This window comes from Neovison vison, chromosome 2 (genome assembly GCF_020171115.1).
Source record: "Neovison vison isolate M4711 chromosome 2, ASM_NN_V1, whole genome shotgun sequence".
Lineage (NCBI taxonomy): Eukaryota > Metazoa > Chordata > Mammalia > Carnivora > Mustelidae > Neogale > Neogale vison.
The window spans coordinates 192,775,799-192,917,055 of NC_058092.1; the positions used below are offsets into that span (position 1 = coordinate 192,775,799).

Below are 141,257 nucleotides of genomic sequence, written 5' to 3' on the forward strand. Positions count from 1 at the left end.
GGCCAACATGGGGTTGCTCATCAGAGATGAGCGCATCTCTCGGATGCCCCCGGTTGCCCCCCACCCATCACATGGCAACCCCCAGACACACTCCTAGGCGGGGTCTGTTTTTCACTCTCAGAAAGTGCGCCAGCCGCCACACTCCTCTCCCAGACCGAAGTCAATCCAATCCCCACTGGCCGCAGCACACGACGTGGGGTGAAGTAGAAAGGGCATGTTCCAGCTCTAGGGTCCCAGCAAACAAGGTTTAATCCCAACCCTACATTTGGTGGGCCTGTGACCTTGTGCCCCTTACTTAACCTCCCAGACCTCCAGGGTCCTCACCTATAAGTACAGACCACAGGACCTTCTCTTAGCATGCACTATGAAGTCAGGGGTGCTCTGGACCCAAGTGCCTCACTTTTATCCTATCTGGTGCCCTGATACCCCATAGGGGAGGCCTGGGGTTGGGGGGGGAGCTCCAGTCGGAGCACAAAGTTCTTGGATCCCCTGAGTTTGGGCCAGGTCTTGCCATAACCCCAACCTGGCTCTTCTCTTCTCTTAGTAGACCTCTTTCCCAATGGCCAAGCTGTCGGGGAGAAGATCTTCAAGACAGGAGGTTTTGAAAAGAATTTTGAGGACGCGCAGCTGGTGTGTATGCAGGCGGGGGGACAGATGGCCTCCCCACGCTCTGCAGCCGAGAACGAGGCCGTGCAGCAGCTGGCCACTGCTCACAACAAGGCTGCTTTCCTGAGCGTGACCGACATCAAGACAGAGGGCAAGTTCATCTATCCCAGCGGGGAGCCCCTGGCCTATTCCAACTGGGCCCCTGGGGAGCCCAACAACAATGGCGGCTCAGAGAACTGTGTGGAGATCTTCACCAACGGCAAGTGGAATGACAAGTCCTGCGGGGAGCAGCGCCTGGTGGTCTGCGAGTTCTGAGCCGCCGGGGTGCAGGCTGCACAGGGGAGCCTGGCCAGCGAGTGGGGGCCCAGGCCTGTGTGCTGCCAATGCCACGGTCAGATGGGGCCGCCCCTGCTGGCCAGGGCTTCTCCACAGAGCTGTGGGCAGAGGCACGAAGGCAGGTCCCCGCACAATGCCTCTCTCAGAGTCAAACAGCTTCGCACGCGGAAGACCTGTCAGAGGGAGAAGGGGCCGGCTGCTTTCCCGGTTGCAAGGAATAAAATTGGGTCCCCAAGACCTCCCTATCGCAAAGTCCAGTGGCTTCTCCTCGGCTGTTCTCCTCCTCCTCGAGCTGTCGGCCACGTTCGACCAGCTGACCGGCCCTGCCCTTCCCTCTTGCCTCTTGGGGCTTCCAGAGCCGCACTCTTGCTGACTTTCGTCCCAGCCTCTTCAGCCATGTTTTCTCCTCCCTCCCGCTTCTTGAGGGCTTCATGACGCTGTGCTGGCCTCTGCTTTCCCTCCATTCTCTTCTGGCCTGACTCTCACTCCGGGTGGGACTCATTCTGTCCAAGGCTTCCAATTCCTTCTCCTGACGGCTCCCGTATGCATATCCCTGTTGGGGACCTCTCCCTGAACCCCAGGCTCCTCCAGTCAATTCAAGCTAGAGCGCCAGGGCTGGTGGGTCTCTTGGTTCAAGGCTGGAGCCCAGGAAGTGGCAGAGGACAGGGGATGACCTGGCAGTGAGTGTCTGCTTCCCCGACTGTATGGCCCCATGCCCAGTAGACTGGGCCTCATCCTTACACAGCCCTGGATCTCTCGCTCTCTCTCTCTCTCTCTCCAGGTCATACGACTGACTTCCTCTTGGTCCACAGGAGGGAGTTCCAGCCACACAACCCTAGATCCATCCACAATCTCGGGCATGGACAGTGTCCAGCCGTGCTCACGTTTATCCCCCCAGCCCGCCTCTGGCCTGGCAATGCCAGGAAGGTTCTTTCCCCACTCCGCCTCAGAGGGGATCTTGTCAAAAGCTCCTCATTTTACAGCTGTGGAAACCAGGACGCGGAGCGGGCAGGACGGCGCACCAGGCCACAGGCAGGATCAGCACTACAGCTCAGTCCCATGACAAAGGTCATCGGACCTCAGAGCTTAGACTTTGGGCCAGTAAATGTTTAGGTCAAAGGCCTCTGTATAAATTTAGTTGATTTTATTGACATGGTAGTCCAAAAACATTTTTTCTTGGTATTTTCTTTTTTTTTCAAATTTAGTTTTTAATTACAATTAGTTAGCATACGGTGTTACATAAGTTTCACGTGTAGAATATAGTGATTCAGCAGTTCGGTACATCACCCTGTGTTCATCAGGAGGAGTACCACAAAGAATGTAAACAAGAGATGCCTGAGTGGCTCAGTGGGTTAAGCGTCTGCCTTCAGCTCAGGTCATGATCTCAAGGTCCTGGGATGGAGTCCCGCATGGGGCTCCCTGCTCAGCGGGATCCTGCTTCTTTCTCTGCCTGCTGCTCCTCCTACTTGTGCTCGCTCTCTCTCTCTTTGGCATTAAAAAAAAAAGAAGAAGAGGTAAATGACACCCATGCTTAAGAAATTGGAATGACATCTGAGGGAAGCACAGGCTTATAGGAGACGATCCCCTTTCCCTAGACAGAAAGCCAACTGCTCTGTCCCTTATTCCCAGACATCACGAGCTCTGCCCTTTCAGACCCTTCCTCAGTGGGTTCCCCAGTTGGGGCCCAACATTCCTGCAGCCACGTCTCGTACATAGGACAGTATGCCTGAAAACAAAACCTCACCTCCCACCAGCACACGGCTCAGGCTCTGTGCCATGATCTTTCTCCTGTTACTAAAAAAAAAAAAAAAACAATAAAAAAAAAAAAAACAAACCCCAATTCCTGGCAGCTTCAGAAATATAAGTCAGTTCCACAGTAAGAGCAAACAACTTGGCAGCACAGAGGCCACACCAGGACACACTCGCTGAGGAAGCTTAGAAAGGCCTTAGAACCTTAGAAAGGCCTATCTGGGTTTTTTTTAATTGCAAATAAGAGCAACTAAAATTGAATTTTAAGCAACATAGGAGCATTTCTTCTAAGAACAGAGAGTTCTGAGTTGGCCAAGGAGGACAGGGAGATGGGAGACAACGTTGTGCTGTCTCTCTGGCTTCTGCATCCTCTCCTTGTCCTCCTTTCCACCCCAGCTTCCTCTTCCCGCTCTCACCACTGCCCATGTAGGGGGAAACGTGTGTCCCAGAGACTGCCACACAGAGATGAGAAGCTCTCGCTTGATAGCAATTCAAAATGAGTCCGTCTCAGATGCCCACCTCTGGTCCAATCACCTAAACCTGGAGGGTAGGTCTGCATGGAACAATATGGCCACTGGGATCCATGTAAGGAAATGGTGGTTTGGGCAGACCCTCTAAAAGGGATCACTACCCATCCCAACACTCAAGCTGAGGCTATTTCTTGACAAGAGAGAAGGAAAGAGTGCAGCACTATGTGACTCAGTCTGAAGGAAAGAAATCTCCTGTGGTGTTGAAGGCTAGGAATGCCAAGACCCCAGACACTAGAAACAGGCCTCAGATCTACCAGCACCACGAGACCACAGGGTGCTGGTTTGCTCTCCAGCTCCGAGAACAAGCAAGGAGGGTCATTCGGGCTCTGCAGACACAGCCTGACTCATGCAGAGGACTGAGGCAAGTATTTCAGAGAATTCAGGCCCGAGCCCATTTCTGAGTGTAGAGGCCTCCCTTGCAAGTACTTCTATCATGGGCAAAAGTCAACGCAGATCTTAAACCTTACCAGCCCCATTCCAACCATAGCAGCCCTGGTCCCTGGTTTAGTAGCCTAGGTGCCAAGTAAAGCCCAGGGCTGTGTGATTCTTGGGTTCTCAGGAGATGTTGTGACCCTCACAGTACTAGGTGATACCATGGGAGCAGGCTGGGATCCTTCCCCGTTGGGATGGGGGACAACCACAGCAGTTTCACAGGGAAGGCTCTGCTCAGTTTAGCAGAAGATTCTCAAGTCACTTCCTGGTTCTCAACCCTCCTGGCGCCAAACTAGCCTACGACCCGCAATGAAGAGCCAGCGGGGAGACCTCTGATGTTTGCTCTTGCAGGATCCTAGCTTCCTTCCGAATTCCCTTGATATAAAAGGGAATCGCGGGACGCCTGGGTGGCGCAGTTGGTTGGACGACTGCCTTCGGCTCAGGGCGTGATCCTGGAGTCCCGGGATCGAGTCCCACATCGGGCTCCCAGCTTCATGGGGAGTCTGCTTCGCTCTCTGACCTTCTCCTCGCTCATGCTCTCTCTCACTGTCTCTCTCTCTCAAATAAATAAATAAAATCTTTAAAGAAGCCTTCCCTGACATCTTTTCAATTAAAATGTGGTTCAGGGTGGCCTAGCTGGCTAAATTGGTAGAGCCTATGACTCTTGATCTTGGTTGCAGTCATGTGTTTGAGTTCCACATTGGGCATAGAGATTATCTTAAAAAAAAAAAAAAAACAAAATAAAATAAAAGGGAATCGCTTATGTTGAGGGCATTATCCATCACTCTTATGTTTTGCAAATCCCAAATCTACCCAAGGGTAGAGTGTGCTTGGCTTTTCAAGTCACCCATGTATTCTATGCAAGAGCAGAGAAAGCAGGTTTCTATCAGGAGGAGTAAAATAGGAATTTATATACCAAATATTTGTCCAGGCACTGGATACAAGGTGGCAATGGTGGGTCCCACCCTCATAGATGCCGCGGCTCTGCACATCTCTAACGTTAGAGGTAAGCCGCAGACTGTGTTCCAGCAATGGGCAATCGAGATGCTCAACAATTAGAATTACATTAGAATCTCACTGAATCAGAATGAGTGGGCGAGTCTAAAACTCTTTAAGGGGGGAGAATAGGGAGCTGTTTCCTTGCGCAATCTCCAGGCTCCTCAGACTCTCACTGTTGTTCAGGGGAATTGTCTGTGACTGAGAAGTTGTGTTTTGTAGAGTCTACCGTTTTCCACCAATATTTCAATGAGGGAGGCCTTAGGAAGGCAGGCTTGTGACATGTGTCACCTCCGGGAAGACGCAGATGAGGACCAGGGCACACCCGTCAGGTCTCCTCTTTTCTGCTGCCACTGTGGTCACAGAAGGCATCGGAGGCTAGCCAGTCACTGTACAATCCAGCATTCTGGAAACCTGAGCAGATTCACGGAGCACAGCTGTCCTTGTGCATCCAAGGTGATCACTGCATCCGCTTGGGGTCCAGAGAGATGTGCAGGTTGTTTCGGCAGCATCCATAGCCCATCCTTAACCACGGCACACCAGATAGTAGCCTCCGTGCCCTCCCTTTACGTGAGCAGTGTCATCTTTCAGACCACCTGCCTCAAACCACTTTGAGCCCAGAGGGACTCATGCGGGCCCTGCCTGAGCAAAATGGTACTTTTATTTTTTTAGTACGTCAGCAGAATGAATGGAGTAAATACATGAGAGAGTTGAGTGAATGAAATCCTCAATTCCTACTTGCAAGTCTCTTTGTAGGGCTCAATAAAGTGCTTTCAAGATGTCTCCAGGCACTTTGATCTGAGGAAATAGCGCTGCGTCTTCACCACCAGGCGCCCTGCCCTTTTATGAGTTCCCTGAACACTGCATTTCGGGTGTGCGTGGCTGGGCCCAGGCCAGGGCTGAGAGGTCAGGCGGCAGCCTGGGGCCAAGCACGGGCAGCCTGTGACCAGAGGGCTGGGTCAGGGCAAGAAGAGGAGGGGACAACCAGGGTTGGGTTTTGAGCCAGCCCCATGCCTGGCCTTCTGGATGCCTGAGTTTGCCGGAGACGCCATCCCAAGTCCCTTAAGGACCTCATCAAGTGATTCCTAAGCTTTTAGGAAAGAATAAACATCCTAGAACAGTGAGAAAAATTTTAAAAAATAATGAGAATGGGGATGCATGGGTGACTCAGTCAGTTGGGCATCTGACTCCTGATGTCAGCTCAGGTCATGGTCTCCAGGTCCTGGAATCGAGCCCCAAGTCAGGCTCTACGCTCAACATGGAGTCTGCTTCTCTCTCTCTCTCCCTCTCCCTCCCTCCACTACACATGTTTTCCCTCTTTCAAATAAACACAATCTTTAAAATAAATAAATAAACAAAAAATAATGAGGATGGACTTGGCCATCTTATGTTAAAAGGTTTTATAAAGCTAACCTAATTAGTATATTAGTGACGCTGGGATAGAGACAACGATGTGAAAACCCACAGGTCCAACACGGGTCCAAGGATGGGTATGTACACATTTGTATCATCTATGCATGATAAAAATAGAATACCAAAGTAGTAGGAAAATAATGATAGCTCAGCTAATAATGCTGAAGTAAATGGTTAAGCATTTAGAGGAAAAATTAAGTCAGATGCTTTTAGTTACATATAAAAATCCAAATCAGAAGAAAATAGAAGTGATGATTCTATAGTCTTGGAGGGTAAAAAGCTATCTAAGGGTGATAACAGAGAAGAAAATCCAAAATGATACTATTGATACGTCAGACCACACAAAAGATATATAAAACTGCTCTGTCAAAAAGTAAAACCCGAGGCGCCTGGGTGGCTCAGCAGGTTAAAGCCTCTGCCTTTGGCTCAGGTCATGATCCCAGGGTCCTGGGATCGAGCCCTGTGTTGGGCTCTCTGCTCCACGGGGAGCCTGCTTGTGCCTCTCTCTCTCTGCCTGCCTCTCAACCTATTTGTGATCTCTGTCTGCCAAATAAATAAATAAAATCTTAAAAAAAAGTAAAACCCAACATAAATGAAAACTAAGATATTGATTTATCTGTAAAGCACGTAAGAGAAAAAACAGTAAGAAACTGATGAATAAGGAAAAATGGGATTAGAATGAGAAGAAAAAATTCATAAAAGATGGAATACTTATGTCTAGTAGTATTGAAACATGAAAAAATGCAATCTTAGCAGTAATTTAAAAAAAAAAACTAAATTTAGCAACACTACATGTCCCAAAATCTACGGACTAGAGTTAAAGCTATATTCAAGGGACATATGCTTTATTTTCATTATTACAAAAAAAAAATTTAAGATTTTATTTATTTATTTGAGAGAGGGAGAGAGCATGAGAGAGAGATCAGGAGCAGGGTAGATGAAGGGTAGAGGGAGAAGTGAGCAGGGAGCCTGATGCAGGACTTGATTCCAGGACCCTGGAATCAAGATGTGAGCTGAAAGCAGATGCTTAACTGACTGAGCCACACAGGCACCCCACAAAAAGTTTTTTTAAAGCAAGAACTGAAAATAATTGAACTAAAGTATTCATCTTTTTAAAACAAATTTCTCAAACAACAAAAAGCAAAGGAAGAACAAAACAAAGTGAAACTGACAAAATATAAAATACATAAAAATGATAGAGATGATAAATTAACCCAGAAATCAGATTTTTAATAAGCCAAATGGGAAACACACATCTTGATAAATCTATATAAGAAAAAAATGAAACAAAACACCAATATGCGCCACTTAGTTGACCTTTGAACCACACAGGTTTAGACTGTGTGGGTCCACTTATAAGCAGATTCACTTTTTATAAATACAGGATAGTATTTATATCTTGATAAATCTATATAAGAAAAAAATGAAACAAAACACCAATATGTGCCACTTAGTTGACCTTTGAACCACACAGGTTTAGACTGTGTGGGTCCACTTATAAGCAGATTCACTTTTTATAAATACAGGATAGTACTATAAATGTTCCCTCTCTACCTGATGGCTTAATTAGATTTTCCTTTCTGTAGTTTACTCTGTTACAAGAATACAGTGTATAATATGTGTAACAATACAAAACAGTACAAAACGTGTGTTCCTTGTTCATTCATTCATGTTATGAGTATGGCTTTCCGTCTGCAATAGGCTATTAGTCAAGTTTTGGGAAGACAAAAGTTACACATGGGGATTCAACTTCTTGGGAGGTCAGTGTCCCTAAGGTCTGCTAGTCAAGGGTCAGCTGTCCAGCAGTAAGAAAGGCACTATAACCACAGAGAAAGACTAAAAGAACTTTGAAGGCAATCTATTCACTCTTTTCGGTGTTGACCCGGCTTAAAGGCAGCTAGGACAAATGGACGTGGCCATCCCTCCACTGCGCTCCCTCACTTGACTCTGTGGCTTGGGGTCCAGATCCACAGGGGTGGCCCCGAGGCTGCGGCAGTTAACAGCATCCCGGCTGGGGTGGGGGGAGACGAGACTGCTCTTTCTCTGATCGGGAACTTAGCACATCACTTTGGCGCATTAGCTGACAATGACCAGCAGCAGCGAGTGCGACGTTAAGGCATCTGTGACGAAACCAGCTGCCCTCCACCTCCGGACTCCCCACGCCTCCTTTCCGCAGTGAGGCCAAAATGCACACCACCTTTTCTGATGCCAGCCCTTGGAGTGCTTGGCGACCAGACCTCATGGGTGGAAGGCAGGGGGAGGCGATGATGGCCCAGGAATGGCTTCCAGACAGAGCTCGGGAAGGGCTCAGCCCAGCCAGGCAAGGTCAGTCCCCAGAGGCCATTCTCGCTGGGGGTGAGGGTCACACGTGCAACCCCACACAAGGCACTGGATAGTCCTTCTGTGATTACTGAGGCTGTGGGGTTTTAGGCGAACAGGAAGCTGGACTTGGCAGGTACATCAGACCAGAGTGGACAGGAAGTCACTTTGCACACACCATCCAGATCCCTTGGTGAGAATGGCAGGGTTAAATGGCTTTCTGGGTCTCATTCAGGCTGAGTAGCAGATACTTCATGCATTTTGTCTGCCCCAGACGTAGGGGAGGAGAGGCTAGTGTGCTGTTTGCCATTCCCACCTTAGTGGGGGGCACTGCTCTGCAGGTCCTGAGGGAGCCCAGCAAGGCAGGTGCCCCTGAGTTTCATCAGGGAGCCAAGCAAAGGCCCTTTCTGAACCTCTGCCGGACTCCTGGTGCTCCCACCAGCTGGGCGGCCAGCTTTAGGAGGACAGCTATCACCCCGTAGATTGTCTGACGGGTGGACAGCATGGTCTTCTGTCTTTGAGACCCGCAGGGGATCCCCCCATCCCTCTGTGTGCTGGGCCCTCTGCCAGTGCCCAAGGTGGGGGGGCAGGCACTCTCCCAAGTCTCCTTACTTGCAGGTCCTCAGCCTGCACTCCTCAGTACTTTTGAGAGGATGAGAGGTCACTACCAAGATCCCAGGTAAACCTCCTTGCTGGGGGGTGGTGGTGGTGGCAGGGAATGGGGTCTAAAAAGCCCAGGGCCTGATTCTGATTGACCTTGAAAGAGAGGTACCCAGAATGTGCACGGGGAGCCCAGTGGGAAGCCCACAAACCCAGCCTCCAAAGGGTGAGCCCTGAGGTCCTGTCCCTGAGGGGATTCTGAAATTGCCCTGGACGCAGAGGAGGAGGAGGGGGTGACCCGTAGGTCCTGCCCGGAAGAACCCAGGTTTGGAAATGAGACAGACACGCAGACAAGGAGCAGAGAATCCCACTAGTGCTGAGGGCTTGTTGGACACTTGTCACGCAGAGGGAGTGTGCATCTTGGTCTGGCCTGAGGGGTAAAGGAGTTTAGGAAAGACATTCCAAGTGGGTGTAGCCCCAGGGCAAAAGAGGAGAGGAAGAAGGCAGGAGCTTCGGAAGTAGCAAAGGGCTACTGAGAAGCTCCCCCTCTTTCTTCCCTCTGGGACCCCCCCCCCTTTTGCTCCCCCATCAATCTCTCGGAGTTTGCTAGCCTGATCCTAGAGACAGCCAGCAGAGGGCAGCAGGAGGCCACCGCTCGGCGCTCAAGGCCACAGGCTGTGCCCATTGCCATATTTCAAAGAAAATTTGGCTGTTTCTCTCTGGAATCCAGCTTGAAGCTGAGTCAAGTTCCCGAGAAGCCTGTCGGGTCCCACGTTTTGAGGCAGGACTGAAATCCAGTCACTCATTTGCTCACTCAACCGCCGCTGACTGCAGGTGCGATTTCCAGTGATTTCCAGCCCTTTCCTGGGGCTCTGGGAAGGCGGGAGTGAGGGACCCGGTATTGTGATCATCACCACAGCAGTGGGAACAAACAACCCCATGAAGGGCCACAGCTGTTATCCCAGCGTTACAAAGAAGGGACCTCCAGCATGGGATGTATGTGACTTGCCCAGGGTGACACAGCCGCGAAGGGGTAAGGCCAGGTTTTGAATCCAGGCCGTCTGGCTCAGAGTCTTCTTAATGGCTTTGCTTCACAGTTATAACTTGAATGAGTAAATGGTCGAGATGATTCCAGGTGACTAGAATTGCTAACAAAAAAATAAAATGGAGCATTGTAATGGGGACTGGGGTTGAGGCGGCGGGGAGGGGGAGGAGTGTGGTGGGGTGGTGGGTTGGGGGCTGGGCAGGGGAGTGGGGTAGAGAAGGGGGCGGAGCACATTAGCACCTGGACAATCTCTCTGGGGCCCAGCTCAGGGCCCCTTGTGGACCCTTTTGTCTGTGACCCAGCACCTACACACCTCACCCAGAGCCCCTGGAACTCCCCGAACCATGCCTCCTCAGCAAGCGGTGTGCAGAGAGAGGCCTGGACCCAGGCTGGGGGAAAGCCAAGGCTGAGCTCCCTCATGGTGGGATGCTGGGACTTTTGAGCACTGGGTCTGTTGGTTTCCATACAGACACTCACACACTCACACGTGCACAAACATACGTATAAATAGCCCCCAAATCCAGGTACACAATCCCATGGACACAGTCTCACCTGCCCAGTGCCTTACCTCTGAGGCTCCCCAGAGCTGTTCTAGGCCCAGACCCACTCCCCAAAGTCACACCCTGGAAGGTCGGGCCCTGGAAATGCATAGGGAAGGAGTCCGGTCAGCTGTCGCTTCCAGACTGCTGGAAGTCACTAGTGGGATATGGACCGCTGAGGGAGATTATTTGGTCTCTGACAGTATGGAGTTAAGCGGGACTCACGTCACCTCATGAAGGGCCTACAGGAAGAGAGGAGCCCAGGCCTCCCTGCGGAGGTGAGATACAGGCAGAAAGCCCCATAGTATTTCTCGGGTCAGTGGTTTCATGGGGATTGCCCAGGGATCTCGAGAAAATGACAGATTTCTGAGGTTTTGATTCATTGCATCCAGGGTGGGGGTGAGAGTCCATGATTTTGTCCAGCATGTCAGGCAGTTCTCCTGGTCCCTACTCTGAAGAGCTGCATGACGGGGACAAAAACACTGTCGTCCAGGACAGAGCATGCCATACCTGGGGTTAGCAGGGACCTAGCCTAGCCCAAGGCATTGGGTTAGCCAGTAAATGGCTACTTGTATCCCACTTCTTTAGAGCATGACACATGTGCTTGCCTGGACAATGCACTAGTCCGCAGCTGGAGACGCTGTCTTCTCCCCACACAGGTTGTTGCCGGGATGGGGAGCACTCCTTCCCAGAATCCGAGCCCGGAGCTCCTCCCATCTTCCCAGCACTGCATCGGCCGCTCAGGGTCACAGGGCAGCAACACTTTGCAAAACCCACTTCCCAGCATCTCCAAAGCCAAACCCCACAGTGACATTCAATCCTTCCTGGTGAGTGAGAAGAAAGTCCCTGATTCCCGGCAGGCTCCAAAGCACAGAGCGGTTAACAGTCATGAGCAAACAACATTCCAGGTCAGAGGGTCTCTCCACGACACGTGATCTGACTGGCCCCTGGTGCTGGTCGATCTCTGACAGCCACAGAGAAGGGAGGCGGGATGGTCCCAGGCAGGAAGGGGATTTGAGGAATGAAATCTGGGCCTCTAGCTGGTACCCCAAGTCGCCCTCCACTGGCTTGGGGCATGGCTAAAATTGAGATCAGCAGAACTATAGGACTCCAAATAAAGATGACCCAGCAGGAGCAAGGTCTTACAATACCAGGATCTAAACTCGGGCTGAAGCCTGGGCCTTCAATGTTGTGAGCCTTGGTAGTTGTTTTCCTTCCGGCCCAGGAAGCAAATTACAGTTACACTGGCTGTGTCTGTACTTCCGTAAGAGACCGTTGATTTTTAGATGTAATTTAAATTCAGCGTTCCCATTTTGAGAACAGGGCATAGTTGCCATTCTAACTTACTCATACTGGCTTTCTAGGGACTCGAGAAGTAGGTGGTAAGTGTTTGGGCCACAGTTTGGACAAAATTCATTGACAGGTAATAAAACCCGAAAACAGTTCTCAGATCCTTTGCCCGTGAAATAGGCCCCGCGTCTCTGAAATTCGTGTAACTCTTGATTCATACAACTTTCAAAGGAAGAAGTCCATTATAGACCAATTTCCAGATAGGGAGACTGAAGCCCCGAGAGCCAACCCGCCACTCAGTGCATTAGTCAGGGAGCTAACCTCAAACCGCAGCCTCCGTCTTCCAAATCCTGATCTTCCCACCCGCCCAGCTGCTTCTCCTTCAGCCCTAACAGAGCGCACAGAGAGCCAGGCCTGGTTCTCCTGGGTATGACCCCAGAGTCACGGCCCTAGTACCACAGAGGTCTGAACAGCAGCTTCCTTTTGCTGAATGTTCTAAGACATGACCTTCAGGTTCTTCCTCTTTGCAAGAGGCAGCAAAGGAAGACTGCAGCAGGGATGCATCTCCCAGTTCCCTGGTCCAAAACAAAAACAAAAACAAAATGAAACAAAAAAAACCACCTGGGGATGCAATGGCAGAAATTCCCATTGCATTAGAGCAAACAACAGGCCTCGAGAGGATTGTGCTCACTGGAGCCCCTAAGGTGTGTCCTTGGAGCACCTCCCTTCATCACATGCCTTGTGCAAGAGATGTTAACCATGGCGTGCTCCATGGGAAAGGAAACTGCCTGCCTCTAGCCCTTGGGAGAGGGAGAGAGACCATGAATCTGTAATTTCCCTCTTCTTCCAGATCCTGGGATGCCTGGAGGAATTGCAATTTCTGTCTTTGGACTCTGATGAGGGTCCTGCATCAGGAGATCGGCTCCGCCTTCCCGGGAGCTAATTTGCACAGCGCCCCACTTCTTGATGAGACAGCACAGGGAGGCGGGGACCTCAGTTCCAGGTTGAGTGAAGAACGGCAGCAAGGGGGTTCATTTACAGAGAGGACCCCTGAAAACATGATCAGATTCTAGATCAAGGAAGAACAAGGGAGAAAGAATCCTGCAGGGGGAATGGAAGGATCCGAGCTTGTCCTGTAGCTTTCTCCCGCATTTCCCTGATTTAGGAGGCAATCTGGACATCCTGGGAAACCATCCACTTGAAATATATGCTTTAACTTCTGCCACTTTACAGCTAAAGATACTGTCCTTTATGCATGGTATAAAGGAGGGTGGACGTGACCCCCCCCCTTACATACATAAGAAGGAATTACATAACGGTTATCTGTCTGGGTTTTTTTTTTTTTTTTTAGGATTTTTATTTATTTATTTCACACACACACACACACACACACACACAGAGTGAGCACAAGCAGGGGAAGTGGCCAGCGAGAGAGAGGGAAAAGCAGATTCCCTGCTGAGCAGAGAGCCCGATGTGGGACTCAGTCCCAGGACCCTGGGATCATGACCTGAGCTGAAGGCAGAGGTTTAACCGACGGAGCCACCCAGGCGCCCCATCTGTCCGTTTCCTCATTTTTGTCTTGGCTATGACAAAATTCAGAGTGTAACTTCAGTGCTCACTGATGGAACTTCTCTTGTTTGGGGTTGCTGTATGTATCTTCTTTCCTTCTAAAAAGTTTCTGGTCTTCCCTTTTCCATCTGTGCCTCCACACTGTGAGCAGCTCCCCATCCCTTTGGTAAGCCACATGGGTTTGCACTGAAAACAGAACCATTCTGCTCGATGTCACAAAAATTCTCTTCCCTTTGTCCCTAGGGATGGTGCCTGGAGAAGAGCCTCACAGAAGATTCAGTGACGGGACAGTCTGCATGTGTTAGAGGCCAAGGACATAGGTCCTGTCACCGTCCCCCTGCCAGTGTCAAGGCCACCAGCATGTCTTTGCCTGGTGCTCCCCCTAAATATTGGGTGTTCTCTCTGATAATTTAGATGCAAAGGAAAGTACTTCTACAAGAATAGTTCATTAAGTGGAAGTGGCCCTTGGTCCATTCATAAATATTTTCAAACCTCATCTTGTGAATGGCGCACACTTGAAGCTGGAATTCACATTCCTCCCTTGGTTTGCTGCGGGGACTCATATCATCTCAGCTCTACTTACTCTGAAGTTCCTGGAAACCATCCCTGGTCACAAGCAGGGCTGCTGGCCAAGACAGCAACCGAACCCTGCTCAGAGGGAGGGTTTTTTTTTCTTTTTTTTAAAAGATTTTATTTGTTTATTTCTCAGAGAGAGAGAGAGGGAGAGCACAAGAAGGGGAAGCAGCAGGCACAGGGGGAGCTGAGCAGGGAGCCTGATATGGGGCTCAATCCCAGGATCCTGGGATCATGACCTGAGCTGAAGGCAGAGGCTTAACCGACTGAGCCTCCCAGGCATCCCCAGGGGGCATTTTGTCTGGTGACCCGATGCTGCTGCATGATCTGACAGGGTGACGTCCATAATTTGAATGATGCTAGGTAATTTGACAGGGTGTGAAACTTCCCTTTGGGGAGTGTTTTTTCTTGTCTCTATAATAATGGACCTGGGGACTTAGGCTGGATGGGGATGTCACAGAGGGAGGGGGAGGCTGAATGTGCAGGGATTGAGACCTGCGCTGTGGAGAGGGACGCAACCCGCTCAGGCGTTGCCTCCTCCGTGATGCTGGTGTACATCACAGTATCAAATGGGTGTCCTCAAGGTATGCAGGAGGGAAAGGCTGCCACTTGGGCAGGGTGAGGGGACTCCTGAAACTAATCCTTGTTACCCATGGGGGATACTGCTGGATGTTCTGGTCTGGGGGTGCAGCTCACGGACAACCAAGCCCAGCACCCACGTCCCGCAGGGCCGGGCTGGCCATGGGCAGGCACGGAGGGCAGGAGACTTTAGCATCCCATAGTGGCAACACATGGGAGAGAAAGAACGGCATCTCCTGAGGCTGAAGTGTACTGTTCTGACACAGACTGTCCCTCCACAGGTCTGTCTGGTGGGCCGAGGGGTCCTCACTGAGGAAGGAGGGGATTGAATTGACCATTTCTATGGCTGACTCTGACCTGTTGCTGTGCTCTTAGACAGGACCAGAGACCCTCAGACTCTGCTGTCAACCTCTTCTTGCTTCCTCATTCCCAGACCCTTCCCCTTTATTTCCCTCCCATCATCCCCCTGAAGGAATGAGTCAACATTAGGAGAGCCATGAATTCTCTTTCATCAGGAGAGAACAGAGCAGGGAGGTCAGGAGGGGGCTGAGGTAGCTGCCTCCTCAGGCTGGGAATTCACAGACGGCCAGGTGGGGGATGCCACAGGAGATGTCATTCCAGAGCCCGTCCTCCAGGATGGTCACACAGTCCTCCCCGCTGGCATCGTTAGGCTCACCAGTATTCCAGTTGCTGTAGGTCAGTCTCTCCCCTGTCACATACATAAACTGACCCTCCGTCACCTCATCCGTGATGCCCAGGAAGGCCGTGCTCTTGGCCACATCCTGGATGGCTTTGTTCTCATTGGCATTCCTAGGGGAGGCCACAGTGCCCTGGAGCTCGGCGCACAGAGCTTTCACTTTGGAAAAAGTCATCTCTTCACCATTGGTCACGTAGAACTTCTTCCCAGTCTTTTTGCCCAAGGAGAAGGTTTGCACTGAAATCACAATGGGTGGGAGAGGTTGACCGGGCTTGGGGTTCAGCCCAGGACACTAGGGGGGAAAAGCCTTGCTCTGGGAACTCAGGGCTCGGAAAAATAGCCCCATGCTGAACCACCCGGTCAGATCCTAGTAAGGAAGCCCTCCTCAGCTGTAGAGCAAGCAAGTCCATAACAGAAAGCTCACAGTCTCCTGGGAGATCCCACCCCACAGATGAACACCTGTTACAAACTGGCCTGGTGCAGGGGGTGCTTGGGTCTTCCTGCCGGGCTTGGGATCCAGGTGTGCATGGATAGCCATCTGAGCCAAGGGGGTGCGGAAGAAAGAGGCAGGATTCTAGAGGAGGCAGACTTTCTCATCCAGTCCTTCCTTCACTACTTCCTAGCTCCAGGACAGTGAGGGAATTATCTACATTTCCTGGACCGATCTTTCCTCCCCTGTAAATGAAATGGGTCTAAGCCCCACAAATAGGACCGGTGAGAGGATTGAATGAAACCACACCGCGAGGGAATGCCAACCTAGCACGGGCCACGGGATATGGTAAGTGTTCATAAATGTTAAACCATGTCCACCCTCCCTTGAAACCGAGAGCACGCCAGAAAAAGGTGAGAGCCGAAAACGCCCTGGGGTGCAGAAAGCAAGCTTACACTTTTTGACATGGTCCAGTTCTGATTTCAGGCTCGTTATCTCCCTCTCCAGGTTAGCCAGCATCGTCTCAGCAACTGTGAAGCAGTAGGAAGAAGTGCATTTAATGAGAAGACCGTCAGTTGGAGAGGAGAGTGTGGGGTGAGCTTACTGAAAAGTATGCTTAGTCTAGAAAAACAAGAAACCAAAATGAGGCAAAAGGAAGAAAACCTCTGGATTCCTACCTTCGGAGATACTCTTAGTAGCTTTTGTAAACTGTTAATTCTGAACTAATAATAATAATAATAAATAACTTATAAATTATAACTCTGGATCTTTTTGTTCACATAGTGCTTAAATGTTGCAATATTGTAACTATTTATAAGAAAGAGCCCAACTCGTTATTCTCCCTTTTGAAAATTTTCCTTAATTATTCTCTTTCATTTCTTATTCCAGGCAAACTTTTAAATACTCTTATAATTTTGATGGGCCAGCTGGTGGGTATTAACAAGAGGTCATCATTTCACTTTTGTTGGGACTGAATTTATGTCCTTTGACCTTGAATCAAGTTGCCATGACGTTCCCCATGATTCAGAGGTCCTAGGAAACTGACCATTTTCACGGCACTCTTTTGACCCTACACACAAAGCCGGCCGCCGAGAGGACACTGCCATTCCCTCCCAGCCTGGAGACACACACAGACTGTCTGCTGGGGAAGAGCCCGGGTCCGTCTCCCACAGAGCCCTGGGGAGGCAACAGCAGGGTTTGGAAGTCTGCCCTCGGGAGTAAGGGTCAGTGGAATGAGTGTACCCAGTCGGAAGCAGTTTGGCATCTTTCAATGGAGCAGGAGGAATAGGAACCACCTCCTACCTGACCCTTAAGGCCCCAGAGCCTTGGGTCCCCTAGGCCCACAATGGGCTGGGGTGAGTTCCTTACCTGAACTATCTCCTTGGTCTCCTTTGGTGCCCTTTGGTCCTGGAGCCCCAGGAACCCCAGGAGCCCCGACATTTCCTGGAGGCCCCAGTTTTCCTGGAGGGCCCTGCAAACCTCGGAGCCCTTGTCCTGTTATAAGAGGAAGGAAAAGTGACTCAGGGGCTGTGGCTCCTTCTCTTTTTCCAGAAGTTCAATGTGATTTACCTTGACCCCAGAGAAGCTCCAGTGAGCTAGGGGTGGCCCAAAGAAAAAAGGTTCTCCTGCTCTCCAGCAGACAGCCTGTGCTAAGGGCCAGTTCCCCGAACGGGCAGGACGTCTGCTCTCTACAGGTGATCCCACATCAAGGATTCCTATGTGGAAATCTGGGCTCCAGCAGAACCAGAGAAAGCATCTTTGTTTTGGAGGGAATGACCTTTCACAAGAATGATCCTAAGAGAATGGTCACGTGGCTGTAAGTGAAAGATGAGTGTTGTCCTGTCTCTGCTAGACATCTTTTAGGGAATGGTCTCCCGTGGGGGGTAAAGATTTAGGAAGTCAGAGCAGCCTGCTCTGTACCTGGCTCGCCCTTTTCTCCCTTGGGTCCGTCTCGCCCATCTCTGCCCGGGATGGCACAGGTAACCACTGAGCACGACTTCTGGACATCGCCCGAGACTTCAGCTTCTGAGTTGGCTGCTGTCAGCACACACAGAAGGACAGGAAGCGACGAAAACAGGAGCATGATCCTGAACCTTAGGGTGGAGAAAGTCAAGGGAAATAATTCCGTCTACTCTTGCTTTGTCAGCCTTTGCTGACCCCATCCGCTCTGCCAGACCCTGTGCTCCGGGCAGGAGACCCAGAAGGGTCTGTCTCGGCTCTTGGCTCTGCATTACTCCCAAGCTACTGGAGAGACAGACAAGTGAAAAGTAGTAGAGGTAGTTCAGTGCTGAAACAAGGGTAATATAACGGTCGCACACGCAAGAGTGATACACCAGGGCCCTGTGGATTCAAGCCTTGGGAAGTTAGGCTGCCCCCCATACATGAGAGCCCACATGGTCTGGTGATCACAAACTAACGGCTTCTGTGGTCTGGCAGAAAGATGGAGAGCTCAGCACCTGCACGAGCTTTGGCTCCTCTTTCTTGATTCCCTTCTTGAGGTCCCAGGGAGCCTCAGTTTCCCTTTTCTTCCCCTTCCTATGGGCTCTAAAGTTAGACTCAAACTCCAGCAGGTAACCTGAGGTCCCACAAGACCCATTTCTCAGCAGGACCTGGTTTCTGACATCCTTTTTCTCATTCCATGTAAGAACTCTGTCCTTCACTGTGGGCCACGGCAGCCCTGGGGATCAGTCCTAGTTGTTTCCCTGTCAACCTGCCAATCATCTTGCGGCAAGTCTCTACCCTGCGACAGGCACTTGGGGGTGGGGGGTGGGCTCAGGACCCAGGGTGCCCTGAGGCAGGCTCCTGACTCTCAGAATAGAACCTCCTTTGGTCCTTGATCCCGGCTAGATGATACAGATTTCTCCTTCCTTGGCTTGAGATTTTCCACTGAGAGGTCGTTTTTGCTGGCCAGAAGCCAGGCTCCTGAAATTTCAGTTCACGCTGGATCCGGCAGCCTGTCAGCTCTTGTGCCTTCTCCTGGCGGGCTCGTCTGCAGGCTGCCCAGAGGCCTCTCCAGCTCTGTGCCCCGAGCCAGCCGTCAGATTACCATTCAGCTTCATGCCCAAGCCAGCCCCCTTTCCAGAAGCTTGGCAGCCCAGCCCCCATGGGCCTGTCTGGCCTCTCATCTCAGAGTCCCTGTCCCTTTCTCCCTCACTGCTTCCTTGCCCTTGCCTTCCCTGGCCTGTCTGCTGCCTTAACCTTTCCTTTCCTGCAGGACACAGTGAGAAGTATTGAGCCCCTTTTTAAAAAGGTTTTTATTTTTCTGACAGAGACATAGAGAAGGAGCACAAGAAGGCAGAGTGACAGACAGAGGGAAAGGGAGAAGCAGGCTCCTCCCTGAGCAGGGAGCCCAACACAGGGCTTGATCCCATGACCTGGGATCATGACCTGAGCCGAAGGCAGCCGCTTAACCCACTGAGCCACCCAGGCGCTCCAGAAGAGAACTTTTTTGATCACTTTCATCTCCACCTTTCTTTTTTCTATCTTCTTTTCTTTTTTTTAAAGATTTTATTTATTTATTTGACAGACAGAGATCACAAGTAGGCAGAGAGGCAGGCAGAGAGAGAGGGGAAGCAGGCTCCTCACTGAGCAGAGATCCTGATGTGGGGCTCGATCCCAAGACCCTGGGACCATGACCTGAGCTGAAGGCAGAGGCTTTAACCCACTGAGCCACCCAGGAGCCACTTTTCTTTTCTTTTTTTCCACTTCCCTGATCATCCTGGAGGTCAGGGTCAGAGCTTAAACATGTTGTTGGCAGACATAGCCCACTTCCATTTTTCCCTTTGCCTGGCAAGACCACCCTGTCATTTGCAGAAAGGTCGAATGGACCCTGAAAGGATATAAATGTCCCAGGTCAGATGGACACAGAGGCCCTGGGTGGGCCTGACCACCCCACCCAAGCCCCTGCTGGACCCTTGGCCCAGGCCTTTCCCTCCATCCTCCAGAAATGACTTACTGAATGTCTCCTCAAAGCACTGGGGCTATGGCCGGGAAGCAGGTCCTCTAAGCCCACAGACGTCAGGCGCAATTAACCTTATGGCCAGGGACAGTGCTGGACCAGCCTTCAACCCCAGATTAATAAACAACTATCCTCAGAACCAGTGTCTACTGGGGCGGCTGTCCAGTGCCAGTACTGGGGTGTGCGGCCCAGCACTTGAATAGCCCAAACGCCTCCTCCTGCTCATCCCTCCTGAGCATCCAGCTCTGTCTATCTGATTCCCCAGAATCATAGTCTGGACAATAGTTGACCCCCCCCCAGATATTTATTTCTAGAGGAGACACGATTAGACATTCTACCAAACACACACTCAAGCGTGAGCACACACATGTCCACACACACCTACACGTACAGGCTCCCCCCTCTGTGTCCGCTGCTCTGACTCGTTCAGCTCCCCCTCTGCAGACTTGAGTTTGGTTTATGGTAGGGACAGGGGCTGGGAGGGGTTAAACACTGAGTCACCTCATTCCTCCTTTCTCCTTCAGAACATTTACCGAAGGTCCTCTTTTTGGATGAGGTGCAGACGTCCCAGGGTGAGGCCCAGGGAAGGAAGTACCTGTAGGTACTTCAAGTTCAAAGCTGGATGTGAGTACTTGCACTGAAGCTACTGGACACTTGTTTCTGTCTTTGCATGATTATTATCATTCACTTTGTGGTTCAACTATTTTCTCTAGAGAAAGGGCTTCCCTCTCATACTTAATTTTAAGTAGCCACTCACTCGTATCTGTCTGTCTGTCTTTTTTTTTTTAAGATTTTATTTATTTATTTGACAGAGATCACAAGTAGGCAGAGAGGAAGGCATGGGGGGGTGGTGGGGGGGGGAAGCAGTCTCCCCGCTGAGCAGAGAAACTGACACAGGGCTCGATCCCAGGACCCTGAGATTATGATCCGAGCCGAAGGCAGAGGCTCAACCCACTGAGCCACCCAGGTGCCTCCCATCATGTCTTTCTGTTTTAATTCTTTGCCCACTAGAGATACACCTATACGACTGACGGTCTTGTTTATTTAGTGGCACATTTGTGGACCACCGCCCTCCTTTAGAACAAGAACTCCTTCAGAACAGGGATCTTGTCCTCGGCTGTTACGGCCCCACTCAGAGCGGTGCCTGGAAGCAGTCACGGTAGCTGGATAAATAGAGAACGCAGGAGTCCCTCTGCCTCCTCCTCTGAGCAGCTCCCCTGACTGCTCGCCAGCCAGAGCTAATGTCATTGCCCACGTTCCCAGCTACTTTTCTAGGGCAGGAGCTGTGTTTGCTTCACTGACTTGTCTCCACGGTGCACCCCAGGGAGGGGGAAAAACGGGATGGGTCCCCTGAGAGAGTGGGGGCAGAGCAGGGAGCAGAGCCCATGAGCCAGAGCCAGGGGTAGACCCGTCTACACAGTACCTCCACACCTGGTTTCCAGCAGCATCCACTTATCTCCAGAGCCTGATCAAGTGGCCTTTTTCAAGTCCCTGACCTGACCTTTGGTTCCTGCCCTCCCCCAAATTTACACTTGCTCTTTGAAACACTCAGTCTTATCAAACAGCTCGAGAGGTTTGCTTTTTCCCTGGTGGGGAGTCAGTGTGGGGCCACTTCCCTTGGACTCTGCCTTGTGATTGGGGTTCTGGCTTCTCGAGGGTCATCAGCTCTGTGTACTCAAAGTCACTATGCCCCGCTCGGCAGCCCTCCTAGATTCCTGGGGCCCCCTGGACAGAAGACCCCTGGCAGGACTGTGTTTCCTGCTGCCATTGACATGACTTTGAAGGGCCCCAGGCCCAGAGGACAAAGAACATCCAGCCCACGCAGCAAATGGGCAGACCTCCCAGAAAGGCAGGAATGTGAAGCAGAGAATTACATAAACCAGGACCCTCTATGCTACAGACCAGAGGAAAAGTGGCTCGGGGAAGCAGGGGAGATAATATGGCAGGAGGTGGGAGGGATGAGCTAAGAAAGGGACAAGAAAGCCTAGACTTTGCTGGGGAAAGAGCCGCCTTTGAAGATGCATATTCTTTAGTCTGTCCTCACGTAGGCCTGGGTTTTTTGTTTTGTCTTTAAGATTTTATTTATTGGGGCACCTGGGTGGCTCAGTGGGTTAAACCTCTGTCTTCAGCTCAGGTCAGGGTCTCAGGGTCCTGGGATCGAGCCCCGCAACTGGCTCTCTGCTCTCTGCTCCCCACCCCCCCCAACCTGCTGCTCTGCCTACTTGTGATCTCTCGCTCTCTGTCAAATAAATAAAATCTTTAAAAGAAAAGATTTTTATTTATTTATTTGAGAGAGAGAGAGCAGAAGAGGGGGTAAGGACAGAGGGAGAAGCAGACTCCCCGCTGAGCAGAGAGCCTAAGGCAGGACTCGATCCTGGGGCTCCAGGATCACCACCTGAGCCAAAGGCAGTCACTTGACCGACTGAGCCACCCAGGTGCCCGAGGCCCGGGTTTTAATGCATGCTACACGCTAATATTATTCTGCCAAGGTGATTATTATTGAATTTGGCTATTTATGCCAAGATGAAAAATAGTTTTTCAAGTATCTCAGCTTGTCACTCCCTAGTGCACCATAGGGACTTTCATGCTAAGTGCCTCAGGATTTTCTCAGATGGACATCTGCTAAGTTCAAGGTCCCCTTGTAAAATTTACCAAACACAGTAGAAATTAAGCAGAATGAAAGCTGACTGACACTATAAGCTTCTGAAGGAATCCTCCCAGGATAGCTGCCTCTATTTAATAGATACATTGATATTTTTATGTTTATTTATTTTTAAAGATTTGATTTATTTATTGTCGGAGAATGTGAGAGAGGAGAGAGAGCATAAGCCGGGGGAGCAGAAGGCAGAGGGAGAAGCAGGATCCCCACTGAGCAGGGACCCTGACATGGAACTCGAGCCCAGGACCCTGAGATCATGACCTGAGCTGACTGAGCCACCCAGGTGTCCCAAATTGATATTTTTTAAAGGACAGTATAAGAAAGAAAGAAGCATGGGTGCCTGGGTGGTTCAGTGGGTTAAGCCTCTGCCTTCAGCTCAGGTCATGATCCTGCGGTCCTTGGATCGAGCCCTGCATCGGGCTCTCTGCTCAGCCGGGAAACTGCTTCCCCCTTCTCTCTGCCTGCCTCTCTGTCTACTTGTGATCTCTGTCAAATAAATAAATAAAATATTTAAAAAAAAAGAAAGAAAGAAGCAAAGAAAGAATGAACATTTAAACAATCAAATTAATGAATTAGAATAAGGAAATAACTATAAAGTTAATAATATAATTTTTTTTAAAAAACCTGTTCTTTACAAGAACAAAATAAATAAACTTGGCAAATCTGATCAGAGAGGTTTGGATTACTGTTGCTGATATTTTATGTCTCCACATCATAGAATTATACGTTCATGCCCTTGGCCATGGTACATCGTGGAGTCTGTCCCTGGAGTACGTGGGGTGCTCTATGTCCCACCCCCTGTGACATTCGGCTTGGCCATGTGACCGTGAACAGACACAAGAGGAACAGCAGCTTTCCATGTGCTTGGGCATTTAACCCAGCCTCTTCTTGGTTTTTCCAATCATGGGAGAATATGTCTTCGCTACTACTAATATTGGATTAATTAAATAATGTGGAGCAGACACAAACCCACCTGAAAGTCAGAAGTCAAAGTAGCTACTGACATCCAGGCATGCATCCATGGTCAGTAGCACGGTCCCTGGAACCTGACTCGTGTATTCACAGCCCAGACTGCACACAAACTGGCCACATGGCCTATGGCACATCACTGTGACCTTTATGAGCCTCAGTATTCTTATTCGTAAAATGGGGACTACAACAGCATCCACAAAATAGGTTAAGGAGGATCACATGAGTTAGTCCAAGTGTAGTTCCGGGCACAGAGTAAGTGTGATGAGAGTATCAGCCCCTAGACCAAGGAGGGTATATCTTAGGAAGGAAAGGATTTTTTTTTTAAAGCTTTTAGTTATTTATTTGACAGAGAGAGATTACAAGTAGACGGAGAGGCAGGCATATATATATAGAGAGAGAGAGGGAAGCAGGCTCCCTGCTGAGCAGAGAGCCTGATGTGGGACTCGATCCCAGGACCCTGAGATCATGACCTGAGCCGAAGGCAGCGGCTTAACCTACTGAACCATCCAGGCGCCCAAAAGGATGGTTTAATATCAAAAAGTAAATCTGAAAAACAATCTGAGGGGTTTGAAGTGGCGGGGGGGTGGGAGGTTGGGGTACCAGGTGGTGGGTATTATAGAGGGCACAGCTTGCATGGAGCACTGGGTGTGGTGAAAAAATAATGAATACTGTTTTTCTGAAAATAAATAAATTGAAAAAAAAAAAGATGGAGGGACAAAAAAAAAAAAAAGTAAATCCATGTAACTCACTACTAAAATATATAACAAGTTTGAATGAGAGTCATAGAGCAGAAATGTACAATCTGGAAGCTTGAAGTTCACCCTATTCTCAAAATAAAGGGGCACCTGGGTGGCTCAGTGGGTTAAAGCCTCTGCCTTCAGCTCAGGTGATGATCCCAGGGTCCTGAGATTGAGCCCTGCATTGGGCTCTCCGCTCGGCAGGGAGCCTGCTTTCTCCTCTCTCTCTGCCTGCCTCTCTGCCTACTCGTGATCTCTGTCTGTCAAAGAAATAAATAAAATATTTTTAAAAAATGAATACATGGCCTCACAATGTTTCATACAATCTTCTCCCCAGAACCCTGCATTGCAAACTTTGTAGAACTGATTGATTGATTTGACAGAAAGCAATAGCGAGAGAGAGGGAACACAAGCATGGGGGAGCTGGAGAGGGAGAAGCAGGCTCCCCTGCACACCACCACCTTCGGGCTATGGGAAACATTGAGGTGGCGGAGTGGAAAATGGAAGGCATGGTATCACCACCCACAAAGGACCCATGTGGGTTTAGCTCAGGAGATATCTTACTGCCGGCCATCAGCATGAATGCCCCTACGTTCTTCCAGATGTTTTCCGTAGCTTGCCATATGTTTGTACGACTTAAGGGTGCAAAGCAGTTTGCCCCTCCAACCCAACAAAGAAGGCATTACCTGAGATGGAATTCTCCATGTTTTTGAGGTAAGTGGGGGCTCAGAGCCAGAGTTAATTTGATTTCTAGAAATACACAAACTTTTTGTTTCTTGAAACCCAAGCAATGAAAACTCATGTTAAGGCAGTCATGGTTTATTACACTTCAGTCGCCTCTGTCCGGTAAGAGGCGAGGTGGTTACGAGCATAAGCTTCTGGTCTGGGTAGACAGGTTTGAATACAGCCTCTGTCACTTGCTCCAAGTCATACAATTCAGAACATTTAACTTCTCTGAGTTTGAGTCCTCAATAAAAATGGGGGGAAATCAGGCTGCGCCCGTGGCATTGTGTAGAGATTAAATCCTATTCCATACGATGTATTAGGTGTATTAGAAGTGCTTGGCAAGGTTCTGGGTACATAGACTTGGCACGTATGCTATTTGTGTGCTCACTAAACAGCCAGTGGGGTTGTGAGAGGTGTGAACACCTCACTGAGAACCAAAATAGGTGTGGACATGTCCATCAGCAGGCAGTTACTTGGATTATGTCTGGGTCGGGGGTGAGATCTTTCCTAGGGGTGTAGACTGGCTGCTTTTTAGTCAGGGAGTTGGGAGGCAACCCAAGACTCAAGGCAATTATTAGGGTTAGGTTGGCCTCCTGCACATGCCGGCCCCCCCCAGCCCTCCAACCTCACGGAGACACTGACCAGATGTGCCCTCATAGGCTCCGGGCTGCCAGAGAATCCCAAATGCATCCTTAGCCCCACACATATGGAATTCCCCAGAAGCACCTCCTACACACCATTGTGCTTGATCAGAACTGCCAAATCTTGATGAGGTTGGGCAGTGGGTAGTCTGCAGAGGGAGAGGAGAGGGGCCTGGGAAGCAGGCACCTGCTGTGTGATTCTGGAGGGAACTTCCAACCCAGGACCTCACTGTTGCATCTGGCTATGAAGAGACCGGACAAGAGGAGGAAGAAGGAAGTCTCCAACTCTTGACCAAGGGCAAGGTTAGGAGGGGCACCTGGAGTGCAGAGCTGAGAGGGGCTGGGGGGAGGGAGGAGGGACATGTCAAACTGATTCCTGATGCATGAAGTGGGCGAGGATTCCGGACCTGACCAGCGAGGGGAGTGGCTAAGAATGCCTCCTGCTCGAGGGACCACAAATACATTTTGCTGGGAAGGAGCTGTAGCATCTCAGAGATCAGGCACATGCTCCGGCTGGAGGCTGGACGGCAAGGCAGGGCCCTATCTACCCGGCCACCCAGGGGCCTTCTCAAAACTCACAGACGGCCAGCCGGTACTGCAGGCAGTTTTTGTTATTCCACTGCCCATCTGTGTACATCTCCACACACTTCTCCTTGCCCCACCCCCTGGGCTCCCCTGGGTACCAATTGGTGTAATTCACAGGGGCCCCATCCAGGTAGAGGAACTCTTTGGAGTCGGGGCTCTCCATCAGGCCCAGGTACGCGTAAGTGTTGTACTTCTTCACGATGCTTGCAATGGCTTCGTTCTCTTCCGGGCTCGTCGGGGCAGCGATGCGGCCTCCTGCTCTGGCACATAAACTTTGAATGTCCTCAAAATTTACCGACTGCCCGTTGCTGGAGAAGACCTTCTCTCCCACTACCAGCATGGACTCCTGCAAGCTGAGGACTGGAGCAGAGAAACCGAGTCAGGCCATCAACTGCTCTGGCTCATGGTCCCCGCCCCTCGCTCGGGCTCCCTGTCTTTACGCCCGCTCTCCTCTCCTGCCCTGCCAGCCTGAGTCTTCCTCAATCCCCTTCCCTGCTCTTATCATTCTCTTCGTTCACCCATTTCACAATTACTGATCGACCATCTATTATGTGTCAGAAATTCCAATTTACAAGATTCAATAGAAAGCAAGAGAGGGGGTGCCTGGGTGGCCCAGTTGGTTAGGCAACTGCCTTCCACTCAGGTCATGATCCTGGAGTTCCGGGATCAAGTCCAGCATCGGGCTCCCTACTCAGCAGGAAGTCTGCTTCTCCCTCTGACCCTGCCCCTTCTCATGCTCTCTCTCACCAATAAGTAAATAAAATCTTAAAAATAAAGAAACAAATAAAATCAAGCTAGGCAGAGAACTTCTACTCCCCTGACATCGGGAGCTGAACTTTGTTTACCTCTGTCTCCTTGGGGCCATTCAAAGAATCAGGAAAGGGAAGTATCATTTTTTCCCCCCAAGACCTGCATATCCGCCCCCGCTTGTCGAGTCTTGGGGTTCTGGAGCCCGATGCTGGGAATGGAGGAAACTCTGTGCTGTAAGCCCCTGTGGAACCCCCTTACCTCCCATGGCCTGCAGGATTTGATGTCTGAACTTGCGGAGTGTGGTTTGGAGCTCCTCATCTAAAGAAGCTGGAAGCCCTGTCAAGAGATCCCCACCCACGATCAGGGTCCAGCCAAGCAAGACTCCCACTTGCGGCCAAGCAGGCCTGACGCCAGCTGCGAGCCTTGACTTGTCCATGCCCACTGCTCAGGCCCTGGAGCGTGTCTCCACACTTGTCCTTTGCTGCAGCCCTGCACCTGCTAAGCTCCCACCTGCCCGTCTTTCCTGCCTTTAACGGCTTCTGTCTTCTGTCCTTTAACGGCTCTGTCTGCCCACTCCTGTGGGTTTTTCTGGTTTGGGGGCAAGGTCCCCTCCCTCACCCTCCACCAAAGGCAAATGAGCTATACCCATCCTTCTCTGTCTGGCCCGGCTGAGCCATGGAATCATCTACCTGCCTGCCGGAATAGGCTTTCACCGTGGTCTCTACCCCTGATCCTGACCCTTCACCCTCCCTTAGCCTCACCCCTCCCCACCTGCCACCCAGCAGCTCGGTCAACAGTGGGCAGTTGTCCAGGAAGCAGGATTTCAAACGCTGACGTAGGAAGCCGCTCTGATGGAGAGGCAGCGCTCGTTCTCTGTGCTCTCCTGACTGACCTTGCTCACCGCCCTAAGCTCTGGAGTGCCCCTCTGTATGTGGGCTCCCATTCGCATCATCTGCCTAGCACCCACATAACCCTGTACACCTTTCAGAATGCGCCCCTACCTTAGCCCTAGGAAGTGCCTTTCCTGCCTCCCGGCGCTGTCTCGTCCTGCACCTGATGCCCTGCCTGTGCCCATCAGCCGCTGTGGCATGTGGAGCGCATCTAACCCCCGCCAGTCCTCGCTGTGGCCGACTGCCTGGGCGCCTCTGACTCCTCTCCTTGGCCTCGTCTTCTCTCACTTAGGCTGAGCAGGATGTCCTTTGTGGGCTTCCAGGGTTCTGTCTGACCCCCACCATCCCTCACGTAACTGGCCACCTGGGCGCAGTGCCTGTGTGGTTGCGGCCTGCTTGCCCTGCCCTGCTCACCTGGAGGGCCCCTCTCACCAGGCTCCCCCTTTTCTCCACGCTCTCCAGCAACGCCGGGGGCTCCAGTCACCCCCTCAGGCCCAGGGTAGCCTGGCATTCCTCCAGGGGGGCCCATGGGGCCTGCAGAGAGAAGGGGACATGGATGTGTGTTATTTACCCCCCACAGCAGAGCTGGGGCTGGTGTACAGGGACCCCCCCTTATCAGCTGAGCTGATTCACCTGTCATCCCATGGGCACTATGCGAGGGTAACCAGTGTAAGTCCCCCAGGCAACTCCCAACCCCCACTGTGCGCCGCCATCCCACTGACCGGGGGACTCAGCCCAGAGCCCAGGACAAGTGGGTCTCCTGGAAACAGGTCCCTGTCCCTCAGCTGAGGGCAGGGACTCACCCAGTACCTGGAGGCCCGGGGTCTCCTTTGACACCATCTCTCCCATCTCTGCCCGGCAAGCCGTGGGATCCGGGAGTGCCAGGGATGCCAGGGTGGCCACTACAGATATCCTTCCCGCTGTACTCGAAGCCGGACACCATCAGCACGGTGAGCGTGAGGGCCAAAGGGCGCAGCAACATGGCTTCTGTCCCAGAGATCCTCCTGCAGGGAGAAAGCACCACTGGCTCGTCTGATGCATCTGCAAAGGTTTCCCCGTGGCTGTGCTTTGTGAAGATTCAGGCACGTGGCCGGGCCTGGGGGCCGGTGCAGGTACAGACACGACTGTGGGAAAGACCCAGCGTGTCCCTGGAAACTGCCGGCATCCCCTGCCATCTCACACCCCACCTCTGGGGCTGGAGGCGGGATGGTACCTGGGCTGGTGAGGGGAGCCTGGAGAGTCAGAGGGCCTGGCTTCTGATGCGCTCTCGGTTTACACCTCGCGGTGTGACCACGGGGACTCACATCACCTGTCTTGACGCCTGTGCCCTGGAGACAATCCCGACCTTTCCCTCCCGGGTGGTGGGGAGGAGGGATGGCGTCACCCCCTCCCTCCGTCCTTATACTCTCAGCTTCCCTCCTTGCAGGGCCAGAGAATGAGGATATGGGCAAGCCCACATTTCTGCATCCATCCTTATGATTCTGGGAATGACTCCCACGGGGAGGCCCCCTCCTTCCCAGTCTGGCCCTTAGTTACGCCTGTGACCGCTGGGTTGGTTCTCTTTGCCTGCAACCTGTGCCCTGGGGAGGACCACAGGGATGGGGTTAAACTCACCCTCGCAAACAGAGCCCCCGTGGACCTCTGCCTTCAGGTCGGCGGCGTGGAGAGGCAGGCAGCCCCACTTATATGCACGCAGACTTCCAGGCTTCCTCTCCAGCCCAGGGAGGCTCCCGTCACAAGGGCCTCAGGAAGCAGCCATCTTGTTTACACAGCAACATTCCCTCCCAGAGCACTCAGGCTGGAGGGGCACTCAGGACACTTGCTAACATCTCAGGGGGTGGGACACTCTCCCCGCTGCCCGCTTTCCCAGCAGTGAAGGACGAGAGCCCTTACCCAGGCACAGGTGGAGGCGTGCCACGAAGGGGTCCTTCTCTCCCCATCCGACTGTCACTATCCCCCCAGATACCCACCTCCACAGGACACCATAGCCGGCAGCGCTCTTTCCCCGGGGGAGCAAGCAGACCAGTCAGCCACACACAGGCTATCTCTCCACTGGCCCCTTCCTGGGGCCATTCCAGCTCCAGAGTCTCTTTGGCCCGGGTACGGGAGCCCTTTGGTTCCAGGCCACACAGAGGCCATGGCTTAGGTGGAGGGTGGTCAGGTGGTACTAGGACAAGCTGTGTGTCTGGGGACGGGTCTCACCACTGAGCTGCCCAGCACCACCCCCTCCCCGGCCTCCTGGGGCCCTGCTTCTGGAGCCCCTGGCGAAGCAGGTGGGCACATGGTTCAGAGTCACAGGCCAACCCTTTGCGTGTTCCAGTTCCCCTGCTCAGGTAGGCTCAGCGGCGGGGAAGCAGGGCTGTGCCTGGAAGGTCACAGGAGGGCAACAGCTCCCAGTTTGGGACAGGGGTGATGTCTGTAACCTGCAGTGGTCATTGTTGTAAAGGACGGGATAACATACGAAACCCTGACTGAAGAAATCCCCTATTCAGGCCACCTGATGTGGGGTTGGGGGAGGATCTCTGTCTGGAGGGATGGTAACAGTGGGGAGCTAAGGCCAGAAAAAGTCACCGTGTTTACCTGTAAGTGGCTTGAAAAATCTTGAGGTCCTCAGGCAGCGTGAGGCAACTCTGGGAAAGTGGGGGTTCAGCTAAAAGGACCCCACTCCTAGGAGCAAGGAGCCAGCCCGAACCCTGCCGCCACCTGCTGCTGCCCCACGTGGGTGCTGGGCCGGGCAGGATGGGGGCCCGGACCGGCACAGGGCTGGGGTGGGTGGAGCAGCATGGAACCATGAAAGGGACTTCAGCGTGACTTGGGTGAGGGAGGACTGTGCTGCAGGTGAAGGGACAGGAACGCGGGTGGATTCTGAAGGGCCTTGGCAAGGCCGCAGGGATGGCCAGGGCTGTGTGGCCAAAGGTGGGAATCTGGGACTCAGTCACACCTTAGCTGGGATTGGGACCCGCCTTCTGTTATCCGTGTGGCCTTGGTCAGGTCCTTCCTTCCTTCCTTCCTTTCTTTCGTAGAGTCTGACCAGTATGTCCCCATTTCCTCTGTCCCCCAGCCCCTGGTGACGACCACTCTACTCTGTGTCTATGAGTTCAGGGTTTTTTAGATTCCACATGGAGGTGATACACACATTATACCCGTGTTGTCACAAGTTGTGGGGTTTCTTTTCTTTTTTTTTTCTTTTAAGATTTTATTTATTTATTTGACAGAGATCACAAGTAGGCGGAGAGGCAGGCAGAGAGAGAGAAGGAATCAGGCTCCCCGCTGAGCAGAGAGCCCGATGCGGGGCTCGATCCCAGGACCCTGGGATCATGACCCGAGCTGAAGGCAGAGGCTTTAACCCACTGAGCCACCCAGGCACCCTGTTGTGGGGTTTCTTTTTCCTCTGGCCGAATACTGTTCCACTCTATGTCTACACCACACCTTCTTTGCCCATGTATATACATAAGTTGTTTCCACGCCTTGGCTATTGTAAATAAAGCTGCAACACACAGGGGAGTGCAGACACATCTCTCATAACCTGTTTTCACTTCCTTTGGAAATGAAACCCAGAACTCGGAGGGCTGGATCCTATGGTAGTTCTGTTTCTAAATTATCAAGGAAACTTCATACTGTTTTCCATTGTGACTAGACCAGTCTACAATCCCAGCATATATAGGGAACAAATAACTTTTTAATATAAGAGTGCCACATGCAATATTGGGGACATACTTACATACTGAGAAATTACTCAGGTTTATCTGAAGTTCCCATTTAACAGGGCATCCTGTATCTCATCGGGAAGCTCTGCCTGTAGGGGCTTGGACAAGCAGAGGTTTCTAGTATATGTGCTGCCGAAGCGAGCACAAGCAGAGGTTTCTAGTAAGGAAGGAGAGAATTCCTTTGGCTTACTGTCATGGTATGATGTATAGTTTGGGACCATAACAAGCTTGATGATCCTTGGCTCAGATCTGGGATGAAACATCCTTCCTGGGCTCTGCATGGCCGGTGAGCAGGGGTCTGAAACATGGGGTGTAGATATGGCATAGACAAGGCTGCTATTCAAATAAACCCCAGCTCTCCGGCAAGCTGTCAGGGGACATCCAGGAGCCAGGAGGAGGAATGCTCAAGATTTGTTTACTTTGACCCCTCAGTCATCCACCTGCACCTGGACTAGAGGGTCATCTCCTGGGGCTTTGGTGGAGTTGCCCTGGGTACACGGAGAGGGAGCAAGGTAAGGCAAAGTAGACAGGACAGTGAGCGAAAGGACCAAGTATGGCCATGGTCTCACAGGTGCCTCTGAGCAGCCTTCCTAGGGACAAGTGTCCGTCAGAGCAGGGAGTCAACTACAAGCAGGAGCTTCTCAGTGTCTAACTGTCTCTTTCTCTGGAACAGCAGGCTCCAGACAATTGGACGCCCGGAACCAAGGCACCCAGCCTGGCTCTGGCTCCCATGCTTGTTTACACCAGGTTATCTGGTGGAGGCAGGGCTGAGCTCGGTCTGCAGTGTGGACTGACAGCCAAGAGGGACCGGGACGGGTCAGCAGCAACTCGGTTAGGGCTCTGCTGATACTCATCTTCCCAGAAAGGAAGTAGGGTGGGTTACACCAGAGCCCAGTCTGAAGGGTTAGAAATACCAGCAGCCAGTTTCTGGCTGCTTCAGCCTCGTGTCTAGACTGGAATTGAAGGGACCTTGCCCATCATGGATCTCTCCATCCCACACCCACTTATATTCCTCAGAGAAGGTCTGAGCCCACAGCCTCACACATATCTTGGTCTCCTCCCTGCTCAGTCCCCCCACTGCCACCCAATTAGCTGTGAGTCTACACAAAACGGCCCGGAGAGGAGCTGTTGGCCCTCTGGAGCTGTGGCTCAGATGTTTCCATCGCCTCCGTGTGTGATGCCCTCCTGGGAGCCTTCCTGCATCCCCCGGCCTCAGATTACAGCCAACACACCCCAGCATGTTCCACCCAGACTTTGAAAAACACTTCAGAAGGGACTGGAGCAACTCTTTGTCAACATCTGGCATGCTTGACCCTGGGGTTCTGGGCTGTTGGAGAATGCTCCCTCAGGTCGAGATTTGGGACAAATATCAGTGATGGTCTGGGTTTCACTTTCTGGAAGACCTGAATGTCCACAATGAGAGGAAGTTCTCTGGAGTTTTCAGCTTCAGGTGGCTCCAGAACGGGGCAGGGGCATCCCTCACGGCATCCTGGAGGACAGGCAAACCACAGGCGTGGGGTTCCTGATCTCACCAGGGAAGCTGCTCCCATTCTTATCACCCACCCTCCATAGGTGGACGTGAGTCCATGGTGCTGCCCGGGGTTGCCCAGATTTTAGAGAATCACTACTAGAAATGAAATACAAACCACATATAGAATTCAAAATTTTCTGCTATCCACATGAAAACACATTTGAAAAAACACATGAAGTTTAATGCCACTTAACCCAACACATTCAAAAGAGTACCATTTTAGCATATAATCAGGATAAAATGATTATAAATTACCTATTTTCATTCATTTTTCTTCTTATTAGATCTTCAAAGTCATGTGTATTGTTTTGTTTTTAAAGATTTTATTTATTTATTTTTATTTATTTTTATATTTTATTTGACAGACAGAGATCACAAGTAGGCAGAAAGGCAGGCAGAGAGAGAGGAGGAAGCAGGATCCCCGCTGAGCAGGGAGCCCAATGTGGGGCTCAATCCCAGAACCCTGGGATCATGACCTGAGCTGAAGGCAGAAGCTTTAATCCACTGAGCCACCCAGACGCCCCAGGCTCGTATGTTTTACAACTGTCGCTCATCTCATTTAGCTGGAGCAGCTCACATGCCCAGAGAGAATGTGGATTATGTGCTTTCCACAGAGATTTGTTTCTTCCTTAACACCAGGTAAGGGCTTGTCTCTGTGCTTTTGTGCCTTCATCGGTTCCTTACTGGAAATTTCCGTGTCTTTCACACCAGAATGGGTAAGAGATGGCGAAGTTTCATTGAACCAAATATTCCAGGTGAAGCTGATCTCAGAGGAGGAAGGTGTGCATTGTGGGAGGTGGGGGAGGTGTCTGGGTTGTAAAAGAGGTTCTTTTAAATGGCCAGTTTGGAGCTGGGGGTGGGCCATCCCCCCAGATTGTGCTTGTTTCTTTTAGAAAGGGACTAGCTGTCAGGGGAAAGAACGACTATCCCCTCTCATCCCCTTCACTAGCTACTCCATAGCTAAACAGCCCCTTCCTTTGTCAGTGTGTATGTGGTGACTTCAAGATCTCCCAAGCCAAGGGGCTATGAAGTTCAGTCTCGGTTAACACAGTGGGTGCCCTTCCCCAGGCTGGGCCAAGGCTGGCTCATTGGACCTGTGCTGCCCTGCAGTGTAGTCACCAGCCACATGAACCCTTGAAATACGGCTCACTTCACTTCCGGGCACAGACTCCCTGCACCTCCTGCGCACTGGCCACTCCCTTGTGCTCTCCTGGTCTCCTGAACGGGCTCTCCCCCATCCCCCAGACTCTTCATACTGGGAGCACCAACACGCAGTTGGAGGCCTACCTCTGTGGCCTCAAGCGGGCTATCTCCAGGCACAGGCTCCCTCTGGCCACCAGCAGGGTCAGCCTCTGGAGTCCATCTCAGCAAAGCTCCCTTTCCCTCATGAGGGGAAGAGAGAAAGAAAGCATCGAGGACAGAGACTAATAGCCCCATGTGGCTCCCACCCAGGATGTTCACGGTGGTGGGTTGGACGCACAGTTGGAGGAAGGCGACACGGACAAGGACATGGGTGGCTGGGCATGGGGGCGGGAGCAGGCTCTGGAGAAGAAAGCAGCCCTTGAGCGTGACGCTGAGCCTTGCAGAGACTCAGACCCTCATCTCTAAAGTGGCAGTAGGGAGACTATCTCCCCACTGGGCTGGATAGGTAATTAACGGTGTTGATTCAGGTCAACGCCCTGGCAGAGTGACTGGTGTGGGGAAATTGGCCCCACAGTGCCAGAATGACAGGGACCATGTCCTCACACACCAGCCCGGGGTTCGCCCTCTGCTCAGGGGGAGCAGCGCTTCCCTGACACCTGTATTATTCTGAACTAGATCTCCTGGGACCACCCGCCGCTGTGTGTTCCTGCTGCTTTTCCCTTCTACTCATGCCAGAGGGCCCGTGGGGTGGGTGTTGGAGCTGGGAGTCTCTGACCCAGGGTGATGGTGGGGGGGACCACAGCCAAGTAAAGACTCCAGCTTCAAATCAACACTTACCAGAAACAACTTTGACTCCAAACACCGTGGTTTTCTGGGGGAATGGTGTTAATATAAAACATACGAATATGAATATAAATATAAATATAAAAAGCTGAGTGTAGACTTCATATATATGACCCGAGCCAGAGGAGCGCAGCCCCTGTAGACCTAGGGCAAGCCCCAGTCTCCACGAGAGCCAGGACTCTGTCCCCCAGCCGTGCCCTGACCTGAGACCTGAGGGGACACACCGGGCCATGAACTCCACACTGTGCAGGGCCAGGAGCCAGGCTTGGAGGGACTTTCAGAGTGGACCTTTAGGAGGGTAACCACGGGAGGTGACTGCTGCAGGGACCCTGGTCATTAGCCACATGTGCTGCCACCAAAAAGCCTTGTCCAGGCAACTCCCCAAAACATGTCCCGTGAACATGCTTGCATGACTTTTATGTCTAGGGAGGTTAGGGGTTGCATGGAGATCACGTATGTATCATATCAACTGTGTGTTTGTCCACATGTGTCTCTGCCCATGTCAGTACAGGAGTGTCTGCCTGGGTGTCATGTCCCAGTGTGCGTGCGCACGTGTGTGTGTATGTGTGTGTGTGTAACAAAGGGTGCCAGCTGGCTGCCTCTGAGCTTCCCCCAGCTCAGGAACAATAGAGAGTGCATTGATCACCTCAGTGTATGTGTCACGGGACCCACATGCTGCCTGTGGTCAAGGTGGACAGGTCAATCCCGAGCAAGGGATTATAGAACCCCAGGAGTGAGACGCTATGCCATGGTGGGGACATGGGTGGGCGTCCTCAAGCAGAAGGGTCCTGGAGCCTTTGTGCAGGGATTGGTTTCTAAGCCTACAACCCTCCCCCAATAAGAGGAGTAAGTATTTTAAAGATGTTATTTATTTATTTGACAGACAGAGATCACGAGTAGGTGGGGTGTGGGGGGGAGCAGACTCCCTGCTGAGAAAGGAGCCAGATGCAGGGCTCCATCCCAGGACCCTGGGATCATGATCTGAGCCAAAGGCAGAGGCTTTAACCCACTGAGCCACCCAGGCGCCCCCGAGGAGTATGTATTTTAGATGCAAACATAACTTTTCCCAGTTCATCAGAGCCTGATGCCAGCCACTTCTTCTCCCTGTCCCCCAAAGGCCCAGCCATCCCCCCTTCCCTGCCTCCCATCAAGGGCACCTGCGGTGATCACACAATGTGGGGTGGGAAGGGGGCTCCATGCAGAATGCGCACACATGATGAATTCCACCCATGCTCAACCGGGGTTCTGCCTCTTATTGCTAATCATGACCCTGCAGTGGGACTCCATTTTTATACCTTTATTTTTTGGTAAAGATTTATTTATTTGGGGATGCCTGGGTGGCTCAGTCAGTTAAGCAACTGCCTTCCGCTCAGGTCAGGATCCCAGAGTCCTGGAATCGAGTCCTGCATCAGGCTCCTTGCTCAGCAGGGAGCCAGATTCTCCCTCTGCCTGCCTCTCTCTCCCTCTGACAAATAAATAAATAAAATCTTAAAAAAAAAACTATTTATTTATTTTAGAGGGGAAGGGCAGAGGGAGCAAGAGAATCTCAAGAAGGTTCCCTGCTGAGTGTGGATCCCAAGGCGGGCTCGATCCCAGGACCCTGAGATCGTGACCTGAGCTGAAACCAAGAGTCAGATGCTCATTCGACTGAGCCACCCAGGCAGTTCCTGGCTGACAGACATTAGTTACAAGCCCTGCATGGGATAGCATTCGCGTGCATGATCCTTCTCCCTGAGAACAATAATCCCCTAATGAAGAACAGGTGGGGAGCACTCCCTGGGAAAAGAGGGAGCAGAGGCACACCAAAGTCCTGAGGAATCCGGTCGGACCGATAGAGGAACATCTGTCTCAACTGTACTGTCCTGTTCTGGAGAGATGGAATGTGGGAAAGGGCGTCTTGACCTCTCAGGGGCTCTGAATGGTCTGTCGTTCCGTGGTGAAGGATGGGGGTCCCTGAGCCCTGGGGCTCATCACTTCCCCATCACCCCACCCCTCCCCACACCCAGAACTCCCCAGAGGAAACCCCTGCATGGTCCCCAGAGAGAGTGTGAGTCAGCTCTGTCCTCTGGTGGCGGCACGAAAAACTGCAGCTAACGGAAGGGCTGGGCAGACAAGCACCTCTGTTCATTGTCCCCCTTCACAGAGGGCTACTTTGTTCAGGTGCCCTGAGGGAACAGGAGTCACAGTTTAATGCTCCAACTCCCCCAGGGTCTATCCATGAGAATCCTCTCCTGCTTCCCCCGCTTTTCCCGTGTGCTAGTCTGACAGATTCAGAGAGTTGACCCTGCGTGCCTCCCTTTGCCAGGGTTCTTCTGGCTCAGTGCTCCGTCTCCATTTGTCCACAGAGGCTGGCTTAGTATTATGTCCCCGGAGAAGCCTAGTGTCAACCATTGCCCTTTCCTGAGCCACTGCCAGGTACCAGGGACTAGTTAGACTGTTTACATCTATTGTATCTCTCCCAGACTCCCTGAAAGGAAGGTCCGTCTCCACTCTCTATAACAGAGGAGGAAGAGGCTTAGATGTTCTGTAGCTCATCAGAGGCGGCACAGCCTGGAGGTTCTAGAACCTGGTTCAAACATTTTTCCAGCTGGTATCTTAAGCATGGTTTTCCTGAAGTACCCAGCACATTCTCTGCCTGCAATGTCCACAGCTGTGGATTAGGCGCTGGACAAGCTCTGTTGGGACTATTACTCAGGGCAGGGTAAACTTTGTCCAAGGTCCCAGGACTATTTACCGTATTGCCCAGAGGCTCCAGCTTTGCTCTTTGGCCATAATCCACATCCATCCCTGGACATGTTTGATCCTGGTGCAGCTGGGCTGCTGGGCACAGCAACTCACACACAACCCCCAGTCCCAAGGCCACAGAGTTTGGCACAGGCTCCCCCCAAGGGCCTTGTGCCCCAGAGCTTGGCACAGGCTTTCCTCAAAGTCTTGGCACACACATTGGGCAGATAGTGGCAACATTGGGGCAGGCTCTTCACTCTAGATGAAAAGGCTGAGGGCTCCAGTTGCCCAGATCCCTCACCACCTGGAGAGGTAGAGCAGAGCTGAGAATCCCAGCCTGTACTTACCTTTGGTGCCATGAGTAGCTGAGATGGTTTAACCCCGGCCAGGGCCCTGATCATAAGGAGGCAGTAGCCCTGCCTGGCCCAGACCACCAGGAGTGCCGCTGGGTCCCTCACTGCACACACATGCCCTCAGTGCAATCAGCAGGGCCCAGGCATTCTTTCATCAACTATCTCACGGAGACCATGAAGTAACCCCTGCCGTTCTCTTGTCCCAGAGCAACACAGAAGCATCAGCAGAGACAAAGTTCTCTGATATCTCTCATGTCTCCAGGGGCTGAATTGCTGGCACATGATAGCATTGTTGCTGAAGAAATAGCAAATTCTGTCATCCCATTAAATTTAACTCCCTGTATTTTCTAGAAACTATAATATGATGAGAATAATTTAAATAATCACTAAAATGCTGTCCAGGGTTTCTTTATAATACTGAGAAAAAGTGAGAGCTGAGAAAACCTGAGGAAAAAAATACTTATGTAAAAAGAAGTTTAAAAAAAAAAATAAAAACAAATGTAGAATATCCAAAAGCACATTTGAGGGCACCTGGGTGACTTTTTCGGTCAAGCCTCACTGTTGGTTTTGGCTCAGGTTGTGATCTCATGGTTGGCGGGATCGAGCCCTGCTTTGGACTTTGCACTCCGCCAGGAGTCTGCTTGGGATTCTCTCCCTCGGCCCCTCACGCTCCTCGCACTCTCTCTCTGAAATAAATAAAATCTTAAACAAAAAACCCACATTTGAACAAAATAAGAGATTACACGCTGGTTCAGGGTTTGCCCCCATCCGGTCACACTGTGGGCCCCGTGAAGTCAGCTTATTTCCCTTCTGGACAAGGAGCGCTGGGAGGATGGCGACCCCTCGTGGAGATGAGGAGAACAAAGGCAAGAGAAAAGCAGCTAAAATTAAATGGTACAACTTGCAGCCCATTGATGCACAGCGTGACATCCCAGAATTCACTGCCCTTTTAGTGTTGATGTTTCATTAGACTCAAGGCAACCTTGACAATAGCCGGACCTGCCAGGTGATGTAGGTCTGACTTGCAGCATGCAGGAATTCCTCCGAGACTTACGTTATCCCTAAACCCACTAACAAAATAGTAGGTAGTCAGTCACTCCTCACAATCTCAGCACAGCTCTTTCTGCCCGCAGGTCCTGAGCCTGTGCCATAATAAAAGGCGCCTTCCTGCGCTGTGAAATGTCTCAAGAATTCTTTTTGGACTGCTGTGCTTGACAACCCACATGAGTGGGAAGCCAGCTCCGGGATTCCCGCAGGTTTCCTGGAGGAAAAGGATGGAAGAAAACCTCCTCCTGCCATAACCTCCACGTGTGAACTCACTGGAAACTTGGGAATGAAGAACAGGGACCAGGGGACGGCCTGGTTGCCAGAGCGGGGCTCAGGGGCAGGGAGCACACGCTCCTTGACAAAGACTCTGCCTGCATCACGGACGCACCAGCATCCAAGTCTAGAAACTCTAGTTCAGTCACCACTTTCATTGTTCTTGGGCCCAAGTCTGCACCTCCCGACTGGAGGCGATGGGGTTTTTCTCAGCCTCCTATACTCTGGACCAACCCTGACGAGCTTCCAGTTCAAGGGGTGAAATCTGATTCTGAGAAGAAACCGTTCTTTCCACATTTCTTCAAGATCTTTGAACCACTTTTGGTGGCTCCAGACCATTTCAGACATACATGTCCGGGACTTCAGGTACCTCTGGGCTTTTGTTTCCTTCTACCCCCCGGGGCAAAACATTTTTCTGGAACTCATGCGGAACTGCTGCCGGCATGTTCCGGGTCCCTCTGGACACAGTGTCTCTCTTTCGCTAGTGGAACAAGTCTGTCAAAAACAAGAGAGCTATGACCAGGGCACCTACCCCAGCACTGTCCACCATCTCCCACTGAATTTCAGAGAGAGAGCAAGACTTGGTCTCAGATGCTGATGTTCCAAAGCTGCGCCTGGTAATCAGGCAGGGCCATCATTCCACTGGCGCCAGCTCTGGATTTTAAGAACTTCTTAAATTTTCAGTTATTTGCCAAAATACAATATTACATTTTTAAAGTTTTATTTCTTGAAGAGTGGAGTTGATCAGCTTTCATTTCTTGTGGTTTTTCCTATTTCTTTTTTTTTTTTTTAAAGATTTTACTTACTTATTTGACAGACAGAGATCACAAGTAGGCAGAGAAGAAGGCAGAGAAAGAGGAGGAAGCAAGCTCCCTGCTGAGCAGAGAGCCTGATGTGGGGCTCGATCCCAGAACCCTGGGATCACAACCTGAGCCGAAGGCAGAGACTTAACCCACTGAGCCACCCAGGTGCCCCTCCTATTTCTTTTCATGACATCTCTTTGCTCCCGTCCTTACACTTTGTTCACTTACTACTGGGGTTTTCTTGCTTCTTATTGATCTGATTCCATTCCATTGAAATTGCAAATATTTTTTGTCACATCTCTTGGACCTTTTGAGGTTTTCTCCCCCCGTGCATGTCTCTTTTTTATGAGACCAGATTTGACGATTTAGTTCCCTTGCAACTTCTGAGTTTCCCACTGTCCTGTGAGAGCCACATCAAGTGGCTCTTGTGCAACTGCCTTATTTTAAGGGACACCCAGGAACCTCTTTGTTACAGATGCTGGGGTTGCAAATACCCCCATTTCCAGGGGTTGTTTCCTGCTTCCCACTGAATTTTATTGAACCCACATTTTTTGACTTCCAGAGCTGCCATGAGCTACACCCAGACCACAGCCCCTTTTCTTTACTTCCTCAAAACCTCCCTCATGAAGGTGTCATGATAAGAAAGCAGGAGACCTCACAGCCCAGGGACCAGGTGTCTGTCATCCTGCCTTTTTTTTTTTTTCAGCTTTTTTCAGATAAAATGGACATGTAACATTGTGTAAGTTTAAGGCAATAACATGCTGGTTTGATACATCTATACGTTGTGAAGTGATCACCCCTGTTGCGCTAGCTTATGCTTCCAACACATCCCATAATTACCCATTTCTGGGCTGTGACGAGAACATTTAAGATTTAGTCTCTTGGCAACTTCCAAGGACACTTGCTATAAGCACCCTGCTGTGCAATAGATCCCTAGAATCTACTCATCTTGGACTGGAAGTTTGTTCCATTTGTACAGCGTCTCCCCCATTTCTCCCACTTCACAGTCTCTGGTAACCACTCTTCTGTTTCTACGAGTTTGGTGTTTTAAGATTCCACATACAATGATATCATAGAGCATTTGTCTTTCTGTGCCTGAATTTTTAAAAATATTTATTTATTGAGAGAGCACATGAGCAGGGGGAGGGGCAGAGGAGAGGGAGAGACACAAAATCTCAAGTAGATCCCCTGTTAAGCAGGGAGTCTCATGTGGGACCCGATCTCATGACCCCGAGATCATGACATGAGCCGAAAGCAAGAGTTGGTTGCTCAGCCAACTGAGCCATCCAGGTGCCCCTGCATGGCTTATTTTAGCATAAGGCCCTCAAGGTTCATCCAAGTTGTTGCAAATAGTAGGATGGCCTTCTTTTTCATGACTGAGTAATATTCCATCCTGTATCTGTACCACATCATCTTTAACCATTTGTCTGTCGATGGACACTTAGGCTCTTTGCATATCTTATTGCATCACTGCTTCTCACATTATGTCTGCATCACATATACTCCAGGGAATTTGTCACAGGCAAAAATTTCTTCTAAATTCCCCACCCCAAGCCTTTCACCACAACCACCACTGCTGAGATGCTGATTCTAATTCTCATTTCCCTACTCCTCTGACTTCTGCCACCTCTAAAACCCCTTTCAGACCAAGTTCTCCCCTGCCCGTCCTGACTGCCTCCCTGCCCAGTGTCACCTTCCTCGGGCCTCTCTGCAGAAAATGGGGCTTGTCATCTTGTCATCCCACATCTACATCTTGTATTGAAAGATTAAAATGACAAGTGACAGGGCGCCTGGGTGGCTCAGTGGGTTAAGCCTCTGCCTTCAACTCAAGTCATGATCTCAGGGTCCTGGGATCGAGTCCCGCATCGGGCTCTCTGCTCAGCAGAGAGCCTGCTTCCTCCTCTCTCTCTCAGCCTGCCTCTCTGCCTACTTGTAATCTCTCTCTGTCAAATAAAATAATAAAATCTTTTAAAAAAATAAAATAAAATGCCAAGTGACTGTTGTAGGAGTCCTCACTGGGGGCCCCCGGGAGGCCTAGGTTAAGTGTCTGCCTTCGGCTCAGGTCATGATCCCAGGGTCCTGGGATCGAGTTCCTCATCTAGCTCCCTGCTCAGTGAGGAGTCTGCTTCTCCCTCTGTCTCTGCCTGCTGCTCCCCCTGTGTGTGCATGTGCTCTCTGTCACACACAAACACACAAAGAAAACAAACAAACAAACAAATAAATAAAAAGTCCTTATAGTCATAACACTACATGTTAAGGGGTGCCTTAAAAAAATTCTTTTGAAAATTATAATTTGTATCTCTGGGCACCTGAGCCTGGCACAGAAACTGCCAGAGGGCAAGCAGGATCCTCATTTCTTCCAAGATCTCTTTGCTAAGGAGAGCTCAAGGGCAGGAGAGACAGACACACCTACAATCCATTCTCTGCTCTGACTACAACAAGCTACCCCGCTGTGCCAAGCCCTGCACTGGATCCAGGTATGAAAAGGCAAAACGGAGCCAACAAGGTAAGACCTTGAGAATTCCAAGTCCTGTGGGGGCAACAGGCATGAAAAAGCAAGCACTGACATCCATAAAGCATGGCAGCCTTTGAAGCCCAGGAGCAGATAGAGATGGCGGTGGGCATAATTTATGGAGCATGTTTGAGAGTGTCCTTCTGGAGGGTGACTGGTAAACTGAGGTTAGAAGGATGCAGAGGTACCACTACATGAAGAGAAGGGAGGGTGGGTGTGGAAGAGTCATGAAGGGGGTGGGCCCCAGGGAGGTTTAAACAAGGAAATACGTATTTACACATTGTGTTAGATATTAAACAAGAAACTAAAAATGAGTGCAAATGGGAGGTTATAAGGAAGGGGTTTTTCAGAAAGACAGATATTTCTTCTGAAACCTCCAGGATGAGATGGAGCATCCATTTGAAAAGACAGAAGAGTATCACAGATAGAATGGCATGTGCAAAAGTCCTGAGGTGAGAATGAGCTGGGCCTGTTCAAGGAAGCCATAGAAGCTGGGGAGTCTGGACTATGGTGACAGGGAGTGGAGTCCAGAATGAGGCTGGACAGATGGACACTGGGCGGGCACATGGGGCAGTGATGGCTTAGTCATGCATCCTGAAATTTATTCAGTGTCTAGTAGAAGTCTAGTAGAAGTACCAACAGATTAAAAGTTGGGGTGGAAAGAAGAGGCTGTAATGCCTCTTCTTCCTTTTCCCAGCCACCACCCATCTCCGCACACTGAAGTCACTGGACCCCTGAGGCCTTCCATCATTTAACCCATCAGTATCATTGCTCATGGGTGAGCCCTCCCTGGCCCCAGACACACCATCTCCACTTGACTTCCCAGGACACCTCACTGTCCTTGGTAGGCTTTCATCCTACCTACTAACCTCCCCCCCACCCATGTCCCTCACCACTTCCACAACACTGTGACACTGGAGGGCTTCATGAAAGACTTTGTGGCTCAGAAGTGGCTTCTCCTTCTGCTCTCTCTGATCATTTACCCTTTGATGTCCATAAAACCCATGCCTTCACTGCCTTCTCTCTCAGACAAGGTTGCTGCATGGCCCCTGTAGTATCTGCCCAAGTCACAGATACTGTCTCATGCAAGCCTGTGGCCTTTGGCTTTCTCCACGCTGCTGCCACATTCCCAGGTGTTGGCCACACTTCTGCCCTTCCTGGCACCCAGCCCGTCTCAAAGCCTCCTCATGCGGCTTTCCCCTCAGCCTGGACCCAGACATTTCTCCAGAGCAGGGTCCTCTCCCCAGAGCCTGCTTATAGGACACAGTGCAGAAAGCCCCCCACCCCCCAAACCCAGCTGCATGCACCCTTAGGACTGCCTTTCCAGGGGCTTCTGCTCCCACAGTCTGCTAATCCAAATGTCCCCTGTGAATTCTCCTCACACAGTGTGTGAACAGGGGATTACAGAGCTCATCTCTCTGCACACCAAAACCCTCCTGCACTTCCTTCATTTGACTTCATTGATTCGGCCACGGGACAGCATGGCCTGAGGGGCCCCCTCATGACAGTCGTGCTGCAGGTAGTCCACAGGGAGGGCACCAGGCCCCGGGGCAGTAGCACGTGGTGATGGAGCATGCGCACTCAGGAGTCGGGGGGCTGCTTGCCAGCCGGGTGCCTGGGTCACCTTCCTCACCCCCTGGGCCTCAGGTTCTCCCCATGAAACTCAGCGGGTGTGGTGAGGGATAAATAGACACGGTGACAGCGCAGTCACTGGGGATGAGAAGCCTTCATCTCTGGTGGAGAAGCCCACGCAGACAGGAACAGGGGGCCCTGGGCAGGGATACACAGAGCAGGGGGTACCCCCTTTGCTCAGGGCTGGGGAATGCTCCTCAGAGCTGGGGCGTCTGGAGGTTGGCCGACAAAAACTAAGCGTAGAGTAGTTGTTCCTCCAGTCTGGTTCACGGAAGGACTGTTTATTCTGTTTTATTTATCCTGTCCTAGCAGGAACTATTAACAATGAAGATTCCAGTTTCTTATAAACAATGTTGACCCCCAAAAAGATCTTGTTTCTCTAGGGGTTGGGGAAAGTACACCATCGTGAATTTTGACTTCTAATGCGGCCCGAGTGAGAGGCACTCGTGGCCCACAAAGCTGCGGCCCCTCTCCTGGAAGGAGCTGGAGACTTGCTGGGTGACCTACGCCCACAGACACATCGGAGCCTCCAGAGTGGACCACAAGCTCTGGACTTAGATGCAAATTCGGGCTTCTTTTTCCTTCCCAGAAGAGCTGCCTTTTCTCTGACAGAAAGAGAAGAGCCTCGGGTCTTTGTGCTTTGGGCCCCAAGCTCCAATGCAGACTGTCTGCTCCCCAGATGGGGCTTCATGGGCTGCCCGTTCAGCCAGAATCAGCACCACATGCCCTGGGAAGAAGCCCAGTCTCCAGTGTTCTCTTGGGACCCACAGGGGGCCCTACCTGAGCCTGTGGTCCAGGCAGCTAGGGAAAAGGCAGAAATGCTGTCAGAGGCCCAGGCTGAGACAGGTAGGGTGGGAAGTGCTGGCCAGGGATGGAAAGGCAGGGGATTGTGCAGCTTCCAAGATCCCAGCACCCTGAGGACCACTCAGGCCCCATGGGTACCATGGCCCAGCAGCCACCTGGCAAAGGCAGGATCTCCTCAGGACATCCCAGCCAACTTGTCTACCACTGGGAGTTCAGCTATGCTGCCTGGGTCACTATTTAACATCACATGTTCAGGCCTCACTGCTGGCCTCCCTGGAAGGGGCATCTGAGGGGCTCACCCACTTATTCCAATGGCACTTAGATAACGAGGCCAAAGAGAGAGAAGGACTTGAAGGACACAGGGTTCTGGTGCTCCGTCTGAAAGGCTGGCCCCCTGAGCTAGGACAAGCTGCGTCTCTGTCCTGTCTTTGCATACCACTGCCCAGGGCTCACCCAGAGCCAGGGGGTAATCCCCTAATCACAGAAACACCAGCTCTTCAGGGAAGAAGTCACAAAGCTTCATCTCAAATCTGCTTTGTTGTTGCTTGGACCTGCATCTGGCACGAGGTGGGAACAGGGCTTGTCGGGGGGCAGGGGGTGCGTATGGGTTCCTGAGTCAGAGCTCCTAGTCTCATGTCTAGGTCCTGACACGTAGCTGTGGGACCTTGGGAAAGTTACCTAGGTAGCCTGTGCCTCAGTTTCCCCCTATAGAAGTGGGGGTGTGGTGTCGCCCCGTCATGTTGCAGTGAAGAAGAAATGAGATCAGTAATCAGCTCCGTCCCTCACGCAAGTGTGGATAGGTGGGAGAGGTCAGCCCTGTTCCTGTCCCGGCCAGGTGCCTCGCCCAGAGGGCCTCCGGGAAGGCCCTGGCTCTGAGCACGAGCCTCAGGTGTGAAAGGCAGACCTGGCCCGCCCAGGATCCCTGGGACCTGTGACGGAGGAGCGGGCCACTCACCGGGTCGGTAAGTGAGGGGATTTACTTTTGACAGGGGTGGTTTTTCCACTAAATTAACATGGTCTTGGTCTGAGGGGAAAGCAGGGGAAAATTGTGATTACCCTCCTGAGGAGGTGCGACCCCCAGCACCAGCAAGCCTCCTGCCATTCACAGTGATGATAGCTCCCGGCTAACCCTCAGGGTGTGGCCTGGTCCAGGAGGGGGTGACTCGGGTTGGGGGGGGGGACACACCCTGGGAGGGCAGTCAGGGCCCTGGGTCTGGGACATGTGAGAGCTGGGATCCTAAAGAAGAGGAACCAGGCCACCCAGACCCCTCCAGGGCCAGGTCAGGCCCCACTCCCACCAGCTCTAAAACACAAGCTTCTTGGGAATTTCCCACGGGAACTCGCTTCTTCCGAAATGGCCGTAGCATGCCGTTTTCTGGTAGATGGGCTTCTTCAAATCCAAATCCCTGCATAGTCAGCAAAGGAAAGGGTCACTTTAAGTGGAAAAAGAGCAGAGTTTCTCTGAATTTTGAACACAGGAGTGACTAACAGTGTGACGATCTTTGCATGGCGTGTCCTTACTCAGAGCAATTTCCCCTAAACTTCCTCTCTGTGCTACACCACACCTTCTGAGCTGACTGTCACTGGCCCTTAGGAGACAGGCTCAGCCAGACGCACCCAGGACCCAGAATCTGAACTCTGGCCTCACTGAGCCTCCCTCCTCTCCTCTCCACTCCACTGGCCTGGTGCAGACCCGTAACATGCCAAGCTCCAGGAAGCAGGGATGGCATTAGACATGAGGGTAGAGATGGGACTAGACCTGCTGGCTCACTCTCAGCATTTGGCCCTACAACTGCTTTCCTACGACCCCCCACCTGCTCAAAGATGGCCCCACTGCCATCAGCGTCTCCAGGCCAGCCTCCTCCAGCCTGAAAGCAGGCATCCTGCACTTGGGGGGTGTGTCATACTGGGCCAGAAGCCTGGAGGTCCTCCTGCTTTGGAGAGGCTGAAAGTCCTTCTGTTTCTCTTCCAGCAGAGCTGAGCCTCTGCGCGAGGGAGGAGGAAGGGCTTGTCTGATAGGGATGCGTGGCGCTTTTACCTGACAATGACACCGGGCCGAAGGTCAAAGTTCTTATTGACCACATCTAGCAGCTCTCGCTCTGTCTTCTGAGAGGTTCCGTAGGTGAAGATGGAAATGGACAGCGGCTCAGCCACACCAATGGCGTAGGAAACCTTCCAGAAGAGAGCAGCGTCAGGGACAGAAGGCTCTGTGCCTCTCCAGGCAGCTGGACCACCCGTCACTTGCCCCACGTGCTCCCCAGCCTTGTCTGCCTAGAAGAATCCCCACCACCTTCACAGGGAGCAGCCTTTTCTGTAGAGGACTCTCTCCTGGAAGATTTTTTCCACCTCCCTCACGTTTTCAGGATCCGTGCCCCAGAGCCCTTGGCAAAGTCTGTGGGCTTCCCAGCAGCCCAGCATGTCCTCACCCGGGGCCAAGATGGGAGGTTCGGAGTGGGGCCCGCGCACCTGCACGAGCACTCTCCGGCAGAGGCCCGCTTTCACCAAGGACTTGGCCACCCAGCGGGCCGCATATGCCGCCGAACGGTCCACCTTGGTGTAGTCCTTCCCAGAGAAGGCCCCGCCACCGTGTGCCCCCCAGCCTCCATAGGTGTCCACGATAATCTTACGGCCAGTGACGCCTGCGTCCCCCTGTATAGGGAAAGGAGGACAAGGAGGAGATGAGAACCAGAGCGCCAAGAGGGCAGGGCGGAGAGACCACGGCAGCACCCTGAGAGCCATTGGACTTACGTGGCAAGGGCTCCCTGAGGCTGCCTGTGGGCATTTTTTAAAAACGTTCCCTGTCCCTAAAGCTGGAAACCTTGGTCTCTAACCTCAGTTCAGTCACTGACCCATTACAGAAGCCAGGTAAGCTGACAGAGCCCCATCAGCAAGTGTAGACGATGGGCCAGAGGCTCTCTGGAACCCCAGCCAGAGCCTACTTCAGGCTTTGCTCTTGTGAGACGGTCATGCTGGAGAAATCCAACTGCAGGAGGGAGCTGTGCTGTGACAGGTACGCCCCAGACTGTGGCCCTGGCTGGTGGCACCCAGCACAGGCCATGAGGCCCGTTTCCTCATGTCGCTGCTCTGTGCCGCGATCACCATGTTCTTAGCGGGCAGGGGCTCCACATTCAGGCTTTGGGGAAAGACTGCGTACTCTACACCCAGGCTTTGAGATCCACAATTCCCTCTAGCACATCTAGGCTTTGAGAAGTCCTACAGAAAATGACAGTAAGCTTTGCCTTTCTTTTACCCCATGTCCCTGTACTACATTTGGTCACAGAACCAGCTAAGGACTGCCTGGCAGACATCAGTAGCCTCTCTGGGGAGCTCTGCCAATCCCTACTTCCTCTCTCTGGGAGAGAGAAAAGAAAGGGGGAAGTAGGGGTCCCCATCGAAACACCTGCCGCACATGAGTTTAAGGTAACCTGAGGCAAAATCTCCGTAATACCCCCTGAGAAAGGCCCATCACCTGCAATGGTGAGTTGGGCGAGGCAGCAGCATGGGCAAGTATGACCGGGGGGCGGGGTCCAGGCCGCACTAGGTGGGAGAATCCTGGGGACATGTCATTCCGCACGCACTGATGTGCACACAACCAGCCCCACGAGTGACAGCTGAGCTCGTGTTTTGTCCAAGGCCAGATGTGGCTGAGCCATGCAAAGCTACCTGCTCCGCTGTGCTTGGTCAGGGGAGCAACCCCAGTAACAAGGACAAATCAGGACTCTGCTCAGAGGCAAGGGCGCACCTGGGGACCGCCAATGACAAACCGCCCGCTGGGCTGCAGGTGGTAGATGGTGTCTTCGTCCAGGTACTTGGCGGGCACCACGGCCTTGATCACCTGCTCCTTCAGGGCCTTGCGCATGGCCTCCAGGGTTATGTCCTCATTGTGCTGCACGGAGATGACGATGGTGTGGATACGCACAGGGATGACCGCGCCGTTGTCCTGGATGTACTGAACTGTCACCTGTTGAGTCACAAGAGCAGGAGGAGACACGGTAAGTTCCTGCCCTGACCTGAGGACACATCGCTATCAGGCTCCTGGGAGCCAAGTTGGGGTAGGGGGCAGGGGGGCTCCTGTCCTCTCCAAGGGCCTCCGGGAAAGTTAATCTGACATATTCTCATATTTGAGTAACGGCCTCACGCTAAGTATGGGATGACTGGGTATGAGACACAAGTAGTTCCCACCTTGGACCCCTATGAGTGCCCCCTAGAGACTCAGGGTTACAGAGTTTCTCCTCTATCTGTGACCCAACTAGAATCCCCCCCCTTCTCAGAGGGCACTGGGTGCCAACAAATGTCCAAATGGCCAAAGCCCTCTCTTGACCCTCCACGGCCTGGAGCCAAGGTATCCTGGCTCCTGCCAAGAAGCACAGGCGTCCGCCTGACCCGGCTCCTCAGTGGAGGAGCTTTGGAAGTGTATGGGCCCAGGGGACTTGCCTGCTGTAGGGACAGGGTGAGAGGGACTCAGGTCAGGCTGGCTGAAACTGAGGGGGCAAAAAGCCCCGCATGGCTGCCATCTGGGTATCTAAGCTCAAGCAAGGAAAAGCCGAGAGCCCGTGGAAGGAAGGAGCCCACGTGCAGGACCCCTGGAAGTGAGCAGTGTGATGCTCCTTCTACCCAACTGCGTCAGCGCTGCACCCGTTCTGGGCCCTGCCGAGTCCTATTTAAGTCATCCCAGCAAGACTGGCATTCTTATCTCCACTTTACAATTGAGAAAAACAAGGTATGAGCAGTGGAGCAACTTGTCTGAAGTCACACAGCGGTCAGAGAAAAGCCAAAAAGCCAACCCTGTTCTGACCCATCCAAAAGCGGCATCATTCCCACAGCAGCACAGACAAAATCCTCCTTCACAGACCCGGGGCTACGCTGACCCGTCAGCGAGCACAAGAGGCCGATGTCACAGCCTGATCTGGCCGGTGGCCAAGGACTGTGGTCTGGGCACACCAGGCTGACAGAGCGAGAGGGAGGGGGTCAGTGAGGACGGCAGGTGAACCTGGGAAAGCAGTTACCGCCTCAAGGTGGGGGAAGCGGTTGCTAGCCCTGGGCCTGTGTGACCTGGTAGCCGAGGGACACTCGGGAGTCATAGGCCCCTGTACCACCTGAGGCATTGTCGACACACTGGGCAGGGGGTGTGTGGGGCCCGCAGGAGTACAGCTAGGCCAGATGGCCCTGGTAGCAACACCGGCTGCCAGGCGAAACACTATTCTTATGCCAGGGCTTGAGAGGACCGTGGGACAGCCAACAGTGCCTCCCCGGGGCTGTGCCGGTGGCAGGATCTCTGCCCGCCCAAGGCCCCTCCGCTATCCACCAAGTACTGGGCCTGTTTCCAACTCCTACTCTGTGCCCTGCCTGCTTCGAAAAGCCTGAGGTAGAGTCCAGAAGAAGGAAGGGCCTTGCCCACGTGACATCTGATCCTAGCACGAGAGGCAGGGGCACAGGGACATCTGTGGTGGGGGCTCCCAGGAGGGGAGGCCTGTGGCCGGCTCTGGGACCAGACCCACTGCATGGGCATCAGGCCCAGGAGAAGGCTCCTGCCCTGAGGAGCTGCAGGGCCCGTCTTCCCCCCTCGCCTGCTCCCTGGACGTCCCACTAGGCCAGCCGTGAGCCCTGGGCTTCCGTGTAGAGCCACACACCTGGGGCAGGGAAAAGAGCTCCAAGTGCGTCCCTTATCTCACCATGTCAGCAAGATGTGGGGAAAAACACAGCATGGAAAACACCATTCTGACCAGGTATAAAAATAGCCGTCCATACTGCCACTCGAGTCTCATATCAGCAGCAAGCATTTGTTCAGGTGGAAAGACTCATCCTGTTCACAGTCAACACTGTGCTGAGGTCATGAAAGCCCTTCTCCAACGGGCTCGGGAGCCGGCCCAGAAACCGGTCCTGACCCAGGACGGCTCATGGGGAGGCACCGCTTGCGGGACTGTGGGACAGCTGGCCGGGGCCGATGCACCCCCGCACCTCCACGAGGGTGCTGCCAGGGACTCAGCCTCCCTGCAGCAGGGCAGTGAGGTGGACTTCCATGTCCAGGTAGCATTAAGAGGCTTCTGTGTAGCCCTGCAGGAAGGGAGCCCCCAGAAGAGCACATCCTGGCCCCCCAGCTCCCATCGTGGACTTGGGAGCCTCCAAGTACTACGTGGGATGATGCAGGCCTTCCCTGTTTTGGCCGGTCTCACGGGGGTGCCTCTGGGCCTCACGGCCACACAAGGAAAAGGAAAACCCTGTAGCTCGACTTCCTCCCACCCCTGTTCCACGATTCTGTGTTCTGAGAATCTCCACCGCACTTTCCACTGTGGCACTGCTCTGCCTCAGGACGGGCCCAGGTGCCCCAGTGCCTCCTGTGTGCCCCTCTCTTTCAGTCCCACCAGTCTTTGCATGTCAGCTCCCCTGCCCCACAACCTCAGAGCACCCCTGAGGAGTACTGATGGCTCCCCTTCCCACCTAGGGGTCCCCTGGAGAACACCAGGAAGGGTTTGCTTTAGGCCACAAGTGCACTTCCTTGCCCCATTCAGCCCAGCGGCGACCTCTGCCCTGTGCGGCCTCCCACCGGGGCCGAGAAGGATGCACCTTGGGATAACGGGACAGTCACGTGCTTTGTGCTGAGCTACACAACCACGTGGGCCCGATTCCAACTACAGGAACAAGAGAAGGCCCCGTCAGGTGGCAGCCACCAGGGAAAGCCACAGGAGGTGGGAGCTTTGCGGGCCACTGATGGAGAGGGGAGGACCTGAGAAGATTCCATGTAAGGTGGAGGGTGGCAGCACAGATGCAAAGCACTAGAAATAAGGGGAACAGGAGTGAAATCAGCCAAATTAAGCAGACTGGGGGAGGGGAGGTAGAGGAAGGTAAAACTGGGAGACCATAAAAGGCTTGGAATCCCGGAATAACAAGTAGGGTTCTGTCCCCCTGTAGGAAGCAGAAAACTATAGAGGATTCTATTCTATATTGGCTAACTGAACATAATAATTAAAAAAGAAGAAGAAGAAGAAGAAGAAGAAGAAGAAGAAGAAGAAATAATTAAAAGTCCAAAGGGAGTTAAGGGGTGTTTCCAGGCAGAGAGAATCCTTGGTGTGGATCCTGGCCCTGGGAACCAGGCTGGAGAGGAAGAGATGCTCTCAAGGGAAAGCACAGAGCAAAGCAGGGTGGAGATGGGGGGTGGGGAGGCACTGAGCAGGAGGCGGGGACACCACTGCACTCCCTTGAGCTGTGGAGGAGACAACACAGAGGCCACACATGATGGCTCCCAGGCACAGGTGTTTACAGGGTGGATGGGAAACACGGCTGCCGATTCAGAGACCTGGCAGGCAGAAGCTTGGGGCGCTGAGAGGGACATGGTGGAAACTGGGCAGAAGTGTGGGTGGAGGAGGAGAGGGTGTGAAGAAAGGCCCAGGACCTGTTGGAGGGCAGAGGAGGAGCTGGGAAGGCAGCCCTGGGAAAGGGGCCAGCAGGGTCACCAGGGTTAAACTAGGCAGGACGCAGAAAGAGGGGGCAGACTGGGGGCCTCCACGTCCACACTTGCATCACGGTCGACCTTCAAATGTGGACATGGGTGAGGATTCCTCCACCACATGGAGCAGCGAGGTCAGGGCCCGAGGCGACAGGGAGTCCAAAACAGCAAAGGGAGAGCCTTTTTATGGGAAACAGGGGTAAAGAGTCATAGCAAGACGCAGACAGCCCTTGACAACTCAGTGTTCAGTCCTTGCTCAAGGTGAGGAGACCTGTGGAGGTGGAAGGGCAGTGACCGATGTCTGAAACCCATCAAGCACCACATGGCAGGGAGCAGGGAGTCATGTGACCAGGGTCAATATATGCTAAGAGGGCAACAAAGAAAGATCTAGAACTGCTCTTTCTATTTTTCTGTATTTTAAACATTTTTCTAATAAAATTGGGACAGAAAACATCTAGACCTGAAGAGTTTTCAAACAAAGAGTTCTTTTCACAATCAGTAACTCTTGAGTGTCCAGACTGAACGTTTTGATCCGAGTGATGACATGAAATCAAGAGGGCCACGGGGTGTGGGAAGGGGGTGTCTAGGGCTCCGTGGGAGGTGAGAGGAGGAAGCTCACCTGAGTTTTGGAGTCGGGCCGCAGCCAGGGGAGGACCCCGGAGCGTCTGAGGTCTGCCATCCGGGCGTTGAGCTTGTGAGCGAGGATGATAGTGAGGGGCATGCACTCTTCTGTCTCGTCGGTGGCATAGCCGAACATCAAGCCCTGCAGCCAGGGAGAGGGCCGGCTGAGCAAGGCCCACGTTAGACGGTGGGAACGTCCTTCCGATCGAACACTTGACTGGCACCCTCGGGTGTATTGGGTGCCTTGTGCATGTACCACCCACGTGGAACAGCGCCCCATCCAGTGCTTGTGACCTTCCCGGCCAGCTCCTCCCCGGAGTCTGAGCCAGGGCGGAGAGAGACAGTGCTATTCCCACGACCCGACACCGCGCCCATGTTCCCTGTGTACTTACCTGATCCCCGGCCCCGACATCCTCTTCGTTTCTGTCTAGATGCACACACTGGGCAATATCTGGAGACTGCTGCTCCAAAGCCACCAGCACGTTGCAGGTCTTGAAGTCAAAGCCTAGGTGGAAGGGAAAGTGGGCCTCAGTGTGGGGGACGGGTCAGGCAGAGTGTGGCTGTGAGCTTCCTGGCGGACTGCTCGGCTCCTCATGTGCCATCTGGTGTTGAGGTGGGTGGTGTCTAACCAGCTGTGGTCGGTCGGGCTCAAAGCTGAGGCCCAGGGATGGGAAGCCCGTGTACCCTTCCCATACCATCATCCAGAACTCTAAGTCAAAGAAAACCCTCTACAGTGCATTTTACTATATTAAATTATACCCAGATTATATAAAAACCAGATCAAGAGCTACAGCTGCTCAGGCTGAAGAGCAGGTGGGTCACTCTGGCCCTGACCCCTTAAGCACCTTCTAAGACCAGGCGGAAAATCACCTTCCAGCACTGCAGTTCCGGAGCCCAGGTGTGTGCCTGACGCAGGTATTAAATATACTGGACACATATAATGCATAGGAATTACCCAGACAGGCTCCCAGACCTAGAGTCCTCTGATTCCAAGCTATGCACATGGCTTGGAGGATAACGGAAAAGGCATCCCACTGGAGCCCGAGGCCCCATCCCCCCCATCCCCAAAGGTCAGGCACGGAGATGGAGGCTGTTCTCCCCAGCAAAGGGCCGTAGGCCGAGAACTGGTTCGCAGAGGTTTGGGGGGCAGCAGCCCAGCCCAAGGAGCCCCGGGGAGGGGCTGCTGCACCTGGACAGCACACTCATCTCCCTGTCGGTCCTCGGGTCTTGCCAGGCTCAGCCATGGGGACTGCATGAATGAGGGGCTGAAACTCACAGAGGCCCCACCACAAGGTCAAGTGTTAGTGGCAGGCTGAGTAGCTGCCACTCTCTTGCCAGTTGGTTCTATCCAGGCTGTCAGTGTGAGCTCACTACAACAACCAACCAGTCAACCCAGATCCAGTCTGCTGCTCCTGTGCATGCTTCACGTGGGGACCTCCCGCCAAATGAAGCAGAACACAGCCCCTCAGCTCCATGCAGCCCCTCCCTGCTGAACCGCCCCAGCACTTGGGTGTAGCCTTCAGCGTGGCTCGCTTTTCTACCTCCACTTTACGTCTCTGTGCAGAACACTCCTCCTCCGACTCCCCATCCCCACACACCCAAATCCAACCAGCTCAGTAAACGCCCGTGGACCGTCCCTCCTTCTCCCTTCCGTCACTGCACACTGTGCCACTGACTGGCCACTGGGCACCTGATACTGCATCATCTAATGCCAGCACCCCAACCCTGGAAACATCAGGTAGCCTCTGTCCCTTGCACCTTTCTGCTCCCAGCAAATGTTTTTGAACACACAAACCAATGAACCATCTTTAGAAGGCTGCCAAGGACTCACCGTTGTGCATTAAACACTTTGCATTTTTCCTAATCACGGTGAATCATCTCAGTGCTGCAAATCCGTCAAGCGCTCCAAGTGATTTGGAAACAAATTTTGGGAATTTGGGGACTAAAGGGAGAGGAGCAGGGCCCGGAAAGGCAGCTGCCCAGGGACTGTGCAGCCCCGAGCAGTGAGGGGCAGGTAGCCTGGGGCCCCGCTAGGGCAGCTGCCACGCTGCACGGGCTCCTGTGGGTACAGGCACTGGGATAAGCTGGGCACGCAGAAATTCCGCCAGCAGCAGAACTAGCCTCTAGCTTGCTTCACTCTTTCTAGAAGACCTGGCCTTCTGGGAAGTTTCCCTTCTGCATAGCGCAGAACAAGAGTCACTCTTGAATAAGGTCTACACAAATGTAAACAATTGGCTTCTCCTTGTGGAACGGGGTGAAGGCTCTGCAGGGTAGCCTGTCGGGAAGCTGCTGCCTGGGGACAGTGTTTCCTCTATGAACACCCTCGTGTGCTGACTGGGAGATTCTGCCCGTGCTCGCTGGTCCTCCTCCTGCTGATTCCCAACACAGCCCCCAAAACTGTCATGTGCTCAAGGGAGTGCTCTGGGCAGCTCAGAAGGTGGCTGCCCTGAGCTTCTGTGTCCGCACCTGCAGTGGCGAGGGGCTCCCGCTCATAGGTGTGCACTGCCTCATTCCAGCCTGCCCTGACCACAGCGGTGGCACACATCGCCCTAAAGACCCAGTAGCTGGGATGTCTGTTCACACAGATCTTCGGCATCTGGCTCTCGTGGGCGGTCCCCTGAGGCCACTCCAGACTGAGCCCCATCCCATCCTGCCCTGTCTCAGATGTTGGAATCTGCTTTGGACCCTCCTGTTCTTTCCAGATGTCACTCCCCCTGATCGCGGAGCTCCTCCTCACTCCTGCCAGGGCCTGTGTCCCTTTGCTGGAATGTAAGTCCCCACACTGCCTGGCACTGGAGCCCACCTCGGCCAGCCTGCCCCCTTCACCTGCCATAGCTACCACTTCTAGACAGAGTTGACTTTTTCTCTATCATGAGAAGCAGCAGGGAGAAGCAGAAAGCACAGGGGTCTACACAGGCAGCTGACTGCTGGCTGTTGCTTTACACAAAGGGTGGACATTCCCAAGATTTAGTTTCCTCGTCTGCGGGAGGAGTACAGCAGAGGGCTCAAACAATGAAAAAGGACACGTCCCCAGCAGGGGGCAGCTCCTCGCCTCGGTGGGTGCTTCTCTCTTTCAAAGCTTTCGCCTGCACCAAGAAGACCAGAGTCGAAACAGACGGACGCAGACATGGGCTAGTTCAACTGGCCATCACATGGACCACCATGCTGTTCCCAGAGACTTTGACCCCTGACCCTGCCAGACGGGCCTAGGCATGTTTTCTTCCCGGGGGTATTTGCCCTCACCGAGGACCGAGACCCTCAGCTCAGACACATGCGTCTCAGACCCGGGGCCCCGCCTCACCCTTGGCGGAGTCGTCATAGCCAATGTGCCTGATGGCGTCTCTCACCACCCGCTGGTAGTCCACGGTGGCCGAGGAGGTGATCTCGCCGCACAGCAGCACCATGCCCGTCTTGCACACCGTCTCTGCGAGAGAGGGAGGAAAGTGGGTGGCCACGAGCCAGCCAAGGGGAGCCCCTCCCAGACCCTTGTGGAGAGTCTTACAAGGCACAAATTCTGGAAGTAAAAGACTAAAGCTAACAAACAGAGTACATCCCAGCAGAAGGGCTGAGCACGTGTAAGAGCCGCCCGGAGAACTGCACCTCGGACAGAATGGGTCACACCTCACTCTCGCAGCGAGTGCCCCCTGCTTGTGTCATCTCGAACCACTTATTTAACCTTTCTCAGTCTGCTTCCCCAACGGCTACCCAAATACAGTACTTCTAGGGACTGCCGTGTGGCTCAGAGTGAGACAATGGGGGTAGGTGGCTGTCACAAGGAATGCGGTCCAACATGCATTGGCGTCCAGGACGCCTCGCCCACCCCTTTTTGATGACACTGCACCACAGGCTGAGATCCTGAGCGCAAGGAGGACCAACCATCTCACTGGCTCTTCACCAAGCTATTGGGGTGAGGTCCACCCTCCGAGGGTGCAGGTCCCTGCAGGGCTCCAAGCAGAGGCTAGGGCAGCCCTGGAGAGGGAGGGAGCCATCTGGGCAGTGCACAGGGAAGACAGCGGGGCTCTGGTCTCCATGCAGGCACCCCTGCCCTGTGACCTTGGCCAAGGCCCTAATTCAGCTGCACCCATGATCACATTGGGTAGCCCCCCAGGTGCTGGGGTCCCTGACCCCCACTGTGCCGAGAGCCCTGGCACAGGCACAGGCAAAGGGCTCAAGCCCAGCCCACGAGGTCTTCCGCAGGGAGGGAGCAGGCGTTTCTTACCACAGGCCACCTTGGCATTGGGGTCCTGCTTCAGATGGGCGTCCAGCACGGCATCGCTGATCTGGTCGCAGATCTTATCTGCACAAGAATGAACATGTATGAGAATCACAGAAATATCAGGTATAACAAACTGAAATGTTAAAATAATTAGATATTTGGTAAGTTTACATATCAAATTTATCTACCAAAGAGGATACTGTTTTAAATAAAAAATTAGAGGGGCGCCTGGGTGGCTCAGTGGGTTAAGCCGCTGCCTTCAGCTCAGGTCATGATCTCGGGGTCCTGGGATCAAGTCCCGCATCAGGCTCTCTGCTCAGCAGGGAGCCTGCTTCCCTCTCTCTCTCTCTCTGCCTGCCTCTCCGTCTACTTGTGATTTCTCTCTGTTAAATAAATAAATAAAATCTTTAAAAAAAAAAAAAATATATATATATATGAAAAATTAGAAACTTTTTAAAATTTTTATTTCTTCTCCTTTCTGCCTAATTTTGGATGATTTATATTATATAAACTCAAGGCGTTCCCGAAAAAAGAAGTACATTCCAAAATCAGTTCTTTTTTTTTTTTTTAAGATTTTATTTATTTATTTGTCAGAGAGAGGGAGAGCGAGAAAGTGAGCACAGGCAGGCAGAGGGAGAAGCAGGCTCCCCGCTGAGCAAGGAGCCCGATGCGGGACTCAATCCCAGGACGCCGGGATCATGACCTGAGCCGAAGGCAGCTGCCCAACCAACTGAGCCACCCAGGCGTCCCTCAAAATCAGTTCTAAGAGACTAAAGCAATTCACTTACAGAGACACAACACACACACACACACACACACACACACACATATTCTCCTACTAAAAAGCCTCTCATTCCTCAAGATATTCCCTTTAAGTCTAAAATCTAGAAAACTCCTAGAAATAGAAGTTAAAACAGCTAACAACATCGGTAAGATTAGGTGCCAACATGTAAAGTCAGATGGGACAACAGATACATTGTGCCGCAGGTTCTAGAAGCTGTGTGTGCTATGTATATGATACTACGCCCAAATCCACCACCCCACCCCCAGGAATTCCAGAGGAGAGCTTCTACACATCATTGCTGTTCTGCAGAACATTGTCATAAGCAGCTCTGGGATCACGCCCACCGTCACGCAGCCTCCTGAAGGCTATTTGTCCTCTTAGCTGGGTTTGACCTCAGTCAAGGTGGGACTGACAATGGCTCAGCAGAGCTGGGATTTGATCTTCTTTTTCCACTACTTGCCTTAAGGACTCTACATGGTTGAGCCTGCAGACCCTCAGTGCAGTGCACTGTGGAGAAATCCAGTCTTGCCTTGGGTTGGGTGAACTGCCAATGTTCACAGACTCAGAAATAAAAGTGACATCTATTTACACATATTATATCTCATTTAATGTTCAAAATATCCATAGAGTTTGCTCTTAATAGAGTCATAAGGGTTTCTTCTCAGCTCTATCAAGGTATAATTGGTATACAAAAAAAAAACCTGAATAAAATTAAAGTATATAATTTGGGGAGTCTGGACATGTGAATACACTTATGTGACCATCACCATAAACAAGGTAAGAAACATAGCCATCACCTCCAGAAGCTTCCTTGTGTCCTTCTGTTGTGTTTTTGCTTTTCAGTTTTCATATTAAGGACCCAGACCCAGAACCAAGTGATTCTGCTCTCAAAAGCACATCACTTAAAATGTTAACGTCAATGCGACTTAAAATATTAATCTGTGGGGCGCCTGGGTGGCTCAGTGGGTTAAGCCTCTGCCTTCGGCTCAGGTCATGATCTCAGGGTCCTGGGATGGAGCCCCACATCGGGCTCTCTGCTCTGCAGGGAGCCTGCTTCCGCCTCTCTCTCTGCCTGCCTCTCTGCCTGCTTGTGATCTATTCCTGTCAAAAAGATAAATAAAATCTTTTTAAAAAAATATTAATCTGCCATTCAAGGTGCATCCTCTAAACTTGTCTTGGGGAACTGCTCCTACACCTTGAGGCTCTCTGTGTAACCTCCTGCCAGCGGCAGAGCCGACAGTAAATCTAGGTTTATCTGAGGCCACCGCCTCCACACACCCCTACCAAGGAAGGCCTGCTGCTAAAATATCCCTTTAGGCCCACCTGTCAGGACTGCTAGGGCTGCCCATGTGCCCGCTGTGGATGACTGTTTCTTTCAAGGACGCAGGTCACATGTCCGCAGTCCACCCAGGGAGGTGGGATAAGGGGTATTAGGGATAAAGCTAGAGCTGAGCGGGGCGCCTGGGTGGCTCAGTAGGTTAAGCCGCTGCCTTTGACTCAGGTCATGATCTCAGGGTCCTGGGATTGAGTCCCCAAATAGGGCTCTCTGCTCAGCAGGGAGCCTGCTTCTCTCTCTCTCTCTCTCTCTGTGTGTGCCTGCCTCTCCGTCTACTTGTGATTTCTCTCTGTCAAACAAATAAATAAAATCTTTAAAAAAACAAAAAACCAAAAAAACCCCTAGAGCTGAGCAAGAGTGTTAAGACAGCTCCACAGACTAAAGGAATGCCTAGGGAGGCCCTTTCTGTACTGTTTCTTTAGGCTTTTGGAATTTCTATCACTATCGCTCAGTAGCTTTAAGGTAGCCTATCGCTGGTTTTCTGGGAAGTTGGAAAAGCATTGGTATCACCCTCCTGGTGGAGAAGTCAGTGCTAGAGTGACAAGCAAGCCAATCACCAAGTTTAGGGGAAGCTGAATTACATGGACAGTTCATTGTTCGTGGCAAGAGAAAGGAGAGTCAGACGAACTGAAAGGCTGCCATTAAGTGGACAAAACAGCCAACTGGGTGGCTAGAATTTTTCTTCTCTGTCCACTGAGCGTACTGCTGTATGTACGAGGGGACCATTGGCCACTGCGTGTCAAGTGCCCACATCCTCTGAGTGGGGTAAATCCTTCTCCTAACCCGTGTATGGTCTTCATGGGTTACACATGGAAATAAGCCCAAGGTTACAAGCATTGTAGACCCAGAGACTTTATAAAGTTGTGCATGATGAAAGAGGCTGTTTGTTTTGAATTGAGCTAAGTCACTTACAAAACTCAATGTAAGCCAACGTTTCTCAACAGCGGTACTGTTGACATTTGGGGCTGGAAAATTTTTGTTGCAGCGGGAGGGTCCTGGGCATTCGGGATATTTGGAAGCTTAGCTGGCTTCCAGCCACTAAGGGTCAGGAGGACCCCCTACCCCTCACGCAGAGTTCTGTCAGACAACCAAAAAATCCGTTTCAGGAAGACAATACAAAATACCCTTAGGGGAAAAGGGCAACATCGCCCCCTGTTGCGAACCACTGGCTAAAGCGTATGGAAGGATGGGGTGAGGAGATGAGGAAAGCTGAGTGAGGAGTATGAAAGAAAGTGGATGAGGAACAGGAAGAAAAGACAGCCTTGGTGATAAGTTACCGTAACTTCAAATGTTCTAATGAATTTTGAAGAAGTGCTTAAAAGTCATAAATCAATGTGTCTAGCCCTAGGATTCTTCTACAACAGTGATTCTCCGAATGTGTTTCCCACAGCAGCAGCAGCAGCAGCAGCAGCATCTCCTGAGAACTTTACTGAAAACGTCAATCTTGAGCCTCACCCAAGACCTACTAAATCAGAGACTCAGGGGGTGGGTAGGCAACTGTACACCAGCAAGCCTGCCAGGGGACACGGATGCTCGCGGAGGTCTGAGAACCGCTGACCTCCAGCCTGAGGCTCTGATCATGGGCCTCGCTGCTCGCGTGTGCGAACCTCTACCACTTCCCCCCACACCAAAAACTGCTCGAATGTTCTTCCTCTTCAGGAGGTCACCTGTACTTCTCTCAGCTAACACACTTGAGGCCTTCAGGACCTGGTGATCTATCTCAGCGACTACTAGAATGTGCCGTTCATGCCTAGCCTGCATGTGCCTTACATGCAAAACTCAGTGACCGTGGTCTTGTCCGCAGGAGCATTCCCTGTTGACTTAAGTCGCTCATTGATGATAAAGCTTTATTCTCGCCCCCACCAAAAATATATATAAAGTGGATATCTGATGACACACGTCCCCTGTCTACTATGTTCCGTCAACCCAGGGGGTGTTCTCTGCTGTAGCCCCATCACGTGGAGAAGCTGGAGGCGGGCACAGCGCGAGCCCTGGGCTTCATTGCCTGATCACTTCCCAGTTCATACTCAGTGGCTGTTTTACAAAACTACAAACTAATAGAATGAAAAACGCCTCATACCGCACCTCCAGAGATCCCGCAGAGTAACCAACACAAACTGTCTTTAAGGCCTCTGGTAAAATGACTCCCCTGGCAGCAGCTGCCATGAGCCCACGACCACCTACTCACCCGGGTGCCCCTCTCCAACCGACTCTGAGGTGAACATGAACGCTCCTTCTTCACTTAGAGAATGGTCGCACAAGCCATCCACCGGGCCATTCATCTCGGCACACTTCTCCACTCAGCTTCTTCAGGGTACCGATTTCAGGCTGTGACTTTGCCTGAGATTTGTTTGGGGTTTTGGTTTTGTTGGTTTTTTTTCCTTCTGTAAACCCAACAGGCTTGTCTTTGGCAGAGCCACAGGGCTCACTTCTGCCCACCAGCCCGAGAGCACATGAGAGGAAGGTGAGGAGGGAGGGACTGGCGCAGCCGTGTCACTCCCTCTGACTGGTCACAGCTTGCTCCTGAGTGACTCCTATATATGGAAAAGTGAAAGTGCCTGAATAATCATGTGAGAAAATTGGAGGAGTCCATTTCCTGGGAGGGGGTTCTTCTTACCTTGAGGGATTCCAGTCATCAGCTCGGACGTCCCAAGCACAGGCATCTGGTCAGTGTGTGGAAAAGAAGGCTGTGTAGATGCTGCAGAACTGAAGCTCCTTTGGGACCCTGCTTCAGCTCTGCAGCTAATCTCCATATTGCTCCAAGGTTAACATACCACGTTGGAGGGTGGGGGTCTGTGGTGACTCAGGGATACAAACAGGCAGCCAGGAACTCTTTCCCAGAGATATGGTTTAGGCAAAGCCTGTAACACAGGGTGACCTGCGCTATTGAGTGCTGGCCTTCCTCCCCCACACCTTGTCTGGCTCGGGCCCTCCTCCTCCTTCTACCTTCTCAGAGCTAAAGCATGCACCTGTATCCTGAGTCAGCTCAGATGTTACACAACACATTCATTCAGAGGAGAAGCTTTTGAGCCCATATTTTTCTGCTAATAGAAATCACCTAAACTGTCAACGTCTCTCACATGCTGGCAGTCACCTTGACAAGCAAGACGTTAAGAAGTATCTGGACAAGTTACAGAAGACAATGCTATTTTGGGAAAGGAACTCTTGAGAGAAGGATTCATTACATGGAAATTATCAGAGTTCAGGTTCCCAAAGCTCCCCTAAGATAAATTAAACACCTACCTATTTGGTCCTGTTCACCTGGTCAACACCTGCTCGCAGGACTCCCGCACATTTTTTGCTTTGACCAAGGAACGTGGACAGGCTAACACATTTTAGCCAAGTATGCACTAAATGACGGTGTCTCTCTATCTCTTCATTGTCTCCCACCCTCGGATCTAGCTGCATCCTCAGGCTAGCACAATGGCAGGGGATTGAGATCACAGTGAGAATGGGTAGAGAAACCAGTTCCCACTAGAAGGCAATAAAATGTAAGCAGCCAGAGGCTTATGCACCAAATGCTGAGCTGTGGGAAGCAAAAGTTGGGATGCGATAGCCCCCACTAACAATTCTGCTACCCCAATCCCCTCTATACTCAGAATGTGAGCATTTAAAAATTTTTCTCTGGTGCTCCAAATCTGGAGTGCTGGTTGGCTGTAGCAGCACTATCCCTCCAGGGAGAAACTATATTAAAGTGACCGCTTCTGGGATGAAGTAAGAGAATTTACATATACATATCTCATCAAAGGCACTTAAGAAAGAGGGAGCTGGAATGCTCAGGCACAAGACTGCTGAAGGTCCAGAGAGGAAAAGGCCACTGGGAAAGGACGGAAAAATGAGGATCAAATAGGGACTTTAGACAACATAGCTTTGTCCTTGTCAGAAGCCAGGACTCCTCCTGTTTGCACTTAAAATATTTCAACATCGCTGTCCCTTTGTAAATTTCTTCTGGGTACACTGGTTTCAAACCTGGAGGCAATATGAGCTAATGTTTAATGTGAACTATAGACCTAGGTTATCCCAGCAGCTAGAACTATGGCCATTATGCTTTAACTCTGCTGTAAGAGCAAGATGGTGTTTAAGTAGCAAGTACTCACCAAGGTCCCAGAGCTGGCAAGAAGTCAGAGCGCAAAGCTGTCTCACTGCTCCCTGAATTCCAGTATGACTAAATGGGCATGTCCCATACAGAGAAGTATTGCTTTGGGGGAGATAACCAGGAGGCTTCTGCAGTCTGGACACAGATTCAGAGTGAGGGAAGGATCTGGGAGCACCAAGTTCAGTACCCATCTTATGTGTGAGTCTCATATGACATCCCCACTCAATCTAGGCCACCTTATAGTCTTTTAGCCCACAGATGTTAACAAGCAGCACACAGAACACGGTGGGTGGGAGCGCAGGCTTCAGGGATGGAGTCCTGTCTGGCCTCTACCCCACTATCCACCCTGGAGAAGGCTTCCCAACCTCTCAGCTCCTGCTTCCTCAACTGTAAAGCAGGTTAAATGTCTACCGACCTCACAGCATCATTGTGAGAAATAGATGTGGTCATTCAGGTAGGATGAGGATTGAGCAAAGACCCTGTGCATAGTAAGACTTTAATAAAATATTATTTAAGTGCCTTCTATGTACATAATATATGATTTTCTTATGTATAAATATAAAACGCAAGACCAAAGCAATGCTGAATCAGTCAAAAGATTTCTCTCTTATAGTAAATGTTACCAGTTAGACAACAAAAAAAAAAATTGCATTTGCACCAAGAGTTAGAACAGTGGCTTCAATCTGCCCCCTTTTGACTTAGAAAACTGAACCAAGAGGGAATTGGCCATCATGAACTCAAATTAAAGCCTGCCTTACGCACATGCTGTCCCTTACGCATGAATTGTCCTAATGTCTCTCCCTCCCCAAGCCCCACTGATTACCTAAGTCCAATTCAATGTGTCAAAGGCCCACAGTTGATTTCATTTCCATGCAACAACCTTCAACTCTGAAGCTCTGCTGACAAACCTCTGAAGAAACTTGGCTTTGAAAACAAATTATCGTTTTGGTCAGATTTACACGTGATATTAAAATATAAAATACCAAATGAATATTAAATACAAAGCAAATGGCTGTGTGTAAGCCACACTGACCAGTTTCATGAAGAGGCTTTGATGGCACCTGACTCCAGGTAGCTCGTGGAGAGCACCTGGGAAGACGGTGCCCTTGGCCTGCTCCTGCACCTTCCATGCCTGATGGCTATACCACTGACAAGAGGTAACACAGTGTTGATGACTCTGGATACAGAGTGGAGTGCACATTCACTTCTTAAAAGCTGTTAAGTGCAACACTTACCAACTTTGGTGAGAAACTCCCTTAACCATCTAAATGGCATAATAATCACATGGACTATTTTCAAAAGATTTAATACTTTTGCCCTCATGAATTTAAGCACAAACTCTTCCTACATATATCATTCTAGAACATGAATAATTTATTTATGAAAGAAAGATAAATAGATTCAGATTATACAGTCTTTTAAAATTTTAGGCCACTTCAATGATTTGTGACTTTGGTTCAGCAAAAAAATCCAAATAAGCACTCCATATACAAAGACTATTCTGGAAAGGAAGGGAAAAAAATGTGGAAAGATTCACAGAAAAAAGCAGAATCTGAGCTGGACCCCAAAGGAATTATAGAGTTTTAAAGGCAGTAAAGAGATGGTAAGGCTGTGGGGCCAAGAAGTCCCCATGTGGCTTAGAGCTGGCACAGAGGACCATTGCCCCAACTCTACTTGGGAGGTGGGAGGTGCCTGGGCAGGGAGGTGGAGGGCAGGGAAAGCAAATGAGCCAGGAGCTGGGACTCAGGGCAACAAGGAGCCATGCAGGGAGTCAAGCAAATGGGGGTTTTCTATCTGACAGGAAAATGTGAGCTAGATTATAGAGGAAAAGCATTCCAAAATCAGAGATAAGAGGTGAAACTCCTGCCTTGATCCAGGAGTAGCCTGAGAAGCAATGGATGCTGAGATATTCGTCGGATATAAATCCTGCCCTGCCTCCATTGTTTCTCTTCCTAAAATCATCCCTTCCCCCAAACACTGATACCCCAGCTTCCGGGGTCCTGAGATCCTAAGAAGTAATTTCAATTTCTGATCCTTTATTATCTGTATCCAATTTCCCCCAAAGCTTGTCAGCAGTTTTTCCTCAGTGGTGCCTTGGAATTCTCTTCCTCCATTTTCGTATCCACAAGTAGTCACATCTGTGCCCATCCTTGCCATCTTACATTTGAGTTAGGCACCACCTGGGCCCACCCTGCCGTACCAACATACCCTTCAGAGGCTGGTACCATGCTCCACATACTGGGTGCCTTAAACTGGCCTGCTAGTTGGTAGCTGGAGAAACAAGCCATCTCTTACACTACCTCACCTCAATTAAGGCATACAAACAAAATATTCACACAGTAAGAGCTAAATAATCTCCTGGAAAAACTCCTACACTGGCATACCATTCAGCAGTCAAAACACGAACCACAATACCACACGTCAGAATACAAATGAAGTGCAACAGTATTCAGTGAAAAGGGGGCCAAAAGATGATATACAATCCCCCCTTAATAAAAAATAGAAAATGATTTGTAACATGTATATTTTCGGAATATATAAAGATCCAATAAAGAATTCAAAAAGGAAAAGAAGGAAGTGAGATCACTGAAAATGGGGGAGGGGGGGTAGAGAAATGAAACCTTCCATCCAGCCACAAAAGTCAACTAATACCTGGAAAAAGTCCTGTTTAAATCAACTGTTGTGAAACTCTGGAATTAAGTCAAGAATTTATAGGAAGCGTAATAAAGAAAGAAGCGGTCACACTTACTGTGATAATTATTGCTGTCACCTGCAGGAAGAGAATGCTGTTGCATTTTATTTATTTTTTAAAGATCTTGTTTATTTATTTATTTGACAGAGAGAGAGAGAGAGAGAGATCACAAGTAGGCAGAGAGGCAGGAGGGGCTCGGGGCAGGCTCCCCGCTAAGCAGAGAGCCTGATGTGGGGCTCGATCCCAGGACCCTGAGACCATGACCTGAGACAAAAGCAGAGGCTTAACCCACTGAGCCACCCAGGTTCCCCACTGTTGCATTTTAAATTGACCACCCCATCCTGCACTCCCCAGATCCATGGCATCCATGAAGATGGTAATTCATGTTCCCAATGCGGTTCTTAGTGCAGAATGAGCAAAAAAACCTTATTCTTAAATAACTGCGGTTGTCTTTGTTTTTTTACCTAATAGCTCCCGAAGGACTGGTGTAAAATCTGGCTTTTGTTTTGCCCAACTTGGAGCAGAAAGAATACCTGAAGAAATAATATCTCAAAACTTCACAGATTTGGTGAGCTATCAATTTACACATTCACAGTGCTCAACAAACTCCAAGCAGAAGAAAATCAAAGAGATCCACAAGAAAACACATTATAATGAAACTTGAAAGATAGACAATGAATGAATCTTGAAAGCAGCAAGAGAGAAGCACCTTATCACATACAAGGAATCCTTTACTATATTAACAGAGACTTCTCTTCAGAAACTGTGGATGCTAGAAAGCAATGTGATGACATATTTAAAGTACTGAAAGGGAGGGGAATTCAATCAAGAATTCTGTACCCAACAAAACTATCTCTCAAAAAATGAAGGAGGAATTAAGACACTCACAGATAAATAAAACCTAAGAGAATTTGTCCCAGCAGACATGCCCTGTACAGAATGCTAAAGGAAAGCCTTCAGGCTGAAATGAAAGAACACTAGACAGTAACTCAAAGCCATACAAAGAAAGAAAAATGGTACATGTACATGTACATAGGTAAATAAAGTGATTGTATTTCTTTCATTTATAACTTTTCCTTTTTATTTAAAAGACAAATGTATAAACCAATTATAAATCTTTGTTAATCTTTGTAAATCTTTGTTAATGGACACACTACATATTATTTGTTATTTGTAATTTGGGACAATAACAACAGAATAGGGGAGGAAGAGCTATAAAGGAGCAGTGCCTTCATATACTACTGACACTATGTTGGTTTTAATTCAGTGTGATAGTTTTTAAGATGCTAATTGTAATCCAAAGGGTAACCTGTAGTGTAAAATGTACACAGAAAAAGAAACAAGAAAAGAATAAAAATGGTAAAATAGGGGAAAAAATCAATCACAAGAAAGGCAGTAATGGAGAATTAGAGGAACAAAAAAGATCTCACATACAGAAAACAAACAGCACAATGGCAAAGGTCCTTTTTCATCCACAATTATTTTAAATTCAATCAGATTAAACTCTCCAACTAAAAGGTAGAGTGGATTAAAAATAAAGCAAAATCCAACTAAACTGTGTTCACTTTAGAACCAAATATACAAGTAGGTTGAGAGTGAAGGGATGGAAAAAGATACTCCAATCAAATAGTAACCAGACCTAGGGTGGCTAACCCTAATATGAGACAAAATAGAAATTAAATAAAAATTGTTATAAGATACAAATAAAGGTTCTACATGTTGAAAAAAAAAATCAATCAATTAAGAAGATATAACCATTATAAACATAACTACCAACAAATTTCCAAAATATATGAAGTTAAAACTCACAGAATTAAAGAAAGAGCTGGAGATTTGAAATCCTATTTCCAATAACAGATAGAACAAATATACAGAAGATCAAAAAGAAAACAGAAGACTTGAACAACACTAATCACCAACCAGACCTAGCTGATGTATACAGAAAAGTTCACCAAACAACAAAAGAATATATATTTTTCTCAAGTGCACATGGAACATTCTCCAGAGTAGACTATGTATTATGTGACAAATTCTCAATAAATTTGAAAAGATTTATATCATACAGTGTATCCACTTTAACTATAACAGAATAAAGCTAGAAATCAGTAACAGAAGAAAAACTAGAAAACTTACTATATACAAAACTTAACCTACACAATCTTGGACAAAAATGGGTCAAAAAGAAATCACAAATGAAATTAGAAAAACACATTGATATGAAGGAAAATTAAAACACAACACATCAAAACTTATGGCATACAGCAAAAGCAGTGCTCAGAGGGAAATTTATAAAAGTGTAAATGTTTATATTTTAAAAAAGGATCCCAAATCAATAACTCAGTTTTATACCTAAGTAACTGAGACCAAAAAGAGCACATTAATTCTGTTTTATATCTAAATAACTGAGAAAAACGGCATGGTAAACACAAACCTAGGAGAGGAAGGGAATAACAATTTAGAGTCCTGATAAATGAGAGAATAGAAAAACAAAAGGGAACAACAAAATGAAGGATTTGTTCTTTGAAAAAAAAAAAAGTCAACAAAACTGATAAACATTTAGCACAATGGACCAAAAGATACCAAAGAAAGAATATTTAATTAAAATCAGAAATAGAAGTGAGGACATTACTAAAGACCTTACAGAAATAAGAAGGATTATAAGCGAATACTATGAACAACTGCACACCAATTAGATAATCTAGACAGAATGAACAAATGTCTAGAAGCACACAAACTCCGAATGACTCTGATACATTACCTGAAAAGAACTATATGTCAAGAGATTGAGCCAGCAATCAAAAACCTTCCAACAAAAAGCTCAGGACCAGATGGCTTCACTGATGAATTCCCCCACATACTTAATTAAAGAAGAATAACACTAGTCCTTCTCAAACTCTTCCAAATAAATAAAAAAGGAAGCAACACTTCTTAATTCATTCTATTTGGCCAACTATAATTATAATGATACCAAAGTCTGACAAAGATATAGGAAGAAAACTATAGATCCATATCCCTTATGAGTATAATGAAATAATCCTCTTTGAAATGCTAGCAAATAAATTTTAGCAACATCTTAAAAGGATTATGCATCATGACTAAAGAGGATTTATCCCAGGAATGCAAGGATGGTTAAAAATATGAAAATCAAGGTAATAAACCATAATGATAGAACAAAGTGTGGGGACACACATCTTATTTGATGGAGAAAAAGAATTTGAAAAATCCAATTCTCTTGTATGATAAAAATACTCAACAAACTTAGACTAGAAGGAAACTTGCCCAACATGATAAAGGGCATTATATGAAAAACACACAGCTAACATCATACTCAATGGTAATTAACTGAAAGCCTTTCTCCTAACATCAGGAACAAGTCAAGGATGCCTATTTTCACCACTTCTATTCAACACTGTACTCTAAGTTCTAGCCAGAACAAATCATCAAGAAAAAGAAAGAAAAGGCACTGAAATTGAAAAGGAAGAAGTAAAACTATTATTTGCAGATAACATGATCTTACATATAGAAAATCCAAAGGAATCCACGCAAAATAAATGATTTGTACTTATAAGCTAATTCAGTAAAGTTTCAGGCATAATCAACACACAAAAATAAGTTGATTTCTAAACACTATAATATAATGAATAATTTGGGAAGGAAATTAAGATTCCATTTACAATGCTCTCAGAAAGAATAAAATACTTAGGAAAAATCTAACTAAGGAGGTTCAAGATCTGTACACTGCAAACTACAAAACATTGCTGAAATGAAGAAAACCAAAGTAAATGAGAAGACATCTCATATTCATGGACTGGAAGACAATATTGCTAACAATGACATACAGCTGAAAAAAATCTACAGATTCAATGTAATCTCTATGAAAATCTAGTAGCATCTTTCCCCAAAATGTAAAAGTTTATCCTAAAATTAATATGGAATTATAAAAGACCTCAAATTATCCATAACAATCTTTTTTTAATAGAGTGGCTTTATTTTTAAAAAATTTTAGAACATTTTAAAATTAAGATATAATGTATTATTTGCTTCAGAGTTAGAGGTAAGTGATTCCTCAGTCTTACACAACACGCAGTGTTCACCACAACACCTACCCTCTCCATCACCCAGCTGCCCTATCCCCCCCACCCCCCTCCCCTCCAGGAATCCTCAGTTTGTTTCCCAAGATTAGGAGTCTCTTATTAACCAGAACAATCTTGAAAAAAAAAAAAATAAAGTTGGAGGACTCCTGTCTTCCAAACTCAAAACTTACTAGAAAGCTACAGTTCAAAATAGTATACGATTCCGGCATAAACAAAGTGTTTCCCTAATGGGAAAACAATACAATATCCCCAAACCTCTGGGTTTTCTGGAGCTGCTTTCTAAAAAGAAATGAAGGCAAAATGCTTTGTATTAAATGGCGCTGTAAGCTGCTGATCACAACGTTCAATTGTACTGGGCTTAATTTTTTTTTAAATGACATTTAGGGGTGCCTGGGTAGCTCAGTGGGTTAGGTGTCTGACTCGTGATTTAGGCTCAGGTCATGATCTCAGGATCGTAAGAATGAGCCCTACTTGGGCTCTGTGCTCAGCAGGGAGTCGGCTGGAAATTCTCTTTCCCTCTCCCTCTGCTACCCCCCGACTCTCTGTCTAAAGAAAGTAAATAAATATTTTTAAAAATTTTAAAAATAACATTTATTGGGTTTAATTCTTGTGAAATTTATGGCAACTGTGGGAAAAATTTGGAAAATAGGGAATAAATACTCTGATCTTTCTATTCACAGATTAGTAAACATCATTAACATGGTGTATTTTCTCTGGAAGGAAATATATCCATACGTTTATGCAGGTATAGCCCCTCTATGTATTATTTAGATAAAGATTTTAAAGTTCATTAGACATGTGGGGTCTCAGTTACAGGGGGGTGGGATTACTGATTATTCAGCACACCCCACCCTGACTCTGCCATTGAGTGCCGCCATGGAGGGGCTGTTAAGGACTCTGAAAGTAAACAGTAGTAGGCAAATGGGGGAAGACCAGAATTCAAAGTATCACCGAAAAGTCAGTAAGGCTCCCATTTTTTCCCTGAAACCCAGGAGTGGGCACCTGGGTGCACGAGAAAGCTCCAGGAGAGGCTCCCTTTCTCGGATGGCAGAGCACTGTGAGAGAGTGGAGGGAAATCCTCTCTCGTTTTCTTTCTTCTGTTCTCTCAAGCCCCAGCTCCCAGACGATTCCATGGTGACAAAATTGGCAGTGGGAGTCTGCAAGCCCTACAGTTCTGAGGGAGGGAAACTGTCTCTGATTGGAGGAGTTCTGACTGCCCAGAAAGTGGAGACAATCCCCGGGGCTCTTTTTCTCTGTGTCTCTGGCCACCTGGCCTCAAAGACAGGCATGGTCAGGAAGGTGCGCATCAGAGTGGAGTAAGTGAAACCCAGCTGCGTGGACAAAGGACCAAAAAGGGGAGTCCCCGAGTGGAAGACCACTGGGAAGACCACAGAAAGGGAGAGCTCAGGAAAAAGATCCCATGACATTGTACCGGACTAATGTCATATATTAATCATAGGGGAAAATGGGTTCAGGGTATACAGAAACTCCATGCAATCTGTATAATAATTCTGTAAATGTAAAACTGCTCTAAATCTTCTTTTAAGAAACAAAGTATTTGCTGTGGCTCCTTCATTCCTATATTTGTTCATGTTACTCACTCAACTATTTACTGAGCATCTACTATATCCCAGGCACTACTCTAGTCTCTGGAAATACTGACAGCAAACAAAACCCACTATGATTCTTGACATCAAGGAGCTTACAATGCAGTGGAAAATGAAACAAACTACAGTGGGAGGTTGTTAAGCCATAGAAGGAAGAAGTCCATACTTTCAAAGTTAAAAATTCTCTTGTGAGTCTTCATTATAGGAGAAAAATCTTTGAGAAGTTAAAGGCCTAAGCTGAAGACTATGCAATCTGGCAATGTGACGACCAAGGAGCAGGATATCCAAAGAGGGGGCAAAAGGCTTGGTTCTGGAGCCAAATAAGGCCACTTCCTAGCAGGGGACCCAGAATCTTGTCGGTGGAAGAACAACTACCTTGAGTCTTGGTTACGCCAGAAGCCCGGGCGACCTGTTGGCTCTCTCTGAGGCAGACCTGTCCTGGGGGACGAGGCGTGGCGAGGGAAGAAGCATCAAGCCCTGCTGGGTGCTGTTTCGGTGGCAGCTGTGCAGGCAGGACAGGCTGCACCCCAGTCACATGGGGGTCCCCACACCCACCCACCTTCCCATCCTCACAATCCACTCATTCCTTCTCGGAAGGTGGACTAAACACCCACTGCATGCTGGGAACAGCGTAGGACCTCCGCACTCATAACAGAAACAAATACGCCAGGTGGCTCTGGGAGAAAAACGTCCCATGCAACAGGAAGAACTTTCACCGAAGCCCACAAGCTAGAGAGAGCAGGAAACCTTCATGACATTTCAAGGGGATTAGTGAGGCTGGAGCGTGGAGTATGGGCTAAAGGACAGCAAGAGGGAGGCTCTCTGTGGCTCCTAGAAGGAGCTGAGGTGTCTTCCTGAAGGCCCAGGGAAGCCAAGGGAGCGTTTCAAGCAAAAGATGTGCGTAGATGGGCCACGTGATCAAGATGCGGACTTTTACCAACGCTGTTTTGCTAGCGGCCACTGCTCTCGAGCAGAGATGGGAGCAGGGATGGGAGCAGGCAGAGCCGCTCAGCCTCCGGGGTGACATCCAATTTTCTGGCCCCAGGGTGAGGAGGTGAGGTGCCAGGTGTAACGATGACAGGGAACACAAACACTGTGTGCGCCCAGGATGTGCTGGACACTGCAGTAGGTGAGTGGGTGTTGGTGCCCTCAGGAGAACTGGGTGCTCTCAGTGCCCTGCACTGGCCCCCCACCCTGCAAATACTAGTACCGCCTTTTACGTGCATTCCCAGGCCTTCTTCCAAGTAAACGTCTTGCTCAACGGTTCAGGATGTATTCAATGAGCATTCAAAAAATTTAAAGTAAATATTCTTGATAAATACCAAAATATGAAGCGAGTCCCAGATCCCGATAAATGTAGCAATTTCTAGGAGGATTTCTATAATTATGGGATTCTATATTAAATATGTGTATCCTGAAGGGTGTTGTCACTAAATAAACAGCACTCACTTTACATAAGCAAACACACTCACCAAGGTAAATATCCAAAAGAAGTGAAAAAGGGAGCCAACATGGGCGTGTTTAAAATCAGCCAGTAATTTCAGAGGACAAAGCAGGAAGTTGGGTGGGATAGAAGGGCAGCATGTGATTGGTCAGTTCATCTCCCACCACAAAATTTCCTTGGGGAGGGAGGGTGAGGGAAAGGGCAGGGGTGGATTACACAAGCCTGATTGTCCTTCAATGGGAAATCCCCAACTGTGAATACTTCTAATCTTCCATTCAGTTAATAAGAGCTTTTGTAGAATGACTTCTAGTATTTTTAAAGTAGAAAAACATTGAGTCAAATATAGAAGTCAACACATAGCCAGCAATATGAATGTTAATTATATCCTACATAGCCTCAAGGAATCCATCACCCCTCCACTCTTAACTTAGAACGAGGCTGGGACTCATTTGGACATTCATCAGCATCTGTAAAGACTTCACATAGGGTGTCTGGGTGGCTCAGCTGGTTTAGTGGCTGCCTTCAGCTCAGGTCATGGTTCCAGGGTCCTGAGATCAAGCCCCGCATCAGGCTCTCTGCTCGGTGGAGAGCCTGCTTCTCTCTCTCCCTCTGCCTGCTGCTGTGCTTACTTGTGCTCTCTCTCTATCTCTCTGTCAAATAAAGAAATAAAATCTTAAAAAAAAAAAAAAAGGACTTCACGTAAGCACATACCTTCCATTCTGAAATGAAAGCATGTGGTCACAGCCAATCACTGTAAATCAGTTTTGTTTTAAGAACTGAAGGTGATCTCAATTATCTTTATTTAGTTTACAGAAATTTTAAATATCATGTCCCTCCCTTTAAATCAGCTCCCCATCAATTCAGCAACACAGGTGGGAAATCGAGGATCTGGGATTGACAGAGGACCATGGGACGTCACTCCACACTTTACTTGATGGGTTTAAATCACTGACCTAAGATTTCACAATACAGCCAAAGTTATGGCAGAGACAGAAGTCGAGTCACATTTTTCCCTAGAATATAATTCTTCACTAAACAGATCTCCACCCCAAACAACTAAACAGGGAGGTAGAACATTTTAGAGGCAAAAATTGTAAAGAAACAAAACTATAGTCGTGAAGTAATCTGACTTTAGTTTTCTCTTGATATGTTGTCTTCTTTTATTTGCCCTAGAAAATATTTTCATATGAAAGGTGTATTGGGATCTAAATATTTTAAGTGAAATAAGAAACTAAAATAATTGTTTAGGTCATTTAGTCCAAATGGACCCTCGAACCCAAAAAAAAAATTTGGTCAGAAGTATTTCATGTTAGGAAAGTGCTATATAATTGTCTCATTTGGCAGGTTGAGAGCAGATATTAAAAACCTATGTAGAAGCAGGCTCCCATCCCTACTCTGTTTCTGATACCAACTTTCCATATTGATAAAGACATATAGCCAGTCTTGCCGTTTACAAAGCACTCCTACAAGGGTCATTCAGCTCTCACAATGACGGGTATTGTTCCCATTTAACAGAGGAGGGAGCTGAGGCCCAAAAAGATTCATCACAGCTGGTAAGAGACACCACACTCAAACTTGACTCTTCCAAGAGTTGCCTCCTTTTCCTACACTATGATGCCCATTAAATCTGCTTCAATTTTTTCCTAATTCAAGATAATAAAAAGTAAATACCAACAAATTGAGGTTATATCTCTGCTGCCAGCTCCTCTAATGTCTCCTGATAGCAGAGCTTAGACCAAGGGCCTCTCAGAGCTTCATTTGCCAAAAGCTTGCTATTGAATGCTCCAGAACTAATCCCAAAGAGTCCTTGGATAAGGCAGCAAACACAACCCTAATTCTACTGTTCAGAGCCATCTGCTTCCACTGGCTTTGAAGCCATAAGGATCACGGCTCTGTGACCAATGAATCAACAGACGCCATAAAGGGCTCACTTTCTGATTGGGTTCAGAATCTACAGCATGAGCCGAAGACACTGCCAGCACTGTGCCCACCTCCTACCCACTCTCTATCACCCAGGCAGCCCTCCACCAGCTTCCTTAGAACTGCGGCACAGCTGCTCTGCCCTCAAACTCCTCCAGCGACCCAAGTGTCTGAACACTTTTCCTTTTCCCTCCAGTACATTCTCCACAATATACTCCAAGTACGGGCTGGCCCTTGTTATTCAGTGTGGTCCCCGTAATAGCAGCCTCCGCATCATCTGCTCACTTGTTAGAAAGGCAGAATCTGGGGCTCCGCCCTAGACTCAGGAACTGAATTTATACTTTAACAAAATTGCCCAGTAATTTATAGAAAATTAACAAAATTGGGGGAAAACACTACCCTAGGAAAAAGGGCAAAGCAAGTGAACCTCCTCTTGTTTGCTTGCCCATCATCCCTGCCCTGGGGCTGTCTGGCAGTACCAGCTCTTCAGGCTCTCAGAACTTGTCTGGCCAAGTTCAAACTCTCCAGCACCAGCCCACCTGCTTAGCTACTCTCCTAGCATATCCAATTCAACTAGCTTTGTGGTTTAGCAAAATGGCTTAGGCTACTTTAACTAAAATATCAGTAACTAGTAATACCTACAACTAGTAAGCTATGGTGAAATGCTACTGAGAGAACATAGCCATAACAAGAAAATTTTAAAGCCAGAAGAGTCTGGGTTTGCATATCAGCTCTCTCAATGATCAGCTATGAGAATCTCAGAAGCTTAAATAACTCTCTGAACTTCTCTTTCCGCTTCTGTAAAATGGAGATATTATCTGTCTTACAAAGGGTTTAGACATAATGCAAAGTGGTTTTTGCATCCCATGCATGGCTTTCTCTTCCTTCTTAATGAATGGACTATGACGTCGCAATTGATAGGGTTGATGCAAATGAATATCTAGTTGGTATTGCTCCAGCCAGTGCGAGCACAGGGAGACATTTTGAAGTGAGTCAGCATTTCTCACAACTCATAAAATCACATAAAACCACCATCAGCCTCGCTTTGCTGGAAGTCACTCACTGCACACCTCCCACTTGGTAACTTCTGCACTCCCTTAGACTTTTGAGTCTTCTGACCAAAAGCTCTTCTTCCTATCTCCTTGAAGAAAGGCTCCTGGCTGGGGGAGAAGTATGTTGTGATGTTCAGGTTGCAGTAGGTTTGTTGTAGCACTTAAAATATCATTTCAGCACTGTCACCAACGTACAAGTAACAAAAACTAGAATTGTTTTTATTCAGTGTAACTGGTAGAATTATGATTTACCTGATTTTTAAATAGCCAATTTGCTTATTGATTATACTTGAAAGAAATTAATTTGAAAACTCTTAAATGAAAATAATTTTTAGGGGCACCTGAGTGGTTCTGTCAGTGTTCAGTTCAGATCACGATCCCACGGTCCTGGGATCGAGTCTTGCATCAGCCTCCCTGTACAGTGAGGAGCCTGCCTCTCCCTCTCCCTCTGCTCCTCACCCTGCTTGTGAGCTCTCTCACAAATAAATAAATAAAATCTTTAAAAAAAAAACTTAAAAAAAAAGGAATTATTTTTTTAAGACAATCTTTAAATCAACCTAAAACTAATAATGTATCATTAATTTGTTAGGAGGTTAAAAAAGCACAAAACATAAATGGAAAAAAAAAGTGGTTCATTTAACTAAAGTAAAACTTAACGTTTTTAAACAGCAATAAACTCCATAAACCAAGTTAAAAGACAACCCACCACCTGAGAGATTTCCCAACACATATAACCAAAAAAGAAAGTCAATAAGAAAAAGACAAACAAATCAATAACGAATGTAAGCAAATAATATGAACACACAATTCCCAGAAGAGCAAATCCATTGTCTAATAAACACAAAAAGATCTGTAACCTCACTAAATAATCAGGGGAAGTGCAAATTGACTATCATTATACGGCATGATGGCCAAAAATTAGTGTCATTACCAACTAACCGGAAAGGAAAAGGCGTCACAGAAGTCCCCATGCCCGGCCAGTAAGCGTAAGTAGTAAGCTCACGTGTGCACTTTGGAAAGCAATCTGGCATTGTCCAGTAGCTGGAGAACGGGCATCAGGGAAGAGCACAGGCTGACCTTAGCTACCCGAGAGCACTGCCAGGGAGCTTGTTAGCAAGGAAATATTCCAACCCCTTCCTGGGGGTGTGTTTTAAAAAGCCCACCAGCAGATTCCGAGGCATCCTCAAGTTCAGAACCACTTTCCCAGAGAAACCCTCACACATTACTTTTCACCTGTTTCAAGAGGACACTGCTATCCGAATATGAAGGATGTGGTTCTTGATACATTCTCTGTGAAGGTGGTCTGACAGATTTTGGCTTTACTAGGACAGAGAGTCACTGATAGCTAAGGGACATTGTGCAGACCATGTGCAGACCATCCAGATTGCCTCAAAGGCATACATTTGCCCGAAGAGATATCTACAGGGTGCACGTATAAAAATGAACCACTTAAAACAGTACAAACAATTGCCAATAGAAGAATAGGTACAACGGTACCTATACAGCAGTTAAAATAAATGAAAAATACACGAATCAAGGATAAATACTGAAAATATAAGGCTGAATCAGAAAAAGCAAATTGCAGAAAGTCACCTATAGTAGGATACCATTTAACATTAAGTTAAAAATCTCACAAAAAAATCTACCCTGAGAAACACAAACACATTTGTATGAAAACATCAGGGGATGTGCATCTGGAAAGCACGTCTGCTGACCTTTTGACAATGGTTATCTGTGGGCATAAAAAATGAGAGGCATGGAGTGGAGGAGTACAAACAGAACATCAACTGTAAGTAAGATTTTACTATTATTTTTAAAGATTTCCATTTCCTTTATTTATTTATTTATTTAGAGAGAGAGCAAGCGAGCACGAGGGGAGGGGCAGAGGGAGAAGGAGACTCCCCACTGAGCACGGAGCCCGATGCTGGACTCACTCCCAGGACTCCGTGATCACGACCCCAGCCGAAGGCAGATGCCAACCAACTGAGCCATCCAGGCGCCCCAGTAAGATTTTATTTATTTATTTTTAAACTGTCAAATAGGGTAAAGGCTTAATATTTGTTAAATCTGAGTTGGCATAAAAGATATTGTTTATATTATTCTGTGTAATCTTATGCGTAAAGTATTTCATGATACTAATATCAAAGTTTAAAGTTCACTATACTTGTGAATACTAGAAAATCTTATTTCCGTACAAAAAGAAATCTTTTAAATCCTGAAGAGGTAGGGCTTTTAAAAACTGAATCTTTGTGACATCTAGTGGTAGCAGAAAGTTACAATATAATACACAATTAGGAGCAAACTTGATTCAATGTACTACTCATTTCTGAGTTCTTGGCTTAATTAAACTTCCACACAATTTTACACTCTGGAGCTTTTGTTTTGTGTTCTCAGTGGTCCACACTTGAATATTGTTTTTCACACTTGGATATTTTTAATGACATCTTGGAACATGATACTATCGTGTACACATTAGTTACACGCCTCAGACTCTGGTCTCCTAAAAAATCAATTAGGTCACTTCTAGTGTCTTCCAAACAAGGGTCCCCACCCTGCCACTGCACTCTCTGTTCAGGGAGGCCAGCAGAAAGGAGCTCCAAGCTACACACCCGGCTGACCAGGCGTCTGTCCCCACCACCCACCTGCAGCTCTGCCTGATGTTCCTAATCCCTCAATGGCACCACCAAGGTTCCAGATCCGGGCTCTTCCTATGCCCCCCACACCCATCCAATCAGCTTCCAAGTCCCACTCTGGAATGTGCCACATTCATCACTCATCTTCCCGACATCGCCTCCTGAACTGCAAGTGACTTAAGAGCAGAACTATTGCTCGCCCTCAAGTTCCCCACAAGAACCTAGTACAGTTCTTCGCACATAGTAGATACATGATAAATGTTCAAAGAATGATATTCCACTGCCACAACCCATGCTCAGACCTTCACTGCCTTAGCCCTAGACTACAATAGCATCCTAAGGCTTAAGCATCCTAAGTGTCATCAATTAAAACATCTTAAGACCTCTCTTTGCCACAGAACCCACTTCCTCTCTGCCATTCCCAGCAAAGCTGTTCCACGTGCAGATCTCATTCCTATTCCCAGCGTCAGCAGACACAGTCGAGACTTCTGAGCTTGGGATATTCTGTGTTTCATGACCCAGTCCAGACGGACCTTCCTGACCTTCCCGCTCACTATATCCCTGGCCCAGACCTACTCCTCTTCAAGCCTCCCGCAGGCATTCCCATCTTCGTCGCTCTGCTGGCATTTGCCCTCCTGCCCGCCCACCATCAGTTCTATACCTTTGCTTTTTTATGGGTGCATTTTGTTCTGAGTCTTTCATTTCCATGAAGCGCTAAGTAATTCTACGTAAAAAACGAATAGTACTACCTACCAAACTCGCATCCTTTTTTGCCTGCTTGCCTGTGCACTTGCTCACCAAGTGCAAGTGTGATTCTCAAAGGCACTGACCACCTCTCAGTCTGGGCTGTGCTCTCAGAAAGTAGCTAAGTCCTCAGAGGGAAGCCAGCTCAGAGGGATTTATTGAAATAAGAAGAATTAGGTAAAGGATGAATGGTCATTGACTGCAGTTGGGATAAGCCCTTATAATCTTTGGCCTGGGGGTAGCTGGCACATGATTCTGAATAATGTGTTATATAAGCTGATATCATATATTTTGACTAGTTAGTAGAGACAGTGACACCAGCAAAGTGACTAGCTAAGAAACCTATTACCTGTGGCTTTGGAACACGAGAGAAAAAGGAGCAAGTATCAAGCGCCCTGTATTGGGCTTGAAGTATGGTAACCACAGAAGGGTCGAGAATGACTGCCTTCCTCTAGATTGGGCACTTGGACAATAATAAAGCAGCCTATCATACTAAAAAATTGAGGATCAGAGAAAGCTTCTAGAAATATAAAGTCAGGTGCCTGGGTGACTCAGTCAGTTGAGTGTCCAACTCTTGATTTTGGCTCAGGTCACGATCTCAGGGTCGTGGGGTTGAGCCCCAAATCAGGTTCTATGCTGAGGGTGGGACCTAGTTGGGGTTCTCTCTCTGCCCCTCCCTCTGCCTGAGCATACTCTCTGTCTCAAAAATAAATGAATGAATAAATATATAGGTAAAAATAAAGTCAACTCTATTTCAGAGATGGCTATTTTCCAATGCTCGTAGTACACCCAAATACATTCAGCAGTTATCTCCAACAGCACTGGGCCACAAAGCCTGTTCCAAGACTCGCTAGTGAACAGCAGTTCTTTTCTGAAACTGTGTTTCTCCACACATTCAAACCCAGGCTCATACCCACAATCCACGAACTGCTGCTGGTAGAGCCGCTGGCATGAGGAAGTGCTCACGTTAGCCCCCTCCCCTCTCCACCAATTTTGAGCCTGACCCCTTTCCACCTAGTCACAAACCCCCTTCTGTCTTGTCCCAGACAGATACCTCAGATACCTGAGTTGGACAATGGGCATCGACCCTACGCCTAATTTATAGTCAAGTTCCTCGTTAGGGCCGCAGCCCTTCGTAAACACTGACTGCTTGGTTAAGCCAAACTTGCCGACTTTTCTCCCATGAGTTATGCCCCCAATGTCTCCTCTCCTACCTTGAGCCTCCTCTCCTCCCACCATTCCCTGTCCATTCCCTGGAATCGGCTTTTTTAACAACGTCGCTCACTTCCTTGCCTAGAGCCAAGTGCTGTCACCCAGCTGATGATAATCATGGAGCATGGACCACATACTCCCTGCTGCTCGCACTTGACCCCAGATCCCCATGGTCCTGTGACAGTCTACCAATCCTCAATTCCTCAATTCTACAGTGCCTCCGTTACCCACAGATGCCGCTCTCCCTCTGAGCTTGTTATGGGCCATTAGAGGGCAGGACTGAAGAACTCTGATGAGGACTCCACTTACCATCATAGCGCCTGGCACATAAGACAGCAGCGGCAACCACTTCATTCTCTGTTGAGTGCTTACTGAGTGTGAGGCACTGCTGAGAAAGCTTTCCACGAATTACATCATTCATCTGCAGAACAATGCTAAGAGGCAGGCACTCGTACTTACTGTCCGGATGAGAAACTGACACAGAGTACGCATCCATCGAGTGTTTTCTGAATGAGGGAACTTGCAGTGGGTCCACGGAGTTGTCCAACAGTCATTTTAGTGGTCCATTCCCCTAGCGTAAGTTTTCAACACCTCCTCACTCAACTCCCTGACCAGCCTTTGCCCTTCTCTCCTTTTTTACCCAAAGGATCAGATGGAGAACATGTAAATTCTGCATGGCTCCACTACCCCAAATGTTCATCCTCTTTACTTAAAATGTCTTTCTCTACATTTCCCCCTCCTGGAAGAAGACACATTTTGAAAATGCTCTCCTCCCCCTGAGTTTTGTCCCATGCCTAGTACTCCTTGGACCCCTGCTTGAACCCTCCTAAACCACACCTTCACTCTCCACTTCTCAGCTCATCAACTTTCCTATTGCCAGAGCACAAGAAGCAGCTCACCTCGCCCATGGAGAGAATCCCTGCTCAACCCTGCTATATCCTCAGGTCATTGTCTCTTCAGCACCATATTTCTCCAAAAGATAACCTCAATCTCCTTCCCTTCATTACCAAAATCCACGCCCTTAACGACACGATCTGAATTTCACCTCCACATCCTTAATGGAAACTACAAAAAGTTCTCAAAGCCATCCTCGGTCTCTTCCCACACATCACTCCCTGGTCTTAAGTCCAGACCTTGGAGGGTGGTGTCCAGGACCTCCCCGATCTTGCTCCTTGCCGTCTCTCTTTGGCCCAGTTTCCTTTACATGTCCATGGGTTTCACATGTTCAGAACTCACCTCTCCTTCCAGGCTCCTTTTAAAAAGCTCTCCCTTTCATGAAGCTTGCTCAAATCATATCCGCCTTTAAATTCTTAGCCGCTATTTGTACTTCTAGTTGGTGCCTATTATATGTGCGCACAAGCTGTGCTTGCCAAGTACTTGAAAGTTCTGCAAGGCAAAGGTCATGCCCTATCCTTATTTCCCATAGTAAATGGAGAGACTAGGGCAAGGCAAACAGGGTGCCGGGGTAGCAAAATTTAAGAGGCGCTTATCCTCAGGTTCGTGTTAACTGCAGAGTCAACACTTAGATTTCATACCCTAGAAGCCTCCCTAGCCCCTCCCTAGTAACTGCATGTGACCCTTTGACATAGATTGAAAAATAAATGAATCTCTAACCCAATGAATCAGTAAGATGATGACAGTGTAAGTACTTCAAGAGACGACTCCTTATCTTCATTGTAAATGAGACTGGGGATAAGTGTAAAATGCAATCATAATCAGAGAGACAGGAAGGCAAGGCGGCCAGGGAGTTTCTAGGAATAGAAACAAAAACAGTAGGAACTCTCCTCTCTTCTTCCACAAGATGCCATCATGTCTAAATACAGCGTCTGGAATTATCTACTGCAGCCACACTAGGAACAGCCTGGGGATGAAAACCAACAGACAGCAGAAAGGCAGAGCCAAGAGAGAGGGAGCTGGGGCCCCGATCCATCACTTTGTGGCCTGCCCATCCTCTGGACTTTGCATGGGAGACAATGGATCATTGTTATCAGCCTGTTTCCAGTCAGGAATTTCAGTCACGTTATTTCAGCCAAAATAATACTGATAAGGTGTCATTTCTCAGGAGAGAGGTGTGTGGCAGAAGAGGAAGCCAAGTGATTGCTGTACGTTTTCTTCCTTATCCTAAGAGAAGGAAGAATGGGTCAGGGGTAAACCTCGCCTCTGAGCTCTAGCTCCTGAAAGCCTCGGGGATCAGAACTGGCTACAGCCCAGCCATGTTCCTGTCCCCCATATGAGAAGCGGAATGACAGGCTCTCCAGCTGACAGAAAGAACAATAGCTCTCCAGCTGCTTTTTTTCAAACTAGCCAGAAGGAACAGGGTACTGAGCTTCGGCCTGGTGTCCGAAGTGCATTCTCTGATGTAGTTTTGGCATTCGTAAAGCTGATTCTTTGATTCCCATTGGGCCCATTCTGCCTGGTTCCCAAACAAATTAAGAGACAGAAGTCATTAGGTACCTCCAAAACCCTTCAATTTCTTCTCAGAAAGTAATCATGTTACATTTCACCAAATTAGGAAAGTGGAGAAAGCCAGGAGGAACAGATATTTTTATGAGAAAAACTCTGTGGCATTTGAACTTTGGTTTCAGACAAAGGTGGACCAATAGGGGCAGGACTTACCTCATATGTGAAACAATGAAAAACCCACACAAAACAGACAAAACTACAGCTCTTAGGACAGTGAACATAGTGCAGAAAAGGACAGTGAGCTCTGAGAAACGGGAAACAGAGTGCTCCCTACTACTGAGCCGGGACACTGCCTTGAGTGTTGACAAGTTACATCGCAGAGAAGGAGAACATACAGGAAGCCCGGAGGTCTCCTTGGATAAGGAGGGTCTGGGAGTCCAGGGATACCTCCGGAGGGTCCCCCCAAGTCTTCAGCTGAGTAACAAACACATAGGTATGAGGAAATGATAAGCTAAAGAAAGAACCTCTAAAACAATTTGAGGACATACCCATGACTTGAAGAGATCTGGGAATAATTTCTCTTGCTGTCAATCTTACCTCATCTTTCCACAGCTGAAGTGAAAATTCTCATAGTTCACTCAACATTGGGTAGTACACCCAGAGAGTGTTGCCTTGCTGAGGCAAAACTGGCCCTAAACTCCATTCTCTTCTGGTGCCACTCAATAAAGCTTCTTAAGCAAGACCAGAAAGGATCAAACTATTTCTGAGTACCTTAATGACATCCAAAAATATTCATAGGAATAGAAACATCCTACACCCAAGAAGACGGAACTCACATCTAACCAAAAATTACCAGGCATAGAAAAAAGTCAAGAAGAAAAGTTTCATCTCCTTTTCACCCCATTCTACCTCCACTCTCTTGTGCCCAGATCTGGCTTGGGAGCGCTTCCAACCAGACTACTCCCTACCCCAGAATCACAGCAATTCTACCTGTGACTAGCCAACACTCACAGATCCTTTCTGTTAAGCTCCAGTATGAGACTGGCCTGGGCTATGCTGAGCCCAAGGGCCCTCTTAGCCTTCCCTTCCAACCCCTGCCCTCTATGAGGGCATCCTCATAGTCTAAGGCCTGGGGACACTGCGCTGTCTTGCCCCCTTAGGCACACCTGTCTGGATGGACTGATGTGGGGCATCCATGCTAGGGGGGCACAGTGCCTCGTGGCCTGACTGACCAGGAAACTGCCTCTCCAGGGCACCTGGGACTTCTTTCTTAAAAATGTACAGAAATGACATGGCAAGATAACGTTTCTTTTTAATGAAACCAATACAATATCCCTTTCCTCTCCCTTTTTTTCTTTTCCTGTTTAAGCAACAAGGCTGCTCTATTCTCATTGCCTCAGGGAAGGTATGCGATGACCAAAGGCAGACTTACTTTTATTTACTTATTAATTTGTTTACTTATTTATTTATTCATTTTTAAGAAGCCTCTTCCTGGCATTTATGTTTCCATGCCACACTACTCCTTAAAGAACAGAAAGGACTCATAACAGAGATTTAGATTTGGAAGAATTCTACAAAGGAAGCAAAGTTCTCCTAAAGTTTAAGGCTGGGCCTAAAACTTCTGAGGAGTCAGGAGAGACTCCAGGGCCCATGAATTACCCAGCACCCACTCAAGGAAGGCCCCTGCATGGTCTTTGTCCAGCGAGAGCTTCCCCCAAATAGCAGCACCAACACTTTTTGCCCACTGGCTGCTCCAGAAGAGAGGCTGCTTCTCTGTACCCCAGCATTTTGCATCTTTCCCTATACAGCCCATTACTAAGCATGGACTAATGGTCTTACAAAGTATCATTGCCTAGCAAGCTGGGGAAATCTTTGCAGTCCACTTGGTGGGGGAAGGTGAGATATAAAGCAAGTTGAACACTCCCCAGCCCTGCACTGGTGGCAGGCCCTCTTTCTCCTCCCAGACCAGAACTTGCACCTCCACAATCTTGCTCTCATGCAGACACACATGCTCTTTTCAGCTCATCTCTCATTTGTCCCTTTCAGTAGCTTGGGCAAACTCTCTCTCCCGCTCTCAGAGGAATCCTAGGAATCAAAATTGTATTGGGGAATCCAGAACAGCCTTTTAACACTACCCTTGAAGCCCATCTATAAAGCTGTCTTTAGAGGGGAAAAAATACAGTAGGGAACCTCATGTTTTGAAACTTGAAACAAGCAGAAAAATTTATTGCTCTTAGGTTGGTTGATCCTACAAATCTTGATCAATGTTTAATGCAACCTAAAAGTAAAACAAAACATAAATATGCTTTAATACAGTTAGAGCTGTGACTGTGTAAATGAAGTTTTGATAGTTTCAAATTATTTCAAGTAAGATCCAAGCAAATGTTCTCAAGCATTTGTTAACCCATCCTTTCTTCTATTTCTCTTGCTCCCCTTTCTTATTGTTATTCTTCCTGAATCCACCCCTTAAATGACGGAATTTCTAATGCATTCACCTGAGCCCCATTCTGCAGTCTGCACGCTCTCCTAGGTACCTAACTCCCTGCATCTCCTAGCCCCACACATCCCATAGCTCGTAGCCTATAGCTGCTGCGTTCCTATCTCCCACCTGCTGCTCTCTCCCGTCCTCTGGACAGCTATCCCACATCAACTGGCCTTTAGCCAATTACATCTGCCTATCTCAGGGTCACCTGACATTCAACACGTCTACAACTGAAGCCATCATTTTCATGAAACCTACCTCCTCTCCTTATATTCCTCAACTCAACAACTGGTTAAGCTCCTAGTCCAGTTGCCCATGGCAGAAATCTGGGCATCCCCTTGACTTCCTTCTGTCCCTTCTCCTCCCAGCCAACATCGAATCCATCCTGTTCTCCCCATCTCTGCTGTCTATACGCTGGTCCAAGCTCTGGTCATCCTGCATCTGGACAATCATGAAACCTCCAAAGTGGTCTCCCTTTTCCACACTTGCCCACTCAATCGTCTCTCCCTTCTCTAAAATCACCTCTCCACCTCTCTCCACCCTACAGAGAGCCTTTCAGTGACTCTTGTTGCACTCGTCCTACAGAGCACAGTGTGATGTGACCTTTAGCCACCTCTCCAGCTTTGAGTCACACCCCGCAGCTCCTTGACAGCATCCTGCTGTCTCCATCTGCTGCACTCAGCTCAGGCTACCTCTTCAAGCATCATTCCTTAGGAAGACTCATCCAAGCCAGGTCCCTCCTCTCGGAGCACCTGCCCCCGGCCCACAAGCCCCAGAGGGCAGGAACCCCATCTGTTCTGTTCATTGGTATTCACTGCCTGCCTGCATGATACCAAAACACAGACATTTAATGAAAGTGTCTCTACTGACTCATTAGGGCCAAGTGCTTTCAGCTGCCCCTTCTAATAGACCTCCAACGACATCCCAGTCTGCGTTATTGCCCTAGCCTCCTAACTGGTGTCCTCACGTCTCTCTCTCCATCCTTCCCTCTGTGCTGCCACATCTGGCCTTTCTAAAATGCTGATTATTGATTGCATCAGCCTCTACAGCCTTTAGGATCAAATCTACATACTGGTCTGGGCACAAATTACCAAGTCTTTCATGGCCTGTTCTTCCTCCCTCTCCTGCCTGGTCCCTTCTCCCTCCCTGCCTCACACCTCACTCCCCCTGGGGTGTCTCATACTGGCTGTGCTCTCAGACCCTCCTCCTCCCACTCTCAGCAACCTGTCATCAGCTTCCTTCAGGAAACCTTCCCGGATAGAGTTCCTCCGCTGGGCTGGCTGTCCCCATTTTGTCAGTGTACATGGTTAGGTCACTAAATATACCCTCTGCCCCAACAGTCCTGGTCTACGCCAGCGGATCTGGCTTAGTTATTAACAGCTCACCTGTTCACTCTCAAAACCTATGCTCTGGCCAATAAATCACTTGATCACTCAAGCAAAGACTATTAACTGCTTGTCCAATTGTCTGTTTCCCCCAAGACTAGGTCAATAACTATGTGTTTTATGCCCAACAGCATCAGGCACAGTGCCTGGTACGTAGAAAACACTGTATGTTTATTCCGCAAGCATATAGTAGAAAAGCACGCATTTTTCATTAGCATTTGTACTGGTTCTAGGTTTGCCACTGAGAATCAACTAGCTGGCCCTCCAAATTTAACTTAAAGATTATGTATTTCACCAGAGGATTTTAAATATTTATTTTGAAGAGATTCTGAGATTTTCAAACCCTGAGTCCAAAATATATACGCTGCCCTCTGCACAAGGGCACACTATGACCTCAACACTAGGTTCTAGCTACTTTCCCATCAGTGCTGACACATTTGCAAGGACCCAGACCTGCGCCCACCCTGACCCTTGTGGCCAGCAGCACACATTCACAAAAGAGCAGAAAGCCCAGCAAGAACAGATGGTCAACACCCAGGGAACTGATTGTCTTTCTCTGACACTAAGGGCCCATTTGTCAACAAACCCTGGTCTCCTATGCACTAGGCTTTCCCAAAGTCAAAAAACAAAAACAAAATAAAACAAAAACCTGTTTTTCACAACACGCTTTCTTAACGATGCTTACATCAGATAGCATTGGTTCATCAAGTTCTTCCACTCTGCTCAGGTTAGGTGCCCCATATCGATCGCTAATTTCAGCTAGTGTTTTGCTTGCGTCTGATGTGACATCCTACAATCATTAAAATTCATTTTTAAGTTTAAATGAGTTCAAAATTAAGACACTCATTTTCTTTTGATTTCAATAATGTCTGAATTATAACATCAAACTTTAATGTTAATGGAATGAACCAATACCTGTTACTAGAGAGAGAATTCTAGAAATAAATGCTAAAACTTAATTAAAAAGCACATTCAGAAATTTAAGATATATCATTGTAATTAAACATATGGTCAATAAATATCTCACGACATTTTGGTTTTTAAAAATACAAACAGAAACTGAATGTCCCATTTTTATCCACTTTGAGGTTTTGCTTTAAAGCTTATCATACTTGTGAATTGTTTATTACTAGAACACAAACTTAGACTATCAATTTTTGCACTTTCCTTATTAAAAGGTTTAGTTACTCATGCATCAATGTTAAGTTTTGCTTTCCAGGACACTCATTCATTTCACTTAACACAGAATACCTTTTCCTTCTCACCTCTGAATGTGAACTATCTTCACTCTTAGCTATATTTTCTGTATTCATTCTCATCTTCTATAATATATAAAAATGAAGAAAAATATTTGAACATACTTTCCATTTTGATTCCATGTTTAATTTTCAAGAAATTTTTTAGAAGATTTTAAAAAATTTTATTTATTTGACATAGAGAAAGAGATCACAAGTAGATAGAGAGGCAGGCAGAGGGGGTAGGGAACCAGGCTCCCTACCAAGCAGAAAGCCTGACACAGGCCTCAATCCCAGGACCCCGGGATCATGACCTGAGCCGAAGGCAGAGGCTCAACCCACTGAGCCACCCAGGCACCCCAAGAAATTTTATTTTTAAATAATGCTATGATCAATTTAATAGCAAATAGGTCATGAGTAATAAAGGGGTGATCTGAATATAGTTAGTACAAAACTGTAGCCTGCAGTCTCATTTAACATTGGCTACTAATAGAAAACCATGTTTTATTTATAATTAAACACGACTCTTTTTAAAAAAAGAAATGACCTGAAAGGTTAAACCTGAGGTCAAACTATTAGCCGATGAGACAAGTGATAAAACAGAAACGTTTCTTCTGTCATTTTACATCACTGAGTCTTCACTGAAGACAAAGGGGGTCTATATCTCCATGTATGTATGGGCACGTGTGCATGGTGTGAATCTTTGCACCCTACGGCACTCAGACTAAGATAAGCTCAGCATCTGTGTTTTTGTTAACGATGTGTTTTTTTTAACTATGTATAGGTCTTTGAATTTATCTTTTTAAGAATATCACTTTTTTAATTCAATTCAGCCTTCCCACTTTTAAAAAAGTGCTTTAAATAATTATGCTCTCATCTAAGCCAGGGGTACACATATTCTACAAGACCTACTTCTGTTTTTAACTTTAATTATGGAATAAATAGAGGAGTCACATTTGCATGAGAGAGACTGGCTGGGGGCGCCTGGGTGGCTCCGTTAAGTCAAATGCCCTCAATATTGCAAAGAACTTAACCTTGAACATCAGCTACCACAGTCAGGAACAACTGTGCCTGGGCTAGAAGGTTGCTTCCATCACCATGAGAGAACTCTGCGGCTCACAAAGCAGTTTCCCACAATCAATCGGTAGCTGATCCTTACAACAAACCAGTGAGATACTGCTAGTAAAATTAGACTATTTTTCAAAAAGGCAAACTGAGATTGAAAAGGTTGTAAGACTTGTTTCAGTCACACAGCTAAGGTGTGGTACGTCTCTGAATCCCACATATGATTGAGGATTCTATGAGGTTTTAAATAAAGCAGACTTTTTAATAAAACAGACTTTTTTAAAAATAAAACTTCGAATTACCTTCTCTAGTTCTTCTTGAGCTCTCTGTAGCTCTTCTATTCTTTGTCTCTCTTTTTCTTGCATTTCCAACTCCAGCTGGAATGCCAGCTGTTGCTGAATATTCAGAAATAAATAAGTCATATTAGCATCAGATCAATTGCAAGGAATTAACTCTAATCACTCTGAAAAGTCCCAGGATAATTAAGTTTATACCCACCTAAATTTCAGACACTTACAAGAATAAATGATCACAGCCACCTAATACTTAAGCTTTTACAAATATTTCCTGAAGTCTAACATAAAAGAGGAAACTTCCTTAATTGTTAATTTGTAGAAAAGCACAATTTGTGCAAAATCAAGTTATTTTTTCTGTTCTTGAAGCAACAAATGAGATTGCAGTACTTTTTTTAGATAAAATCCTTTCAAGCATAGATGGGTATTCAAAGACCCGAACCTTAGTTGCAGAAGAGTGGATGAGAAAATCTTAAGTATATTATCCAAAACTATAGATAATCAAAAATGTATTGGTCCCAACTCAACATACGTGTCACACTAGAATAAGAGTCAGCAAACTAAATTCTGTGGGCCAGATCTGACTCAGTCCTGTATTTGTACAGCCCCTGAGCTAGGAAAGGTTTTACATTTTTAAATGGTTGAAAAATACTGAAATAATATTAATATTTCCTGATACATGGGAATTACAAAAAAATTCAAATCTTGGTGCCTATAAATAAAGTTTTATTGAAACACCATCATGTTTGTTTGCTTACTTATTGTCTGTGACTATTTTTGCACAACGGCACAGTTGAGTGGTGGCAACAGGGACCATAGGTAATACTCTCATCACTTTGCACTGGTGCTCAATGTGCTACAAATCAGTGACTCCGTTTTATCTCAACAGTTCTTGGAGGGCCACGGTATCCCTACACCATGACATTTTTTAAATCGGTGTGTACCCATCACATCATAACAAGAAAAGAAGTGGACTTTGAATGTTGCCCCTTTAAGATACAGTGGACAGTATTTTATTACCAAATTAAATAGCAAAGTATGGTGTTAATTATGAAGGATACTTTACTAAAAGAATGCAATAGCAACGTTACCAGATTAAACACTTACCATCACAGTATTCTCAACTCACATGAAAACAAAGGTCAGAAATAGTAGACTATTTTATTTTATTTTTAAAGATTTTATTTATTTATTTGACAGAGAGAGATCACAAGCAGGCAGAGAGGCAGGCAGAGAGAGAGGAAGGGAAGCAGGCTCCCTGCTGAGCAGAGAGCCCGATGTGGGGCTTGATCCCAGGACTCTGAGATCATGACCTGAGCCGAAGGCAGCGGCTTAACCCACTGAGCCACCCAGGGACCCCAAAAATAATAGACTATTTTAAACAGGATTATTTCATCACAGTAAAATTTCTTCACGAAAATTAAAAATAAAAATGAGGTTGCAATGAAAGCAAGTTTCCAAGTGGTTCATTTGTTAGCCAAGCAAAGAAGTTCATTTCCCAATGACGATTTAATTAAAACGTGTTTGATTTCAGTGTTCAAAAAAATAATAATAAACTTAAATTAAGATTATTAGCTTTTTGGAGAAAAGAGTTGCTCAAAGAGTTGATGACACCAGGAACAACACCGGGAACATCAACAGTTGAGTAAAAACGAGGCAAATTATTTTGAGCGATTTTCCTTGGCTCTTGGTACGTAGACAAATGTTCCCAACACTGCTCAGCTATTGTCATTTACTAGTATCAATGCTGAATTTGAAGGGACTGAAAGATCAGCCTCTATGAATAGTCAAGAGGTATTTTCTTAGTTTTCTTTCTTTCTTTTTCTTTCTTTCTCTTCCTTCCTTCCTACCTGCCTTCCTTCCTTCCTTTCTTCCCCCCATCCCCTTGTGCTTTCTTTCTTTCTAGGGAGGGAGTGGAGTGCGTGAGCACATGGTGGTTGGGGAGAGAGGGAAAGAGAGATTCTTAAGCTGGTTCCACCCTCGGTGTGGAGTCCAGCCCGAGGCTTGATCCCACAACCCTGAGATCATGACCTGAGCTGAAATAGAGAGTCAGATACTTAACCGACGGAACCACCCAGGTGCCCCAAGAAATATTTCCAAAGAAGTTGAGAAACATGAAATCAGTACAATCAGCAGTGAAATCTACTAAGATGTGTCACAACCAATGGTGATAAAAATGTATGTGGAACAGAAAGAGGCTTTGTTGGACAAACTTACAGAGCTTGTGAAAATGCAGTGTTGAAAGCCCAAGAGTATTCATTGTGTTATTCAACAGCAGACACTCTGCGGAAAATGCTTGAATCTCTCATGTGCTACTGAGCCAGCAGTGCCAACAGCGTTCTTCATTCTCTCTTATGAATGCAACCGTCATCAGTTTTGCATATTTTTGTCAGAGAGAGAAAATGAATATATCTCGGCTCGCCCCAGCACACAGCAGTTGCATATGGCTGCACAGAGTGACAGGTTACTGTGCATTGTGGGGCTCGGGACCAAGACTGAAATTTTTTGGAATGAGAAGACTCCTTCTCAATCTCTATTATCAAACCTGAAATGGCTTTGCATGTAAGCTTTACTGCAGGCTTAATAATGTTTTTAGATCAACTCAAAGTAAACTTACAAGGCAAAACAGCTCTTATATGGAAAACGTAATACTTCGGAGAAGCCATTTCAACAACTAATGTTTGAATCACAATGTCAAGCTGCTTTATACACTTGCCATGTGGTCAAAATCTTTTTTTTTTTAAATTTTTTATTTCTTTTCAGCGTAACAGTAACCACTGTTTTTGCACCACACCCAGTGCTCCATGCAATACCTGCCCTCCCTAATACCCACCACCAGGTTCCTCCAACCTCCCACCCCCCCGCCACTTCAAACCCCTCAGATTGTTTTTCAGAGTCCATAGTCTCTCATGATTCACCTCCCCTTCCAATTTACCCCAACTCCCTTCTCCTCTCTAACACCCCTTGTCCTCCATGATATTTGTTATGCTCCACAAATAAGTGAAACCATATGATAATTGACTCTCTCTGCTTGACTTATTTCACTCAGCATAATCTCTTCCATTCCCGCCATGTGGTCAAAATCTTAAACAGGAAACAAGATGCTCCTCTCCCCCAGTTTCCACACAAAATTGGCAGCAGGTGTATTTCCCGAGCTCAGACTATAGGCCCAAAGTATTTTGTGGCCTTGACTTCAGGTGAATGAAATTTCCATATCTTCAAATCCAAGTAACTGTGTAACTGAGAAGCTTTTACCAACCTTCAACTGGAAGTGATTAATCTAGGAGGTAATGACATGCCAAAAGGCAAAACAAGATAAAAATCTAATAGAATTCTACAAATGCATTCCAAGAGATAAATATGGTCAAAATTATATCCACACGGAACGATAGCAGCATTTGGCAGGACCAATCTCTCAGCTATTTTCAAAGAGAAAATACTAAAATCTCATTAAAGATCAGCATTAACGGATAAATGTTTTCAATCAATTTTGATGATAGGGAACACTAATTCTGAACTCCAACTAAAAGAAATGTTATCTCTAAGAAAATAATTTAATTCTCTTAAGCATTAAGCCTATGTTCCAAATGGAAAATTGTACTTAATTACTATTTTTTAAAAAAAATTTTATTTTGTCAATATAACTTCTGTGGAAATTTATTCTCTCTCGCTGTATCTACATAATATACCATAATACCTACATGTATCATTATGTCTTTCAAATGCATTATTAAAAAATAATACATTTTTATAAATAAAAAGATAATAAACAGTCATTACTATTTACTTACAGAGGGTTGTTAAAGGGAATTTCCTGGTAACCTTGAATTATCCACATCGAGATAAAAGTGATGGGCCAGGTCGCTGAAGGGCAAGAACATGGCATTTCGATCCACTTTCAGGTATTGGTGGAGGAAGTGAAATGACTAATCTCAGAACGGCAGTGCAAAATGCAGTTGTGAAGTACCAACCATGCTGGTCAAGAGAACCAGTTTCTCAACATTTTCTGGAAAACTTCAAAGCTCAATCCCTTTCTTCACACAGGAGTAAAACCATTAGGAATATATTCCAAAAAATCAAACAAACCAAAAAGGTTTTACTTCCTCAGTGAGCTCATAGGTAGAAAATGTCAGTCAAAGTCTTTCCCTGTTCACAGGGTTCTGGGTTTACTGGAGAGTGTCCTAAACTTTCAGGGCATTTCAAGTCAGTGGCACCAACTGAGAACAACAGGGCAGGGACCAGAGTCCTGACACCTCAGCTCACTTGACTCAATGGTGGACTGAGAGCTCCTGTCCCTTAGCATCTCTGGCTCACTCTCTCTCTCTCTCTTTTTTTTTTTTTAAAGACTTTATTTATTTTATTTGACAGATAGATATCACAAGCAGGCAGAGAGAAGGCAGAGAGAGAGGGAGGAGGAAGCAGGCTCCCTGCTGAGCAGAAAGCCCGATGCGGGGCTCGATCCCAGGACCCTGGGATCATGACCTGAGCCGAAGGCAGAGGCTTTAACCCACTGAGCCACCCAGGCGCCCCTGGCTCACTCTCTCTTAAGCTCTTTTCCAGTGGACCTTCTCACCACAGGCTCCTTTTTCCTTCTCTCATCTATTTCTGGCCACCACACTGTTTCTTTCATGGGTCATAAAATCTTCTACAGAATGTTGTTGCATCCTCCACTCTGGACCCAATGCTCAGGGTTCAGTGCACAGTGGAGCCCTTCCTACTGATACAGGATATAGCGAGAGAAGAGCTTGATTTCTACTATTGCCCAATTTTATCTAAGTAAGATGAAGTAGATGAGCCAAGGAAAGTCAAGTGGCCCCATGTTTGTGATAGAATTATCCTAGAGAAGGAGAACTGCTGAGAAGTTCTCCTCATTCTGAGAGACTAGATGTAGAAGCTATAAGCTGAAGGGCAGATTCACACTCAAAGGGGGCAATTTTGTGGCAGATGCTCACCCATTTGGATGATTGTCTGACACCCAACTCAACATTCTGCAAACTCCCCATAAGAATAAACCAAGTGACTGAAAAATGAAGATTCAGGAGCAGTAAAGTTTTCAACAGCCATATCTATCTTGGGTACCTAGAATGTTCTACCTCAGTGTCAGGGATAAGAGGTTAGACAGAGAAGCTATTTGTCATGTCTATATTTTCCTTTTTATCCACATACCCAAAAAACAGGCTTCTTTCCCTTTTACAACTATATAGACTTGAGTTGAGACTCTGGGGTTAAGTACTAAATGGTAGAATGATGGGGATAACAAATTTAGTTCAGAAGCTCTCCATGAATATAATTAGTCTAAAAGTCACTCTAGAACTTTCCCTATCTAGTTTATAATCCATGACTTATTCCTGAAACCATTCTCTTACCAACATTTTCAGCTCCCCAATCCTGCTATCCCAAACCTACTTCAATCAAAGGGTCTTCCCCTTCCACATCATCATTCAAATCTCTAGGCCCAAGTGGAGAAAATCACAGAATCCTAAAACCAAACCAAATGGCAACATTATAAATGCCCGGTCTCTAACTCTGACAGGTTTTTCAATGCTACCAAGTAATGCTAAGTTTCCCAGTCAACTCTACCATTCTCCAAAGCTACCATTTCAAACCCTCCCCGCTCTCCCCACACCTGCCACTTTACTTCATTCTTGGAAGATGATCATGGTCCCTACTTCAAAAAGAAGAAAGAGTCATACATAAACTGTTTTAAACCTTGTGCCACAAAACCTATACATCCACATGTACCTAGACCATCCTCTCCCTATCCCCCCCTTTTTTTAAAAAGATTTTATTTATTTATTTGACAGGCAGAGATCAGAAGTAGGCAGAGAGGCAGTCAGAGAAAGGGGGAAGCAGGCTCCACGCTGAGCAGAGAGCCCAATGTGGGGTTCAATTCCAGGACCCTAAGATCATGACCTGAGCCGCAAGTAGAGGCTTAACCCACTGAGCCACCCAGGTGCCCCTCTCCCTATCCCTTAACATCAACAATCCTCTCCTCTCTGCTCCTTAAAAACAAAAACAAAGCAAAATAAATCAAAAAACCAATCTCCTTCCCTGAAAATCTCCTTGAAAGCATTACCTGCACTCACCATCTCCACTGTTGCACCCAACCTCATGCATACTGCTCCCTCCAAGGTCACCAGTGGTCTTAAGTGAGCACTTTGCCCTCTTGCTCTCACTCAACCAGCAGTAGGCATGGTTGACCCCTTGGGTCTCTCCCCTTAGCCTCCACAAGAGCACACTTCCTGGGTCTTCCTCCCACCCCACTGCTGCTATTTCTCCAGCAAAGACGACACAGATACAGAAATACAGAAACATGAAGATATAAGAGAGCCATTCCTAACTCATTAGAGATGGGAGGTTTTGCAACATTTGGGTTGCACCACACTGAGACTGACACCGCTAACTCCGGTCACCCCTAAACTCCCGCACTTGTCTTGTCTCACCTGCTGGAACAGGAGCTCCTCTGCTTTGAGCCTCTCCATCATCTCCTGCTCTATCACAGCTAGTTCTCTCTCATGCTCCAGGTCGGCCATTTCCTTCTGTCTCTAGCAGTGTTTAAAAACAATGTCACATGACTAATTTGAGCTAGAACAATTTGTAGAAACAATCTTGAAAGCATGCTAATCACCAAGAAGAGGGAAAGGGGAAGCAAATTTTACTCTACCCCATTTAGAAAATGTGTAATAATTTGGGGAAATGTGTGTTTTTTTGAACAAAAAGCATAAAATTAAAATTAAACGTTGGGTATGATCACAATTATGTACAGAAAAAGTCTACAAATACATAGGCAATCCGTAGAAAAAAAGAAAATACCTAAAAATCTACAAAGAGGTAATCTATGGAGTATTTTTTCTTCTGTTTTTTTTCATACTGTCCAAGTTTTTCATAATAAACATATGATTTTTATAATAGAAATAACATTGAACTTTTTTAAAAAGGAGACAAATGGAAACAACTATCTTACTCTTCTAATTTTCTAAAAGAAGATCTCTACTTACCAGTTGTTCCATGGTCATGTTTTCCTTATATTTGTAAATCCACAATCCTAAATATTCTATTGGATCCACTGGGCGAATTCTTGCCACTTCTGCAAGACCTTGAATTAGACATGTCCCAAGGCACTTTTGAAGATACCTTGACTCCATTTCTCACCCCTGACTTCTAAAAGGTAAATGTTTTTGCATTAATGCAGGGAATGTTCAATAAGGACAATAAAAGTAGACTCCAGTGAGGCCAGCAAAGCATTACATCCTGTTATGGGCACCTCCCATCAGGGATGACACAAGCAAGCTGGCTCCATGAAGCTTCTGGCAGTTTCCAACTACAGTCCACAGGTGTCACAACAGCTACCATGAAGATGCATTTTCAAAATCCTGATGGGCTCTCAAGGCCAAGAGTCAGAAAAGAAGAGCAAACAAAACCGCCAACCAGCAAAGGGAAGGAAATAATAAAGATTAAAGCAGAAATAAATGATATAGAATCTAAACAACAGCAACAAAAAAATAATGAGAGTCATAAAAAGGGATACCATCATTACTGTGAGATGGCTACATGCCAAGCAATGCCTGTCTCACTCCATCCTCACAATGTGGGTGATAAATCAGTGTCATTACCCCTGCTGTGCCGAAGAGGAAGCCCAAGCACAAAGAGCATATAAGTCAACATGGTGAACATGGGATTATACCCAACTCTTGATTCCAGAGTCATTATCTTAATGATACCGATGTTCCTCCCAAGCCACGAGGGTCAGTGGCTTGACCCTCAAAAAAATACAAAAGGCCATGAATCTCTCAGGCCAAAGAATAAAAATTTTTTTAAAAAATTCAGCCATCAAAGAATAGCATATGAAGCTCCTCACACTTTGGCCCCAATTTCTTCTCAGGCTCACCTCCAGACATCTCTTCTGCCTGCAGCATATCCTGGGCTCTAAGCCCACTCAATATTCTGCCATTCTGCCGGTCATACCTTGCCCACTTCCATCTCTAAGGCTTTTGCACATAATGATTCCTCACTATCTCCCAGCTTAAAAATATATATCTCATCACCTGCAAGATGTAGGTCATCTCTCATTCCCTGAGCCTTCCCAGGCCATGCAAAGGAGATCCTCCTTCTCCAAGCAACTCACATAGCACCTGTCATACAACCTGAGAATCATCTGTGTACACATACATCTGTCCTCCCAAGACAAGCTCCTTCAGCTCCTCAAGGAGTGTGTTTCAGTCACAGGGTGGGCATGCTGGCTCCCCATGGAGGCAAGTGAATGAGTTTCTCCACTCTCCCAGTAATGTTCCCGTCTATCCAGTTATTAAGATGGACAGGAATAATCTTAGACCAGATGTTAAGGAAGGAAGGAAGGGAAATGTAGAAACTACTGTACTTCAGGTGCTTTGAAAAAACTGATCACCCTCAAATTATCTTTATGGAATCCAGTTGCTATTCATTATTCAACAAATACATGCTGAGTACCTACTATAGGTCAGGCATGAGCCGAATATGAAAGAGTAGAATGCCAGCAGGTCTAGTCCTGTCCCTGGAGAAATGCACTGAACATTCTGCATAAAATTTCAGAATCAACAACCTCCTGAGGTTCATAAAGCCCAGTAGTGTCTCTCCCATTTGATGGTGGTGCGTGTATAAATGGTATAGCCCCCACAGAGAGGAATTTGGTAATATCTAGAAAATTACATAGGTATTTACTCTTTGAACCATCTATCTCCCTTCTCAGATGTTAACTTGAAAAAATATGGAGTGATGCTATATGCACGTAGTTACGTTGCACCATTACTTAGAATAGTCAAATTGGAACCCCACCCAAAAACTCATCCTTAAGGGACTATTGAGATACAACAACACAATGGATTACTGTGCATATATATTATATAAAAGACATGAGGAAGATCTCTAAAATAGGGAGTGATCTCTAGGACATAGTGTGAGGTGAGGGGAAAAAAGCAAGGTGTAGAAATTATAGACAGTATGCCACCTTTTGTATTAACAGCAGTGGGGGAAGGAATGTGTATGTGTGTACATAAATGTAGTCATAAAAACTTAAACTCTATGAACTGGCACGAATGAACCGAATTCCTTTTCAAGCTGGCATTTCAAGCTGGTTAAGTATGTCTTAACCATACAGAGAGGAGGATTATAGTATTACAAACCAGTTTGAGACACAGTATCTTCACTGTGCTTCTGCAATGGGACATACTCTAAAGACAAAATAACTATAGTGACATCTCAATGTCTTTTGAAAAGGTAAAACAGGGAACAGATTCCTGCTGCTGTTCAGGAAAATAATACACGGGAAAAGGACCAAGTCCTCAAGGGAGAAACCTCTGGCCCAAGAGTAGATCCCAAGATCTATGATCCCAGATCTATGGGCCTAGATTAACAGAACCCAGGTAAACTCGTTACTTAGCTTCTCATGTTTCCTGTCCATGAAATGGCGATAATACCCATCTCACAGGTTGTTGTGAAGAATGTTATTTTTCATATACACCAACAGACATCTCGGGTCAAGATAAGAAAGCCCTTTCCCAGGGAAATAGCTGCCTCGAGCCTGGAGAAGTTGTCACAAGGAACAGAAAGAGGTCCTTTGCCCATGCCTAGGAGAAAGCCGGCCAGCCTAGTGGGAAAGGAGGGGATTCGGGTAGAGTTGCCAGATGTAGCACATAAAAATAGGGGATGCACAGTTCAACATGAATTTTAGAGAAATAAGGAATAACGTGTTAGTGCAGTGTAGTATGATACAAAATCATTCGTTGTTTATCTGAAATTTATAATGAACCGGTGTCCCGTGTTATATCTGGCAACTCTCGGTTCGGGGCGCTTGGGTTCGTTTTCCTATCCTGGGTCTGCGGAAGGGTCTCCCGCCTTCCCGGTCCCCTCCATCCAGCGTGTCGAGGCCAGCCGAGGAGAAGGGATGGAGGAGGAGGCGGCACTCCCCAGGCGCTACACAAACCTCTCTCCGCCCAAAGAAGCCGGGGCGTCGTCTGCGCCCCGCACCACTCGCAAGGTCCAACCGCCCAAACCACGGTGCCCGCGGGATCCAAGCCAAGCTCCAAGTCCCCGTCTTGGCGAAAGGCGCCTGCGCTCTCGATGCGCGCACCCGACGCGTGCGCGTACCCTCGCTCCGCGAGTCGCGTCCCGTCGCTAGGCAACGAGCGTGCGTGCGTCGGAACCCGGGACCGCGCACTGCCCAGGGGCTGGGGCGCGCGGAGCGGTGAGCGCGGGATGGGGCGCCGGGAGAACGCGCGGTGGGGAGACGGAGGCTCGGGAGTGGGACGACGGGCAGGGGAGCGAGCGCGCGGCGGAGAGGAGGGGCGCGAGAGTCGTGGACAGACGGCGCGCGCGGGGTGTGGGGGGGGGCGCCCCACACAGTAGGGACCGCCAGGGTGGGCGAGCAGAGACTTACAGCCTAGAGGCTGGGAGGACGGGGAGGCCGAGAAGAGGAGTCGAGCCGGAGGCGCTGGGAGGAAAAAAGGGGCGGCAGGGGGCTACCTGCCGACCTAGGGCGGGAAATCCCCCAGCCTCCGGCCAGAGGAGACAGTCCCCGTCCCCGGAGTTCGATGGCCCCGTATTTGCACGGCTTCGCACCTTTGAGATTCTGTTGACCCCTGCTTGGTTCCTTTCAGAGCTAGCTCAGGCGCCCGCACCTCCGGGAAGCCGCCCAACCTCCGCCAAGTCAGAGCCACTGCCATCTTCCCTGATCCAAGTGTTTTGTGTACAGCACTCTGCTAGCATTTCCCACGTTCTGTTTTACTTTATGTTGGGCAGTGCTGGGCAGGAGAAGCCTCCCTAAGCGTTGTGGAGGCAGTAAGTACCAGAGTGGGCGCTGACAGATGGACCCGCCTCAGAGCCTTCACTGGATTAAGTAAAAAAAATATTTCCCGAGCACCTACTGTGTGCCTAGCACTGGGAATGTAGTGTGAACAAAGACCACCTCTATGCTTTTTGCCCTGCCTATTGAGCTGGAAGTCGGTGAACAAGGAGGGGCAGTGTAATCTGACTCTGGGAGGAGCTCTGGGAAAAAGAGGCCCCTACCCTCTTGGTAAGTGTGCAGGGCGTTTGTGGAGAGAGGGCTGTAAATGGCATCCCTTTGTTCCCCTCCCTCTCCTGGCCTCACACTGCAGCTCTGTTATTCTGGCTCTGATTTTGCAACAACTTTTAGTAACAGTCAGGTCCCCTGTTCCATTGAGACCATTGTTGAAACGTGCAGTTTCGAGCAAGATGCTTTCTCCAGAAAGGGTTTGCCACACCTCAACAGAGAAGCAGGCATTAGAGGGTTGGGAAGTGGAGAGCGTTTCCAGAATGCAGAATTGGGGATTCCACCTTCTGGCAAGGTTCTCCTGCAGTAAAGGCAAAGTAGATCTGTAACTGAATCACCTAGGGATTTTGTTAAAATGCAGAATCTGAATATGTAGGTGTGGGAGTGGGACCTGAAAAGCTGCATTTTGTCAAGCCTCCCGGTGAGGAACGCTGCAGATCACAGACCACATTTGGAGTGGAAGGGGACTCAATCTCGGACCCTGACATCATGACCTTAACTGAAGGCAAACGTTTAATCAACTGAGCCACCCATGCGCTCCCCAAACTTAGTGGCTTTAAACACATACTCTCTTTCAGTTTTTTGAAGCCAGAATCCAAAATGAGTCTTGCAGGGCTAAAACTAAAGCGTCAGCAAGGTTGGTTCATTATGCAGGCTCTAGGGGAGAATCCATGTCCTTGCCTTTTCCAGCTTCACAGGCAACCCACAGTCTTTGGCTCAAAGCCCTGAATGACATCACCTTTTCTTTTTCAACTTCCACCATCACATCTCCTTGCTCCTGGTCTGACTTTACTGTGTTCCAATTATAAAAACTCTTGGGATTACAGTGTACCTTCAGCGATAATCCAGTATCATCTTCCCAAATCAAAATCCTTTATCACACCTGCAAAGTACCTTTGGCCAGACAAGGTAACAGATTTCATAGGTTCCAGTTATTAGGACTTAGACACTTTGGGAAGCCATTACTTAGCCCTACTACACTGTGTATTTCCAAAGAAAAATTACATTTTCTCACTCATATTTCAGTGAGTCAAATCAGGATATTTAACCTTGATACACTTTTTGTGGGGCAGAGGGTTAACTGCAGGAAAGAACATGAGGGCAAGCAGGGGGAGGGGCAGAGGAAGAGAGAGAGAATCTTTTTTTTTTTTTAAGATTTTATTTATTTATTTGACAGACAGAGATCACAAGTAGGCAGAGAGGCAGGCAGAGAGAGAGAGAGAGGAGGAGGAAGCAGGCTCCCTGCCCAGCAGAGAGCCCGATGCGGGACTTGATTCCAGGACCCTGAGATCATGACCTGAGCCGAAGGCAGAGGCTTAACCCACTGAGTCACCCAGGCGCCCGAGAGAGAGAATCTTAAGCCAACTTCACACTCAGCACAGAGCCTGACGTGGGCCTTGATCTCACAACCCTGAGATCACGACTTGAGCCGAAATGAAGAGTCAGATGCTTAACAGAGTTAGACACTAAGCTCCCTAACCTTAATACACTTCTATTATGTAATGTACAATTCACATTCAGTTTCCTCAATGACACTTCATAAAATTCTTTTTTCTGTTTCAGACTCAATCCAGAATCATGTGTTCTGTGCATTCATTAGGCCTGTTTCGGCTCCTTTGATCTGGAATGGTTCCTCCTCTTTTTTTGTCTTTCACGATCTTGACATTTTTAACAGTGCAGACCAGTTGCAGACTGTCTCTCAATTTGGCTTTGTTTGTATTTCCTCAATTAGATTCAAGTTTTGCATTTTGGGCAAGGAATCCACAGAAAAATATTTCATCCCCCTAAGAAGTGCATCTCATCAGGAGACACATGATGTCACTTTGTCCCTTTGTTAGTGATGTTTCCTTAGATCGCTTGCTGAAGGTTGTATCCGGCACGTCCCAGCATTGTAAAGTTCCTCTATTTCCTTTTGGAATTAATACATAATTTGTAGGGAGAAACCTTGGGTATCCTATTTTTTTTTATCAAATATTCATTCAATTTTAGTCCTCACTGAGGATTCTGGCTTGATGCAGTTATACTATGATGGTTAAAAGTGTTAATTTTTTAAAAACTCCATTATTCTTCCCATGTTTATTGGTTGACATTCTACCCTTAGAACTTGCCTTCTCTCCTATTCACTCATTTACTAATCTGTTCTTACATTGATTCATGGATTTTTAATTTTACCCAATTAATTATAATGCATTAGAGTCCATGTTTATTTCAGTAGTCTAATCGCCCCAGATTGGGCCAGTAGCAGCCCAATCTGCTGGTTCCTGTGTCCTTAATCGCTTACATTCTAGCATTTTTTTTACTTTGTGAGGCGAGAAATGTTCCAGGCTACTTGGATCTCTCCTGCCCCAAACTTGGAATTCACCATTTCTCCAAGGAGCCCTGATGGCTCTTAAGTGGTAAAGGCTATTCCAAAGCAAGTTCCCTATAATCACTGTGTTCATTCATTGCTACTTAAGTGTTTTTGCCTCTAGGCTTTTGCAATGGAAAGAGCTAGGAAATACATATATATTTTTTCTATGAGTATCTATGTATCTTTCCTTCCTTAAACTGAAAAACACCTCCAGAACTGAGACTTTATTATTCATTTTATTGTTAGCTCTTGGACTTAAAGTATATAAACTTCAGAAATATGGAGGTGACCAGAAATACAATGTTAGTCCATTGTATGTCACAGTCTTCCAGTGTAATAGCTAATATTTATTTAACATGTACCAGAGCACCTGGCTGGTTCAGTCAGTTAATAGTCTGTCTTCAGCTCAGGTCATGATCCCAGGGTCCTGGGATCAAGCCCTGCATTGGGCTCTCTGCTCAGGGGAGAGCCTGCTTCTCCCTCTCCCCGCCCCTCCCCTCTGCTCATGTTGTCTCTCACTGTCTCTTTCTCTCAAATAAGTAAAAATCCAAAATATATATATTTTTATATACCATGTGCCAAGCTAAGTGCTTTACCTCTGTTATCTCTTCTCACCCCTGCAATTATGAAGCCCATACCTTTATTATTTTTTTCTCCAGATGAGAAAACCAAGGCTCAGAGAGACTGGGTGACTTGTTGAAGATCACACAGCTAACAAGCGACAGTACCAGGAGGGGAACTCAGTCTGTCTCTTCCCAGTCTGTGTTCAGACTGCAGCTCTACACCGCCACGCCTAACCTGTCGTGTGACTCAGGCTACACTGTCTTCAGCTCCTGAAATCCGATTAATAGTAAATACTGGGGCATCAGCTCAATCTCCACTAGTTTCTTGCTTCCTCTCTAGGGTAAAATAGTGTGTTACGCCCTGGCAGAACCTGTGACCATGGGTAGCTACGGTGCCTGCCATTCTCCCTCCCCCTCCTCCCCAGGGCTTTTCCTTCTGAAATAAATAAACCACACTTATCCATGTCACAGAGGAGTGTAGCTTCCAACCTCACAATAGCACAGCTTGCTGGGTCCTTAGAGCCCCCCTGGGGACCTCCTGGTTGCGTAATTATATCCTCCCTACTCAAGGGTAGAGATTTGTGGGTAAGGGAAGACCTTAGCCACCCTTAACCACCAGTCCTCTCAGGCCTCAAGACCCCCAGGACCTATTTTCTGACCCAAGACAGGGGGAGAACTTTTTTAAAAAAGTCCATTTGAATGTAAGAGCAATTGGCAAGTATGTATTTGTTTCTTTTGGGAAGGGTGGCATCCGAAAGTAGCTCACATTTATCCTGAAACAGATCTGAATTGACTAGAGTGTGTCTATCTTTTTTTTTTTTAAACATTTTATTTATTTATTTGACAGAGAGAAATCACAAGTAGGCAGAGAGGCAGGCAGAGAGAGAGAGAGGAGGAAGCAGGCTCCTTGCTGAGCAGAGAGCCCGATGCGGGACTCGATCCCAGGACCCTGAGATCATGACCTGAGCTGAAGGCAGCGGCTTAACCCACTGAGCCACCCAGGTGCCCTAGAGTGTGTCTATCTTAAAGACCAGATTTGATTTATAATGTAATGTGACTCCGCTATGCTGTTTCTCAGGCCCACAAGGATGGAAACTGACTACCTGAAGAGGTGCTTCGGAAATTGCCTGAGCCAGGCACTGGCAGAGGTGGCGAAGGTTCGGCCCAGTGACCCCATAGAGTACCTGGGTCACTGGCTTTATCATTACAGGAAAACCGTTAAAGCAAAAGAAGAGGTTTGTGTGTGCCCAGAGTCATTTTGGGGAGGGCTTTCCAGCTTTTTCATGGCAATTTGAAATCCAAAGTAGGATTCCAGAGCTAGCCCAGAAAGCTTCTTGGTTTATTTGACTTGCAAGATCCCTTAGGCCTAGATATTCCTGAAGCATGGAGAGTCTGGGGCTGAAGTGGGAATCCAGCTGGGAGGAGTTATGGGATTGGTGGGTTTGGACCTACGAGCAGGCAAAAGCTGGTCATAGGAGCAAACTCGGGAGGTCCTCAGGGCCCTGGGCCTGTGGTCTGTCCCAGTGAGGGCAAGCCTGTTAGTGCAGGTTTCCCAGGGGCTGACCTGACTCCGCTCTCCCCTCACCCTAGGAGAGCCAACGGGAGAGCCAGTTGAAGGAAGAACAGGGTAATAGCCTCAAAGAAACCTCAATGACAGAAATGCTGAACCAAGAAGAATGTCAGATTCAACAGAAGTGTGAAAAGTGTGACAAGGTAGGGAGGGAGGAACCCAGCAGGGGACAGGAGCACACCCCAGAGCTGGATCCCAGGAAATCCACCGGCCAGCGAGGCCACAGCACGCAGTGCACTGAGGTTCCTGGAGCTTGCTTGTCTCCATCTTTTTGGGGTTATTTGTAAACCGGTCTCATGGACAGTCCTGGCTGATGAAAAAAAGGAAGTGTTGAAAGGCAATTCCATTTTCAATTTCAAGAAGTACCTTAGCTGTTACTGGTTTGAAAAAATCGGGTTTCTTTAAAAATCTTAAGTCACTCGGAACTAATATATTTCCTTACAAGATTCTTTGAACCCTTTTCAAAACTTATTCAGTATTTCAGAAACCAGATACAGTTATCAGTATATAAGTCAGGTATATTATTTTATTTATTATCTACTATTAAGTGTTTTAGTTACTGTGTGCTATTTAGTTATGTATCAAGGCACAGATGCTGTCTCTGCAGTTCTATAATACTGGTCATAAATTATTACCTTCTTGTAGTCGGAAACAGCTGTGTGTTCATGAACCTGACAAGGATATCTTTTATCTCCCAGGACTTTTGCCACCATCTTCTGAAAAGCACCTTGTGCTGATTTTGTGCTTTCTCCAAAGTGCACGATACAGAGACAGGGAATCGACTCACGGGGCTTAGATATCTGACATCTTTCCAACTATCACTATATCCTGTGCATTAAATATCCTGTGCATTAAAATCTTCCATGCAGTTTCATACAGTCCACTGGCTTTTGTAGTTTCCAAAGCCACCTTTGATGAAGAGACATGAAACTGTTTAACTTATGTATACTCACACTAATATGCTCGGCTCTCCTCATAATTGATTCATATTTATTGTTTAAGTCTGGATGTTTTATTGGTAAAAGAGGTCAAAGGAAAGGTGGTTTCGTACTACTGTTTTTCACTAGTCTAACGTGACAAAGTGAACTCACTCAGGAATATGTCGTTCTTTGGAACAGGTGCTGAGAGATAGATGGTAGAGGGGAGGGCATGACAAGGAAGTTGTTATCTCCTTGCCCCCCTTGTCATCCTTTCCTAACACCATGCTTCCCTGTTAACAGAAATATCAATATATATAAGGCAGGAAAAGACTTCCAAAACGCCACCCTGGTTTCATGATGCCTTTATTGAAGAAAACTTTGGTCACATTAATGTTTGGAATTGTCCAAATGAGTTGTGCCCAGGATGTTTTACACCCTGTAGCAATATTCCTTTGCAAGATTTAGATGAGTAAAAGGTATGCTGTTCCCTTGCCAAGTGTGAGACAAAGGCCGTTGTCAGGGAAGATGAGAATAAAAGCCAGCAGGATACCTAGACTAGGAGCAAGTTCTCACTTCTATGAAAGAACTCATACGCAAATTGTGATTATGGAAATTGATCCTTTTTTTTTTTTTTTTTAAGAAGGAAACAGAGATGCCCAACAGGGATCTTAAAACAAACTTGCCTGGCTAGGGAAAACTACTCTTATAGTAAAAAATGGAAAGAACTGGGTAGAAGATAAAGAAGTGGAGGTCCCTCAAATAAGATGAGATTCTAAGTTCTTATTTTTCCTTGGCTCAAGGCAAATTACAAACTTTTCCTTGCTCCTGGTCATTTTCAGATTTTGAGTCACTAGTGTTATTAAACCTGGTCTCACGTAGGCCCAGGATGGGTTGCATAAAATTTCAGCAGGCCTGCTGATGGGTTTTTATGTCCATACTCAAAGCTTTGCAAAATTTCCCTTCATATCTTAAAACCATCATTGCTTGCATTTGGCTTAGAAAGCCTTTGAGTACCCCTGATTGAATACCACTGGTCCAGGGGATGTGTCAGAAAGAGGAGTAGAAACAGCACTGTGTGTGGTAGAGATCATATCCAATTATAGCACTCAGGAAGAGATGTTCAGAGGAGGCAACATGTGAGTCAGACCTCAAAGAAAGCTAGCAAAAGTTGCCCTTGTGTTGGTTTCTCTTTATTAAGTTGAGGCAGTTTTGAGTAAGTAAGCCATGATTCTAAGTTTGAAAACAGTCCCTTTGTTTATAAAGCTGTAGCCATATGAATGTTTTACAGACACATTATTACGGAATCAACACATATATTTATTGCCTATAGTTAGAAGGGTCTTGCTGATTACATGGGCAAATGCTCCACAGACCTCTCTGCAGTGCCCCTCAGGATCCACTGGACACGGTATCCACTGGACATGGTATCCACTGGACAGGGCACAAAGATGGAGGTAGAAGTGGCTGGGAGAGTGTAAGCTCCAAAGATTCCTCCCTCACCAACTACTACAATCACATAGCTGCTAGACTGCGGGATATCCTCTTATAGCTCATTGAGACTGAATATATTTTTTCTGTCTTTTTTCTCTGTTTCAGTTTAGATCATTTATTTTGATCCGACTTCAGGTTTACTGACCTCTTCTCCTGCAGTGCCCAGTATCCCACTCAGGGATTCAGTGAATTTTTTTCATTTCAAATATTGCACAGTTCAATTTTAGGATTTCTATCTGGTTCCTTTCTATAATTTCCATTTTCTCTGCTTATCTACCTTAACTTTTCACTCGTTGTGCCCATTTTTTCTCTTTTAAATGTTTGAAAATATTTGTCATGGCTGGTTTAAGTCCTTGTCCACCAATTCCATGATCTTTGTCATTTTGGGTTCTCTATTTTTTTTTTAAAGATTTTATTTATTTGACAGAGAGAGATCACAAATAGGCAGAGAGTCAGGCAGAGAGAGAGGGGGAAGCAGGTTCCCCACTGAGCAGAGAGCCCGATGCGGGGCTCGATCCCAGGACCCTGAGATCATGACCTGAGCCAAAGGCAGTGGCTTAAGCCTCTGAGCCACCCAGGCACCCCTGGGTTCTCTATTTTATCCTTTTCTAGAATATGGTTCAGGGGTCTAGGCATTATTACTAATGTGCTGAACATTGTAGATGATACTTTGTAGGGAGTCCAGATTATGTAGTTTTCCTTTAAATGGTTTTGAATTTTGTTCTGGCAGGCAGTAAAATTATTGGTGAATTATCTTGTTCCTATCTGATTTGCCTTATGCTTTGCTAGAGCTGATCTGTTACGATTTAGTTAATTGTCTTGGGCATGAAAATGGCAGTGTTGTGTTCTTTAGTCTCTGCTAATGACTCTTTCGCTTTTTTGTTTTGTTTAGCCACTGACACCTATAGCTAGTTCCACAAAGAAGACCACATTCATACAAGAGAACACAAAATCCCTTGAGAAGGATGCCTTGAAGCAGGAATCTCTGCCAGGTACTTCCAATATGATTCCAGGAATGCCTCAATAGAGTCCCTCTCCAGAGTATTCTGGCCAGACTGGCAACTGTGTCAAAACTCCCCAAGAAATAAATTCCCAGACTCTTCAGCATGAAATTGCTACTCAAATGCATCCTGGTTCCAAATCTCCTTCTTAAGTTATCAAAAGGTGGATGATTTTCATGATGCTTGTTGTGGAAGGAGGTGTCTTGCAGGAATGGACTCTCCAGCTAAAGTTCTGTTCTGGTGGCCTTGATAACCCTTACTCATGTAAGCATTTGAACTACTGATAGGATAAAATAAACTCATAAGAATTTCAAATTTTTTGAGATTAGACAGTGGAAACACATCAATCTCACATGTTCATGTCTCAGTTTTAGGTGAACCCTCCAGTCAGGCCTACCGTGTTTATACATGTCCTAGAGTGTATCTGTGTCACTGATAACAGGTATTTTAAAGCGGCTCCAATGACAGTAAAGCTCAAAGGGAGGGTGTTGTGGCCACACACCAAGAGGGTATTAAATGGTTATTACTTCCACGATGAGGCACTTGGGCTTCCCAAGCTGGCTTGAAAATGGCTTGAGGTTGCAAGGAAAGGACACTCGCTTAGGGTTTGTATTTCTATCAGGGGTGGACCCAGGTAGAAGCGCCCATCCTTGGGGAGAGGCTAGCCTGGCTTGAAACTCTCACTGTGCCAACTTTGGGAGCACCTGAGTTTATCAGCTTGCCCAGATGTGGGGAGGAGGGAGAGTTGACGTCTATAAGCTGTCAGCAGGCAGACACCAAAAAATGGAGTCTGACTTTATCACAAAGGGCCAATCTAGGAAATTCTCAGTGGCCTTGACCCACTTAATCTTTGAGTGAAGCACTCTGGGCAGGTACTGAGGTCCTTCTAATTTGCACCTGGTGGGAAGGCATTCAGCCACACTTTCCAGAGTAGCTGGGAAAAGCCAAAAGATCCAAAAACCCACACAAAGAAGCCAAGAGAGCTTTGTAGAGGGCCCGGTGGTACCTGCAGCATCCCAGGAGAAAGGTGAAATCTGGGAAGCTTGTCCTCTACCTGAGAGCGGTTATCTCTTGGATATCACAGCCTGTGTGAGGGAAGTCATAACTTTTGTCGACTTTAAGGGATTCCATACTTTTACCTTTTATCATTCTTTGGCCCCAGCCTTTGGTCACATCCCTGGGCCATGAAAATGTAATCCATCTTACTAATGTTTTGTTGCACTGTTGCCAAGCTTGGCTTTTTGTTTGCTGTTATTTTGTTACTGAAAAGTTGTTACAGTGCACTTCTTGGGCACAGATCTTAGGAGGTCTCTGCTGATCTGTCTATGGATTGCTAAATCAAAAAATATTGGCAGGGGTGCCTGGGTGGCTCAGTGGGTTAAAGCCTCTGCTTTCGGCTCAGGTCATGGTCCTGGGGTCCTGGGATCGAGCCCCACATCGGGCTCTCTGCTCAGCAGGGAGCCTGCTTTTTCCTCTCTCTCTGCCTCTCTGCCTACTTGTGATCTCTGTCTGTCAAGTAAATAAATAGAATCTTAAAAAAAAAAAAAAGATATTGGCATTTTGGGGATAAAAGACACAAACAGACATTTCATGGAAGAGTATACATAAGATAAAATAAGCACATGAAAATATGTTCAACCCCATTAACCATTACAGAAATGCAAATTTAAATCACAAGGATGCATCACTATATATCTGTCAGGATAGCTGGAGTTAAAAAATAGTGATGGGGCGCCTATGCGGCTCAGTTGATGGAATGTCTGACTCTTGATTTTGGTTCTGGTGGTGATCTCAGGGTTGTGGGATCGAGCTCTGCATCAGGCTCTGCTCTCAGCAGGGAGTCTGCTTGGGATTCTCTCTCTCCCCCTGCCCTCCCCCCTGCTCTCTCATGCTCTCTCTCTAAGAAATAAATAAGTCCTTAAAAGAAAATACCAACACTGAATGCCGGTGAGGATGATGAAAACTCAAATCACTCAGACTTTGCTGTATTCCCTCTCTCCCTCTCCTTCTCCCCCTCTCCTGCTAATGCTTACTCTCTTTCTCTCTCCCTCTCTCAAAAAAAAAGTTAATTTTTTAAAAGTTGATAAAATTCTTGCCTTATGTACACTTCATTTTCAAACACCACCAATTATCCCAAAAAATGTACTGTAGTTTTTATTTATTTTGAAAAGAAAATTTTATTTTTTTATCTTTAATTGCAATCACTTTTGCCAGATTGTCAGCTGGAAAGCTAGACTCATTTACACTCCCATTTGAAAGTGGCTGTTCTTTATCCTCTTGGCACACTGAGCTAGTTATTTTACTTTTATTTTCTGCCAATCTAATATGTGAAAAATAGTAGAGTTCTTTATATATATTCTGGAATCTGATCCTTTATCAGACATATGTTTTGCAAATACATGTGGTTATTATCCCCATTTTACCAATGAAGAATCTGAAGCACAAAGACATCAGTTAACCTGCCTGGGCCCACCTGGCTAGAAAGGAGAGCCAGTGTTCAAACTCCCAGCGGTTTGGTTCCAGAGTAAGAGCCTGAACTCACTCCCCAGCACCACCCTCAGAAGAGCAGCCTCAGAGATCATCTGGTTAAGGGTATGGGACTTGCAGCCTGACTCATCCCTCCCCCAGTAGAGATGGCTCTTCTCCACAGTCCAGGACAAACCAAGTCATGGTGATGACCAGTGTCTTGTAGGCTTTACCAAAAGCCAGGTTTGCTCAAGGACTGAATGGCAAAGGAAAATGGCCAAGTTCTTCCCTCCTCCCCCAAGGCAGTGCCTGGAAGTCACTGCCAGTGCTTGCGCTGCCCCTTTCTGATGGACATATTCTCTAGAGGAGGTTCAGTGCCTTCGCTCACTGTATGGTCTTTCTCGCCTCTCTCGCTAAAATGAGATTACGTATCCCACCTCTGGCCAAGCTGGCTTTGTTTTTAGTGAGCAACTAAAGGTGGACCTGAAGAAGGGCAATCACATTTTCCTCATCTTCTAGCTCTTGTGGTTGGCAGCTTTTTTCACTGGCCTCCCTCTCCTGATGGGCAGGAGCAGTAAGAGATTCAGTGCTGTGTGCAGGAAGGCTCAGTGACCACAGTAAGTGCAGTGCAAGGAGAGACGGTGGTGGAGGGGACGGCAGGTGAGGCAGCACCAGCAGCAGTTTGAGAGCAGGAGAAGGACACGTGCATAGGCTTTGAGGCAGCAACAAGGACTCACTAGAGCATCAGTGGTGTGTGGAGGAATGGCTGGAGAGGCTCAGGGTTCAGGAAAGGGCCAGATCTGGGAGGTGCTGGGGAGGAGGAATCCACCATGAGTGGGAAGGAGAAGTCTAGGTTGAATTCCAGATTTTATTTGTTTAGGGAGAAATGAAGAGGCTGAGTAAACTTACTCCAAAATAATGCCTAATTTTGAAGTGACTTTAAAATCAGGACCATTCCCAAAGAGGAAAGATTTAGGATGGATTGCTTCTGTACCCAAAAGATATGCATTCTGTCGGACTTTCTATACTTTCTTTTTTTTTTTAAGTCTTTTTTTTTTTAAGATTTTATTTATTTGACAGAGATCACAAGTAGGCAGAGAGGCAGGCAGAGAGAGAGAGAGAGGAAGGGAAGCAGGCTCCCTGCTGAGCAGAGAGCCCGATGCAGGGCTCGATCCCAGGACCTCAAGATCATGACCTGAGCCAAAGGCAGAGGCTTTAATCCACTGAGCCACCCAGGTGCCCCTTTTTTTAAGTTTTTATTTTAATTCCAGTGTAGTTCACATACATTGTAGTATTAGTTTCGGATGTATAATAGAGTGATTAAACATTTCCATGCATCACCCTCCTTAATCCCCATCATTGATTACACCCATCCCCCACACCTACCTCCCCTCTGGAAACCTCTAGTTTGTTCTCTACAGTTCAGAGTCTATTTCCTGGTTTGTCTCTCTCTCTCTTTTTTCCCACCTTGACTCATTTGTTTTGTTTCTTAAATTCCATACATGATAGATGAATGAATAAAGAAGATATACATACATACATATGTATATATTAACACAATGGAATATTACTCAGACATAAAAAGAATAAAATCTTGCATTTTGGATGCAACATGGATAGACTGAGAGTGCATTATCCTAAGCAAAATAAGTCAGTCAGAGAAAGACAAATACCATATGATTTCACTCAGACTTTCTATGCTTTCTAAAGGGAATATACAAATTCCTATTTACACTTCAAATTTATTCTTCCACATATGGTTAAAGAACGAAATAGGGGCACCTAGGTGGCTCAGTTGGTTGGGCAATTGCCTTCAGCTCAGGTCATGATCCTGGAGTCCCGGGATCAAGTCCTGCACTGGGCTCCCAGCTCCATGGGGAGTCTGCTTCTCCCCCTGACCTTCTCCCTTCTCATGTTCTCTCTCACACTCTCTTTCTCAAATAAATAAAGAAAATCTTTTTTTTTTAAATTAAAAAAAAAAAAGAATGCAACATGAGACAGACACCTGGGTGGCTCAGTCATTAAGTGTCTGCCTTCAGCTCAGGTCATGATCCCAGGGTCCTGCAATCCAGCACCGCATCAGGCTCCCTGCTCAGTGGGGAATCTGCTTCTCCCTCTCTCTCTCCCCCTACTTGTGTTCCCTCTCTTGCTATCTCTCTTTCTCTGTCAAATAAATAAATAGAATGAAACATACAGTTTAAAAAGCATTATATTTGTTTCCAAGACTATTATCTGACTTACAATGGATATTTAATATGTGCCAGGCACTATGCTAAGTGCTTGACTACATTATCACATTCAGTGCTCTGAGCACTCCCGAGTTGGGCACTTTAATAATCCCCATGTTATGGCTGAGGAATCAAGTAAGACTCCGAGATGGATGATTGGCCCAAGGTCAGCAAACTGGGAGATGGCATTCAGGTCTGTCTGTCAAGAACTCACACACTGGACTGCTAGGCTGTGTTGAGTTGCACTTATTGATAAAGGAAGTTTAATTCCCCTGTCCATGGACATTTTGCTCCAAGTCAATTACAGTCTTTTTCTTACCTCTTAGATGAAATGAAATCTTCAAAGAGCTTTCAAATGATCACTGTTATCCAGAAGCATTAAACTGCTCGTGCATATTTTATTGTCTTGATTATCAGCCCAAATTAACCGATGTTCTAAGCATTTGCAATCCCAAACAGGATACTTTGAAATTTCATCTTAGATCCTTTTGAGATGCTTTATAACCATGAAAGTCATAAAGTCCGTAAATTAAAGTTTTTCCCAGTGACAGAATATCTTCCAGTAAAAACATTCTTTTGAGTAGTAAGTACTGATTGATATCATTCTTACACTTTTATATAGATTATAAATTTTTTCAAAAGGTGGAATACTATCCTATGGAGAAGTAAATATCCTTTTTCTATCTTTGGAAAGAAAATAAGAAGGATGACTTTTGGGGAAGAAATACAAAAGCTGTGCTCTCTCAACCAGATATGTTCAGAATATGAAAGTGAAAAAGCTTCTATTAACCAACGATGTGGCTTTAAGAAGATGCTTGTCAATGAAGAAAAACTGGTGAATGATTTTCATGGCCGGATTAAAATTTATGATTTGTGTGAAGATAGTCCAATGCTTGAGCCAAAAACTCCTCAAGGAGGCTCATAGCTGAGTCATACTACATGTCTCATATTAGTAAAGGGAAAGTCCTCTTGGTCTTTCTGCTTTCGTGTTTGAGCTCTGCTCATCGAGAAGAAACATCTTACGATGTCTTTCAACAAAAGGCAAGTCTGAATGTCACAGAAAGAAGAAAATTTTAGTTAGTGTTCCCAGAAAGCAGACCTTTGGAAGCCAGGTCAGAAGTCATGCGGGCACCAGATGGGGTTTCTTGGATCTGCTGTCCTCTAGAGTCATGGTCAAAAGATATCCATCCCAAAGAAACAATTAGAAAAGGAAACAATTCTTTGGTTACTATTGTCCAAAGGACAACCTTCAGGAATAAAATGACAGGATCCAAAGACATCATTGTCTGAAAATATCACACATATAGATAAGTTTAGGCAAAATGAAATGAAATGAACAAAAAATATCAAAAGATGTACAGTTCATATATACAGGTTGTTGGGGCAAAAATTCCTCCATGTGAAGCACCAGAAAAGAAATATCCACATATAACGTCAAGAAGGGAGAAATTCAGAGAACTCATTGCCCCTAATGATGAAACCCATGGCTATTTTAGCCAGACTGCGATCATTCCCCATCCCTCCCCTCAAAAAGTTACCCCTGGGGACATATTCCAGAACCAGAATGGGCCAGAATGAAATAGCTCCAGATCATTTTGTCTGGAGAAACTAACTACATGGATGCAAATAGCTGAGAAGAGATTTTGCAAGAATTATTACCAGGAGAGATAAATTAAACAAATGAGCCTGACCAAGGAAAAACCTCCATGGATAATGACCAATAGAAAGCAATTTTATGAGAAAAGTGAGCCCAGGAAAAATTCCTCAATATTCATCACTGTCATAATCATGACATTGTACTTAAAATCAGTGTTTATGAGACTCCTCAAAATTTAGTTGCTGAATAAAGAGATTCCATGAATAAAATTAACCACAAAATAATTAGCCCAGTAGGGTCCCTTGGAGGCCCAAGGTCCTGGAGAAATATATTCAAGATGAGGCTCTTCAGAAAGTAGTACATGTGGGGTGCCTTGTTGGCTCCGTTGGTAGAACATGCAACTTTTAATCTCAGGGTCATGAGTTCAAGCCCCATGTTGGACATGGAGCCTACTTTAAAAAAAAAAAAACTTTTTTAAAGTAGTGTGTTTGTGTGCATGTGTGTGTGCATGCAGTTCATTTTTTTTTTTTTAAGGAAACATAGACTGGGGCACATTCTTTAAGTGACATCAATGGATTTCTCATCAATGGGCAAATGTGACTGTGACCAATTCCCCAAGCCACTCCCTCTGGGAGGCTCTCATGTAGAAAAGATGATGACAAAGATACGATCTCTCACAAGTCTATTCAGGAGCAATTAAATCCGATGATCAAATATCCGGAAGGAAATTACCCCCAAAATTCTGGTCTGAAAGAGGAGTTCTATTTAGAATATAATTACAGAGAAAATAGCATTAGAAAGAGAACCTTCCACCGATAGGATTGGCCAGAAAAGAAGATATTCAGAAAATTCATACAGAAAAATAATGCCCAAAGATCAAGATGTTAGGAACAAAACCTCAAAAGAGGGATGATTTGTTGAATCACTGAGAAATGATAAAACTAAGTAAATCTTGAAATCAGAAGGAATTAAACCAATGTATATAAGTGCAAGCCCCTGGGCAGAGTTTCTTGGGGTTACGCTTTAGGAGCAACAAGTTTACCAAAGTGGTTCTGCAGGATGATAGTCCTGAGAACATGACTTCAGACAAATTAGTGTCCATCTCCAGATCCCTTCAAAACAAAATATCAAAGAAAAAAAATACCCTTGTCATGGGTAAAGCTACTAAGTAAAAAACCCTAAATAAAGAACAACTTTCTCAGCAAATGTCACCACAAATAGTAATATACATGTTTGGTCAAATAATACCATCTGGAGATTTAAAGTTTCAAGTACAAGAATGGTCCGGATAAAAATCTTCCAAGCAACCCTTTAGAAGAGAAACAAGTAATGAATACTTTGAGTCAGGGCAGTTCTCCCCAGCATATGCTGTCAGCAAATCTATGGAGAGGATCCAACTCAGTGAAGTTCCCTGGCAAACATTAACCAAAGGGGAAAAAAAAAAAAAACCTTTAGAGAAAGATAGCCAAGACAAATGTCTTAGGAATCAGGAGTCGTTTGGAAGAACACTGAGCTGCCACTGAACTCACAATGCCATCTGCCTATAGCCCATCCGGAAGAAGTGCTCAGCCTTGTCTCTTCCATGGAAAATATCTTTCCCCAAAAATGTATTCCCATAGATGTCATCTTGTAGTGCAAACTCTGTAGTGTGTTACCCAAGCTAAAGCTTTACAGGGAGATCTTCCTGAGTATTCTATGACCCCTTTCTAGAGGGCTACGAAGGGATAAAGATTTTCTCCACTTCAAGTTTAATTTACTTACCCTTCATACTTCAAAGACAATCTTTTTAAGAGTTTCCACAAGATCTACAATTACCAAATTTGGAACTAGCCCAATTGTCCATCAACTGATGAAAGGCTAAAGAAGAGGTGGTATGTACACTCTATTGAATATTACTCAGCCATAAAATAGAATGAAATCTTGCCATTTGCAACAACATGGATGGAGCTAGAGAGTATTATGTTAAGCCAAATAAGTCAGAGAAAAACAAATACTATATGATTTCACTGATATGTGGAATTTAAGAAACAATACAAACATGCAAAGGGAAAAAGGAAAGAAAGAGAGAAAGAGAAACCAAGAAACATTCTTTTTTTTTTTTTAAAGATTTTATTTATTTATTTGACAGAGAAAGAGAGAGAGAGAGAGAAATCACAAGCAGGCAGAGGCAGGCAGAGAGACAGGGGGAAGCAGGCTCCCCGCTGAGCAGAGAGCCCGATGTGGGGCTCGATCCCAGGACCCTGAGATCATGACCTGAGCCGAAGGCAGCAGCTTAACCCACTGAGCCACCCAGGCACCCCAAACCAAGAAACATTTTTAACTGTAGAGAACAAACTGGTGGTTACCAGAGGGGAGGTGGGTGGGGGGATGGTGAAATAGGTGATGGGGATTAAGGAGTGCACTTGCTGTGATGAGCCCTGGGTGATGTATGGAAATGTTGAATCACTACACCGTACACCTTAAACTAAAATCCATTCTATGTTAACTAACTGGAACATACATAAAAACTTTAAAAAAAAAAAAAGTTTTCACAAGAGAAACTCCAGACTAAGATTAACAAAGAAGATACATCTCAGCAAACAAAAACGAAAGTCATGGTGCCACAGAATGAAGTCAGTCAGGAGGAAGTACCCAAAGAATGACTCCCAAGACTTCGCTTTAGAAAGAGACGAAGTTCCCAAAGTGTTTCAGCCTTAAGAACAAGTCAGCAGCTGAGAAGGGATGTTACCAAATCGCTTCTGCAGCAGAGGCAGTTCTTGGAGGTAAGGCCAAGGAACAGATGCCACGGAGAAGAGACGAAAGAACCCAGCCACATTTCACCAGGAAGTTTCATCATGAGAGGTAAGTTCCCTGGAGGTCGTTAATCAAAACCTAATTGCTCCTCATATCCCCCGACTCTGATTCAAATTTCTTCTCAAAAGTGGTTATTTTATAGGTAACCATAACTTCTTTGCTGTGCTTAAGTGATAGTCCTTAGACATGAAGAATAATTGTGAAAGGCGCCTGGCTGGCTCAGTTAGTAGAGCATCGACTTGTGATCCCAAGGTCATGAGTTCAAGCCCCATGTTGCGCAAAGAGCCTACTTAAACAAAAAAGAAAAGAAAAAAAGAATAATGGTGTAATCATCTAAGAAAGCGTTTCTTAATAGATTATTGATAAGAAATATAACAAAATATCAGGCCTAAATGGGCATCAAATACTTCAGAAACTTCAGAGGAAAAAGTAAATGACTATATGGGTATCTAATGAAGAAATGAGAAGCTTATAGTCCCTTAGCTCAATGAGGATTGGGGACAAAACAAAACAAAAAAAAGAATTGATAGTGAGATTGGTCAATTTCTCCTTGATTTTTTTCCTCAAATAATTCATTTCTTAATTGGAAAGAAGCATAACAATGATTAAGAATCAGAATTTTGGGGCGCCTGGGTGGCTCAGTGGGTTAAGCCGCTGCCTTTGGCTCAGGTCATGATCTCAGGGTCCTGGGATCGAGTCCCACATCGGGCTCTCTGCTCGGCAGGGAACCTGCTTCCCTCTCTCTCTCTCTCTCTGCCTGCCTCTCCATCTACTTGTGATCTCTCTCTGTCAAATAAACAAATAAAATCTTAAAAAAAAAAAAAAAAGAATCAGAATTTTGGGTTCAGGAAGACCTGCATACAAATCCAAGCCTTGGCACTTACTAGCCACATGGCTGTAAGCAAGTTACTTACCTCTCTGTGCCCCAGATACCTTCCTCCCCTAAAGTTAGCACACTTGTAGGATTTCCCATGTAAGGTTGTTTTGGGCTTTCCACAAGGCAACAACACATACAAGTGCTCAATAGACAGAAGCTATTTGCCATATGTTCCCAGCTCCATATGGGCTCCGAAAACTATTCACTAAGAGTGATTACCCAGGGGCGCCGGGGTGGCTCAGTGGGCTAAGCCTCTGCCTTTGGCTCAGGTCATGATCCCAGGGTCCTGGGATCGAGCTCTGCATCGGGCTCTCTGCTTGGCGGGGAGCCTGCTTCCCCCTCTCTCTCTGCCTACTCGTGATCTCTGTCAAATAAATAAGTAAAATCTTTAAAAAAGAAAAAAAAAAGAGTGATTACCCATATTTCAGTGATCTTATTCTGCATATTAGTTCAGATTCCTAGATTACTTGTGTCATGTGAGCATATATCCGATACCATGCAGTATCTCTCCTGCTCAGTGAACTTGCTCCCTTTGCTCTCTGAAAAGTGGTTTGAAGGTTCAGGTGGCCAAGCAGTCATTGCTCCCTGCCACCTGCCTGGCTTCCTCCAAGGGCTGTAGTCCCCAGGCAGAGCCCTGAGGCATTGGGGCATTGTGGTAGTGGCAGGGAAAAGAAACTCTTGCCACTTTGTGCCTCCTGCAGCCCCTCTGCTCCAACAAAGGAAATGAGGCACGACAAAGTGCTTGTTAATGTATCAAAATGTAGAAAGATGTATGTACAAAGTTGTGCGGCAGAACATGTTTCTAGGAGTAAAAAACCCAAAGCAATGAGAATGTTCACAAATGGGGCGGGGGGGGGACCGGAACGTGGTCTTATGTGTGAGTGATCATATGATTTTGGTATGTATATGTGTATGAGCGTGTGTGTGTGTGTGTGTGTGTGAGAGAGAGAGAGGTGGAAGAAAGATGAGGGGTTTGCAAAGGTGCTGTAAAAGGGATGGGGTTATTTACCTTATTCCAAACTATTTTCCAAGACTGAGAATCCACATAACTAAAAATAAAGCTTTCCTGTCTTGTAGTATATCTTTGTCCTGCCTAAGTAGTGCCGTTCTAGTATCCCAGCGAAGGGAAAGAGAACAAAAAGACATGACTGGGGGCACCTGGGTGGCTCAGTGGGTTAAGCCCCTGCCTTCGGCTCAGGTCATGATCTCAGGGTCCTGGGATCGAGTCCCGCATCGGGCTCTCTGCTCAGCGGGGAGCCTGCTTCCCTCTCTCTCTCTCTGCCTGCCTCTCCATCTACTTGTGATTTCTCTCTGTCAAATAAAAAAATAAAATCTTTAAAAAAAAAAAAAAAAAAAAAGACATGACTGGAAATTGCCCGGCTCTAGCTTGATTGCCCATCGCCACCACCGGGGGGCAGTAGCAGAAAATGGAAGAGCGGACAGAGGTGCTCTGGGGGGGCTTGGGCTCCAGGTTTAGGGAACTTTTCCAAACCCTGCCTGCCCACATTCCCCTCTAAGCCTGTTGTTTTACATACCTGGCAGAGCGAACTCCAGAATCTTGCGATATTGTATCCCAGGTTCAACTATGCTTCGCATCTAAGCTTTTCTTAAAACAAAGATAGGAACATTTCCTGAATAACTTCACAGAACAAAAGCAAACACATATAAACATAGGCTGACACTTTTAATTGCCGATTACAAAAAGAGAACTTTGATTTGGTATTTCATGTCTTGTGTATCTCAGATAGGTAGATAGTAAGAACAAGCGGCATTACTGGAATTCATCATGAAAACATTCTGCTATGACTATAACGCTGCCACTAAAAGCAATAACATAGCGAGATGTGTGAGGACATAGCAAATATATTATCTCAGGACATACGTTTACGTATGTGTGCACATGTCTGTGCACAGAGAACTATATGGAAAGATGCTCATTTGAGTGATAGGATCGCTGCCGAATTTTTCTGTTGTTCATACTTTACTGTATCACTTAAACTTCTTTATAATGTTTATGAGTGCTTTAAAATTAAAAAGAAATAAAGCAATTTTTCCACTGGGGAAATAAAATATATCCATATGAGTCCAAGTAGGTCAATTTCTTTGCTTTAGAAAGTCTAATATACACATTTATAGCCTTAGCCTTCTCCGTGACTGTGAGACGGGATGCTTCATTCCCCAGTCTTTGCCGTTCGACAGGATTCTTCTGCACCACTCTCCAAACGGAACAACAATTCTTCTGGCTACTTTCTCCACCAGTCCTTCCCCTGGGAGGAAAACTAATCTACCTGGTGGTTGAGACTGTCATGCGCCTGCTCATTATGGGGTCCCATTTCTCCGCTGGGCAGACTAAGTGCATTCAACGTCACACTGTTGGGTCCCCCTCCGTGTGGTCTCTGGAACCTTTCGGTCCTCATCAGAGGCTCTGCACATCCTCTTCCTCTGGGTTTCAGCTTCTCTACCTGCAACTTCGTGGGCAAGTCGGTGCCGTGGAGGGAGATGGGAGACATCACCACATTCTTCAGCTTCGCTGGTTACCTAATCTAAAATACACCATTAGTCCACTGAAACAGGAGAAGGACTCACTGAAACTGCTCTCTTGGCATAATGCTGCCTTTCCGATTAGAATTGTTAAAATAGCCTTTGCGGTGGCCATTATCCGTTGCTCACGGCCAGTATTACGATCACTAATATAACCACCAGTAGCTAAACTTCTAATTCTCTCCTACGAGGCATGGTCCTTCCGAGGGCTCATTGTCCAGAAGCCAGCCTCTAGCGCCGGTGACAGTGAAAGGAGCTCGTTCGCAGACAGCACACACTGTGGTGTGCCCGGCACACGGGAAATCCTCCGTGGTAACAGCTGCTGTTGCCCTTCCTGCAGGTGTGGTCCTAAATGCACATTATTTTAAACCTTAACCTGTCGTGGTGTTGGTGCTGGGAGGCCCCTTCCCCACCCCTTGCCCCACTCCCCTGCTCGCCCGGTGGTGACCGAAGCCCCAGACTGTGTTTCCTCTCACGACCATATGGTGTCACCAGCACTTCACAGACTGTCCTGTGAGAAGTGGGGAGTCTGATCAGCCACGTGTCTGCTTATCCAAAGAACCCGGCACAGACACAGACGGACAGACCTTTGATAGAGGGCAGACAGGTTTCCTTTTTGCGTTTGCTTTCATAGACGTCTACTTACCAGTTAACTTTATGCTTCAGCCTCTGTATTTCTCACTCAGAAAATAGACGTAGACTTTACATGAAGGGCGACCTGCAAATAAGAATGGCTCTTTGGGGGCGCCTGGGTGGCTAGGTGGGTTAAGCCGCTGCCTTCGGCTCAGGTCATGATCTCAGGATCCTGGGATCGAGCCCCGCATCGGGCTCTCTGCTCAGTGGGGAGCCTGCTTCCCCCTCTCTCTCTGCCTGCCTCTCTGCCTACTTGTGATCTCTCTCTCTCGCTCTCTCTGTCAAATAAATTAATAAAATCTTTAAAAAAAAAAAAGAATGGCTCTTTGTTGAGCACCTCCTTGGCGCAAGCATGTGCTAGGGGAGAAGGCTCCCCCCTCTGGAGTTTACAGATTAAACTGAGGCCAACGGTGAAGATAAAGCAAGAGGACGCTCGGGAGCCACTGTGCAGACCATCTTGCCCAGCGTGGCAGCTTAGGAATGTGGCAGCCCCAGCCTGGGTCTGGACAAATGATAGCCCCCAAACACGCAGCCCATGTCACAATGCCTGGGGGAAGCCAGCTGTCCTCAGGCTTGCATAGCTGGTTTCAGGTGTGAAGTGAAAATTTTGCAGTTCAGTGATGTGTGTATGTGTTTCACTTGGCCATCCATGCATCTCTCCATTCATGTGGAGATGAATCATAATCCCATCTCCACATTTTCCTTAACCAAATCACTGAAAGTTTCTAATCCTCGTCTTTAAAAAAAGAGAAAAAAGTTTTGTTTTTTTTTTTAAGAGAGAGAGAGAGAAAGCATAAGCAGGGGGAGTGGCAGAGAGAGAGAGGCAGACCCCCCCCCCTATTTTGTAGGACTTGATCCCAGGACACTGAGATCATGACCTGATCTGAAGGCAGCTCCTTAACCAACTGAGCCACCTAGAAGACCCTAATCCTTGTCTCTAAGAGAATGGTAATGCGTTCTTTGCAGAACCGACGGAGGATTCCTGAGGTCATGGATGTGAGATGCAGAACGGGGTCAGACAGGTCATGAGTATATGGCAGTTGGTAGCTATTGTCTTCACTGTGATAACAGTTAACACAAGACCGTTGGGTACCAAGCATGAGCTAGTACCATGCTTGGCTCTGCACACATAGAGAAACTGGTCCAACATAATCCCTGCCCCCGAAGAGCTTCTAATCCAATCAAGGAGCAAATCACATGCCAAATAATAATTACGCAAAGCTGGCTGGAATCGTTCCAAGAGAGAAACCCCAAGTCCCAGGAGAACCCAAAGCAGGAGAAGTTACTGTGAAGGTAGGAAAGGAAAATTAGCCTAGACCTTTGGATCTAAACACAGGTAGGGAATGGAGGGACAGAGGTCACCGCCAAGGTGGTGCAGAGGGAAGCCAACCCCACTACCCAGGGTTCCATTTGCTGAATAACTCATAACACAGCCTGCAGCCTGCTAGAAGTTTCCACACAATATACTCAAGAAAGCCTCTTTCTTCCCTAAGGCCTGCAGTAGCTGACAAACTAGGTCACTAAGGTGCCTCCCTGAGGTCTCACAGAATTCCTGTGAAGAGAGAACTGTGGAATTTGCTCAGGAAACTTTCCAAAGTGCCAAGAGGAAGGCTCAGCACTTACCTCAGGTACTGGCACTTGCATTTAGCAAGACCCTGTAACACAGGGTAACACAGTTTCCTTATGGCTAATTATAGCGCCGAGCCCTACAAGTTAACCACTAGAATAATTACTTTGCTCCTGGGAAGGTCAGTGAAGGCTTCAAGAAGGAGGTGGCATTCCTCTGGGCCTTGGTCAGATTTGGGGAAGATGTTCTAGAAAGAATGAAGAGCAGATAAGACAGAGGCAGAGGTCAGAATGCACAGACAGTGTCTCGATCTGATAAATCAGCCGAATCTGTTGCAAAAGAGGACACCTGGGCCACCGACAAGAATTCTAGTTCCAAGGGCTTCAAAGACTGCTTCCACTGTAAGGTTCTGGGCTCAGGTTTGGAATGCATTATCTCATCGTATCTTCCACACGGAAACACGACCATCTTTGTTCTTTGAGAGGTTTAGTGAGATAAGTGAAAAGGTCTCAACAAGAAAGGCTGTTAAAACTGGAATTCAACCCTGACCCCAATCCCTAGCTAAAGTCATTACGCAATGTCAGCTTCCCGTGAGATATGACTGGAAAAGTACATTAGGGTCAGGTCAGGGATGGCCTTGAATACCTAGCAGAGTGTCACACTGAACGACGCTAAAGCTCCATAGTGAGACCACTTTGGAGGTCTGCAAGGATGCCATAGCGTCTCCTTGAGCCTGAGAAGAAAGGAGCATGCAAACTCAAGCCAATGAACAACCCAGTGCATAGGCCAGAAAAATCTCTGATTTGAGCAAGGGCAGTGTTGGCCCTGGGAGTGTGGCTCCAGATTCCAGGGCCCAGGAAAAGCTTTCCAGGTACTGGGGATGCTCACTCTGCCATTCTTTGGCAATTCTCTAGGCTTCCATCATCTTCACGACCCAGAGGGGCACATGATTTGTCTGCAGAGTTATCTTTACTCGTACCCAGTAAAAATGAGCCACCCAGCAGGCTGATGGTGGTATGAGAGGAACCAGGTATGAGAGGAAACAGGGTGATAGGGACAAGAATTTAGTGTCTTGCGGGCCTTCTTGGCATCACCGGACCTTGGGTGGTTCCTCCTCTCCCTGATGGAGGAGGAAGGAAACTCAATAGAGCTGCTGGGAAAACAGGCTACTGGAGCATGACCAGCAGCCAGCTATGAGTCAGGTCACCTTGACGAAATGGTTGAAGACCTTGGGCAGATCTCTCTGTCATCTGCAAAACAGTAGGATGGACCAGGTGATCCTGAATAGCCTCCCGAGTTTATTTTGGTCTTGTTGTCATTCCTTTTTTTTTTTATTGTGGTTTAAAAAAAAAACAAACGTAAAACTTAAAATTTACCATCTCAACCATCTTTAAGCACACAGTTCAATATGCTAAGGATACTCACATCATTCATTGCATGATTGATATTCAGAACTTCTTTGTCTTGTAAAAGCGAAACTCCATACCCATTAAACAGCCCCCACGCCCACCCCTTCCGTGCCCGCCACTTTACTTTCTGTTTCTAGAAGTCTGACTGCTTTGCATACCTCATATAAATGGAGTCATACGACATTTGTCTTCCCATGACTGGCTTATTTCACTTTGTACAATCTCATCAAGGTCCATCCATGCTGTAGCATGTGACAGGATTTCCTCCCATTTTAAGACCGAAGAATATTCTGGTTCATGTATATACCACATTATGTTTATCTCTTCACCCACCGGTGGACATTTAGGTTGCTTCCACCTCTAGGCTCTTGTGAAAAATGCTGCCATGTATGTGGCTGTGCAGATATCTTTTTCAGACCCTGCTTGACTCCCAGGTTTAACACACAGTGAGTTTGGCTGCATGTTTTATTACTGCTTTATTTAAAACAAAAACCAAAAAACACAGAACCTCTTCAAGAGTGAACACACTGAAATGAACACTTCAGATGCTGCAGGGCATGTTTATTTTAGGAAATTTAAACATTCAAAACTCATATTCTGACCTTCAACAAATTCCTAAAGCTGCACCACACGAAGGAGCAAGAACATTCCTAGATCTGGGCCTTGCAGAGAGAGACCGGGCATTCTGTAGCATAATTATGAACTTCAGGCACAACATCATCCCAGAAACCCTTTCTGCAGATAATGGGTATCTATTAATATAAATCATTTGCTAGATGAGCCATGCATTGACTTGTTGGAAAATATGGAAAATTTTATGCCAGTTGTGCAGAAAAACATCCTTCAAATTCAGTCATGTATACTGTGCCCCCAGGGAAAAACACTTTAAATCCATATATTTTCCTATGAAAGGAAGGTCTGCTTCTCTTTCCCAGGAAGCACGGTTGAAGGGTCTGGCCAAGGATCAGGCTTGCAGGAATGTTCCTAAATATTGGAACCTGCCCCTCCAGCACAATGACTCAGTGGGATGGTGGATGTTTGTTACATGATTAATTCTTTAGCAAAGGTGTGCCTGCTGGTTGTGGTGCCGAAGTGACTTAAATGACTAATTACAGAGTCCTCTTTAGAGAAAACTGTCATGAACCCTGACTGATCCATTGAAACTTTCCTGGCTGGGTTCATTTCTATAATCAGAATTCCTGTCTCAGAGAGCCAAGCCATTCTTCTTAATAACCGTCCCAAGCTCTGGTCTGGAAGCCTGGCTCTGAAGAGCATATGCTAACCAGGTGGGGGAGGCAGAGAGAGGGAGGGGTTGCAGTAGCAGAAGAAGGAACTAACCATGGGAGCTCAGAGGAGGGGAACTAACTCAGGCTGACCAGAAAAGCAGCACAAAATAATGAAGATATCTGTCCTGGGCACTGAAGGATGAAGAGGAGTGCAACAGCAGAAAAGCAGCAGGAAGGGCAGTCAAGGCTGGGGAAACAGCATGTGTGCGAAGATCTTTTAATGTTTGGAAACACGTCGGAACGGCAGTCGGACTGAAGAGCAGATGACACATGAGGTGAAGCCATGTGAAGTCCTCTTCATGAAGCGTGGGCACTCCAGGACGGGGCCACAGGACCCACAGAGACCCCCGCCAGGAGCCTGGTGCATAGCCAGTCTGATTCCTGGTCTCCCTGAATGTCCATGGCGTCTGACCAGAGAGAAGCCACAGCTTTCCCTGTGGACCTGAGCACCTGGGGCCAAGAATGGAGAGTAGGTATTCCCTCACAGAGGGCACAGGCACCAGCCTGTGGGGAGGAGACACTGAGTTACCAAAGAGGAGACCTTGCCAGGAAAAAGCCTTGAGCTGATGTTTTCTCTGGTGAGGCTGAGGAGAGTGTGAACAATACCCACCCCCTTGCTTTTTCAGGAAGTGGCCCCAGCAAGCCCTGTCATAGACTGGAAGCTTACCACCACCCCTGAGATGCAGAAAGAGCATCCGAACAGTTCCCCGGGTGTCCTGACAGTTTGCCAACGCGGGCATGCTCTTGACACCTTGAGAGATTGACCAGAGTCCATGAGGCGACGTGACTGCAGGCAGGGAGGAGACTTTCATCTTCTCTCAGAAGGACTGGCTGGTGGCAGCGTATTATTTTCCCAAAGCAGGGTATCTGTGGATTGGGACAAAATGTTGTGGTTTTTTTTGTTTTTGTTTTTGTTTTTTTTTTTTATCCCAAAGACAGTTCTTCTGTCTGAGACATACGCTATACTGAAGGTGGCACTAGGAAAAGAAACACTGTGGACTGTGTGGCATTTCTAGGCTCTCAAGGATGTTTTTCCCTCTACACATTTTTAGAATGAAACAGAGCATCTTGGGAAGCCCCTTCATGAAGGGAACTCACTAGGCTGGTCTCTCTTTGTCTGGGAGCTCTGAGGACATTCTCCTCTGTGCTGAAAATGGAGATGGTTGTTAAAACAATAGCTTGTAATTAGATGAGAAGTAGGCAGAGCTGGGAAGAGCTATAGCGATCTCCTAGAACATATGTGCCCAAGATGTGGAGTGTGAAGACATTTTTATTTCTTAGCATTGTAGTTATTTTCTATATAATGACATTGCTTTAAAGTGCCAACACATTGTTGCCAACCACAAGTCTACATATTAAAAAGTGTAGACTCTCTCTCTCTCATGTTTTATCCTTTACCAAAATGTAACCATTATTACCAATTTGCAATATTTCCTTGTAGACCTTGTTGTAGGCACAGACCATGTGAGCGTGTTGATACAGACCTACATAGCCAGGTGTAGACAGAGAGAGACAGAACCGAACTGAGACAGAAACAGGGATAGAGACCCATTGGATGGCAGTAATTCCTTCCTGTTCACCCCGGACGGGGAATCTGAGGAGGTAGGATCTTGGAAACAGAGAGAGAGGAGTAGGGTTTTTGTTTCCAGCCAGCAGAGGGGGGAAGGTCCTCACCTATTGACACATCCCTTTGGGAAGAAGAAAAAGCCAATACGTGGAGAGGAGGAAAGGCTGGAGGAGCCAAGTGCATGGGGATGTTAGAATTTCCAAAACTAACAGAAGAGCTGGGATTAGAAACACCCAGCACAGTGAAGGGTCTAAGTCCTCTCCGTTTCTGGGTTCCTGCAGGATCTTTGTAGAGAATGGACCACATGCACTAAAGCCCAGAGAGGCTTTAAGGTTGAATGGCAAGTGTGCTAGCAGTGGAGGAAATCACAGTAGGCAACTGACAATACAAGATCTTAAGGATGATGTGGAGCCTTGGAACTCTTACCTGTTGCTGGTGGGAATGAAAATCATACTGACACTTTGGAGCACAGTCTGAGTGTCTTATAAAGTTGAACATACTCTTACCATATGACCACTTCTAGATAGTGATCCAAGAGAAATGATAGCATATATCCAAACAAAGGTTGTATACAGATGCTCATAGGACCTTTATTCACAACGGCCAAAAAACTAGAAATAGCCCAAATATATCTATCAACTGGTGAACAGATAAATAAATTTTGGCCTATCTATACAATGGAATTCTTGTCAGTGACAAAAAAGAATGGCATACAGACACATAACATCATATAGCTGAATCTAAAAACCATTATCTTAAGTGAAAGAAGCCAGAAGTAAAATACTACATACTGCATGATTCCACTTACATGAGATTCTACAAAAAAGCAAAACTGTCGTGACAAAAAAATAGATCAGTGGTTTCCTGGGGCCAGGAGCCTGGGGAGGACAACTGGCCACCAAGAGGTATAAGAGAACTCTTGTGGGAAATAGACACATTCTGTATCATGATTGCAGAGCTGTGGGTCCATGACTGCATACATTTGTCGCAACTCTTCAAATTGAACACTTGAAATAAGTTTATCTCAACCATAGCTGAATAAAAATTTATATTTGACTAAAACTAAAGATAATTTTTTAATTCAAGAAAAAAAAGTGAGGGGGTGCCTGGGTGGCTCAGTGGGTTAAGCCTCTGCCTTCGGCTCGGGTCATGATTTCGGGGTCCTGGGATCAAGCCCCGCATCGGACTCTCTGCTTGGTGGGGAACCTGCTCCCACCCCCCGCCTGCCTCTCTGCCTACTTGTGATCTCTGTCAAATAAATAAATAAAATCTTTTAAAAAAAAAGTGACAAGAAAATTGAGCTCTGGATTGAGAAATGGGCTACAACTATATAAAGCAGAGATTTCCGAAAATTATTAGGGAACGACTTTAAATAAATACATCTTAAAACTTAGTTGAAATGAGTATTGTTTCAGAAACATAGAATTTAATAGGTCGAATCAATAGAAAAGTTCTTAACTGGTTTCACCATGCTGGTATAACCCAGATGTCCTCAAACTTATCAAGGATAGTGAGCTTAAGGGAGCATCATCCACAGACTACCTTGACTTCTGACACCAACTGCAAGTTCAGAGACCCTGAGACCAGGCTTGGGTTGGTAATTCACCAGAGGAATTCATAAACTCGCTGGAAGCTGTTATATTCATGGTTACCATGTTTTGTTTTGTTTTTTTTAAATAAGGAAAGGATACAGATCAAAATTAGCCTAAAAAAGAGATTCAAAGGACAGAGTTTAAATAAATCCCAAACCCAGAGCTTCCAGTTGTCCTCTGTGAGGTCATGACCTTCCCAGCAGTGATGTGTGACAAACACACACAGAGTATTAGCAACTGGAGAAGCTCACCCGGGCCTTGGTGACCACAGTTTTTGTTGAGACTCAATCATGTGAACCTGATTGGTTGCCCATGTGACCAGCCTTAGTTTCCTTATCCTAAATCCCATTGTTACTCTCTGGCTCTACCAAATTTAAGTTCAAGCAAAAGAAAAAAAAAAAAAGGAGAAGTAAATTCATACCATGATTGAGAAACTACAGCTAAAGGAGAGTTTTTAGACAATTGCCATATTCATTTGCATTACAATGACTTTATGGCATATTTTGATATTTGGTAAGGCAAATTTTGCCTCATTGTTCTTTCATGTATCTTTCATAACTACTCTCAGACATTTATGTTTCCTTATAAAATTTGAATTCTGTATTAGTTAAGTTGCATTCAGTTGCAAGTGCACATTTTTCATGCTCCATGAGTTAAGCTTAATTGCTGTATAAAAATCTTCCAAAAGATTACATTATGATTTGGTACTCAAATGAAAAAGTTATTGTGAATGAAGAGATTCATATAGATAGCAGTGGAACATAAATTTGGTATTAGCAAAGGAGATTTGTCATCACAGAAATGACTTCATTTTTCTATTTTCTTGCAAAGCAACAATCAAGAGGTTTATAAAACTAAGAATGAAATCTATCCTCACCCCCACCCCCAATCCCACATACAAATAAAATCTATTCTGTTTTGCTACTAAGATGCATGCAAAAGGACTGCAATGCAATGGAAAATTTGCCAAAGCTCTTGAAATAGATAAAATAAATTCCAAAGCAATGAGAGGTAATGTCATCAATTCCTGTGTTTTGAAAGACTATCATTAAGATGTCAAACATCTGTTTATCAAAACTTCTTGCCAACTTTGAGCAGAAGACAATGGTGGAGCACTCTTTAAGAAATGTTCCATCACCAGTGTTCCTAACAGCGAAAGGATAATATTGTGTGACCATGCAAACGTCAGTGACTCTGAGTTCAAAAATGATAGAAGAGTTAGACTTTGCCTGTGAGACTGCTTTGGAACACCTTACCACCTTTATTTCACTTCTAGGGTTCCTTTTAAGCATGCACACCATGATGCATGAGATGGAAACTGACCCAGATTAGACCAATCAGAGTGCAGTCGTACCCCAGCCACAGCAATTGGCCAGTTAAAGTGAGGCTCTGGGCTTTGTTCATTCCTGGATCTAACTGCCCCTCCTCTTGCTGGATCTTGAAAGTCATCCTATGATCACAAGAGGAACCAGCCCTAAAATGAAACCAACACAGGGATAACAAAGCAGTGGAGCAAAAGAACCTGGATCACTGGTGACATTATGGTTCAGCTCAAGACAGTTTCAGTTGGACTTTCTGTTTCTTGCCAAAGTTGCTAGCCAAATGAAGCCTCAGTAAATGTCAAAGGATAGAGCAAATGATGATGAGCGGGGACTCTTGAGGCAGACTTACTTGGGGACACAGTGATTCAGCCCCCAGTCATTGATTCACCTGGTAAGTCATTGGTTATGTCTATTGAGGACTCCTTGTAGAAGACCCTAAAAGCTTGGCTGTGAGGCACACTGTGGAAGTAGGGCATCTTTATATACTTTTTAAAAATTAGGAAGAGTGGGAATCAGGGATATCGTCAAGAAAAAAGATATTTGCAGCTGATGTGTGCACATTGTTGTGGTTCATGAATTTCTAGATCTTGATTACACTTTCGTGTATCACAGAATGAGAATCTGGGCCTGATGAAGTCAAGCACCATTTTTATTTTATTTTCACTTTAATGCTAGCTGCTTCATAAACTGTTCTCACTGAGCCCAGATATATGGCAGGACCAATCAGTTTAAAAAAATGTGTTATACTGCTGGCATGGATCACTGCTGAGTGAGCAGATGAAGCTAGCTGAATCTAGAAGTAGCTGCAATGGTATAAGAGTCACAAGTCTTTACCCACGTCTGCCTCTTGCTAGCAAAGTTTTCTGCCTGCCCTATGGGGTTTGTGAAGGACAAAATACTCTTAGCCCCTGTCAAGAGTATAGCACGCCTAAGTTATAGAAGTTGTCACAAAGCCAGTCAATCTGAATGTCGACTCACTTAAATTCAAAATCTAGGTTATTTTAGAGTCTTTACAAAGCTAGAATGACTTTTCTCTTTATCTTAATTTTTTAGATGCTTTTCTCTTTAAAACTTGGCAGATTGGTGTTTTTGTTTTTAATCCTTGAGCTTTGTTAGTTTCCTTTCCTGTGCCTACTTGCCCGTAACTTATTCTTCTGGTCTGATGACTGCTTTTTAATGAGTTCAGCCTGTACCTTCTCGGACAAATCAAGAGTGTGAGGAGTGTGTTAATTAGCTATCAGATCTAGCCTGGTTTTTGAAGTTCAGAGCTTTTGGAATGCTACAGAAGTGTAAATATAATCATGGCTTTTTGCATTTGGTAATTATATCTCAGCTGAAACTTGAGGGAGCTTCCCATTTTGGGATTCTGCTACCCGTGACCCCTGAATGGTTCTGTCATTAATGGCCAGTCTCTGGGGACCTATACCCAAAGGAAATGGCTTCTTGTTTTGTTCTGAGTGGCCCTTCTTCCTTGTAACCTTCCTTACTGTTGACCGAACATCCTATTTCAGGATGGAGAAAATGAACCTTCTTCCCCACCCCCTCATGGGGTGAGGAGGAATGAGGTAAGAGTAAGAAAGTTCATCTGGGGGTAAATTGCCTTCTTATGACTATACTCACCTTGTACCAAATTATATCAAATATTTCTGGGCCTTCAAATCAAACATCTGCCTACTCCGGCAAGAAGCCTGCATGCTCACCTAAACTGATCTTTCTCGCCCTCAGTCTAGAAACACCCTCTTTTTCATAACACTTCCCATTTATGTCCTGGTGCTGGCCCTGGGCGGGACTCTGGGGTACCATAGATGAACAAAAGAACTCACAGTCTGGGTCAAGGAGAGACCTCTTGAATAGACCCTTTAGGTCCATAAGCTTACTAAGAACCTAGAGACTGAGTGGGAGATCAGAGAGATCAATCGGGGAAGCTTTTGGACTTTGTACACCAGTAGGCGATTCCCAGGGGAAGTCGGGGGAAGGCATTCACGCAGATGGCCACCCCTGACAGGTGGGCATGTCAGCCCTGCTTTGCTACACCATTCAACACTGTAACTGATCACCCCATTGTCCTAGTGATACTTTTCAGTGTTGTATTGTGAGTCAGTTCTTCCTGTCTCTGAAAAGGTGTTCTCCCAACGGCCTACTTCCATAAAACAGTGTGGACACTTAACATATAAGGAGTAAAAGAATGAGTGAATGGATGAGTAAGTGTGGGCCAAACTAGACCATGCTACTGGGACTCCGGCAGGAGTGGGGCAACATGCCAGGAGCTGGTGCTCCAGGCCATCAGGCACTATCCTCTGCCCAATGGTTAGGATTTGGGGGGAAAGAGAATGTGAGATGGGGTCAAGGGCTAGCAATTCTGGATTTGTCCCTAAAGCTTGAAAGGGCAGTCATCGGAATGCGTTGGTCGTAAAGCGTCCTCATTCCTATGCCAAAAAGGAAAAAAAAAGTCCATTAACAACAACAACAACAACAACAACAAAAAACCCAAACGCTCGGGGCATCTAGGGGGCCCAGTGGGTTACAGCCTCTGCCTTCGGCTCAGGTCAGGGTCCCAGGATCTTGGGATCCAGCCCCGCATCGGGCTCTCTGCTCTGCAGGGAACCTGCTTCCCTTCCTCTCTCTCTGCCTGCCTCTCTGCCTACTTGTGATTTCTGTCTGTCAAATAAATAAATAAAATCTTAAAATTAAAAAAAAAAAAAAACGCTCAAAAATCGCTGAGCTGAAAGGTATCTTTGACCCACCGCTCAGGGGCAGGTGCTTCCAGATCCAAATAAGGCAGCCCAGAGTCTCCTTTTGCTCCAGGCAGTGCCCCTAACCAATGAGTCAGGGGCCTAGGGTCACCACTGACGAAGGATTGAGCTAAGCTAGCGCTTAGCTAGCTTAGTAGAGAACGAGGAACAGCAGGTGGGAGCTTCCCGAGAGTCGCATAGCATCGAAGATGAGGTCTGCACCGGGAGCAGTACCACAGAAATGGGACGGCCGCAGAGCCGGGGCTCCTCACATAGGGGGCGGGGCACCGCCGGAAGAGGGTGGAGCCGTAGAGTCCGAGATCCTACCAGAAGAGAGGGGCTGGTCACATGGGAGAGGCACGGTGGCGCATGCGCCGAGAAGCGCAGGCGAGGGGGACACCCCTTGGATCCCTAGGGCGGGGGAAGGCTTGGCGGTGTAGCGTTCCGGAGCCCGGCCCCGAAGCAGGCGGGCGGGGGAAAGCAGTGCTAGCTGCGCGCGCTCACGTGATGTCCGCGGGGGTGGGCCCGTCGCGGCGCAGGTGAGGAAACTGAGGCAGGGCCGGGTTCGCGACACCCGGTCGGCGGTGCGCGGGGTGCCCCTCGGGCGGCTCCAAAGCGGGCTGGAAGCTCCCTCCGAGCCGACGGGGCGCGGCCGCACCTGCGAGGCCCCTGACAGCCCCCACCACAACCGCGGCGGACGGCGTCCCTCCCGGCCCGGCACGCCGCGGTCCGCTAGAGATCCCGGCGTTGGAGGTCCGAAGACCCGGGGCTGCGGCCGGAGCCGGCGTCGACCTGACTGGCGGAGAACCAGCCGCCTCCCCGTCCCTGTCCCTGTTCCCGAGCTTTCCCGGGCTTTGAGTGAGGCGGATGACCATGACCTGCCGGAATTGTTGGGACAGAGAACTGAGAAAAAGACTCTGCCCTGGTGCGTCCTTTCCGCCGGGCCCGAGCCTGAGGCGGGCCCGGGGGGCTGCCGGGGGTTACCGGGCGGAACCGCCGCTGGAGAAGCGACAGAGGTTGAGGGACCTGGCTCCCCGGCTCTGCGCTTGCATAGGCTCGTGCGCTTTATGGGGCCACGGTTTCCTCTGAATCTCAGACACCTGCTCCCTACTTCCCGTAAAATTTGCACACGCCCGACAGAACTGGAAAGAGTCCAAGTGTGCATTTAAAATCCCTGGGCTGAAGTCTGGGAATGAAAAGATGAGCAAGGCACGGATCTGACGACTTGTTGCGGGGCGGGGAGGTGAAGGAGAGGGAGAAAAAAAATGCTGAAGGCCCAGCCTGAGGTGGGCTTTGGGGAGGGAGCACACCCAGGGAGTCGAAGCTGGGCTGGGGTTCAGACCCAGCTGACTCTGGGCCTTTTTACTTCCAGACCGTGCTGTTTCCACAGCTCAATCACCTATACTTCACTTTACGGTTTTTTTTGTTTGTTTGTTTGTTTGTTTTAATTTCAATGTATTTTCCTTTAAAATTGGTAGATGATTGAGGAAAAAAAAAAAAAGAAGAATCACCTAGGATTTATTTTAAAAAGCATTGCCCAGGAAACTGCTTGGGTGCTCCTGCTCTAGCCCACCCCTGGAGTCCAAGAATTGGGATTCAGAATGCAAACCCTGACTCCTTGGAACATAACCCAGTCGTCAGAAACCCTCCATTTTGTGTACAAACTACATTTTAGGGGCAATCATTGACTAATCTAGAAATGAGTAAGGATTAAACCTCATATTTATGTCGCTCTTTGTAAGGTAGGCTACAAAGCACCATCTGTACATTTTAAAAAATATTTATTTATTTTTTGAAAGAGGGGAAAGGGGTGTAAGGAGAGAGAGTCCCGAACATACTCAGCCAGGAGCCCCACACAGGGTCTGTCCCATCACCCTGAGGTCAGGGCCTGAGCTGAAACTAAGGGTTGGTTGCTTAACTCTCTGTACCACCCAGGCACCCTGCACCATCTGTACATTTAATGTTTGGATTGTTACAACTCTGCAGAAGGTAATTCGGGAATCATTCACATTTTACTGTTGCAAAAACAATGCCTTGTCCAGGTTCTTCAAACTGTAGGAATTTGATGTAGATTTTACTTCTTGGTGGCTTTTCTCCTATCCTCCTGCTCTATAAGGGCATGCTACTGCATTGAGATCTTATGCATTGTTCCCTAGGGGTACAGAAGACATTTCTGATGATTGTCTTATCAGCTTGTGTCACATAATTGGTTCTGAGAAAATCTGATTAGCATTAGAATTCTGGGACTTGAAACCCCAGGCTCTGTCAGTATCTTAGATATAAGGCAGCTTTCCTGCCGCCAAATTCTTGCCAAATTCTTGCCTCTTTGTGGAATGTTGAGCTGAGAGACTCCCAAGCTTCCCTCTCCTGAGGATTGTGTGGCAACTACTGTACAGAGGCTGGGGGAACCACCTCTGCGCTCAGTGGCCTTTGGCACAGGGAGGTTTCAACTGAACACAGCCCTTTGCCTTCCCTGGTGCTGTGAGTATAGAAGGCTGTGGTGACAGGCACCGCATGGAAGATACATTGTAGAGTGAACAGCTAGGCCAGAGGGGCCCAAGACCAGCCAGCGTTCCCTCCAAACCCAGAGTTATGCCCAGGAGGCAGGTCTGTAGTAATATACCTGGGGTGGCACAGCTGGAGAAGTTTTCAGTGTTCTATATTCTTCAAATGACGTACCCTTAAGGAACAAGTGAATCTGAGCCCTGCAAAGAAGATTCTGCAGTACTAAGAAAAGTATTCCGCAATATTTTATTGTGTTATATGTTGCTCTTATATATTCTTCCTGGCACCCCTCAAAGTTCCCTTCTTTTTAAGAAGGAGATCCTGAAGGACAAGGTGACCTCTCAGAGTAGAAACCTAGGGTTTTTTGTGGTATCTCCCATGCCTTCCCATCCACACCTGTATAACTTGATGGAGCTAGTCTTCTGAGCCCAGTCAGGAGGTCGGTTATGCAAGTCAGGGACAGAATAGTCACATATGTTGGGGGTGCTCTGTAGCTTCAATCCCTGATCAGAGGATTTGTGTTTGTCTCAGAGTTTCCCGGTAGCTGATTATGTTGTCTTCTTCTTCTTCTTTTTTTTTTTTTTTAAAGATTTTATTTATTTATCTGACAGAAATCACAAGTAGGCAGAGAGGCAGGCAGAGAGAGAGGAGGAAGCAGGCTCCATGCTGAGCAGAGAGCCTGACGTGGGGCTCCATCCCAGGACCCAGAGATCATGCCTGAGCCGAAGGCAGAGGCTTAACCCACTGAGCCACCCAGGCGCCCCGCTGATTATGTCTTCTGGTTCTGCTTTCAGCATCTGTTCAGAACTTCCTGACTCTGGCATTTGAGAAGACAGCTGGGCCAGAGCTTGGCAGACGGTCACCCCAAGGAACAGAACAGAAAGTTGGAGATTGAGGCAAGTAGGCAAGTAGGTGAAATCTCACTGCAAATGGCTAGGTCCATGGTCTTTGATGACAAGGGTGGGTGGGAATGCATCCCCTACTGCTCATGGGGCCTTGTGTGCCCATGTCACTAGGCTGCTAAACTGGCATTTTTAAGTCTAGCCTTCTCTCATCCAGGATTGATAGGACCTTGTTACTGTGGGGAGGAGAGGTGCAGAATGGCCTCTGAGAATAGGCAGTGTGACCCTTACAAAAACATTTGGCTTTGCCTTGTAAGCTGCTTGTAAAGCGCTGGGATTGGGAAAGACTGGTGCTCTCTCTAGCCACAGATTTCCCAGGCCCTGTTCAGGAGCAGGTTTGCTTTCAACATTCTTCAGGTCATTGAGCTGACTTCAGGAACCACCCCCCACCCCCAGACTTCCTGAACCCTGATTCCCCCACCCCTACCCCACACTGTTCCAGCTTCTGCAGGAGTGTCCAGTGCCGGGTAAATAACTACGGATTGGGGGTTGGGAGACCCAGACCTGAGTCCATGCACAGCCACTGACCAGCCCTACCCCCATGTGACCTTGGACTATCTAGCCCCTTCTCTGGGCCTTAGTTTCCTTACTGATCAGTGAAGGAGGGGCTAACCAGAGCTCTGAGGGAAGGAGAAGGGATAGGAGAGCAAAGAAGGAGGATGAAACATCCCTTCTGGCCTCATTCACTGAGGGCTGGAGGTGAGGAGGCCCATGTGCATTCTTAGTTTCCTTTGCCTTCCTTAGCACCCCTCTCTTCCTTTCAGCCTGTCCCAAGCCAGCTCATTCTGAGGAGGGAGGCTACCCTGGGCGGGGCTGGGCTGGGCAGATATACCCTCTGTGTGTAGACTCTGATGCTGTCTATACTTGTTTCAGGCATGAGTTATCCCACCCAGTGCTGATACTTTGTTTTAGGAAGGCTTTATCAGTTCCTGGCCAGAGGCAGCTCCTTGACAGGCTGGAATTAGGCCTGGGGAAGCAGGGAATGAGCCTGTGCACATCCCAAAGGAGAGCACTGGCCACAGGTGCCCCCATGGCTTTCTTGAACGTCCGAACCCTGCACTTGAAGCCAGGTGGTACTTCAGGATCTTTGGATGTCAGAACTGGGACAACCTGAAATTTGCTAGTTCCTTCCTCTGTTGGTACAGAATGTTTTCACAGCTCATGTCAGATTGCCTTGCCGTTGGGCAGTGGGGCTAGCACCCAACCCAAGATCACCTAAACCCCACGCTTGAGTGTTTGATTCAAGGTCAAGCCAGCCCTGTCCAAAATTACTTTCTAGTACTGAGCTGAAATTGGGTACCTCCAAATCAGTTGCAACAGGGAGTTTAAAGAATAATATTCAGACAATTTCAATGGACATTGATGGCCCACTGATGAGCAGGATGGGTATTAAGTGCTGGGGGTATAGCAGTGAATAAGACAGCAGCCGCTGCCCTCAGATTGCTCCACCATAGTGTGTGCACAGACATGTCAGTAACTAAAATACAATCCATTTGCTTGTGTGATGTGCAAAGCTATGTGTGCGTATCCACACACACATAAACATGCACTGATAATCAGAGGTAAGGGAACAGTTGATAGTTGGGGCTTTCAGGAAGGCACTTGGGAGACAGAGTGTTATTTGTGCCTGGACTTCACATCGTTTGCATGGCAGGGAGGGGCATCCTGGGCAAAGGAAAGAGCACAGCAACAGTTCAGAGGCCTAACAAGACATGTTATGGTCCTTGTGCCTGGAGTGGGCAGAATGGTGGCCTGTGGCTTCGCTGTGATGGGCCCCATCAACCATGCCGAGGAGTTTGGAGAGCCCAGGACCAGGCAAGGATGTGAGCGGGCCAGGGTATTCCCCTGTCACTCTGGCTGCAGCATGGAGAGAGCTGGAGAGGACCTGGCTCCTGCCAAGCCTGTTCTGTGCTTAGCAGAGTGGACCAGCACAGAGTTAACAGGGGCCTGGGTCTGGACAGCGCAGTGAGGCTGAGGAGAGGTCAGGGGCAAACACGTTCCGCAGGTGGACAGAACTTCCTGAATGACTAGAGGCGGGCAGCAGGGGAGAAGGAGTGGGCTGCCACTCTCAGCTCTGGTTTGAGCAGTCGGCCAGATGCCTGTGTCGGCTGGGGAACTCTGGAAGAAACCATGACTCTAGCAGAGGTCAGTGTTGGACGTGGTGCCACAGAGATGACCTCCAGAAGCTCCAAGTGCTAACTTAGAGTCAGGAACAGCAGTCAGAACCTGGAAGCCAATACCAAGGGGTGAGAGTGAAGTAGGTGAGGTTGCCCAGGAAGGGGTGGGGTGAGAGGAGCCACTAAGTGGAAGAACCAGAAAGCAAGGCCGGCGGGGGGTGGTGGTGGTGGTAAAGAAGAGAGAGCTAGTACTCTTAGTCTGCTGACTTCTTGGGTGTGGGGTGATAGATGGGGCAAGGAGAAGTCCGCAGAAGGAGCCATGGAGAAAGGGGCGTCTCTCTTTGATCTCAGCTAGTGGGACACGTGGGCGGTGTTAAGGCCTTCACTTCACTCATCTGCACCGGATGGCAGGGTAGGTCTGTTGGCACTTGATAAATGTTACAATTTGCATGACTGCGAATGACTCAAACTTTGTTCAGCTATTTGAAGGGCTGGGGGCCTTGGCAGCTCTCCATTCTGATGTTTTCTGGAGATTGAGTATTAACAGCTGAAGGAGCCCCTGGGGTTTCTGGGTGGCCTGGTCCTGCCCATGGTGTGAGAGAGTGAGCTTGAGGCCATAGGCGGGACTCCAGAGCCCCGCCTCCAGCCCTCCCCGGCAGCTTGATTCCCGCCCGCTCCTGCTGGGTTGGCCTCTTTGTCAGCAGAAGCGGGAGCGTGGTCGCTGTGGATGGTGAGTGCCCTTGCTCCCAGGTTTGAACTACAGAGGCTGGGGATCCGGGACGGGCGGGGAGTGGCTCATGGTGCTCTAGGCTACAGGGAAGAAGCACTTTGGAAACTGAAATGGAAGAGGGGAGAATTCTGATGGGGACCCAAGAATGTGCAGACTCCAAAGTGAGCTGTTTTTGATAGACCCACATGATGGCACCGGGGTGCTTTAAGGAGCCTTCGCATTCACCTTGTCCAGCCCCGTCATTTTGGACTGGAGGAAAATGAGACTGGGAGAGGGGATGTCCCCAGCTTTGCCTAGGGAGCCCAGCTGGGTCTTGTCCCCCTGACCAGCACGCTTTCCCCCTCAACAGAGTTGCCACTCTGAGCGGCCACAGCTGTTGTTCATCTGTGCCGTTAACATGCTTCACCTTCTTCCGTGGAAAAGGCGGAGACCAGATAAGTCCCACCATGGGAACCCAGTGTTGTAGCTGTATCAGGCGGGGACAGGCTTCTGTAAACTGTGGAGGCTGAGGAAATTAAGGCCATCCCACCTCAAGTTTAGCTGATGTGGGAAACAGAGGGAGAAGAAAATCATTAAAATTCCTCACCTATTGACAAGCCCTTGAAACAGACAGAGTGGCTCTCCCCTGGGGACTTAACTGCCCTCACCTTGAGATTTTGCTAAGGACAATCCTAGCCTGACCGACCCTCTACCCCGACGGGTCCGACCAGAATCCTGTAAGTCTACTTTAACAATTCCTTTAGGAAACTTTATCTCTAAACCTCCAAGATAGTGTCGAGGATGATTCCCAAGTATATGACCCACTGATCTACATCTAAAGGGTCTCACAAGAAGATTTTTATTATAGGTAATGAATAACCTTTTCCTCAGACAATAGCTAGCCCCCCAAGGTCCTGGAGACCTCGCTTCCAAAATTCCTTAGAGACTTACATCATTCATAACCCCCTTTGTCCTCACCCACTGCCGAGTCCACCCCTACTCTGCCTTTAAAAACTCTGACTGTAATCTGGCTCGGGGTCCAAGTCCCTACTCCACTGTGTCATGTGTACTTGGGCCCAAGCTTAAGCTTGTTAAATAAACCCTCGTGCGATTGCATCGGTGCTTGGCTCCTTGGTGGTCTCTCAGACGCGAAAACTCAGGCATAACATAAACCACCTTTTTCTTAATGGGTGAGGATAGGAAGGGGAGGACAGAGAAGGGACATCTGTCATATGGTAAATTTCCTTTAATGGTTTGGCTGTATTTGATGACCCAAAAAAAAGTTAATCTTTTTTTTTTTAAGTGCTCATTAAGACAAAGGGGAATCATACCCCTTGTCCCCCAGAAACCCACAAATGAATGTGTGGGGAGGCAAGGTTATGACAGTAGATGACTGCAGCTTTAGAGTCATCGTGACCTGGGTCCAAGTTCAGTACTGCTCCCTGCAGGCTCAGTGACACTGGAGAAGGTCCTGAACTTCTCCGAATTGTCCGCTGTAAAATGAGGTAATATATGCATCAAACACTGTTGGGTGAATGAAATTAGGCCTTGAGTGTCAAGTGACACCAAATAAATGCTGGTTTAGCATTTAGGACTATCCCATAGCCCTAGAGGCCCATGTGAAAATGCTTTGTTCTATTGAGAGAGTAGGGTCTCCCTCCCTTCCCTCCTTTTGTCCTGGGAATAGCTGTGACCCCGGAGCCCCAGTCTTTCTCGCTATGCAG

General features: G+C 47.4%; 7 protein-coding genes and 1 long non-coding RNA gene across 14 annotated transcripts in view; 4 read left to right on the plus strand and 4 right to left on the minus strand.

Moving 5' to 3' along the window:
- SFTPD (surfactant protein D) overlaps positions 1-1,199 on the plus strand; it is a 15,104-nt gene extending 13,905 nt beyond the window's left edge. Inside the window, exon 8 of one of the 2 annotated variants that reach the window (XM_044239933.1) lies at positions 545-1,199. In XM_044239933.1, coding sequence (XP_044095868.1) covers positions 545-921 — 377 coding nt within the window. In that variant the 3' untranslated portion in view covers positions 922-1,199. The remainder of the gene's footprint in view (positions 1-544) is intronic. The other variant, XM_044239934.1, reaches the window with a different exon arrangement.
- Positions 1,200-14,324: 13,125 nt separating this feature from the next.
- Positions 14,325-16,295, plus strand: LOC122898925. The gene is made up of 3 exons (XR_006383073.1): positions 14,325-14,360; positions 15,897-16,051; positions 16,211-16,295. It is a non-coding gene; the product is annotated as an uncharacterized LOC122898925 (long non-coding RNA).
- Positions 15,081-20,081, minus strand: MBL2 (mannose binding lectin 2). 3 transcript variants are annotated; one of them, XM_044236583.1, is made up of 5 exons: positions 20,043-20,081; positions 17,624-17,796; positions 17,072-17,197; positions 16,159-16,233; positions 15,081-15,510 (listed from the first exon to the last, which is right to left on the minus strand). In XM_044236583.1, exons 2-5 carry the CDS (start codon positions 17,784-17,786, stop codon positions 15,140-15,142), a joined length of 735 nt encoding a protein of 244 aa, XP_044092518.1. In that variant the 5' UTR covers positions 17,787-17,796; positions 20,043-20,081; the 3' UTR covers positions 15,081-15,139. The 3 variants fall into 3 exon arrangements, with proteins under 3 accessions (XP_044092518.1, XP_044092519.1, XP_044092517.1); XM_044236584.1 differs by having other exon boundaries at positions 20,053-20,073; XM_044236582.1 differs by lacking the exon at positions 20,043-20,081 and adding an exon at positions 19,659-19,725.
- A 4,751-nt stretch (positions 20,082-24,832) lies between these two features.
- On the minus strand, positions 24,833-29,341 carry SFTPA2 (surfactant protein A2). Its single transcript, XM_044239935.1, has 5 exons — positions 29,236-29,341; positions 28,432-28,625; positions 28,036-28,155; positions 26,990-27,067; positions 24,833-26,341 (listed from the first exon to the last, which is right to left on the minus strand). Exons 2-5 carry the CDS (start codon positions 28,601-28,603, stop codon positions 25,965-25,967), a joined length of 747 nt encoding a protein of 248 aa, XP_044095870.1. The 5' UTR covers positions 28,604-28,625; positions 29,236-29,341; the 3' UTR covers positions 24,833-25,964.
- A 16,795-nt stretch (positions 29,342-46,136) lies between these two features.
- MAT1A (methionine adenosyltransferase 1A) lies at positions 46,137-82,189 on the minus strand. The gene is made up of 10 exons (XM_044236585.1): positions 82,125-82,189; positions 61,583-61,928; positions 57,278-57,355; positions 56,360-56,482; positions 53,451-53,563; positions 53,057-53,200; positions 48,736-48,954; positions 47,460-47,642; positions 47,032-47,165; positions 46,137-46,399 (listed from the first exon to the last, which is right to left on the minus strand). Exons 2-10 carry the CDS (start codon positions 61,674-61,676, stop codon positions 46,297-46,299), a joined length of 1,191 nt encoding a protein of 396 aa, XP_044092520.1. The 5' UTR covers positions 61,677-61,928; positions 82,125-82,189; the 3' UTR covers positions 46,137-46,296.
- Positions 82,190-85,523: 3,334 nt separating this feature from the next.
- Positions 85,524-99,829, minus strand: DYDC1 (DPY30 domain containing 1). Its single transcript, XM_044236586.1, has 7 exons — positions 99,710-99,829; positions 96,750-96,912; positions 96,195-96,296; positions 89,761-89,853; positions 88,424-88,480; positions 87,844-87,948; positions 85,524-85,569 (listed from the first exon to the last, which is right to left on the minus strand). The coding sequence occupies exons 2-7, from the start codon at positions 96,894-96,896 to the stop codon at positions 85,540-85,542; spliced, it is 534 nt and encodes a 177-aa protein (XP_044092521.1). The 5' UTR covers positions 96,897-96,912; positions 99,710-99,829; the 3' UTR covers positions 85,524-85,539.
- A 4,967-nt stretch (positions 99,830-104,796) lies between these two features.
- DYDC2 (DPY30 domain containing 2) lies at positions 104,797-108,925 on the plus strand. Its single transcript, XM_044236588.1, is given in 3 exon segments — positions 104,797-104,943; positions 105,299-105,421; positions 108,582-108,925. Coding segments are annotated over 3 exon segments (531 nt in total). The 3' UTR covers positions 108,843-108,925.
- A 24,790-nt stretch (positions 108,926-133,715) lies between these two features.
- The window catches only part of PRXL2A (peroxiredoxin like 2A), a 20,929-nt gene continuing 13,387 nt past the window's right edge, over positions 133,716-141,257 (plus strand). Inside the window, exons 1-2 of one of the 4 annotated variants that reach the window (XM_044239938.1) lie at positions 133,716-133,839; positions 136,600-136,701. Coding sequence is in view for 1 of the 4 variants with exons in the window: in XM_044239939.1 (XP_044095874.1) it covers positions 139,552-139,554 (3 nt within the window). In the remaining 3 variants the exon portion in view is untranslated. Of the gene's footprint in view, positions 133,840-136,599; positions 136,702-139,452; positions 139,555-141,257 lie in introns of those variants that run through there. The other 3 variants (XM_044239940.1, XM_044239939.1, XM_044239936.1) reach the window with 3 other exon arrangements.

What these genes read in the sequence shown, in the direction of transcription:
- MBL2 (XM_044236583.1), bottom strand. Translation starts at nt 17,786, where the DNA reads ATGCTCCTGTTTTCGTCGCTTCCTGTCCTTCTGTGTGTGCTGACAGCA. An exon ending in GGGAGAAAAGGGCGAGCCAG is followed by an intron (nt 17,198 to 17,623) that starts GTACAGAGCAGG and finishes CTCTTATAACAG; the next exon opens with GACAAGGGCTCCGAGGTTTG. An exon ending in AGACCAAGGAGATAGTTCAG is followed by an intron (nt 16,234 to 17,071) that starts GTAAGGAACTCA and finishes ACTGCTTCACAG; the next exon opens with TTGCTGAGACGATGCTGGCT.
- DYDC1 (XM_044236586.1), bottom strand. Translation starts at nt 96,896, where the DNA reads ATGGAGTCAAGGTATCTTCAAAAGTGCCTTGGGACATGTCTAATTCAA. An exon ending in CTCAAGAAGAACTAGAGAAG is followed by an intron (nt 88,481 to 89,760) that starts GTAATTCGAAGT and finishes TATATATTATAG; the next exon opens with AAGATGAGAATGAATACAGA. An exon ending in ATGAACCAATGCTATCTGAT is followed by an intron (nt 85,570 to 87,843) that starts GTAAGCATCGTT and finishes TTTTACTTTTAG; the next exon opens with GTTGCATTAAACATTGATCA.
- MAT1A (XM_044236585.1), bottom strand. Translation starts at nt 61,676, where the DNA reads ATGAATGGCCCGGTGGATGGCTTGTGCGACCATTCTCTAAGTGAAGAA. An exon ending in GGTTGGAGAGGGGCACCCGG is followed by an intron (nt 57,356 to 61,582) that starts GTGAGTAGGTGG and finishes ATTCTTGTGCAG; the next exon opens with ATAAGATCTGCGACCAGATC. An exon ending in GCCGGAGAGTGCTCGTGCAG is followed by an intron (nt 47,166 to 47,459) that starts GTGCGCGGGCCC and finishes CTCTTCTGGAAG; the next exon opens with GTTTCCTACGCCATTGGTGT.
- SFTPA2 (XM_044239935.1), bottom strand. Translation starts at nt 28,603, where the DNA reads ATGTTGCTGCGCCCTTTGGCCCTCACGCTCACCGTGCTGATGGTGTCC. An exon ending in TGGTGAGAGGGGCCCTCCAG is followed by an intron (nt 27,068 to 28,035) that starts GTGAGCAGGGCA and finishes ATCTCTTGACAG; the next exon opens with GGCTTCCAGCTTCTTTAGAT. An exon ending in AATCCTGCAGGCCATGGGAG is followed by an intron (nt 26,342 to 26,989) that starts GTAAGGGGGTTC and finishes TCTCTGCTCCAG; the next exon opens with TCCTCAGCTTGCAGGAGTCC.